Source organism: Danio aesculapii, chromosome 5 (genome assembly GCF_903798145.1).
Source record: "Danio aesculapii chromosome 5, fDanAes4.1, whole genome shotgun sequence".
NCBI classification, from domain to species: Eukaryota; Metazoa; Chordata; class Actinopteri; order Cypriniformes; family Danionidae; genus Danio; species Danio aesculapii.
The window spans coordinates 5,668,403-5,812,581 of record NC_079439.1 but is presented as its reverse complement, the minus strand read 5'-3'; the positions used below and the strand labels follow the sequence as shown (position 1 = coordinate 5,812,581).

At 36.7% G+C, this 144,179-nt stretch overlaps 2 protein-coding genes across 4 annotated transcripts in view; one reads left to right on the top strand and one right to left on the bottom strand.

Moving 5' to 3' along the window:
* Positions 1-27,190, bottom strand: part of mapkap1 (MAPK associated protein 1) — a 106,799-nt gene extending 79,609 nt beyond the window's left edge. Inside the window, exons 1-4 of one of the 2 annotated variants that reach the window (XM_056457277.1) lie at positions 27,027-27,190; positions 18,920-19,361; positions 4,607-4,696; positions 2,815-2,963 (exon numbers count right to left, since the gene is read on the bottom strand). In XM_056457277.1, the coding sequence (XP_056313252.1) occupies positions 2,815-2,963; positions 4,607-4,696; positions 18,920-19,196 (516 nt within the window). In that variant the 5' untranslated portion in view covers positions 19,197-19,361; positions 27,027-27,190. Of the gene's footprint in view, positions 1-2,814; positions 2,964-4,606; positions 4,697-11,120; positions 11,140-18,919; positions 19,362-27,026 lie in introns of those variants that run through there. The other variant, XM_056457276.1, reaches the window with a different exon arrangement.
* Positions 27,191-32,636: 5,446 nt separating this feature from the next.
* Positions 32,637-127,984, top strand: pbx3a (pre-B-cell leukemia homeobox 3a). 2 transcript variants are annotated; one of them, XM_056457275.1, is made up of 11 exons: positions 32,637-33,240; positions 37,914-37,987; positions 97,014-97,255; positions 98,840-99,030; positions 106,146-106,281; positions 111,144-111,173; positions 112,423-112,588; positions 114,623-114,700; positions 117,537-117,646; positions 120,079-120,168; positions 127,227-127,984. In XM_056457275.1, the coding sequence occupies exons 1-11, from the start codon at positions 33,077-33,079 to the stop codon at positions 127,317-127,319; spliced, it is 1,374 nt and encodes a 457-aa protein (XP_056313250.1). In that variant the 5' UTR covers positions 32,637-33,076; the 3' UTR covers positions 127,320-127,984. The 2 variants fall into 2 exon arrangements, with proteins under 2 accessions (XP_056313250.1, XP_056313248.1); XM_056457273.1 differs by lacking the exon at positions 111,144-111,173.
* The last annotated feature ends 16,195 nt before the right edge of the window (positions 127,985-144,179 follow it).

Here is a 144,179-nt window from a genome sequence, read left to right as displayed (position 1 = left end):
TCTGGTTTGTTTTGTATATCGATTGCATGACTGCTCACAAGCTCAAACTAATTTTACATCCTTGTAATTTTCAAAACAAGCAAAAAAATATATATATAAATAAATGAAATACCTATGATTGATTGATTGATTGAGATAGAGTAGTGAAACGATACAGCTAAATTAATTTATTTCACTGAAAAGAACATGCCTTGATTTAATTTACAAGAAAAAGATGCCTTTCTGCTTCTCTTAAACAAACAAAGACTAAACAAATCCAGAAAAACAGACACATAAATCTAAAGAGCCAAAGGGGAACAGGTGAGAACAGCAGCCGTAAGTGATGCACAATGACAAACTACACCTAAAATCTCTGCAACTGTCAAAAAATTAAAACGGCAGTCTTTCTCTTTTCAGCAAAGGTGTTGGAGCCTGGAGCTGATCCTAATGCAAGGAGACAGCAGAGAAACCTGCGTGACACCAGGCCTCTCTGTTCTGGCTTTTACAAAGAGCATGCTTTGAGGCTCATCAAAATACTCATTTTTAAACAAAATAAAAAGTTTACGTTTAAATAAAAACATAATAGTTTTAATAACTCATCTCTAATAACTGATTTATTTTATCTTTGCCATGATGACAGTAGATAATATTTGACTAGATATTCTTCAAGACACTTCTATACAGCTTAAAGTGACATTTAAAGGTTTAACTAGGTTAATTAGGTTAACTAGGCAGGTTAGGGTAATTAGGCAAGTTATTGTATAATGATGGTTTAAAGGGGCTAATAATTTTGACCTTAAATTAATTTTTAAAAATTAAAAAACTGCTTTTATTCTAGACGAAACAAAATAAATAAGACTTTCTGCACAAGAAAAAATATTATCAGACATAATGTGAAAATTTCCTTGCTCTGTTAAACATCATTTGGGAATTATTTCAAAAAAAGAAGAAAAATAAATAAATAAAAGGGGGGGGGGGCGAATAATTCTGACTTCAACTGTATATTTATATAGTTGAAGTCAGAATTATTTGCAGAATTTTATATATATATATATAGTGCATCTCTATAAAATCTAATGAGTAATATATTAATTTCCCTGACATATTTTTGTTGTGGTCTGTGCTATTTGCAGTGCATTTCCATATTTGTACATGTTGTGTGTATTTTTATGCATAGCAATCTATAAATATAATCAAGAAAAAATACAACAAAAATGAACTGTTTTATCATTTCCCGAGTCACAGTATTCAAGTACAGTAACTGAATGATAAAAATAATTCAATTAAATGAATCGTTGTTAAAGTCACATGTGGTACAATTATCCATTCACAGCCATCAAAAACACAACAACATTCCATTTCTTGTGATGTGTCTATTTCCAATGATCACATTGCGATATCTATGCTGAAACACTATATTGTGCAGCCCTTATATATATTGTTGAATATATTGTTCAGCCACAAAAAGCATCGATACTGGAATATATATGGGTTTCAAGGTATCAGGTATCGTATCAAAGTTAGAAATTCCAGCATGGTGACAACAGTAATGTATTTTAGAGGTTGAACGACTTCAGATTTTTAGTCGATATTTATGGTATCCACGTCGACATCGACTAGTCACTGGTGTTGTCATCAACAAAACAGAAGATGTAAATGTTTCACAAAGTTCCACAATTTGCGATTTATTTGAAGGAATCATATACACATGCTATTTGATGGCTCAACACGTTGCAAAAACAATGCAACAGTACCAATTACCAATTTGCACCAGTGTAAAACAAATGCACTGTCAACACTTTCATTTCGTTGATAATGCAACATTAGCACTCGGGCTAGTTTTACTGCTAAAAAAATGTGTATATATACACATTTTTTTAGCAGTAAAACTAGCCCGGGTATATATATATATATATATATACATATATAAACATTTTTTTAGCAGTAAAACTAGCCCGGGTGCTAATGTTGCATTATCAACGAAATGAAAGTGTTGACAGTGCATTTGTTTTACACTGTTTTGTTGATGGCAACACCAGCGACTAGTCGATGTCGACTTGGATACCATAAATGTCGACTAAAAATCTGAAGTCATTCAACCCCTAATATACATCACTGTTGTCACGATGCTGGAATTTCTAACTTTGATATGATACCTTGAAACCCATATATATTCCAGTCTCGATGCTTATCGAAATATCAACATTTGTGGCAACACTAATATATACATATGTCGGTGAAGTTAAAATTATTAGCCCTGCTGTAATTTTTTTCCTTTTCAAATATTTCAAGCAATTTTTCACAGTATTTCCTATAATAGTTCTTCCTCTGGAGAAAGTCTCATTTGTTTTCATTTGGCTAAAATAAAAGCAGTTTTAAAATAAAAATAAAAAAAATAATTAAGGTCAATATTAATGGCCCTCTTAAGCTATTTTTTCCAGTTGTCTACAGAACAAGCAACTGTTATACAATAATCTGCCTAATTACCCTAACTTGCCTAAAAAACCTAGTTAAGCCTTTAAATGTCACTCTGGGCTGGATACTAGTATCTTGAAAAATATCTAGTCAAATATTATTTAATATCATCATGATAAAGATAAAAGAAATCAGTTATTAGAAATGAGTTATTAAAACTATTATGTTTAGAAATGTGTTGGGAAAAATTGGGGAAGAAAACATACAGGAGGGATAATAATTCCGACTTTATTTGTATCCAGTGTTGTGTTCATATTTATGCTAACGTTTATTTATGTAGCACCGTGGTCCTTTGAGACATTTTGTTCCACTTTATGTAGCAGAATGACAATAAAGCTCCACTTGACTTGACTTGCTCACCTTGCCATCAAATTTGGAGTACTCATTGAAGGGGTTGTTGAGCTGTTGAGGACACTGTTCCAGCCGCAGCGAGAGTGTGGATTTACTGCCCGTGCTCCGCGGCCTGTCCTTAAAGTCTTTCTTTTCAAAAAGCGAACTCAAATCGTCTGCTACAAAAAAAAAAGATCAAGAATAAAAACATTCAGAGCATGTGCTGATTCAATAATGCATCACATCATGATAATGAACATACAGCAGGGAAAATAAGTACTGAACACATCATGTTTTTTCCTGGGAGTAATATTCGGGCCGATATTTCCTGCCACTATCCTTGGGCCGGGCAGTGATTAAGCATTTGTGTTTTTATTTTTTAGTTATTACTTAATTAGCTTAATTGGGTGGAAAGCTATGCTATAATTATGGCCCGTTTCCACTGAGTGGTACGGTACGGTTCGGTTTGGTTTGGTACGCTTTTATGGCCGTTTCCACTGTCAAAAAGCGTACCGAACCGAACCGAACCGTACCACTTTTTCGGCACCCTTTCGAAAGGGTACCAAACACGAGAAAGGGTACCAAAAGGCGGAGCCACACGCGCAGCCAGAAGGAAAACAAAAAACCCGCCATGTTTGAAAAACAGCGAGAGATTTTAGCGGAATTATAAATACATATAATAACGAGCCATGGTCGACCTGGGCTCAAACAAACCTTGTCGTCGTCTTGATGAACAGCCACAAAGCCATGAAGAAGAGCAGATTTACCCTGTGCCCCGTAGTTTTTTACAAGCCAGACTGAGGCGCGAGCGGTTTCGCTTTCTTGCTTGCGCTCGCCGCGCGTCTTACATTATATCTGAAATAACAAACTTCTTGAGCTGATGATAATAACCTGCGCTTGATTATTGATGTGCTTTTGAAACCCGATCCTGTCAGACACTGACAAACGCGAGAGTGAAGCGTGAAGAAACGAAGGAGAAGCCGGAAAAAAAGGAGCACATTAAATACGGGCGAAATATCTACTTTATGTAGTTCTTCTGTAGTTGGGAACATATTGGAGACTGTAAGGGGCTGTATGTGTTTATATATGTTCATTTATTTAGTTATTTAATATAATTACAGATGGCTGTTTCGCACTGTCTTTGATCTGCAGTTATAATCAACTCATGTTTATTGAAAAGTTAGTAATAAACATTTCTGCACAAGTATTTCTGTGTATGAAGCATCTGTTTTGTGAGAAGAGCTTCTCATATGATATGTAAGTGACCCGTACAGCTTTACTGTAGACATTTCCTCGAGTGAGAATGACGTCGAATGAAACTTTCTGTCATACACCACGCCCACCAAAAGGGTACCCTTGTTAGTGGAAACGCAAGCCTGATAAAGGTGACCCGTACCAAACCGTAACGTACCGTACCAGTCAGTGGAAACGAGCCATTAGAAATATTATACAAATTTTTAGCAAAGTCGGCCTAAGCAACACGTGTGAGTCTACAAAGTTACACAATTCACAATGCGTGTCATGCGCAACAATGCTCTAGCTCCTGCAACAACATCTTTAATATATACTGATCTTTAATATGCACACACGCACGCACGCACGCACGCACACACGCACACACGCGCACACACGCACGCACGCACGCACGCGCACACACGCACGCACAAAATAATTTTTTTATATAACACATTAAACCAAACTTTGTGCAGCTCAGGTCAATATCATGATAATGATGTACATTGTGGTAAACGCTTCAGAAATTATTGCAACAAAAAATATATACCGCATACAAAAGCCTAGTAAAAATGTTATGCTACTGTACCTGATTGAGACGAGCTTCTCTCTTTCCACTGGATGTTTTTGCATTTGATCTGGTTCTGTCGTTCTTTCCTCAGTCGCTCCAATCTTTGAGCTTTAAATGAAAAACACTTTCATCTCATTAACGGTGTCAGTCGCGTGACCTCATTACACTTCAAAGTAGCCCAATTCATTTCAATAAAAACCAGACCTGTATATTAGAATTCTGTAACAACTTTGACTGACAAACATAAAGGCTTGCTGGAAAAGTATACTGGGTTTTATGGCACCTTTTAAGCTACGATAAAAAGCTGACAGGTTTATACTCGATTGATGATTTAAATATTAAAGCGCTGGTCATCAAATTACAGTCTAACTCGACCCATTTAGCTGCCAAAAAAAGAGTGTCTGGATCAATCTCACAAAACATTATGGCTGGACAATAGCAAGTAAAATTTCCATAATTATGTCAAAATGTTTATTGTTTTTATTATTGTAAATAAGAATAATTCTCAAGTGTCATGAAAACAATGTGACAAGAAACCATCTCTAAATAGGCTTAACCCTAGTGTATTGTTCAAATTGACTACCCTTTCATTATGTTGGTGGCTGTTTTTGCCCCATCGACTTCCATTATTATGATTTATATATGATATTAGAACATGTGTTAGCTTTTGTAGGTGATTGAATAGAATATGTAATGTGTTCTCAATAATATTTGTAAAGGAAACATAGGTCTATGTGCCATTTACATATATTCCAATTAATATGGAAAGCCAAGACAGCATATAATCATGCATTCTTGATTGTTGCTGGTAAAAATTAAAACAGTAAAAATTACAAATTGTACCTCTTACAGGACCATAGACAGGGGGGGTTACTGACAAAGTGTCCCATTACATAAGCTCCTTTGTCCCGTTTTCACTGCTATGCTATCATAAATTGTGAAAATAACCCATCAAAAAGGCTTTAAGACCAAGTCAAAACCTCTGTTGGCTGTCGCATCGGTGCGACTTCAGCTAATCAGTTTTGTTTAATGCAAACTATTATTTTTTATGAGTTCAACATCCAGCTGTGCAAGAAAACACAGTCTGATGTAAATGAAGTCATCTTTCACTACTGTATTGTTTTTAAATAGAGAAAAGTCCATATTAAAATTAATTTGAATACTAAATTGTTGTCATTCATGGAATTTCAAGTGTACTCTTTTTACGAGAGGCTAGTTAAATTGCGAAGCTCTATTATTATTATTATTATTATTATTGTTCAATATTCAATGGGCCAAATTCCAACTGAAAAAAGTTGAATGTGCTGGCCAGGGGTTCGTTTCCCAAAACCATCGTTAGCCAACTAGTGTCACAAGTTCCGTCGTTACAAACATAGTTTGTTGATTTGGCGTTTCCTAAATCCATCGTTCCAATGAACATTCGCAAACTGCATCGCAAACTTGTACGCGGAGCTGTAGTTAGAAACATAGTTAACAATATGTTGACATTTCTACCTAACACTCAGGCTGTCCATAAAAAAGTCCAACAAAGAATGTTTTCTCTGAGGAAACTGAGATCGTTTCAGGTTTGCACCTCTATGATGACACCGTTTTATAAACAATTTATTGAATCTGTTTTATCTTTTTGCAGTGTAGTTTGGTACGGTAATCTGAGTGTGTCAAACAAGAAAAGGTTGAGTGGTCTGGTGAAGGTGGCAGGCAAGATCATTGGTTTTAACCAAACTGGTCCAACAGTAATTTACCATACTAGTGTTTTAAAGAGAGCTCAGGGTATCCTATGCACCCCAGATCACCCATTGTACTCAGCTGTTTCAGCTGTTGCCATCAGGACGTCGTTTTAGAGTTCCTATTTGCAGGACAAATAGAGTCAGAAATTCTTTTATAATGGTGGCCATTAGGTCATTAAATGAGTCCAGGTGGGAGAGAGATGCACCTTCTTTATGATGTATTGGATGTTGTGGGGTAATATTTTATTAATGTGTACAGGGAACTTCGCCTGTGTTACGGCACCTTGCTGTAATTTTAGTTTCCCTAAATGGGATAATAAAGTTGAGTCTGAGCTTACTTGATCATTTTAAGGCAATCGGATTCTTAAAGGGCACCTAGGTTAGCTCTTTCTTCAGATTTAACATAAGTGTTTTGTGTCTCCAGAATGTGTCTGTAAAGTTTCAGCTCAAAACACCCATCAGATTATTTAATATACCTTTTATTAAATTCCTATTAATACATATTTTCACTGGGTGGCTGATTTGGTGTACTGCTCCTTTAAGGCTAGTCCTCCCCACCCACCATTTCTACAGGCCTTTCTGCGTGCCTTAATCTCCTCCCTCGGCTGCGTCAGACAGATTTAAAGGAAGCAGATCTCACGTAGCGTTTGTGAGAAATACTACAGTAAGAACTTTACCAATGAGTATTTGTTGTGCAGTTGCATCGCAGAGTCACACAAAGTTCACGCGCGCAGACACACACCGCAGCAGACACACACACACACACACACACACAGACAGAGCGCCTGTTTAGCTTTGCACTCTTTTTGCACGCAAATGTGACAGGCTACAGGTTAATCTCCACTGCTGTATGGATATCTGTTATATTAATGTACAAAATAAACCTGATTTAACATCCACAAACCGGGATTGAAGCGTCTTCCTTTATAATTGTTCTGACACGCGGCTGTGCTGATGAAGTAAAGCTGAAGTAAATCGCTGTAATTCATTACACACATGCTCTGTTTTAAAACATGTTAAACATGTGAAACTCACTCTTGATCACGTTTGATGATGATTGATGATCCTAGCGAACTGAACACACCTTTTATTCCCGGTTGCTTTGCGCTCGTCCTCTCTTGATGATAGGATTATACACGTGACTACCGGGACATGTTAATACGCGCAGCTGTCAATCAATATTGGTGGGCGGGGGGGACCGCTCTCCTATGTAAAGTCGCGGTCGATCTGAAAACCGCTCCAATTGGTCCACCGTTTTTATGTTGCTAAATTTGAAAAAAAAAAGGACTGGGTGTGTTTATATCACCCCAATATTATGGTCTATACACCATACATGCACATATGTCTGTCCAAACAGCTTGAAAAGTAGATTTTTCCCCATAGGTGCCCTTTAACATTATCCTAGTAATGTAAACACTAGGTAGAACTAATTATTTTGAGTCAACAGTTCTGAAGTTTACTTTATTAAGAAGTTGTAAATGCAAACTGTTTTAAGTCATCCTCACTCAAAATTAATACACTACTTAGAAATGTCAAGGTAATCGGTTTCCTCAATTTTTCTAAGGTCAACTCATTACATTTTACAGTGTGTGTATTATTACGTTTTTGAAAAATGTCAAAGCATTTTCCCAAAAATACATGTCAAAATAAGATTGATCAAGTTGTGTACAAATTAAGACTTAAAAATCCCCCCAGATGGATGAAAACATCCCCTGCAGCACACAAGGGTTAAAAGTATAAGTTTTTGAAGCTCTATTTTTCAAAGCCTATTAATCTGTATTGTTCAGAAATACCAGCTCAAGCAAAGCCATGACACTCATTGTTAGTCAGACAATCATAAAATGCTCACTGTATAATATTAAGATAACATTATTTCTGAATGTCTACATAGAAGACGTGTTCCACTTATTTGATGAAGTGTGATCTACATAATTTTCCATTTCCCCGTCATATAAAAGCGCATACTAAACAACATGCATATATGCAGCTCATAGAGAATACAAGATTATGCGTATTGTTTGGTATGCAGTTTTGTGCATTAAGAGCATTTTAAATTCAAAATAGTCCTACTTGTGCATTTGAACCGCAAGATTCAGGCGGAAAGCGCTCGGCTGGTATTTTAAAAGCACAGATATGCAGCACTTGGACTTGAAGTGTATGCAAATGTAATCCCGCTTTAATTGCAGAAGTTTTTTCGTGAAGAGTTTTTGCTGTGAAACATCTCATACTCGTGTCACAGTGTTTCGCTGATTCTGAGTGAGTCCACATAAAGCGTGTGGTTAAATAAGAAAACATTACACAGGCACAATATTTAAATGTCTTTCTTCTGTAAGGAGGCAAGACTTCTGCTTCTTAACATCCTCAAAATACATCCTTTATAGTTTTAAAAGCTATATATCAGCAACACTTTTAATATTCGGGTCAATTTAGTATGGATGTAGAACTATTAAGTGCCAAAATGCTTTTCCTTATATCTTAGTCAGTTTATTGATGTTATATTAGTACATAGATTTTTTTTAATTGTATTGAATTTTACCCATACGCCATGCACTTTTAGACTGAATGTTGTTAATAAACTATGCATATATCTATTGTCAAAATCATTGCAGTATGAAACATCAACCACTTTTTAATTTTTGTGCAAAATGTATTTAGTTTGAAAAGGTTTCAGCTAAATAAGCAGTTTTCATACATATGGACTGTTTTAAGATATCATGAGGTATATAGTGGAAACAGAAGATATTTCATTCAGAATCAGAGTATATTCTTAGGAAATTTATTCAATGATATAGGCTACCTCATCAATATTAAAGTTTACATGATTAAATAAACAAATAATAAACAAACTGTATATCTATCTGTATATCTATCTGTATATCTATCTGTATATCTATCTATCTATCTATCTATCTATCTATCTATCTATCTATCTATCTATCTATCTATCCACCTATCCATCTACCTACACGTCTATCTATCTATCTATCTATCTATCTATCTATCTATCTATCTATCTATCTATCTATCTATCTGTCTATCTATCTGTCTATCTGTCTGTCTGTCTGTCTGTCTGTCTGTCTGTCTGTCTGTCTGTCTGTCTGTCTGTCTGTCTGTCTGTCTGTCTGTCTGTCTGTCTGTCTGTCTACATACATACAGTGCTCAGCATAACTGAGTACACCCCATTTTGCAAATGAATATTTTTATTTCTCAGTGAATATAGGCAATGTGTTTTGGTGCATTTAAACAAAGCAGATTTATTTAAACGGATATATTTATGAAAATAATATTTTAGTCACCAAACAGATTAAGAAATTAAAAGATAATACAATTAAATTCAAGCAAAATATTGCAAAAAAAATGACAACCTAAAAACTTTTAACTACATTTTTAATTATTTTGCTTCTCTTGATTTTTCCTCTTTGTTAAATTTGTATTTAATATTTTTCTATAACATATAAAATTGGGTGTACTAGTTTTTGGACCGTTATTTTAAGTTTTTATTAGCTCCAGATTTGGCTTCAGTACTGACTAATCGAACGTATCTGCACAAATATAATACTGTATAGCTTCCTATTAAAACATAAATTTAAAAGATAGATTTGTGAGGGGTGAACTTACATATGCTGAGCATGTATATACACACAGACATATGCATATAGCTCAGGGTGTGAATTACACATTGATAATCCATGTGTGTGTGTGGGGGGAGGGGGGGGTAATGTTATTATATGTAATAAATTTTATTCACTGAAGCATGTATGTATTTATACATTTTATTTAAATTTATTAATTAAACATATTGAATTTTGAGTGTTTTGAGGGATATTTATACCTACAGTAATCTCCAATTAGTAATTATACCTACCGCAATCTCTGATTAAGTATTTCAGAAGTTGATGTAAGTCAAAGTTCAAACTATGTGTTTAATTTGACTTTACTTTTAGGCTATATGAAGATATAAACACCCATTTTACTAGAAGTGTCTTGTGAACACTTGCCATGTTTTTCGGTGCTCTAGATTTCAGACTGATTGATGTGATTATGCATTCACAATGGTATGAACTGTTATAGGGGTGGTCAAAAGGATTGCATGCATTTTATTATATAAACTATTCCTATTATTATTTAAGATGCAGATCAGAGAAATCTATTTCTCACTATTAAAGGGCTGATCCCCCACATACATTTTGTTTGATGTCCTTCAGGGGGGGGGGTCAAGTGTAAATTAGGGGGGTCAATCCCCCTCAAACCTCCAGTAATTTGCACCTTGATATAGCTTCTTTTGGAGTGGTTGATGTGTATTTTTATAGTTAAAATAATTTCAAGCTCTTTTTTAATTTCTTTTTTATTGGTAAATTTGACAATCTTTTAGTAAAAAAATATATACGTTTTTTTAATATTCATTAAATTACTGAAAAATGTTACATTAGGAATGCTTTATAAAACAACACTTCATAGGTTCCAGACCACTGATCTATGGACCAGACCCACAGAAATTGAAAACAATATTTTGAGTTAAAATGCAGTAATACAAAATTTCATAGGTGATTAAGATACAGCCATCCAAACTGAATTAAGCTGATGATAACTTGATCTGTGTTTATATATGGGACATTTTCAGATTTCAACAATGTCACTCAAAGTAGTAATTAAATGACTAAAACGTGAATTATTCATATAAATTAAGGAGTATTATTTTAAGATCACCAATTGAACTGCTAAAATTCAAACTGATTGACAGAAAAGATTAATCAGATTGATATTGATATTTTCAGCACTGTTTCCTGTCCTGAACACTTGCTTACCAGCAGGCTCAGGTCTCACGAAACTGTCTTGTCGTCCTAGGGACAAGTTATTTAGATATTTAAAATACAGAAATATTTCAAAGATTCCTCTCCCCAACATAACCAGAGCCGACCCACATCCATTTCATCATGATTAGCAATCCCGAGCTAGAGATTAATTCACATTTCAGCATCTGACAAGAGGTACTGACTGAAACTGAATGACTTAACCAACATCAAACATTGGTATTTTGATCCCTTTTACACTGAAAACTGTTTGGCTAATTAGGAAGTAATAGATAACTGGAGCCTCGCAAAACTTGAAATGAGAATCATTTACTCACCCTTCACTTGTTCAAAACTTATTTGAGTTTCTACTGTTGAACACAAAAGGAGATATTTTGAAGAATGCTGGTAGCTGGCATCCAATGACTTCTAAAGTGTTTTTTTCTTCTATAGAAGTGCTAACTACCAGCATTCTTCAAAATATAGACCACTTCAATATGTGGTCATGTCATTGGCCCATGAACATTTCCTGCTTGTTTTTAAACTATTTCTGTAACAAGAGGCAATTCAATCATAACTTAATGTTAAAACAGCTGTCATAACATTATTTATCAATATGTGGCTCTTTTTTTAATTCTCTGGAGCTATAGAAATTAAAAATGTAAAACAGGAAATACGTAGGGACCATTGTTTTTGTTCACATCCCTCAAAATAGTCTATATTTTGTGTTCAACAGAAGAAAGAAACACAAAGGTTTGGAACCAAAGTGTAATAATAATGAGATACTTTACATTTTGGGGTGAAAAAATAATAATTTTAAGTCTACTTCTGCAATTATAATCGTTTTGCAATTTTCAAAGCAACATACAGCAGACATGACTTACCTGATGGAAAACATTGATCATTTTAAATCAGACACCTTTGTAATTCACACCTCCAGTATATAAAGCATCACGAAAGTCTTTCCTGTACTTAATATTTAATTTACACTTAATATTCACATTAAAATGTCATAATGATGAGGTTTTGAATGTGTCATTTTCAAAAATGTTGACCGTTTTAAAGAAGTTTAATATACAATTAGTTAAAGGTGCTGTATGTAAGTTTCTGACTCTTCCATAGCATAAAAATACCATAATATGTTTGCAGATATTTCAGAAACATGCTAAGTGAACATTCTTGTTTATCTGGAAAACAATGCTGAAGTCAGATATTTTGCTTTGAAAATGTGCGTTACGTGCTGGAACGTCTGTCTTTGGTTTGGTTCTTTTATCCTGCCCACTGCTAGTTTAGCCAATTATATTTCAGCACCCCGGGTTCCCTTCATGGAAAATCACCACATATTTGATTAATTCATTAAGAAAGGCTCTCAAAGCATGCGTCCGCAATCGAAAATGCAACCTCTGGTGGACAGTAGCCGACTCCGAAACGAGATTCAGATTCAGAGTTCCCCAAGAGGTGATTATTAATTAGCAAAAAATATAAATATTATGAATGTAAGCACTAGGTGAGCAGGTTACATTGTATCCCTGTGTCCTAACAACATGCTACATGATGAGATTTGCAGTGGTAAGCTATTTGGCTGTTTGCACAAGACGAAACACGACAGAAATGTCAAATTTACAGCCATTCAGAAGCACATAATAGTGCACTCACTGCACTCCAACGAAATGGTAAGGTTTATGATCTAATTAATACATATTAAATGTCGTTAACATTATTAAATCTACATGCTGAATCACTGATATGTTGGTGTCATCAATCTGGCAACCTGCACTTGCATGTGTTTTGAACCAGGCGCGCAATACCTAGTTCAACCACTGGGTTGAAACTTACATACTGCACCTTTATATTGAACACTGGTGGTAATAATCAAATGTGGTTTCTATAATATTGATAAAATGCATTATTTGTCATAGCTCATGTGTAAGATTTAAATGTACGATTTTTAAATTAAGAATTTCTTACTTTTTTTTTAATCAGTTTTTGAAAGCAGCACAGTACAATTGTTAAACTTTAAATTCAAGCACATTCAAGGACCTATTTTTGTTTATAAGTACTTGAATTTATGTGTCTGAAATGCAGATACTTTCAAGAAGTGTGGGATCCCTGTGTGTAAATACTCATTTGATTTGATTAGAGAATGACTCAAAAATAAACCACTAATAATTTTGTTGCACACCAGAGATTTTCTCTTCAATAACCCAACATACAAACACACAAAAAATGTATTTGTTCTCATCTGAATATCAATACAAATAAATGCACAAAAATAAGAACCAAAAAAAGACAAGACTTACTATACTGAAAAAAAAGATTCATTAGATTTACTCCAATGTACGTGGTTGCAAACTATTTATATGGGTTGAATTTAAACAAACAAATAAAAGTTAGTAATGTGTTTGTTTAATGTAAGCCCATATAAATAGTTTGCAACCACCTACTCTAAACAAAATATAGTAAATCTATTTTTTTTATGTAATAAAAAAATGCAAACACTGAAATAAGCTTACAACTGATTCCAAAGGACTACATTTCACCAGAAACACTTTTAGCACTGAAAACAGGTTTGCGAAAGGCAAGACTTTCTAAGAGTACAAATCAATTTCAGTCAGTTCCCATTCCCAGCTGAGCCAACAAGCACAATCACATTAACCCTTGATCACAGAGCAGGAAAAATCAGATAAATAAAACATCAATTCCCCTGAATCAACACGTCATTTCAATGGCATCTGCTAAGATCAAAATGCCTGTCAAATTTCCTTTTTATTCGTGCAAACCTTTATTGAGCCCCAGATTAATTTTAATGATCGATTGTCAGTGGCTGGTACAGTAAAGACTAATATAAAGCACTGCATTAACACAGACGCTGCAGGGCTGCACGATTAAACATAAAAAGATTGCAATCTCGATTCGACCCTACACTAGGCATGGGACGATAACCGTTTTCAAGGTATACCGTGGTCTGGAAAAGTCAAGGTTTTGAAATCGCCAAAATTTTCTGTAATACCATTCCTGAGGATTTGTGTAAGATGTTTTTTTTATTTACGACAACATCATCTCCAGGGGAAAAGATATCCAAAGATGCCGTTTTAAATTGTAAAGAAATCTGTGTTTTTGAAACTAATGAAGACAGCAGAATTCATTTTCATTATTAAGCTTGACATGTTTACTGCTCCAAAATATTTTAAATCTTTCAAAAAATATATTATATATGGTTTTCAAAGGGGGTAAAAAAAGTTAGCTTTTTACCCAGACATTTAAAATATATATATTTCAGAGCAGTAATCACAATAGCGTGATAATTTGAAACCTTGGTATTTTTATCCAAGGTTATCATACCATCAAAATCTTATACCGGCCCATGCCTACCCTACACACGATCTTAATTCAGCTTTTCTACGATTCAGCCATTTATATTTTCAAGGTCAAGAGAGAAGGCGGCCGCAAATGTCTTCACAGCATCATGGACACCTCCAAATGGCGTTAAAAGTGTCACATACTGTATTTATAAAGTGTAATTCACCAAAAAATATAATTTCTGTCTTCATGTAATGATGTATTTGCGACAGGAAATAACACAAACTGACCGTGAGCTGTTTGTTTATTACTGAGAGGACGCGCGAATAGCCGCCAAGGATGCCAACTTTGGTGAATAAAACCTACATAGGCTGTGAATAACAGGTAATTAACGTTCAGTTTGTTGCACAGAGTGATCGTTTGAGCTGCGTGGGAAGCATGATTTGCATTCTCACAGTGACAGCAGTCATGAGCCGCACTCGGAAGTGAAAGTGAAACTGGTCGCACATCATTTAAATGATCATATAGATTTTTATGATTATGAGTTATGATTAAGATAAGCATTTGATACGTTTTTTTTTTTTTTCAAATAATTGTTTAACAGAGTCAGTATAAATACTCTAGCCTATATAATGTTGAATTTAATGCAAGAGAGAATCTGATAATGACAAATGTTTCATTTTACCAGTAGAAAAAAAATGGTTCAATAATGTTGTCAATGACAAGCATATGTCTCAAACATAATAATTCAACTTTTAATTTCTTTAATTTTAATTAATTTCTTTTAACTTTTAATAATTCAACTTTTCATAATTATGAATAGTTTTGTTCTGATGTCTTCACATTACAATGCATTAATGGCCAGGACATATTTAAATTATAGTCAAGTTAGGGCTGCACGATTAATCCACATAAATACACACATATATACACATACACATACATATACATATATATATATATACACATACAGATATACATATACAGATATACATATACATATACATATATATATATTATTGTGTATATTATTTGTGTGTGTATATGTATGTATATATATATATATATATATATATATATATAAATACATGTGTATATTATTTATATATATATATATATATATATATATATATATATATATATATATATATATATATATACACATATACATAGCTACATATCTACATGTGTGTGTGTGTGTGTGTATATATATACATACATACACACATACATACATGCATACATATACATACATACAAAGAAATAACCGTCATTATCAATCGTGATTAACATTTTGAGCAAAATAATCGTGATTATCATTTTTTTCTGTTATCGTGCAGCCCTAAGTCAAGTCCACCATCGCAAGTTTATACAAAATGTAGCATTTTAACCAACAGTAGACCTACACACAGGCCTAATATTATTACTATTGTTTTACCATATGTTTGAGAAATAACAATAATAATAGTCTCTGGCTATACCACTAACTGTATTCTCTCTCTCTTTAAAAAAAAAAAAAAAACATTTCCAATGCTTTGCTTCTTAGACTTTACACACCTGAAACTTGTCTATAGCACTTGTTCACTGCTGCTCTTATAGTTGTGTAAATTGCTTCCTTGTCCTCATTTGTAAGTCGCTTTGGATAAAAGCGTCTGCTAAATGACTAGATGTAAATGTAATGTAATAGCTGACTCATATTAACCTTTATTTTACAGCTACAGAATGGTGAGAAATTTGTTATCTTGATTTTAAGCAAAAAAAATCGTGATTCTCATTTTAGCCTGAATCGTGCAGTCCAAGGACGTTTGAGGCGAAGACAAAGCAGCAAACAGCCACTCTCTGCCTTTTTTTCCCCAATGTTTCCACCTACTGATAATCCATAAGCATCAGGGATGGGAATAGTAAGGAATTGAACGATTCTGGCTCCAGTTCAGATTCCACTTAAAGATTCTGGCTCCTTAAGAAATGCATTAACAGTTCTTTCAAGTTTCGAGAATAATCACTATAGGAAAACAATTCTTTCAATCAAGTTGCAATCAAGTGCATGTAGGGATCTCAGAGTATTAGTTAAAGGTGCTGTATGTAAGTTTCAAACTCTAGCATAAAAATGCCATAATATTTTTGCATATATTTCAGAAACATGCTAAATGAACATTCTTGTTTATCTGAAAAACAATGCTGAAGTCAGATATTCTGCTTTGAAAATGTGCGTTACGTGCCAGAACATCTGTCTTTGTTTTGGTTCCACATAAAGTGGTTATTAATTAGCAAATAATATAAATATTATGAACGTAAGCATTGGGTGAGCAGGTTACATTGTAACCCTGTGTCCTAACAACATGCTGCATGGAGAGATACGCAGTGATAAGCAATTTGGCTGTTTGCACAAGACGAAACATGACAGAAATGTAAATACAGCCATTCAGAAGCACAGAATAGTGCACTCACTGCACTCCAACAAAATGGTAAGGTTTATAATCTAATTAATACATATTAAACCTCTTTAACATTATTAAATGTAGATGCTAAATCCCTGATATATGTTGGCTTCACAGTTCACAGTTTTATTTCAAACGATTTATTTTATTTTCAAGATCTGAGGTGAACTATCTGCTGCTGCTTTCAGTAGTATCGCAATAACTGTCATGTAAAATGGCATTTAACTCACATTGTTAGCATTTAACACTGAATAAAGCAAATGAGGTGTACCTGAGGTGATCACAGCTTGAAAAGTAGATTTTTCAACATAGGTGACCTTTATTATGGAAAATATTCCATCTATCGCGTGTCAAGGCATGCAATACCTAGTTCAGCCAATGGGTGTCAAACTTTCATACTGCACATTTAACTCTTTATAAGGCACTCACTGATCTGAAAACTAGTGTTTCTGGGGATTAAACAAGAAACTCTTGAGATAAATATAAAAATTAAAAGATTTTAGAAAAAAATAATAATAAAAAATGTATTTAAATTTAATGTGAATCAAGTCACCATGTATAGTTTTTCATCTGTACTGCAAAAAATGCTTTTCTTACTTAGACTTTTTGTCTTGTTTCTAGTCCAAATATATAAAAATCCTTAAATCAAGAAGCATTTTTTCTAGTGTGATGAAGCGCTGCATTTATTCGTAAATAAACAGAATCAGAAAAAAGAATTTGTGCAATCTGATAACTTTCTGAAGAGATTTCCACATCAGTAATCAGAAAAGGATCGGGTTTTCACTTCCCAGCCCTAATAAGCTAGTAAAAAAGGCAAAGTTCGGAATTAATAACATTTTTTATGTTATAGAAATAAATGTTTAATAAAATAGTTAATATTCCCATTTTAATACGTTTTAATAACAACCTGCGCTTGCATGCCTATTGCATAATTTTTATCCATTTAATTATCATTATTTATTTATTCTATCTATAACTTTAGCATTATTATTATTATTATTATTATTTGTTACATATTTGTGTTATTTGTGCTCTGTTTGTGTTTTCTCTCTTTCGCTCTGCTCTCCCATATCTGCTTTCATTATTCACAGGTTCCGTTCATTGGTCTCTTCAGCTGTCAGTCATTTCTCCCATTGAAAAAACCCGTCTAACTGTGTATTTTGTTGTTGCCCGTTTCTGTGTGCACGTTATCCGTCCGTCATTTGTAGATCCCTCCATTTCTCTGTTTAAACGTTGTTTACGAGGCTTGGACGAAGCGGACAGGTAAGAAGGTCACGTGACATACATTTTGCAACACTTAGGACTACTCTTCTGTATAGTACATTAGGTTAGGGGCGAGCGCCACCCCTTGTACTTTATGGATAGATAGATAGAGTAGACAGTCAGGACTCGGAAGACTCTTCGCGTGCTAATTATTTTGTTTCACATAGTTAGTTAGCTAGATGCTTCTGGGAAGTTAGATTTAGTTTGGGTTTTGTTCTTTTCATTCCTTTAGCGCCGCCCATGTCCCTTCTGCCAGCTCTCATGTCTTTGTATTTGTTTCAGTGTTGTAAATAGTGTAAATAGTATATTTTGCCTTACTTTATTTTGGATTTATTCGTTGTTTTTGTTCACTTTGGGAAATATAAATAAAAAAATAAAAAAATTAAAAAAAAAAATCACAATTTTGGTATTATTTTGGTTGTCTTTGGCACTTATTTACTGTTGGTATAAATATATTTTAATTACAAATAAATGTCAAACCCCACCATCCCCTGCGCTAACATCATGGGTTTGTAACATTATTACATTTGTATTCCTAAGAAAGAAATGTTACTCAAATCAAAGTTAAAGTTTAGAATTTAAAGAAAGTCTTTTATTCTCTCTTCAAAACTTACATTTTGAGCAAAAATACCTATGGCCGCCTTTATTTTTTTGTGACAATTTAGCAAACAGAAAAAATGTTTTAAAAAATCTTAAACGCATATTTGTGAAGGCTTTGTATGATTCGTCTTTACCTGTACCAACCACATCATCAGTAAACCAGACGAAAGAGCCCCGAAAGCAGAAAAGTCAGAGAGTGGGACAGCTACTTGCCTGTATTAGAGCGTCGCCGGATGCCGAAGTCCCAGCTCGAGGTGATGTCGACCGACTGAGAGAGATCGCAGGTCTGTCCGTCTACACCTCCACCACTGCCATCTCCATACGAACCTCCGGATGAGCCTCCGCCAGCGGACGCCGCAGACAAATGACACTTCTCCAGATCCACATCGTGGTCGATCAGGACCATCTCACACATCCCGGTGTCGTCGCTGGTCACGTGCGACTGCCGGATGTGGGCCAGGATGATGGCCGGGTTGTCCAGGAAAGCCATTCTGAGCACCAGCCCCTCGTCCCTCTGTTGCGCTCCGGTTCTCTGTCCGGATGTGCAGACCCTCAGTCGGAGTGAGAGGATGAAGATTCCTCAGCAATGCAGCGTCTTCTTTTCCTTCCTTTGGGGGTTATTTTCTCCTCTCCATGGTGGGACATGGATGCCTGCCTGCAAAGTAACAAGATGTATAAACATTAACCCTTGTGTGCTGTTGAGGATGATTTCATCCACTCAGAGCGATTTTGAGTCTTAATTTGGCCACAGCTTTCTCTGTGTTTCAGCAAATGCAATGATTTTTGATGACAACTCTTATTTTTCAAAAATGCTTTGGAATTTGTCAAAAATTATACACCAGGGACAAATTGACCACCCTTTCATTATGTTGGGGGCTGTTTCTGCCCCATTGACATCCATTATAATGACATGTTTTGATTGCAAAGCCATGACATCGCAATGTGCACTTCTGCAATACTCACATCGCAGGATTTACAATGTTAAATCAGTATTAATATTCACCAGATTTGGGAAAGACTCAAGATTTGTGGAGTTTGTGCAATGTTTAACCATGAAGTTACCAAAACATTTATTATTCATGTGTGTTTTTATCATTTAATTCAGCTTAAAACTCTTCAGGAAAAAGAAATTACAGTTTTAACTTTAAGGAAAATTAATTGCATTTATGCATATATACTATATAGTTTTATTTGACATTTCATTATTAATATTGTGCATCTAATAGACTCCCAGAAAATCATATAGCACTATACATTTATTAGCACTATGTTGCTGCTGTATTATATTTCTCAGTGTTTGTGATTGGTTTATTATAGTTTGTGTACATACTCTTCCTTATAAAATCCTCCCAGTGTATCGAAAATTATTAATTCTTTCTGAATAGACATTTTCATTTCATCTGGTGAAATTATACATTCAATATTACAACTTGTATATCGAGGAAAAATAAAATATCGCAATGTCCATTTTTTTCAATTTAGTGTGTCCTGGTCCTCCAGGTTGGGGGTTGACCGTTGGGCTAACGACCCACCTCGTAAAGGTAAGATGTTAGAAAACACCAACATGATGCAGCTAAATATCAACTTCGACATAAACGGCCCTGGGAGTAAGTAAGTATGTATACTGTACTATATGCCATTATCAGAGATGACATATATCATGATATGAGATTTTTGCCCTAATCATAATGGTCAACATTTTGAGATTACAGACAATGGGGCTGTGCAATATATCATACCACAATGTGCGCATCTACAATAGTCACATCATGTTGAATGTGTCACTCTGATTAAGCTGAAAAAGCCAAGCTAAAATCATTTAATCTTTTTTAGGATGAAAAAATAAATACATTTAAAAAATATATTTAAAAAAATAAATAAATAAATCACAAGACATACACAAGTGTATATAATGCTCTTTCAGTCAGGCTCTAATCATGCTCTTACGAGGAGTTTATGACATAAACATACAATAATAATAAAGGTTAACGCAATAGTTTAGCATTTAAACATAACTTTACTAAGACATATTTTGGGGGATAATAACAACTGATATTTAAATGCGTTTATGTAAACAGTCTGATATATTAAGTCTATTTTCAACCATGTTGATTAACATTGAAAATCATTTTACTTTTTACACATTCAGACTTTCACCTTCTTAAAATCATTTCAGAAAAGAGTTATTAGCAAATTCTAAATAGGGAAATCATATTAGCAATTACTATCAAAGTACAACAGTGTTCACAGCCAATTAAATAGTGCTGATGTTGTTTTGAAGCCATACATGCATGCAATTTCAGACTGCATATTCAAATATAGCATGAAAAACAATATAGGGACTAGGGTTGTAGCGATACCGTTAATTAATCTTACGATACTATACCAGCTGAAGTATCACAATACCGAGTAGTATTGCGATTACTGTAATTTATCATTCAAATTATAAAATAAATAGTCAGAAATACTATATTTTATGTTATAATTGGCCTACTTGAATATAATTTATAATTCCCTTAAGGTCAAAAATTATTATTTGCACCCCACTTCACCTAAAATTTATTAATTCTTTCTGTTAATTTTACAGAAAACTGACCAAAAAAAAAAAACCACAGTAACATAAATTGAAAATAAATAAATAAATAAATTGTATACAAATTATACAGAACCAAATTTGTTCCAAAAGAGTTAAATTTTTTCCAACAAAATTAGGCTTTATGAAGTGTTCAAAAAGTGTTTCAATGTTTCCTGTTGCTATTTCGGGTTTTTCATCTATTTTTTTTTTCAGTCTTATCAGGAAACAATCCAAAGTAATTAAAAATTTCACTTTGTGACTCATTCTTTTAAAGAGATTGTCACGGTTGCTATAGCTACTAAATCATATTAACAGGAACAGAAATGAACTTATTCAAATGTGCATTCGAACCAAAGCATTAGAAAACCTGCAATAGGGCTGGGCGATATGGGTAAAAAATAATTTATCTCTGTATCTTTAGGAGGAATGACGATATACGATATATATCCTGTATTTTCCCATAAATGGTTACTTGAGAGTTAAAGCCTTTATCAAAATTTAATTAAACATTTTTTGAGCAAAATATAATTCAAACACAGGGGTTTCCCTCTCTGTTTACAAATAAACAGCTGCACAAAAAATAACAGCTGCATAAAAACTTTGATAAATAAATACATTACAGGGTTTTTCCTGCTTAACACTATACACAGCTCTACTGTGCTGCTGTGCAAATAACAAAGTAAACAGAAGCATAGAAAACAGAGCTACATTGTCAGGGCAAATAATGAACACACTTAAATAGTAACACAACAAACTTATTGAATGTAAATATGAAACACACAGTATTTCATGTCATAGTTACAGTGTTGTTATAAGTAATCCTGTTTACCACAGTTGTGTGATTTATAAACAACATTTAAATCAGCTGAATATGTTTTTAGTTACACATTTATATGTGTGTATTGTGCACAATTATTAAACAGTGCACATATTGAAGATATCCAAAGAGAAGTCTTTCACTCCATGTTAAAAATCCTACACTTTTTCTTTTGTTTTGACTAAACTTGTTTTATTAAATATTAAATAAGGAGATGAAAACATATAGACTTTAGATATGAGAAGTAACGAAATTGTTTCAGAGTGCTGTGATGAAATGCTGGTTAAGCATATAAATGTAAACAGTCATTATAACAGAGCTAAATGTGTTATAATGTAAATGTAAAGAAGAGACCGTCGTGTAATAAATACTGAACTTATAATTAGTGAATATGAGGTGGTTTCACTTTTGAAATGCGCTATAAATTCCTCCTATTTTGCCGTTTTTAATTCTTTTGAACACATTCAGGTGCTGCTTGTCAATTTGACAAGGCTTCCATGTTCGTTCTTGCTGTCAATTGTGGAAAAAATGATTGATAAAAGGTTTCTGATAAACCGATGTGAGGGCTGCAGGCACTGTGTGACAAGCGTGCACGCGAGGGGGAGTCAGACTTGTCCGGGGAGTCAGATTTCGATACAATACCGGCACTGCATGTTCCTCCATGTCGCGTCAGTGATGGGTCGTTCTTGAACGATTCGTTCATTTTGAACAAATCTTTTGTATGACTCATGAAGTGAATCATTCATTTGCGCATGCGTGCATTTGTGTAAGTGGAGCTCGCGTGCTACCTTGGAGTGGTCTGTTTTGCGCAGAATGGGCACGTGTGGCTTCAAACCATATCGCTATGAAAGATATTGGATTATCCCGCATCGCATTGGGGAATCATGTCGATATATCCCCAGAACCCGATATACCGCCAAGCCCTAACTTGCAATAGGCTACCATAAAAGGCACAAATTCTACACAGTTTTGCAACCTTAAAGGGCTCCACAGACTATTCAAATAAAATGGTTTATTGTTGCACAAACGGGTGAGCATTTTAGTGACTTTTGCACAAGCAACATTATGTATTGTAGATAAACCATTAATGACGATACTACCGTTTACAAACAGAGGCACCGCCAGTATTTTGGAGCCATAGTATCGCGATACTATCATAGTACTGGTAACCTGTGCAACCCTAATGGCTCGTTTCCACTGACTGGTACAGTACGGTACGGTTCGGTACGGGTCACCTTTATCAGGCTTGCGTTTCCACTAACAAGGGTACCCTTTTGGTGGGCGTGGTGTATGACAGAAAGTTTCAGTTGACGTCATTCTCGCTGGAGGAAATGTCTACAATAAAGCTATACAGGTCGCTCACATATTATATGAAAAGCACTTCTCACAAAACAGATGCTTTACACACATAAATACTGTTTATTACACACATAAATACTGTTTATGTTTATGTTTATTACTAACTTTTCTATGAACATGAGTTGATTATAACTGCAGATCAAAGACAGTGCGAAACGTCTGTAATTATATTAAATAACTAAATAAATGAACATATAAACACATACAGCCCCTTACAGTCTCTGATATGTTACCACCTACAGAAGAACTACACACAGCAGACATTTCGCCCATATTTAGGTTCAAAAACAACACAAAATATACCCTACAGTCAGTGTAAACCTCTCATCTGTGTCTGTAATCTTCAGCAGCACATGTAGCCTCTGTTAGACAGTAATTCCATCATTCCCAGTTCATAATAGTCCAAAAGGTGAAGATAATAGTTAAACATGGCATTTTGTTCATGTTTGCTGAATAATGTGCTCCTTTTTTCCGGCTTCTGCTTTGCTTTTTCGCACTTCACTCTCGCGTTTGTCAGTGTCTGACAGGATCGGGTTTCAAAAGCTCGTCAATAATCAAGCGCATGTTATTATCATCAGCTCAAGAAGTTTGTTATTTCAGATATAGACGTGAGGTGAGCGCAAGGAAGAAAGCGAAACTGCGCGCGCTTCAGACTGCCTCGTAAAAAACTACGAGGCACAGGGTAGATGCTGCTCTACTCCATGGCTTTGTGGCTGTTCATCAAGACGACCACAAGGTTTGTTTGAGCCCGGATCGTCCATGGCTCGTTATTATATGCATAAATAAATCCACTGTAATCTCTCGCTGTGTATTTTAAACATGGCGGGTTATTTTGTTTTCATTCTGGCTTGTCGCGTGAGCGAATGACGTATCTCTGTAAACCAATAGTGTTCAGCTGCGCATCTAGCTCCGCCTTTTGGTACCCTTTCTTGTGTTTGGTACCCTTTCGAAAGTGGTATGGTACGGTTCGGTACGCCTTTTGACAGTGGAAACGGCCATAAAACGTACCAAACCGAACCATAACACTCAGTGGAAACGGGCCATAATAGGGACCACATCACATTACACTCATAACATCATCATTTGCTCATGTGAACGTCATCATAATATATATATGTATTAGACTTTTTAAATTCTGCTTTACTCTTTTATTCAATGCGAAAGTCCAAACGTACGAATATAAAACCACTGTTACCCCAAAGCTGTCATGATCGCTCCACTCAACAGAAACCCAAACAAAAACCTCCTTAACTAGTTTGGGGTAAAGTGGGTTTTCTATTTAGACATTCAGATTTTCACCTTCTCAATTTAATTTCAGAAAAGTATTATTAGCAAACTCCAAACAGCGAAATCAAATTAACAGCCAATGACTAACATTATCAACGTACAACAGTGTTCACAATCAATTAAATAGTGCTAATGTTGTTTTGAAGTCATACATGCATGCAATTTCAGACTGAATATTCAAAGCAGCGTGGTAAACAATATAGGGACCACGTCAAAAGTTATGCTCATAACAGCACATCATCATAATACACATGTGTTAGCCTTTTTAAATTCTGCTTTGCTACTTTATTGAATGCTGAAGTCTAAATGTGCGAATATAAAGCCACTGTTACTTCAACGCTGTCATGATTGCTCCCAAACGAAAACCTCCTTAACTAGTTTGGGGTAAAGTTGCTATTATATTCACACTTTCACCTTCTTAATATGATAACAGAAAAGTATTATTAGCAAATTACAAATAGCGAAACCATATTAGCAGCTTATGACTACCAAACAGTGTTTACGGTCAATTAAATAGTGCTAATGTTGTTTTAAAGTCATACTTGCATGTGATTTCAGACTGTATATTCAAAGTAGCGTGGTAAACAATATAGGGACCACGTCAAAAGTTATGCTCATAACAGCACATCATCATAATACACATGTGTTAGCCTTTTTAAATTCTGCTTTGCTATTTTATTGAATGCTGAAGTCTAAATGTGCGAATATAAAGCCACTGTTACTTCAACGCTGTCATGATTGCTCGCAAAAGAAAACCTCCTTAACTAGTTTGGGGTAAAGTTGCTATTATATTAACACTTTCAGACTTTCACCTTCTTAATATGATAACAGAAAAGTATTATTAGCAAATTACAAATAGAAAAAATGATATTAGCAGCTTATGACTACCAAACAGTGTTTACAGTCAATTAAATAGTGCTAATGTTGTTTTAAAGTTATACTTGCATGCGATTTCAGACTGTATATTCAAAGTAGCGTGGTAAACAATATAGGGACCACGTCAAAAGTTATGCTCATAACAGCACATCATCATAATATACATGTGTTAGCCTTTTTTAATCATGCTTTACTATTTTATTGAATGCTGAAGTCTAAATGTGCGAATATAAAGCCACTGTTACCTCAACACTGTCATGATTGCTCTTCTCAATAGAAACCCAAACGAAAACCTCCTTAACTAGCTTGGGGTAAAGTTGCTATTATATTCACACTTTCAGACTTTCACCTTCTTAATATAATTACAGAAAAATATTATTAGCAAATTACAAATAGCGAAATCATATTAGCAGCTTATGACTACCAAACAGTGTTCACAGTCAATTAAATAGTGCTAATGTTGTTTTAAAGTTATACTTGCATGCGATTTCAGACTGTATATTCAAAGTAGCGTGGTAAACAATATAGGGACCACTTCACAAGTTATGCTCATAACAGCACATCATCATAATACACGTGTTAGCCTTTTTAAATTCTGCTTAGCTATTTTATTATATGCTGAAGTCTAAATGTGCGAATATAAAGCCACTGTTACCTCAACACTGTCATGATTGCTCCCAAACGAAAACCTCCTTAACTAGTTTGGGATAAAGTTGCTATTATATTAACACTTTCAGACTTTCACCTTCTTAATATTGTAACAGAAAAGTATTATTAGCAAAGTACAATAGCGAAATCATATTAGCAGCCTATGACTATCAAACAGTGTTTACGGTCAATTAAATAGTGCTAATGTTGTTTTAAAGTTATACTTGCATGTGATTTCAGACTGTATATTCAAAGTAGCGTGGTAAACAATATGGGGAGCACGTCATAAGTTATGCTCATAACAGTACATCATCATGATATACATGTGTTAGCCTTTTTAAATCATGCTTTACTACTTTATTAAACGTGAAAGTCCAAATGTGCGAATATAAAACCAACTTCACCTCAGTCTTAACCACACCAAGACAAATACATGGACAACCATGCCATACGATAACACCACATGTTAAAAAAAGATTCAAATAACATAAATGTAAACAAAATCAGAAGTGATGCTAAAATGCTAATTAGCCACAAGATAATTAAATTACTTCTTATAACCGCCATAACTGAGTTGTGTTAAGAAGCTGAATTATCGCAAAAGTGCTCTCGTTACTGTCTCACACGACTAGCGCTATATTTGAGTCATATTTTAGGTAAAACAGACGTAATTCAGAGATAAGTGAACGCGCTAGTCAGCCCATGCTAACGCTAGTGCTAATCTGCTCGAAGAGCCAGAGCTATTAGCGCATATTTACCTTCATTCAAGGCTGTAACAGCGGCTGGAAACATGACAGAGCCGCCACACCGTCTGAGCGAGACGCCGACCGGACTGTTTCATTTCATACTTGTGGAAAAATCCGTCCCAAAACTGAAGAAATGTCTCTGTTTACTGTGTTGTTCCTGTGTTGGTGGTCCTGGAAGCTACTTCCTGCGGGTTTGCCCCTCATACCGGAACTACACCGCTCGAGGGAACGCCCTCCGGAACGGAAGATGGACAGGCCATGCGGCCAATCAAAGACAAGAGATTGTTTATGACACATAATAAAATAGAGTTCATTTATGTTTTATAACTAAATATAGTAACTAAATCGTATTATAGTAAAATTATTAAAGTAAAAGACTAAACACAGTAGTAAACTAAAATAAAAGATCTCACATTTGACTCTTGTGAACACTTTTACTCTAATTATTTACTTTAATAAAAAAAGCAGGCAAGTGATTATAACAAATAATGAAGTAGAGAGACAAACAGAGTTGTTTATTTTTATTTCATTTAATTTCATTTCGTTTAATTTCATTTAATTTAATTTTATTTTATTTTATTTTATTTTATTATTTCCATTCATTTTCTTTTCGCTTAGTCCCTTTATTAATCTGGGGTCGCCACAGTGGAATGAACCGCCAACTTATCCAGCATATGTTTTACACAGCGAATACCCTTCCAGCTGCAACCCATCTTTGGGAAACATCCATACACACTCACCCACCCTCATACACTATGGACAATTTTAGCTTTCCCAATTCACCTGCACCACATGTCTTTAGACTATGGGGGAATCCGGAGCACCCAGAGGAAACGCAGGCAGAACATGCAAACTCCAGACAGAAACGCCAACTGACCCAGCCAAGACTCAAACCAGCAACCTTCTTGCTGTGAGGCAACAGCACTACCTACTGCCCCACTGCGTTGCCCATTTTATTTTTAATTTAATTTAATTTTATTTTATTTTATTTTATTTTATTTTATTTTATTTTATTTTATTTTATTTTATTTTATTTTATTTTTAATTTAATTTAATTTAATTTAATTTAATTTAATTTAATTTAATTTAATTTAATTTAATTTAATTTAATTTTATTTAATTTTATTTTATTTTATTTTTAATTTAATTTAATTTAATTTAATTTAATTTAATTTAATTTAATTTAATTTTTATTTTCATTTTTATTTTATTTTATTTTATTTTATTTTATTTTTAATTTATTTTATTTTATTTTATTTTATTTTATTTTTAATTTAATTTAATTTAATTTAATTTTATTTAATTTTATTTTATTTTATTTTATTTTATTTTATTTTATTTTATTTTATTTATTTTATTTTATTTTTAATTTAATTTAATTTAATTTAATTTTATTTTATTTTATTTTATTTTATTTTATTTTATTTTATTTTATTTTATTTTATTTTATTTTTAATTTAATTTAATTTAATTTAATTTAAATGTTTTTTTATTTAGGTAATTTCTAATATATTTTTAATTATGTACAATTAGTAAAACAGCATTGTTTCTTTATTTTCTTGACAGAATAAAGTAATTTATAACTTAAAAAAATAAACAACATAAAATATTTACAAATGTTCATTTGCTTTGTAGTATAACTAAATAATGTAACCATACATTAATGTAGTAAAATAAAGTAAAAGAGTTCACAAGCTTAGTATTTACTTATCTTATTAAGTAATCTTATTATCTATTTATCTAAGTACAGTACTAAAATAATATTTTAAAAATCTCATACTTTAAAGGACTCATGTGAACACTTTTACTTTAATAAAAAATCAGCCAAGAGATTATGACAAGCAATAAAGTATAGAGAGAGGGACAGAATTGTTTAATTTAATTTAATTTAATTTAATTCATTTTATTTTCGGCTTAGTCCCTTTATTCATCAGGGGCCGCCACAGCGGAATGAACCGCCAACTTATCTGTTTTACACAGCGGATGCCCTTCCGACTGCAACCCAACACTGGGAAACACCCATACACTCTTGCATTCACACACATACACTATGGCCAATTTAGCGTACCTAATTCACCTATAGCGCATGTGTTTGGACTGTGGGGGAAACCGGAGCACCCGGAGGAAACCCACGCCAACATGGGGAGAACATGCAAACTCCACACAGAAATGCCAACTAGCCCAGCCGGGACTTGAACCAGCGACCTTCTTGCTGTGAGGTGATCGTGCTACCCATTGCGCCACCGTGACGCCTTCAGATGTTTATTTATTAATTTATTTATTTATTCATTTATTTATGCATTAATTCGTTTATTCCTTATTTGACAGGGATAATGGACAATCAAAGAACTGCCCCAGAATTAGCTACATTAGTAAATTTTATCTGCAGTCCCTGGGCAGGAAATACAAATACAAATCACACAACAAAAACATAAACACAATAGCATAATAACACAAATTACATCAAGATTTAAATTAAATCACACTTATGGTCAAATACCTGATGTTTTTTAACCAGCAAGATATCACATATCATACACGATCAGTTACTTTTTTTAATACAATGCAGTAAAATCAAGGACATACTGACAAAATTATAATATTCCATGATGATAATATGATAATACAAATTCTAATATGCAGTGGTAATTTTAGAGAGAACCAAAGTGACAGATGCTATAAAAAAGCTAAAGTTTTTAGACTTTCATGAGGCATATACGTACTCACCAGCTACTTTATTAGGTACACCTTACTAGTACTGGGTTGGACCCCATTTTACCTTCAGAACTGCCTTAATCCTTCGTGGCATAGATTCAACAAGCCAATGGAAATATTCCTCAGAGATTTTGCTCCATATTGACATGAGAGCATCACACAGTTGCTGCAGATTTGTCGGCTGCACATCCATGATGCAAATCTCCCGTTCCACCACATCCCAAAGGTGCTCTATTGGATTGAGCTCTGGTGACTGTGGAGGCCATTTGAGTACAGTGAACTCATTGTCATGTTCAAGAAACCAGTCTGAGATGATTCACGCTTTATGACATGATGTGTTATCCTGCTGGAAGTAGCCATCAGAAGATGGAGACACTGTGGTCATGAAGGGATGGACATGGTCAGCAACAATCAGGCTGTGGCATTGACACGATGCTCAATTGGTACTAATGGGCCCAAAGTGTGCCAAGAAAATAACCCCCACACCATTACACCACCAACACCAGCCTGAACCGTTGATACAAGACAGGATGGATCCATGCTTTCATGGTATTGATGCCAAATTCTGACCCTACCATCCGAATGTCGGAGTAGAAATCGAGCCTGTGTGAATTGTAGCCTCAGTTTCCTGTTCTTAGCTGATAGGAGCGGCACCCGGTGTGGTCTTCTGCTGCTGTAGCCCATCCGCCTCTAGGTTGGACGTGTTGTGTGTTCAGAGATGCTCTTTTGCAGACCTCAGTTGTATCGAGTGGTTATTTGAGTTACTGTTGTCTTTCTATCAGTTGGAACCAGTCTGGCTATTCTCCTCTGACCCCAACAAGACATTTGCGCCCACAGAACTGCTGCTCACTGGATATTTTCTCTTTATCAGATTCTCTGTAAACACTAGAGATGGTTGTGCGTGAAAATCCCAGTAGATCAGCAGTTTCTGAAATACTCAGACCAGCCCGTCTGGCACCAACAACCATGCCACGTTCAAAGTCACTTAAATCCCCTTTCTTCCCCATTCTGATGCTCGGTTTGAACTGCAGCAGATCGTCTTGACCATGTCTACATGACTAAATTCATCGAGTTGCTGCCATGTGATTGGCTGATTAGAAATTTGCGTAAACGAGCAGTTGGACAGGTGTACCTAATAAAGTGGCCAGCAGCATAAATTAGTACACCCTTTTAGAAAAATAATATTTCATCTATTTCTCAGTGAATATAGTCAAAGTGTTTTGGTGCATTTAAATAAAACAGATTTAATAAACAGATATATTTATTTAAATAATATTTTAATCACCAAGCATCTTTGGAAATAAAGATAATACATTTAAATTCAAACAAGTTCATTCATTCATTCATTCATTCATTTTCTTTTCAGCTTAGTCCCTTTAATAATCCGGGGTGAACCACCAACTTATCCAGCATATGTTTTACGCAGCGGATGCCCTTCCAGCTGCAACCCATCTCTGGGAAACACCCATACTCACTCATACACTACAGACAATTTAGTCTATCCAAATTCAAACAAGTTTTTGCACAAAAAACAAAAAAAAACACACACAAACTGCAAAATGTCAACCTAATTTGATATGTTTTATGTTCCTCTTGATTTTTCCTCTTTATTAAAATTTAATCTAATATTTCCCCCAACATATTCATTTGGATTTATACATTTTTGGACTGTGACTCTAAGGTTGTTTTTGTTAGATTAGTTCCAGATTTGGCTTCAGTAATGACTAATCTAATGTCAATGCACCAATATATATTTATAAAGCAGCCTTTTGAAAATATTAATTTAAAAGAGAGATGAGGGGTGTACTCGTTCATGCTGAGCACTGGATGTTTAACAGAGAGAAGTTTTTCTCAACACATTTCTAATCATGATATTTATTTTATTTTTTTATTTTTTTATTGTATGCCCACATTCACGTCAAAGCGTATAAATGTGTTACAGAGAGTGTACAGTCTTGAAAATGGAAAGTAACAAAGGAATTAATATTAAAAAAAAAACATAAATAGGTTAAAAAATAAAGTACAATCGCACCATTTTAGAGCAGTCTTTAAGTGTAGGTCATAACAAAAAATGTATATGAATGACAGGGATCCTGTGTTAATTTAAGAGAGCTCTTTTAAGTATTCCCAAAGGGGAGACCAAATTTACCAAAATCTGTCAGATTTTTTATGTTTGTCATAGGTAAGAATCATAATATTTTTAAGAACTCATTTCTAATAACTGATTTCTGTTATCTTTGCCATGATGACAGTAAATAATATTACAGTACACTGAAAAAAATGTTGCATGCAAAACTGTTGCAAACAATTTATTTGTGTTGAATTTAAACAAACAAATTAAATTTAACAATGTTCAACTTAATTTTTTTGGTTTAAATTCAACCAAAATAAAATGTTTGCAACCACTAAACGTAAAAAATTGAGTAAATCCAAGGAATCATCTTTGAATAACTTTTTTCAGTGTATTTTTAAGATACTAATATTCAGCTAAAAGTGACATGCTTAACTAGGTTAATTAGGTTTACGTTATGATAATTAAGCGAGTTATTGTGTAACATTGGTTTGTTCTGTAGACAAAAACAAATATTGATTAAGGGGACTAATAATATTGACCTTAAAATGGTCTAAAATCTGCTTTTATTCTAGCTGAAATGAAACAAACAAGACTTTCTCTAGAAGAAAAAATATTATAGGGAATACTGTGAACGTTTATGTGCTCTGTTAAACATAATTTGGGTAATATCTGACAAAGAAAATCACAGGAAGGCGAATAATTCTGACTTCAAGTATGTAAGATCTGTCCATTAGCAGCGGCGGTGGGCGGAGTCTACACTCTACACACACACTGATGTTCAACACTGTTCATCATCATCCTCATCCTCAGGAGCTGCTGCTGTACAGGACACAGGCAGGAAAATCCACACGGAGATTCTCACAGCATCACATCTGCTGTACATCATCATCCAGAGGAGACAAATCTGCGTTAACAACCTGTCCGTGTTATTATTCAGCAGCTCGACGAGAATCTCAGTCACATTTCCGAAGATGGAAATCAAATAGACGGGGGATTTTACCTGAAGTTTTGCAGAAGCTGACACTGGAGAAAGCTGGAATAATAGCTTGCAATAACAACTATCGGAAATGCTGAACAATAAGTGAACAATCACAGACTGCTTCTGATATTGGAGAGCGCACTTTTGTGTGTGTTTTTATTTGCGCGCGCTCGGGACTGTTACGCGCATCCATCATTTAGATTGCGTTGAAGTATTCAGGAGTCAGGACAGCGTCTGAATCTCTTTCTTTCTCTTTCTTGAGAGTGGATTTAACACATTGAGATAAGCTGTGTGATGGAGGATCAGACGCATCTGATGCAGACCCTGGGCGGCGTGACCCTCGCTGGACACCCGCTGTCTTTACCGTCGCCTCATGACGGAAAACAGCAGGACATCGGAGACATTTTACAGCAGATCATGACCATCACCGACCAGAGCCTGGACGAGGCGCAGGCAAAGTTAGTTTCACTACACACTTATATAAATGTGCATACTATTTTTTATAAGCTATTATTATTATTATTTAACAACAAAAAACCCATCTACATGCAGCTTATACACTTTTTTATGCCTTACTCAAACCCTACCTGTTTAAAATGAGCTGAAACAACACAACCCTTGAGGTTATTTTTAGGACAACTTAATTGTTTTATGTTCAATTCACTTAAATTTGTAAAAAAAAATGAATATAAATATATTAAAATGAACAAACATGGGATGAGTATATGTTATTTTCACTGTACACATATGTCAGTGCATGCTATTATATTATCATATAACAAAACATTTACAAGCAGCTTAGTAGGCTTCTTATTTATTAATGTGATTCATATATATATATATATATATATATATATATATATATATATATATATATATATATATATTTATTTATTTAAGGAGGCTTGACCAAATTGACAAAATGGAACTATAATAAAAAACATATATACAGCAATATATTTCTTTGCATAAAATTACTGGAGCAAAAGCAAAGGCGACATGATCCAACAAACTAACAGTAGACTATTTGTGCAAACACTGCTGTTTGGCTTTTAACCACTTTTTAAGACCACTATCATTTTTTTTAAAATAAATGAACACAAGATCAGTATATGATAGTTTTACTCTACACATCCATGTGCACTTTTTATTAGATTATATAATAAAAAAGTACGTTTGTGTATGCCTTACTGAAACTCTACCCATTTAAAATGAGCTAAAATACAATTCTTGAGTTTTTTTTAGGACAACTTAATAGTTTTATGTTCAGTTCTCTTAAATTTGTAAAAATATACACTTTAAAAATAAACGAACACAGGTTCAGTACACTCTCAGAAATAAAGGTACAAGAGCTGTCACTGGGGTGGTACCTTTTTGAAAGGTACATATTTGTACTTAAAGGGTATATATTGGTACCTCAAAGCTATATATTAGTACCAAAAAATTTCAAGAGGTACACTTTTGTACTTATTAGGTACTAATGTGTACCCTTGAGGTATTAATAGGGACCATTTAAGTTAAAATATGTACCTTTCAAAAAGGTACCACCCCAGTGACAGCCCTTGTACCTTTATTTCTGAGAGTGTATACACTCTCAGAAATAAAGGTATGCGAGCTGTCACTGGGGTGGTACCTTTTCAAAAGGTACACATTTGTACCTGAAGGGTCCATATTGGTACCTCAAAAGTAAATAATAGTACCTAAAAATTTTAAGAGGAACACTTTTGTAATTTTTAGGTACTAATATGTACCCTTGAGGTATTAATATGGGCCTTTTAGGTACAAATTTGTACCTTTTGAAAAGGTACCACCCCAGTGACAGATCGTGAACCTTTATTTCTGAGAGTGTATGAGAGTTTCACTGTACACCTGTCAGTGCATGCTATTTATTATATTATCATTTAACTACTAAATATTCACACGTAGCTTAGTACCCTCTACTTATTTCTCAGTGTGATATAAAACCATTTTACTATATATTTTTAAATGAACACAGGATCAGTATATGATAGTTTTACTCTACACTTCTGTCCGTGTGCACTATTTATTAGATTATCACATAAAAACAAAAAACGCCTTACTCAAACCCTACCCATTTAAAATGAGCTGAAACAATACAATTCTTGAGATTTTTAGGACAACTTCATTGTTCAATTCACTTAAATTTGTAAAATATACATATATCCTTTTAAATAAACAAACATCAGATGAGTATATGTTACTTTCACTGTACACTTATGTTTATTACATTATTATTTAACATCAAAACACATATTTACATACAGTCTAGTATGTGTCTGTGTAAACAAAATGAACACAGGATATAGTTCCACTGTACACTTATGTTTATGTGCATAATATTTATAACATTGTTATTTAACATCAAAACACATATTTACATGCAGTCTAGTATGTGTAAAAAATGAACACAGGAAATAGTTCCACTGTACACTTCTGTCTATGTGCATACTGTTTATTAGCCTATTATAATTTAATAACGCTAAAAATTATTAATTGGATTTAGCTACTAATTTGTTTAAGGTAAGTGAAGAAAACTGTTTATATGAGCTAAATTTAAACTAATTAAATTTAGTAATGTTCGATTAAATTTGTTTTGTTTGAATTCAGCTCACATAAAAATTGTTTGCAACCACCTTTCATGTGCATACTGTTTATTATATGATTATATTTACATGCAGCTTAGTACACTCAAGAATACGTTTGTATGCCTTACTCAAACCCCTGTTTAATATTAGCTGAAACAGCACAAATATTTTGTCATTTGTATATATATATATATATATATATATATATATATATATATATATATATATATATATATATATATATATATATATATATATATACACACATACAGTTGAAGTCAGAATTATTAGCCCCCTTGTTTATTTTTCCCCCCAATTTCTGTATAACAGAAAGCAGATTTTTTTTCAACACATTTCTAAATATAATAGTTTTAATAACTCATTTCTAATAACTGATTTATTTTATCTTTGCCATGATGACAGTAAATAATATTGGACTAGATATTTTTCAAGACACTTCTATACAGCTTAAAGTGACATTTAAAGGCTTCACTAGGTTAATTAGGTTAACTAGGCAGGTTAGGGTAATTAGGCAAGTTATTGTATAACGATGGTTTGTTCTGTATAAAAAAACTAGCCTAAAGGGGCTAATAATTTTGACCTTAAAATTATGTATAAAAAATTAAAAACTGCTTTTATTCTAGCTGTATTTTTTCTCCAGAAGAAAAAATATTATCAGACATACTGTGAAAATTTCCTTGCTCTGTTAAACATAATTTGGGAAATATTTAAAAAAGAAACAAAAGTTTAAAGGGGGGCAAATAATTCTTCAACTGTATATATATATATATATATATATATATATATATATATATATATATATATATATATATATATTTGAATAAACAAATACAGGATGAGTATATGTTACTTTCGCTATACACTTAAGTTTATGTGCACATTTACATGCAGTCTAGTACTTATGTGTCAATGTGAAAAAAAATAACTAAACACAGAATATATGATAGTTCCACTGTACACTTCTGTCTATGTGCATACTATTTATTAGTCTATAATATTATATAACAACACTAAAAAAAAGATTCATTGGATTTAGCTAGTAATTGATAAAGCTAGTAATTTATTAATGTAAAAGTCTTTTTAACGTAAGTGGTTGCAAACTATTTTTATGGGCTGAGTTTAAACAAAGTAAATATTAAATGTTCGACTTAATTTATTTTATTTGCATATGAATTGTTTGCAACCACCTACCTTAAAAAAATGTAAACGAATAAATTACTAGCTGAATAAATTACTTGCTTATTCAAACAAATCATTTTCAGTGGGCTACTTATTTATCAGTGTGATTTAAAAACTTAAAAATTTGCACACTTATTTTTTCAGTGATAGTTCCACTGTACACTTCTGTCTATGTGCATATTCATTCATTCATTCATTCATTCATTCATTCATTCATTCATTCATTCATTCATTCATTCATTCATTCATTCATTCATTTCTTCATTCCTTCATTCATTCATTCATTCATTCATTCAGCTTAGTGTCTGATTTATCAGAGGTCGCTACAGCGGAATAAACCGCCAACAATTCCAGCATATGTTTACACAACAGATGCCCTTCCAGCGCAACCTAGTACTGGGAAACACCCATACACTCTCGCATTCGCGGTGCTCGGTCCCTAATAAGGAGGTTTTAATTGGGGTTTTCTTCAACATAGAGAACGCCTATGACATGTTATGGAAGGAGGGTTTGTTAATAACAATGGAAAAATGGGATTTAAGGGTAGAATGTTTAACTGGGTTATGGTTTTTTTCAAAGATCAGACAAAAGTTGTGGGAGCAACATATTCAAAGGTATATACAATTAAGAGAAACAATGAACCTGCACAAAATTAGATGATATAAATAAATTTTAGGCAGCACTGTGGCGCAGTGAGTAACACAATTGCTGGATCGAGCCCCGGCTGGGTCAGCTGGCATTTCTGTGTGGAGTTTGCATGTTCTTCTCGTGTTGGCGTGGGTTTCCTCGAGGTGCTCCGGTTTCCCCCACAATCCAAACACATGCGCTATAGGTGAATTGGGTAAGCGAAATTGAACATTGTGTATGTGTGTGAGTAAGAGTGTATGGGTGTTTCCCAGTGATGGGTTGCAACTGGAAGGGCATCAGCTGCGTAAAACATATGCTGGATAAGTTGGCGGTTCATTCCGCTGTGGCGACCCTGGATTAATAAATGGACTGAATGAATGAATATTGAAAAATCTGTCAAAAAAAAATCTCTCCATTATACAGCACTTGGGAAAATATTTATAAAGGAATTAAAGTTTCACACAGGGGGTGAATACTTTTGTACATAACTGTATGTCTTTTAAACAATAAAAGATTAGTATAGGCCACAAATGCACATGAAAAATAACCATTTGCTTCCTAAGAAACACTGAACCTGCATGATACTGTAAGAAGCAGTTAAGTAGCTAAATTTAGCAGCACAGTTGAGGAATCAATGTGAAACACTATTTTAACTGCATGTGTGAATGATCAAATATTCCTCTGCTTGTCTTTAATAGAAAGCACGGGCTGAACTGTCACCGGATGAAGCCGGCTCTCTTCAGCGTGCTCTGCGAAATCAAAGAGAAAACAGGTAAGTGCTCCTTTATTTCCCGCACAATGCGCCCCCGTAATACACCTGCACGGATGCTGCTCTTCAATGCAGCTCACAATAGTCTGACTGAAGCTCACGTTTAATACAGACAATAGTGTGTTCTACACTGACAGATGCTTCCTTAGCAAAGTGTGAATGAGCTGCGTCTATGTGCTTCCGGATGACTGATTTAATAAAGGTGTGACTACAATATTCAGGCCATGCATGTTAACGGAGAAAAACTATAAAAGGGGAACTATTATGCAATCATCCATTTCTGTGTGGAGTTTGCATGTTCTCCCCATGTTGGTGTGGGTTTCTTCCGGATGCTCCGGTTTCCCCTACAGTCCAAACACATCTGTAATAGGTTAATTGGGTAAGCAAAATTGGCTGTAGTATATGTGTGTATATGAATGTGAGAATATATGGGTGTTTCCCAGTACTGGGTTGCAGTTGACATTGCGTAAAACATATGCTGGAATAGTTGGCGGTTCATTCTGCTGTGGCGACCCCTGATAAGTAAGGGACCACTAAACATAAAGTGGTGTTAGAATAAACATAGGCTCATTGCGGATATGTACCCCTGTCTACATTTATGGAGAGTGAGAATTATGTAACCAGAGGTACGTTTGAACCTTTAAAACGAACGCTATGTTGCGGTGTGACACTGCAGATGGCTTCTTTTCTTTTTCGCGCTACAAGCTGAACCCTCAGTATGGACAGCTTTTCCACTTTTACCAGTTTGCTCAGTAGCTCGCCATGTGATGTGGTTAAATCACACAATGGCTTTTCTTTTTCTAGATTGCTTTTAAAAACACTATCAGTTGGGTTTAGGGAAGGGGGTGGGTGGGTCAGTCGGTCAATCAGTCCACAGCAAAACCGGCCAAGTGGTTTCCCAAAACCATCATTAACCACGTTACAAGTTCCGTCGTTACAAACATATTTTGTTGATTTGGTGTTTCCCAAATCCGTCATTCCAATGAACGTTCACAAACTGTGTCGCAAACTTGTACGCTTGCAACTACACCTCTTGAGCTGTAGTTAAAAACATAGTTCCTGGTTGTGTTTTATTCCCAGTTATCCCCCTATTCCCTATTCCCTTCGAATGTTTTAATGTTCAAAATGGTTTAAAAAAACATTAAAGTCAGTTTCAGCCTGCTGGGTAGAACATTTCCGCAGTGGTATGAATGTGTCGGATTGTAAAAGTAGACTTTTCAACAACAATATCCTACTTAATAAAAGCAAATATATTATTATTATTATTATTACAACCATTAACAATTTCTATGATTTATAGATTAGAATATGTGTAAGTAGACATGTGCCGGTATCACATTTTCATGCTGCGATTAATTGATTGAGCTTTTATCACGGTATACGGTATTATCACGATATTGTAATTTTACAAGAGAAACAGGTAAAAAAACACAAACTTCAGTTTCGTCAACTTAGTAACTTTAATAACTTTTTAATTAACTAAAAGTACTTCAAACATTTAAATACAAATAAATATAAATAAAACAATACACAATATAAAAGTAAACTTGAGCAATTATATCAAAGTGAATGTGCAAAGGGAAACCGTCTTCGATCAGCAATCCCTCTGCATTTTTTTGGAACCCAAAATATTTCCAAACCTCTGACTTTACCCTTTTTGAAGGGGGATAAATTGTCGGCAGCGTTCCTCTTTCCGCCATGCTTCTTCTTCGTGTGAGGATCAGAGAGCGGTGGCAGCGGCGGCGCGCACTGCGTGCACACAGTGCTTCTACATGCGGGGATTGTTTACATCAGAGTGCGCATCAGTTCTGCGCAGCATATACGCAGTGTTTCTTCAAGCGGTTGATGGAAAATAAGCTGAAGGGGGATAAATTGTCGGCAGCGTTCCTCCTTCCGCCATGCTTCTTCTTCGTGTGAGGATTATAGTGCGGTGGCAGCGGCGGCGCTCACACAGTGCTGCTACATGTGGGGATTGTTTACATCAGAGTGCGCATCAGTTTCGCGCAGCATATACGCAGTGTTTCTTCAAGCGGTTGATGGAAAATAAGCTAAGGCGCGTTCTAAGAATATAAATTCGGATCTATTATTTTTCACGGTATTTTGAAGTGCCCACGATAACAATATTGTGCATATTCATTACCGTGATTTATCGCATTACCGAATACCGGCACAAGCCTATGTTTAAGGTAAGAATATTCTCAATAATATTTGTAAAGGAGTTATATAAACAATATACTTTGAACAAAAAATTATGGGGTTTTTCTCTAAAGAAGTTACTCCACCTCGTTTAGAGCGTCATTATGGGTGTTTTACGTTATAACTAACGTGATGGCTCAGCGACAGAGAAACCACTTTTTTGGGAAACGCTTGTCACTGCATCGTTCTTTTCCCAAACATTGCATTGTTCTATAAAAGTTCAGTCATGATTTATGTCGTTGTTTGGGAAATGCACCTCGGGTCGGCTGAAGTGTATATTGCGCCCTCTGGTGGATTTATGGGAGAAGAAGACGCGCAAGAGAAATCGAGATCATCAAAAAGTGCACACAGTGGCCTATGGTGCATTTGCAAAAAACAAAAACTGTGAGCAGACGTACCTCAGGTTACGTATTTCGCTGTCCCTAGAAATGTATACCTGGGTATGTATATGCAACGTGGTTAAGCAGTAAACAAGTTTTTTTTTTTGCATGGTTATTTTCCATGTATTTTATAACTGTTTGCAGTTGAATTGATTAAATTTAGCCACTCTTTACTTGTGCTTTCTTACAATTAATCTGTACACTACCTGACAAAAGTCTTATCGTCTATCCCAGTTGTAAGAGCAACGAATAATAACTTGATTATTCGAATAAACTAGTTGATTATTTGGAAAAGTGTCAGAAGGTGGATTTTTCTGCTGAATCATCTGTTGAGCTGCATCCTAATCATCACAAATACTGCAGAAGACCTACTGGAACCCACATGGACCCAAGATTCTCATAGAAATCAGTCAAGTTTGGTGAAGGAAAAATCATGGTTTGGAGTTACATTCAGTATAGGGGCGTGTGAGAGATCTGTAGACTGGATGGCAACATCAACAGCCTGAGGTATCAAGACATTTGTGCTGCCCATTACATTACAAACCACAGGAGAGGGCAAATTCTTCAGCAGGATAGCGCTCCTTCTCATACTTCAGCCTCCGCATCAAAGTTCCTGAAAGCAAAGAAGGTCAAGGTGCTCCAGGATGGGCCAGCCCAGTTACCAGACATGAACATTATTGAGCATGTCTGGGGTAAGATGAAGGAGGAGGCATTGAAGTTGAATCCAAAGAGTCTTGATGAACTCTGGGAGTCCTGCAGGAACGCTTTCTTTGTCATTCCAGATGACTTTATTAATCAGTGATTTGAGTCATTGCAGAGATGTCTGGATGCAGTCCTCCAAGCTCATGATGGAGTCAGACACAATATTCATTCTGTTTCCACTGCAGCATGACGACCTATTCTATACTGGACATTATTTCTGTTCAGTGACAAGACTTTTGTCTAAGCAAAGTCAGACCTTACTGTCCTAATGAAATAATTCAAAATCAAGACATGATCATATTTTATTTTGGTAAAATAAGCGTAATCTAGAGGCCTTTGCCTTTCATATGAGCCACTTCTGATACCGAATGATCAACTAGAAGTCGAGTTACTATTTGTTGTTCCTAAAACTTGGATAGGCAGCAAGACTTTTGTCAGGTAGTGCAGTTAGTAAAAATTCAGTAAGTTAAAATGTCGCCAATCAATGTCGAAACCTAAAGTGGCAAAGAGGTCTTAAAATGTATGGAAAGAATCTTTAAAAGGTTCATTTGGTGAATTTCACCCTCTGATTTCTCTATATACACTGATTAAGTTGTGCCTCTCAAAAAACGTAAACATTGTGTTGATTCGACTCATTTTATATAAGTAATTTAAACAAGCAGCAAAAGTCTCAGAGTGTACAGCATAGAGTGACTCCTCTTTCAACTCAACTCACGTCTAATAATTTCACATGCAAACATCATTTTTGCAGCGCACGCATATTTACAAAAATGCATCTCTCAATCTGCAGAAATCAATTGTCAGCTTTCAGTAAAGCAAAGCAATTGCATTTGATTCATTAGGCTGATTTACAGACGTGCTTTATATTAAGTAAGCACTTCTGAAAGCCTGCCTGGGGACGTTTTTTTTTTTTATTGACGCAATCTGACAGAGCTAATGAGCCAAATAAATCAGCCTGAATATTATATCTCTATTTGGGCAATAAAATTTAATTAGGAGAAACTATCAAATATAACAAAAGTTTGAACTAAATGGCAGCATGAACATTGATGTATGCTGTTGTTTTAGAAAGAGAGATTATGACGACTGAAAGAAAGAGGTTTATGAAAGATATAGCAGGAGCTTTTGGGTTTTTTTTTTTGCTGAGACATTTGTTTGGTTCTTAGTTCTGAAATCTATTGATTATATTGCTCTGAAAACATGAAACGTTATTTACACATTGTTAAATTGTTTCAGAAGTGGCACGGTGGCTCAGTGGTTAGCACTGGAGTCCCGGCTGGGTTTGCATGTTTGCATGTTCTCCTGTGTTGGCGTGGGTTTCCTCCAGGTGCTCCGGTTTTCCCTAAAGTCTAAACACATGCGCTATAGGAGAATTGATGAGCTAATTTGGCTGTAGTGAATGAGTGTGTGTGTGTGTGAATGAGTGTGTATGGGTGTTTCCCAGTACTGGGTTGTGGCTGGAAGGGCATCCGCTGTGTAAAACATATGCTTGATAAGCTGGCAGTTTATTCCACTGTGGCGACCTCTGAAATAGAGGCTAAGTCGAAGGGAAAATGAATGAATGTTATTTTCCTTTTTGAAATGAACAGTAAGATACTGTTTTTGTTAGCTAAGAATACGACTGTTACTAAAACGCAACCTACTGTAAATATGAAGGCAGACAGTATGCATGTGCATCAGAATCAGTTTCTCCACATACACTGTAAAATATTTCCCTTTAAAAAAAGAAAAACATTTGTTTATTTGATTTAATTATATTCGCCTTATTATTACAGTAAGATACTGTTTTTGTTAGATACAGCATACAACTGTAACTAAAAAGTGACCTACTGTTTATATGAATGCAGACAATTTGCATGTGCGTCTGAAGCAGTTTCTGCACATTCACTGCACCGTAAAACATTTCCCTTTAAATAAACTGTAATCTAATGGCTGCTGTGGTTGCTGGATTTATACTGTAAAAATTCTGTGACTTATTTATTTAGTTAGTTAGTTAGTTAGTTAGTTAGTTAGTTAGTTAGTTAGTTAGTGCATTAGTTATTTACTTCGAAAGTTATTTAGGTTAGTTATGTGCCTTATAAAATTAACAGTATGATACTGTTTTTGTTAGCTACAGCATACAACTGTAATTACACAGTACACAGTAATTAACTGTAATTTGAATTGTATTGTAATGTAGAACAGTTACACGGTATGTTACTGTATTTTAAAGTTGTAATGTGAAAATTACTGTATATTTTACAGTAAAGATATATAATACTGAAAATACATCAATGGTACTGTAAATGTTAATACGGTATTTTTGCTGTTATTGAGTTACAGTAAATTAGTGGAGAACTGCTGCCAGTAAGTTACTGCAGATTCTACAGGAAATTGTTAACATTGTACAACTATTAATTTATTTAGTTGTTATTTGCCTTTTTAAATGAACAGTAAGATTCTGTTATGATCACCAGCGATCCAGCCTGTGCAGATTGCTGGTAAACACACAGATCACATTGGACCACAAATATGCTGGTAAATGGACTACAAGCACCAGTCATGCACCACACACACAACCGGTTCCTAATCCCTGGGCCGGAGTGGGACTCCTTTTCACCCCTGGAGTTTCAAGCCTTAGATCGACCCACCTTAGTTCATGACTGACTATATTAAAATAACAACATTTCCAATTCAGTTTCTAATGACACTATCACGTACGTCTTTTTCAAGAACACAGCTGCTTTAGAACTTCAAATGTTTTTCATAAATATGAGAACATTAAAGGGTCGCTAAATCTCTAACACTTTTCTTTAAAACATCCCAATGTCCTTTCCCCCCATATCTGAATATATATTCTGTGCAAACTTCTTTATAGATATACAGTCCTTTGTAACGGTGGTCACACAAAAAATACAAATAAAATATGTACACCTATATAAGTAACCCAAACAATATTATATGTCTTAACACTAAAAATGAAAAAAAAAAAATTACTTAGCTGAGGTTCGAATTAGGGTCTGCGGCGTCGTAATGCTACATGCTGACCACTGGACCACAATGGCGCTGTTATAGTGGTGTGTTTGGAATAAAACATAAGTATTGCACTGTTATCTGCAAGACTCTTAACCACAGTATTACTTTCTATTGATGGCTTAATCTTTTTCTCTCCTTTTTACATTTCTGATCAAGTTATATTACACAGTATTTAACTGTTATATGAACTGTATTTTACTGTAGGACAGTTATGCAGTATGTTACTGTATTTTAAAGTTGTAATGTGAAAATTACTGTATTTTTGACAGTAACGATATACAATATTAAAAATACGGTAATTTATTTTATTTTATCGTTATTTGCCTTTTTTGAAAAACTTCTTACTGTAAATGCATTTATTTATACTGTATACATTCATTTATTTATTTATTTTGATGTTATTTGCCTTTTCAACTGTAAGATACTGTTTTTATCATATACAGCATACAACTGTTACTAAAAAGTGAACTAAATATAAATACAGATAGTATGCATGCGTGTCTGAATCAGTTTCTCCACATTCCCTGAACTGTAAAATATTTCCCTTTATAAACAGTAATCCAATGGCAGCTGTGGTTCATATTGTAAAAATACAGGTATTTATTGTATTGTTATTTGCCTTTTTTAATTAACAATAAGATACTGTTTTTGATAGCTACTGCACACCTAAAAAGTGACCTACTGTAAATATGAATGCAGACAATCTTCTTAATGCTTTTGACTTTAATATTCGCCAAGCACAGTAAACATTAGCTCAGAAAATATACATTGTGCTTTCAGCTCTACACCGACACAGAAGTACATAAGCAGGGAAGAAATGACGGGGATTAAAATCAATTATGCTCCTTTCTCGTGTCCATTTTCCAGGCCGCTGATCCATGCCGGCGGTCTCTGACAGTCCTCCACAGCCCAACACAAGCCGCGCGGTGGGCAGACAGAGTGTAATGATCCACCCACCACAGCCCAGTGCATCTTAACCACCGCACAGATAGTTAATTAGACAACTTGCTGCTATACACCAACACACACAGCAGCAAATGCACAGGGGATGTGCACAAACTGATTCAGATGCACATGCATACTGTGTTTTATTTTGAAGAATAGCAAAAAACAACAACACAGGCTCATTGTGAATATGTACCCCCGTCTACATTTCTGGAGAGTGCGAATTATGTAGCCAGAGGAACGCATGCATTTCATATGGCTGCATTTCATCTTTAAAAGGAACGCTACAGGGCGGTATGATGCTGCTTCTTTTCGCACGGCATCAGCTGACCGATTACATCTGTGTGGACGGAGTGTTTTGAAAACACTATCTGTTGGGTTTAGGGAAGGAGGTGGCCGGGCACTGGTCAATTGGTGCTTTTAAAAACACTATCGGTTGGGTTTAGAGAAGGGGATGGGCGCTGGTCAATCTGTGCTTTTGAAAACACTATCGGTTGGGTTTAGAGAAGGGGGTGGGTGCTGGTCAATCGGTGCTTTTGAAAACTATCGGTTAGGTTTAAGGGGGAGGTGGGTGCTGGTCAATCGGTGCTTTTGAAAACACTATTGGTTGGGTTTAAGGGGGAGGTCGGTGTTGGTCAATCTGTGCTTTTGAAAACACCATCGGTTGGGTTTAGAGAAGGGGGTGGCGCTGGTCAATCTGTGCTTTTGAAAACACTATCGGTTGGGTTTAGAGAAGGGGGTGGCGCTGGTCAATCTGTGCTTTTGAAAACATTATCGGGTGGGTTTAGGGAAGGGGGTGGGTGGGTCAATCGGTGCTTTTAAAAAAACACTATAGGTTAGGTTTAGGGAAGGGGGTGGCGCTGGTCAGTCTCTGCTTTTGAAAACACTATTGGTTGGGTTTAGAGAAGGGGGTGGGCGCTGGTCAATCGTTGCTTTTGAAAACATTATCGGGTGGGTTTAGGGAAAGGGTGGGTGGGTCAATCGGTGCTTTTAAAAAAACACTATAGGTTAGGTTTAGGGAAGGGGGTGGCGCTGGTCAGTCTCTGCTTTTGAAAACACTATTGGTTGGGTTTAGAGAAGGGGGTGGGTGCTGGTCAATCATTGCTTTTGAAAACACTATCACTTGGGTTTAGAGAAGGGGGTGGGCGCTGGTCAATCGGTGCTTTGGAAAACACTATTGGTTGGGTTTAGAGAAGGGGGTGGGCGCTGGTCAATCGGTGCTTTGGAAAACACTATTGGTTGGGTTTAGAGAAGGAGGTGGGTGCTGGTCAATCGGTGCTTTTGAAAACACTTTCAGTTAAGTCTAAAGAAGGGGGTGGGCGCTGGTCAATCGGTGCTTTTGAAAACACTTTCAGTTGGGTCTAAAGAAGGGGGTGGGCGCTGGTCAATCGTTGCTTTTGAAAACACTATGAGTTGGGTTTAGAGAAGGGGGTGGGCGCTGGTCAATCGGAGCTTTTGAAAACACTTGGTTGGGTTTAGAGAAGTGAGCAGGCGGGTCAATCTGTGCTTTTGAAAACACTATTGGTTGGGTTTAGAGAAGGGGGTGGGTACTGGTCAATTGGTGCTTTTGAAAACACTATCGGTTGGGTTAAGGGAAGGGGTGGACGTTGGTCAATTGGTGCTTTTGAAAACACTATCGGTTGGGTTAAGGGAAGGGGTGGACGTTGGTCAATTGGTGCTTTTGAAAACACTATCGGTTGGGTTTAGGGAAGGGGTGGACGTTGGTCAATTGGTTCTTTTGAAAACACTATTGGTTGGGTTTAGGAAGAAAGAGGGTGGGTCAGTCAATCAGTCAGCCTGTCAGTCAGTCAGTTGACAGCAGCATCTTGTGGGTTTACGTGAGACCAGCAGGCACGAATGGCACTCAAGAGAGAAATTTGAGATCTAAAAAAGCGTACACACCGGCCTCTGGTAGATTCGCAAAACCAAAAACTGCAAAAAAAAAAATGAACCTCCTGTGACATATTTGGTGCTCTACAAAATGTATACAGAGGTACGCAATCAGAATGAGCCTATAGGTTGAAAATACTACTCAAAGTTCTGAGATCTTTCGCCGTTAGATGCGAATTGGAAGAGTTTATAATAGTTAAAATGATGAACTTGAGGAGAAATGACCTCATATGTCCACTAAAATCACCAAAATCAAAACATTGAGCAGAAACTAATGAAGAAATGGCAATGTCTGACAGATGTGAGTGGTTTTGGTCAGTCAGCACAAGCTCACACTCTCCACAGGTTAACTAAATGGAGCTAAAGCGTCACTGCATTAATTTTTCATTTCCCTGAAGTAAATGTTACACACATTTTAATATTTCACATTTCCCCTGTGACATGCATGCGACACCACTGCCATTTGTGATCTGCAGCCGTCCATAATTTTTTCTCATGGGATAAAATCCTGAGAGGTAAGAGTCGTATATTTTATAGAGAGAAAATTGACTGTTCAAGCCGTCGCATGTCTGTGACTTTCACACAAGGCCGTTTGCTCTTCATATACAGCTGAAGTCAGAATTATTAACTATTATATTATAAATATAAATATATAACTGGGCAGCACGGTGGCTCAGTGGTTACCACCGTCACCTCACAGCAAGAAGGTCACTGGTTCGAGTCCCGAGTGGGCTGGTTGGCATTTCTATGTGGAGTTTGCATGTTCTCCTCGTGTTGGCGTGGGTTTCCTCTTGAATTTTGCTCTTCTTAAGTTTTTCTAAATATTTTTTTAACGTACATTTGGGTGGACTTATTTTGGACTGTTATCATGGGTTATTTTGTTAGATTAGCTCCAGATTTGGCTTCAGTACTGTCCAATTAATGTGTCTGCACAAATATAATACTGTACAGCTTCCTATATAAACTATTCATTTAAATAAGAGATTTGTGAGGGGTGTACGCATATATGGTGGGCACTGCACATATAATTTGACTTACTTTAATATATAGTCATGTTTTAATATAAATATAATCAAAAATCTGCTTTGGAGTTTGGATGTTATGAGGGTTTTACTTTGCAAAGATCTTGAGAGGATCTGTAAACATTTGTAGGCCTTTATAAATTTGCATGCAGAAGAGGCTTTATGCTGTACTGTGCTCATAAAACCTTTGCTCTGGACTGGTTTTTCCCACAGGGTACTTCTCCTTTTTCCCTGCGCTCTTTATCATCGCATGTCTTTTATATCTGTGTGTCCAGCAGCGCTGGTTTATGATGGTCTATAATGTGTCAATAGAGACTCATGGGAATGAGGTGCTGGAGATACAGAAGCTGAACACTGGAGGGACTTTTAAAGGGGACCCATTATGCCCCTTTTTACAAGATGTAAAATAAGTCTATGATGTCCCTAGAGTGTGTGTGAAGCTTCAGCTCAAAATACCTCTGAGACAATGTTTTATAACTCTTTGAATCTGCCCCTTTTAAGCTTTGATCCTACCAAATTGTGCCATTTTGGTGACTGTCGCTTTAAATTAAAACATGATTGTACTCCATTCAAAAGAGGGAGGAGCTACAAATGCCTGTGTGTCCGCATAGTGGATTCAAAACCGACTCTTATGTTCTTTCAGAATGTTATCTGTGTAAAAAACTGAAAATGTGAACAGAAGTGTCTCAGAATGACTCCAGTGTTCACTTGAGCTTCCTAAAACTCCTTATAAACACATTATAATCCACTTAGTCGCTGACATTATCTTCAGCAGGTCAAAACTCTATTGTTGGTGGGCTGCTTCTCACTCAGGGCTGTTTATGCTAATGAGGGAAAGATGGTCACTTGTGGGCGGGGTTTTCCCCCTGTGATGACACGTACAAAGTGAGAATGTCAATCAGTGGGCTCTATTTGAACGATCTAGGCACAAAGTCTAAAGCGCATGGCGGAAAAGCATTTAGGGCATGTCTGAGTTCACTTTTGCTATTTTAAGGACGGAAAAAAAACGGTTTGCGCCCGGCGCAGGGTCTTACAGAGTTGTGCTTATTCTTTTAAGGAGTTCTGGGTGTGTTTTGAGAATAACATGCATTAAACCAATCAGAGTCTCATCTCACAATCCCTTGAAGAGTCAGTTGCGTCACGTCACGTCATGATGCATTTGCTATTTACATGGCAGACTTTGTAAGGGTGGAAAAGCTGAACACTTCACTGGCGAGAAAACAGTTAAACAGACTGCAGAACAAGCATAAAGAACGTGCCTCCTCCATTCAGCCCCTTTACTTTCTCTTTACTTTACTTTTACTCTTTACTTTACTCCTTTACTTTTGTGGAGTAAGGAAATGGAGGAAACTCCACTGAAGACATCCATTAGTCTACATATTTAATGTAGTTTGTTAAACGCAAAGATTTGTTTCAAAACGATTTCTAAATTCAGTTCTAATTTCCAGCAAAGGAATAAATGAACAATAATAATGAAGTGAGTTATATTCAAACACACGTCCTGTTCTTATGCCCCACATGGTGATGCAGACGTCTCCAAAACCACACAGGTGGAGAAATCTAAACTTGTTTTTATTAAAACAAATATAAACATGCAGAGAATAAATAATACTGATAATAATAATAATAATAACATTATAAAGATGCAAATTGTCATGAATAAACTGAAAAAGGCCCCTCGAGGTGAAGAAGGCATGGAGGCAGTGGTTTTTATATTGATGTAGAAAATAATAATTTTGTAAAATTTTAATTCTTTAATTGTTTTCATTTGTAAAGATATTAGTGTGTTGCTGTACATCCTGTGTGTATTAAGCAATGTGTAAGCGTTTGGACCTGCACGCGCTCTGCACTGGACTTTAGAGCAACTTTTAGTTGGTCAATGGCACGGTCTATTACAGTTCTTCAAAATAGCAACGCATCAACAATGCACCTTAACACACCTCCATTTCAGACCAGCACACCCATGAGTCCACAAAGTGACGCAAATGTATTTGCTATTTAAACAATGTGGCGCAAAATGTGAAAATTACTGTTGCGCTGGTCTGAAAATAGCAACAAATCGCGCCAAACATGTCTTGCACCTTATTGCACCAGGTGTATTACAGGGCCCATAGTGTTTCTTTTTATCAACTGTGATTATAAAAAAAAAACTACCCACCTAAAATGCAGTTGTCCATGAACAAATCTTTGGTGTAAAATGCTTCAGAATATAAATAGGAATGAAACCTTACCAAATAACTAAAAGTGCAAAAATAAAACACTTCATTTATTTTCTTTTCGGTTTAGTCCCTTTATTAATCTGGGGTCGCCACAGCGGAATGAACCGCTAACTTATCCAGCACATGTTTTACGCAGTGGATGCCCTTCCAGCCACAACCCATCTCTGGGAAACATCCATACACACTCACTCACACTCATACACGATGGACAATTTAGCTTACCCAATTCACCTGTACCACATGTCTTTGGACTGTGGGGGAAACCGGAGCACAAAGGAAACCCACGCGAACGCAGGGAGAACATGCAAACTCCACACAGAAACGCCAACTGACCCAGCTGAGGCTCGAACCAGCGACTTTCTTGCTGTGAGGCGACAGAACTACCTACTGCGCCACTGCGTCGCCTATAAAACACTTCAATTGTATTTTAAATATTTTTAGTCACGTTTTATTTTAACGTACAATTCAAGATATTAACAACCCTTAACTAAGACATTTAGCTCAATAAACTACTAAGAAGCTGCTTATTAATAGTTGGGTTTAGGTATTAGATTAAGGATGTAGAACAAGAATAATTTTTATAAGTGCTAATAAACAGTTAATATCTTAATAATAGGCAGGTAATAAGCCAGTAGTAAATGGTGTGAATTGTTAACTGAAGTTTTACTGATTTTCCCTTCTCCTATATAGTTAAATAGTTAAATTAATATAGTTATATAGTTACTAAAAGATGCCATGAACACTATAAAAATACTTGACTCCAAACAATCAATCTGTGTTAGGACAGCGTGAAGAAATTAAGTTAGTTAGCTTAACTTAATTCTCTTAATTCTCTTAAATCAAATCTTTGTCATGATGACAGAACATAATATTTGACCAGATATTTTTTAAGTTACTAGTATTCCGCTTAAAGTGACATTTAAAGGCTTAATTAGGTTAATTAGGCAGGTTAGGGTAATTAGGCAAGTCATTGTATAACAGTGGTTTGTTCTGTAGACAATCAAAAACTAATATTGCTTAAAGGGGCTAATAATATTGACCTTAAAATGTTTTTAAAAAATTAAATCTGCTTTTATTCTAGCCGAAATAAAACTAATAAGACTTTCTCCAGAAGAAAAAATATTATCAGATATACTGTGAAAATTTCCTGAATCTGTTCAACATCATTTGGAAAATACTTATAAAAGAAATTCACAGCAGGGCGAATAGTTTTGACTTCAACTGTAAATGCAACAAGTGAGAGTTGAAGCGAGAGTGTGTGTCATTACAGGTCTGTGGTGTCATCAGAGCCGCTTGTGAAGGAGTCTCTAGCTCTCTTCTGTCAGAGAGGAAAAAAAATCAATAGTGCAATCCTCCCCGTTCACGTCCTCGCCGGCAGTAATTGAAATAGAAAATCAAATGAGCGGCGAGCAGATAATTGTTTTATCAATATCCTCCTGGCCGCCCTCCGCGGGTCAGTGGCGCATGATCACCGAGCGCTGGATATGACGAGGACGAAATGTGAAATTGAACAGCTCGCCTCTCGTTTATCAGAGCTGACAACTAGTGAGCGACTGCTGCAGCTGCGGCACTGAACGCAGGGTTGCCAGGTTTGTGCAATTTAATTAATTTCACTTCAATTCATCTTTGTTTATATAGCGCTTTTACAATGTTGCCAGGTTACAATGCTGCTCTTGTACATGGTTGCCAGATTTTTGCAATTCAATTCATCTTATTTTTACAGTGCTTTTACAATGTTGCCAGGTTACAATGTTGTGTTTGTACAGGGTTTCCAAATTTTTGCAATTTAATTCAATTCATCTTTATTTCTAAAGCGCTTTTACAATGTTGCAAGGTTACAATGCTGCTCTTGGACAGGGTTGCCAGATTTTTGTAATTCAATTTAATTCAATTCATCTTTATTTCTATAGCGCTTTTACAATGTTGCCAGGTTACAATGCTGTGCTTGTACAGGGTTGCCAGGTTTTTACAATTCAATTAATCTTTATTTGTTGTGCTTTTACATTGTTGCCAGGTTACAATTCTGTGCTTGTACAGAGTTGCCAGGTTTTTGCAATTTAATTTATCTTTATTTCTATAGTGCTTTTACAGTGTTGCCAGGTTACAATGCTGCACTTGTACAGGGTTGCCAGGTTATTGCAATTCAATTCATCTTTATTTCTATAGTGCTTTTACTATGTTGCCAGGTTACAATGGTGCACTTGTACAGGGTTGCCAGGTTTTTGCAATTCATTTCATCTTTATTTTTACAGTGGTTTTACAATTCTGTGCTTGTACAGGGTTGCCAAGTTTTCACAATTCAATTAAATTCATTTTAATTTCTATAGTGCTGTTACAATGTTGCCATTGTTTACAAAACTAAACTTGTATAGGGTTGCCAGGTTTTCTCAATTGAATTAAATTAATCTTTATATCTATAGTGCTTTTACAATGCTGCAGTTGTACAGGGTTGCCAGATTTTCACAATTCAATTCAAGTCATCTTTATGTCTATAGGGCTTTCAAAATTTTGCCAGGGTACAATGCTGCGCTTGAACAGGGTTGCCAGGTTTTTGCAATTCAATTCATCTTTATTTCTATAGCGCTTTTACAATGTTGCCAGGTTACAATGCTGCGCTTGTACAGGGTTGCCAGGTTTTTGCAATTCAATTCATCTTTATTTCTATAGCACTTTTACAATGTTGCCAGGTTACAATGCTGTGCTTCTACAGCGTTGCCAGGTTTTTACAAATTCAATTCAATTTATCTTTATTTCATATATCGCTTTTACGATGTTGCCAGGTTACAATGCTGCACTTGGAAAGGGTTGCCAGGTTTTCGCAATTTATTCAATTTAGCTCACCTTTATTTCTAAAGCGCTTTTAAAATGTTGCCAGATTACAATGCTGTGCATTTACAGTGTTGCCAGGTTTTTACAATTAAATTCATCTTTATTACTATAGTGCTTTTACAATGTTGCCAGGTTACACAACTGTCCTTGTACAGGGTTGCCAGACTTTCGCAATTCAATATAATTCAGTTCATCTTTATTTCTATAGTGCTTTTACAATGTTGCCAGGTTACAATGTTGTGCTTTTACAGGGTTGCAAGGTTTTTGCAATTCAATTAATCTTTATTTCTATAGCGCTTTTAAAATGTTGCCAGGTTACAATGCTGCGCTTGTACAGGGTGGCCAGGTTTTCGCAATCCAATTTAATTCAGTTCATCTTTATTTCTATAATGTTTTACAATGTTGCCAGGTTACAGTGCTATGCTTGTACAGAGTTGCCAGGTTTTTGCAAATTCAATTAAATTAAATTCATCGTTATTTCTACAGCACTTTTGCAGTGTTGCAGTCAGTCAGTCAGTCAGTCAGTCAGTCAGTCAGTCAGTCTTTATTCATTTCCCGAAGGCAATTTGGTTGCAGCATACAAGCATGTCACACATAATACACAAAAGCACATTGTACAATACAAATTCTACCCTAAATTTAAAAACTGTACAGCTGAGGGCATGAATGAAAATTTAAACTGATTTGTTTTACTAATAGGAGTTCTGTATCGAATACCAGAAGGGAGAAGATAAAACTCGTGATGCATAGGATGGGAATCATCTGACAGAATACTCTGAGCTTTACTGAGTTTGACAAGTTCTTTGGTATAACTGAGCCATGGTCATCTTCATTTTCCTCCTAGGTTCACAATTTTCTCAAACAACTCTTATTTTTCACACTTAGAGAATTGAATCAAGGTTACAATGCTGTGCTTGTACAGGGTTACCAGGTTCAATTCCATTCAGTTCAGTTGAATTAATCTTTATTTCTATAGCACTTTAAAATGTAGATTGTGTTTCACAGCTTTAACATGACGTTTTAGTAAGTTGAAACTGCTTCAGTCTAGTTTTCAGAGTTGAGTGTAATGTAAATGTCTCTTTGGAAAGACAATGAAACCAATAAAACTAACACAATAATATTGTAAAAAATGCTGGGTTCCTCACAATCGATTTGCATTGGGACAACATAAAGAAATTAGTAAACTTAATAGTTTTACAAATTAACTAGATTGAACATAAAACAATGAAGTTGTCCCACAAAAAGCCGAATGAATTGTGTTGTTTCAGCTCATTTTATATAAGTAGTTTAAATAAACAACAGTCATTTTTGAGTAAATCTGACCCTGGACTACAAAACCAGTCATAAACGCCTGTTTCTGGAAATTGGGATTCATGCATTATATGAAGATAAGCTTAGTTATGATTGGACAATATTTGGTTGAGATACAAGTATTTGAACATCTGGAATCTAAGTGTTCATAATAATCAAAATACTGAGGTAAAAAAAGGCCAAAATCTGCTAACTGACAGGTGCATATAAACAATGTTAGTTAGGGCTAACCATATTATCTTGAGAAAGAGCTGTCTGAAGCCAGACCAACAGGATATGAATGCATTCCTCCATTAATATGTCCGATAGTTGTACTCTAATGTTATGGATTGCGTTAATCGATATATGAACTCACTCGCAGACACCTACTTAAAGGGCGATCGTATTGTACTGCATATTAAATATTGGTAAAGTTGGCCAGAGGACATTTGGATCACTCAGCTATAACCTCTATATAAAAATATCCTCTAAGATAATGTGTTGCTACATTATGCCTTCGAATGTTGTTTTCTGAATGTTAAGATTTTTAAATGCATTTTTTGATGCGATCATGCATTGACAATGGTATGAATATTATCGGGGTGGTACAACATACATTTATATTATCTATTACTCTTTATTTATCAGTGTTATTATATCATTTAAAGATCAGTGTTAACTGATCTTGTACACATAGACATGGCGTGCACAACTGAAACATGTACACATAGTCGGGCTGCACAATGTATCGTTTCAGCATTGACATTGCAATGTGTGTGTCCGCAATAGTCACACTGCAGCACATGCAATGTTAAAGGGTCACGAAACACCAAAACACATTTTTTGAGATGTTGACAGTCATATGTGTGTCCCACGTTGCTAAAAACACCATTAGGACGCATTTCACGAGTTCACACTCAGAATAAAGCGTATTTGGCGTGCTGTCCGGGGAGGGGGCTCTGAGCTCGGGGAGACACCCCAACTCGAGTTATTCCCCTTATCAGGAAACAGAGAGGAATTGAGATTCGAGCGAAGCATCTAGCCCGGCCCCAGAACGCCCCCCCTGGGATTGTAATGCTTAAGAGGTGAGGTGTTGGGGTGGTAGAGGGATGCTAAAGTCGTGAGATGCTGCAGGTAAGACAGCTTTGGTATATATAGAGGTTTGGTCAAGAACTGATTGGATAATAGAATAATTGACGTATTTGATACTGAAACTTCTGCGCGTGCTCCTCCCGAAATTTGTTTATAAAACATCACTTATTTAGCTAACAAGTGAAATTTGGTTGTTTTTGGGTTATTTCGAGCAAATTCGTTCTTCCGGTTTGAAAAGAAAATTTGAAGCAGCGTCACAGATTAGATTTAAGTGTGTAGACTGGATGTCTGTACTGGTGGGTACAACGTGACGTCTTTGAGCTTTCAGCATTAATTCATGAGAAAGACTTGAAAGCCCTAATCCATGTCCTAAATGTGACATGATGTCAGGTGCTCCGGGGAGGGAAATCTGAGAGAGAGAAAGATTGTGGATAAAAATAAGAGTTATATACAACCTTCCTTTGGCTTAATCTCTACCATTTTAGATCTTGTCTTGACAAGAGACCAACATAAAGAAGCTTTATTTTGATGATTTGTGTCATTGTTTCAGATTGCACACCTAATATAGTAGGCTACCTAATATGGTAAATACATAGAATTTTGTACGTTTATATATATATTTTATAATCGCAAAATTGTCTGCAAATTTCTGGGAATTACTGACACAAAATCAGTCATTTTTATTGCAAAAAAAAAAAAAAAAACATGAAAAACTAGGTGGTCCGATACCTTAGTCAAAATGATTTAGTTACTAACTTCACAGTATTTATTTACATTTACATTTAGTCATTTAGCAGACGCTTTTATCCAAAGTGACTTACAAATGAGGACAAGGAAGCAATTTACACAACTATAAGAGCAGCAGTGAACAAGTGCTATAGACAAGTTTCAGGTGTGTAAAGTCTAAGAAGCAATTAGTAATGTAAGTGTTTTTTTTGAGAGAGAGAGAGAGTACAGTTAGTGGTATAGCCAGAGAGGCAGTTGCAGATTGGGAAGGAAAGTGGAGACTAAACAGTTGAGTTTTTAGTCGTTTCTTGAAGACAGCAAGTGACTCTGCTGTTCTGATGTAGTTAGGGAGTTCATTCCACCAACTGGGCAGATTGAATGTGAGAGTTCGGGAAAGTGATTTCTTCCCCTTTAGGGATGGAACCACGAGGCGACGTTCATTCACAGAACGCAAGTTTCTGGAGGGCACATAAATCTGCAGAAGTGAGAGCAGATATGAAGGAGCAAAGCCAGAGGCCGCTTTGTAAGCAAACATCCAACCCAGGCTCATTCTGAGAACGTAGTGCCGGGGATGTTTCTGGAGACCGCGAAATACGTAGCCGGGGGTACGTACGGCTGCATTTCGTTTTTTTAAGCGAACGCTGCGGGGCGGTGTGACGCCGTTCCCTTCGGCGCTTGCCGGCCGACCGGCCGGCCAGCCGGCCGCTCGCCTCCGTGTGGAGCCAGTTTGTCCGGTTAGCTCTTCGTGTACTCTTGCGGACTCGAGGCGCAGAGAGGGGCTGACCACGATGACGACGACGACCGGGTTCGAGTCCGGGGAAGAGTCCGGGAAGGTTCCAGAAATCAGGTAAGAAAACAAAAACAAAATCCAAAAAATGAAGCGAACAAGTTCGTCACAGGGTGAGAATGTGGTCAAAATCCGAAAACGTGGTAAAAATAGGACGAGGGCTTTTCTTTTTCTGGACGGCTTTTGTGAACCGTCGTTGGTTGGGTTTAGGGACAGAGGAGGGTGGGTCAGCCGATTGGCTGGTCGCACGGTCAATCATTCCGTCATGAAGACAGGCAGACAGGCGGAAGGTCGTTCGACAGCGGCCTCTAGCAGGTTTATGCGAGAACGGCGCAGGAAAAAGCGCGCACAGCGGCCTCTCGCGGACTCGCGAAAACAAAAACTGCACAAATACGTACCTCCCGGGACGTATTTCGCTGTCTCCAGAAACGTCCCCGGGACTACGTTCTCGGAATGAGCCTGGGTTGCAAACATCAGAGCTTTGAATTTGATGCGAGCAGCAACTGGCAGCCAGTGCAAACGGGTGAGTAGCGGAGTGACATGTGCTCTTTTATAGTATATTACAGTTCTTTTATAGTATATTTTTGCAGTATTTATAGTACTGCATTTCGTTGCATTGTACTTGTACATGTGTAATGACAATAAAGTTGAATCTAATCTAATCTAATCAACAGTACGTAATGACACTACAATATTATGGACTGAAAGATCCGCTGTAAATGCTGCTCACCGAGAGTAAACATGTAAACACCTTAATCAAACAATTACCGTCATGTAGGATTTTTGCCACATTTTGTGACAGGATCGTCTATACATACACGGCTGTTTGATGCAATTCTCTGCATCTACCGAGTCTCTGCATCTACCAAGAAATGTGGAGTTTGTTTTTCCTCAATACGGTGTGCGGTATTAAAAATGTCAGCAGTTCCTCGCATCCAATATCTCGTGTGTTGGGGGGGATGGGGGGCATGCATGAAATGTTCCTGAATGAAAGTGAAAGTGGCAAACTGCAGTTAAAGTCGACAAATTAAGAATGAAACCAAAATTACATGAAACTCTTGAGGAAATGTGAATAGCTTGGCAATGATGTTAAAGAGCCCCTATTTTGCATTTTAAAAGGTCATATTTTAGTTTTGGGGGTCTCCAACAACAGGCTGATATGCGTGCAAGGTCAAAAAACACTTTCATTGTCTTATATTATGCATTCATTTTTACCTAGTTATCCCAGCGACTCCCATATGAATCTTTCAGCGATTCATTTGTTCACAAAGCCCTTCTTAGCGCGAAGCTAATCTGTGCTGATTGGTCCGATGACCCAGTCTATTGCAATTGGTCGACTGTGTTCAGCACGAGACAGAGAGAAATGCCCACCACCGCTACAGTATGAAGTAGCAGAAAGTATGTGTGAGCCCAATGCAGGAATGCAATAAAGCAGTGCAGTTAAGCACCAGCATATTACTCTTCTCCTAAACCTAACCCTAAGTAATAACAACGACACACATTCAGTATTAATCCATACAGTGGCAAAAGCTGAACTATTTTGAAAATTGACCGCGCAGCGCATGTGAGGAACAGCTGATGGTGGCCATAGCAAAGGTAAACGGTAGAGGATCGCCAGTTCAGAAACGCATTTAAATCAGGAAAGGAAGAAGCACGCGTCACGTTTTCAACATGGTTTTGGACACAATATGTGAACAGCCCCATACAGATTTAACCTGAGAGATACAGTACAAGCACTGATCTATAATAGATTCATGATTACAAGCCGCGCAGGCCGATTACAACTTATAACACACAATTAAACACATATTTTGCAAACTACACAAAACGAGGCAACAATTTTAATGACACTTACATGTTATGATCCGGAGGAAGAAGAAACTGGTCCATATAAACTGTAACAGTTACTGATAAAGTCCCTGTCAAATTCTGACCGAGTCCTGTAGTCTCTGCTGCTCCTTGGGGGGGGGGGGTTGATGACCCTTTAAAGTTGGGATTAGGGCAACACGGTGACTCAGTAGTTCACACAGCAAGAAGGTTGCTAGTTTGAGTCATGGCTGGGCCAGTTGGCATTTCTATGTGGAGTTTGCATGTTCTCCCTGTTGATGCGGGTTTCCTCCGGGTGCTCCGGTTTCCCCCACAGTCTAAAGACATGTGCTATAGGTGAATTGGATGAACTAAATTGGCCGTAGTGTATGTGTGCATGTGTGAATGAGTGTTACCATTACTGGGCTGCGGCTGGAAGGGCATTCACTGCGCAAAACATATGCAGGAATAGTTGGTGGTTCATTTCACTGTGGAGACCTCTGAACTAGAAACCAAGCCGAAGGTAAAAAAATAAATCGACACTCACACAAAGTGTTCGAAATAGTTTGGAAAGTGCATAACAAGTGCTTCAATCTGACTTTGGAAAAAGTGCAATAACCCAGCACCACACATCTCGTTTTGATATCTTCATGTGGGCATCAAGCATTAATCGAGCCCTTAATAATGCGCACCCTGTTGAAATGAAGTGATATGAGTCCCATGGATGATGTCCGGTAATGAAGGTCTGCATTGAATCAGTGTTTGCTGAAGAAGTTTGCTGATGTTTGCTCCACTGCTTTAATTGCGCTCTTGACCCTCCAGAGCGGCAGTTATAGATCACATAATGAATTAGTCCTCTTCACACACAGCATATTTCTCTATGATAGATAACGCTCTGGAGGATTTATGATAACTGACGGAGAGAGACACCACAGCAGGATTTATGCACGTACACTGCATGGGAAAATAAATGTCAAGCAAAAGTCAGATTGAAAGCTTTGTTAAGGCGACTGCTCTGCGTAGGGCTGAGGGATATGGCGAAATGCAATCTCGATAATTATTTTCCATATTAGACGATAACGATGTATATTTCGATAGAAGTTGTTAATGCTTCCACATTTAAAAGAGTACCCCAACAATGACTGAAGCCACAAAAATTAGAGGGTCCATTAAGTGATGTTTTGTAAACAAATTTCGGGAGGAGCACGCGCAGACGTTTCAGTATCATATACGTCATTGACAATTATTCTATTATCCAATCAGTTCTTGACCAAACCCCTATATATACCAAAGCTGTCTTACCTGCAGCATCTCACGACTTTAGCATCCCTCCACCACCCCGACACCTCACCTCTTAAGCATTACAATCCCGGGGGGAGCGTTCTGGGGCCGGGCTAGATACTTCGCTCGAATCCCAACTCCTCTCTATTTCCTGATAAGGGGAATAACTCGAGTTGGGGTGTCTCCCTGAGCTCAGAGCCCTCTCCCCGGACAGCACGCCAAATACGCTTTATTCTGAAACGATTGCAAGTGTGAGCTTGTGAAATGGTATAATATAAATTCGGCTGATAAATTATCTGTGACCGAAATTTTTTAAAATTTTATTTTTGCCCGTCTTTAAGTGGATAGGTCAGTATTTCAGACAGGAAGTGAAGTGAGAGAGATGGTAGGGATGGGAAATGTCCTCGAGCCGGGATTCGAACTCGGGACGCCCTGAAGTACAACTGCACCATATGTCAGCGCGCTAACCACAAGGCTATTGCTCCAACCTGTGGCCAAAGTTTTGATACATCTATAATATCAACACACTTCTAGATTCCCATTGTTGCACATTTCTTCTGTGTGATTGGCTCTTAGATTAATATAGAGTAAAAAAGTCCAGAGCTTATCATTGTTATCAACATAAATTTCATCCCTGTTCGATATAATATAGTTTATCCAGCCCTAGCATTGCGTAAATGAAGACTTGCTGGAGGGTTTAAACTGTTATAGTTATGTTTATATAAATTCACTCAGAAATTGCTAGCAAATATCACCAATAATTACAAAGAAATTGAATTAAACGTTACATTTTGTTAGTCAAAACACTGAAATTGTATGTTTTTGTAAAAATGACTCTAGTAATCTTTTATTTACTGCTTTGAATCATATTTTTATCTTGTACTAATGTTTTTAATTGCTTATTTGGAGTTGGAAAATTTTATGTTATCAATTTCTTTTATTAATTTTTCCTTCAGCTTAGTCCCTTTATTTATCAGAGGTCGCCACTGTGGAATGAACTGCCAACTATTCCAGCATTTGTATTATGCAGCGGATGCTCTTCCAGCTGCAACCCATCACTGGGAAACAGCCATACACCCATTCACACAAACACTCTATGGTCAATTTAGCTTATTCAATTCACCTATAGGGCATGTGTTTGGACTGTGGGGGAAACCGGAGCACCCGGAGAAAACCCACACCCACACGAACACGGGGAGAACATGCAAACTCCACACTGAAACGCTAACTGACCCAGCCGAGGCTCAAAGCAGCGACCTTCTTGCTGTGAGGCAAACGTGCTACCCACTGATTTTAACGTACTGTAACTAAATCATTTAGACTAAGGTATGTCTTTAAAAACTGAAAGAGTACTGTTGATGATACCAACTAACTTTGCCTCTGAATAAACATAAACAAAGAACACTGATGACACACTTATAAGTTTTATAAGCATAATAATGCTTGTAATTGCTAATATAATATAATGTTTTTGCAAATTGGTTGAAATCAGGTGTATGCTTAAATATATGTATGATTTTTGGTTGGACGCTGGACATTAACGTCGACCTAACGTTGGGTTTTGACGTTAACCCGATTTTCAATTCCAAACAAAATTCAATGTTCTATGATTTTGGAACATCCATCTGACTCTCATGTTGACGTCCTGTGCCTGCTGGGATGTTTACTGTTCTAACATATTTTAAATGTTTCTTAAAATAAAAAGTATAATGTTCAAAGGGGGAAAAATTGTCACACTTTATTTTGATGGTCCGTTTGTTGATTTAAGTAACAGTGCATCTACATGCCAACTAATTCTCATTAGATTATAAGAAGCCTGTTAAAGCTCGTACACAGCGGTACTGTTTTCGTTTGCGTTTATCGTCAGCGTTTTTCGAGATGTTTTTCTGGATTCAAACCCAAGTGATTTTCACTGGTGTCGAGCAATAATAGTATGCAAAATCACTCCTTGATGTTAGATAGCGCTACACAACTTTAGCTTCTGACACCCGCTTGCAACACAGAAGAGGAGAACAGAAAGTTGACACGCTTGTTGTTATGGATGGCTCAAGTAGCAGCTTCAGCTCTAGCCATGAAGACATGATTATCGTTCATCAGTGCCATAAGCAGCTCCACGTTTATATCGCCTCTGGGCATCTTCTTCAATATGCGCTCGCATTGACAGTTTAGCGCTTGAGCGCCTTCAAGTGCTGTTTATGGTAACACATGAACAAAAGTGCCAACCTGATTGGTGGAAAAAAACGAGCAAGAGGCATTTCTTTAAAAAATTACGTTTTTACGTCTGGCGTTTTGCGCGTTGGTGTGCACGATCACATTGGCGCCCTTTATTTAGTCACGAGATATTAAACATCGACGGAAAATGCAAGCAAAAAGCGTCCCAGTGTGCACAGGCCTTTAGGCTGGGGTTAGGGTTGGGGTTAGGTTCAGTGTAAGTCGACATGTACTTGCAAAGTTTCTTATAGTCAGGTAAATGTCTGTTGAAGGAGCATATCAACAGATATGACAGATACGACGAGACAGATATGACGAGATGATCCCAAGGTTTCCATATCCTGGACCAGGCCGTATCCTGAGCAGCTACTGTGGTGGTCATGGAGAAGTGGAGAACATGAGACTGATTCCTGTGACGCTCCAGAGACAGACGAGTCTTCGCTGAGGCCAGCTTCCAGCCTCCGCCGCTGAGACTGCAGCTCTGCACAAGACGTTTGGCCAGCGGAGAAATTAAAATGGTCGTGCCCAACTGAGTCTGGTTTCTCTCAAGGTTTTTTTTCTTCACTTTCGCCAACTAGTGAAGTTTTTTTTCCCTCTCTGCTGTCGCCACTGGCTTGCATGGTTCGGGATCTGTAGAGCTGCGCATCGTTGGATTTGCTCTTCAGTATTTGGACTCTCAGTAGTGATTATTAATCCACACTGAACTGAGCTAAACTGAACTGAATTTAAACACTACAAACTGAACTACACTGTTCCTATTTACTGTGACCTTTGATGTGAAGCTGCTTTGACACAATCTACATTGTAAAAGCGCTATACAAATAAAGGTGAATTGAATTGAATTGAATATTGAGCAGACAGTCTACTAATACTCAAATGGACCATCAAAATAAAGTGTTACCGAAAAAGTTTTTGTTTATAACCCAGACATTTAAAAAGAATACATTTTAGAGTAGTAATCACAATACCGTAAAACCGTGACATTTTTATCCAAGGTTATAATATCGTCAGAATCTTATACCGGCCCATGCCTTGTACTGACATTTCAGTAACGCATATGAGATTATCAAAACTATACACAGCGCCCTCTAGTGAATTTGGGAAAACAAATACTGCAAGAAAATGTCATACAGGGTGCATATTTCTCGATTCTCGGAAATGTAGCCCTGGGCACATACAGCAAGAGTCAGTCCTGAATTATTAGCCCTCCTTTATATTCCCCAATTTCTGTTTAACTGAGAAGATTTTTTCAACACATTTCTGAACATAATAGTTTTAATAACTCATTTCTAATAACTGATTTATTTTCTCTTTGCCATGATGACAGTAAATAATATTTGACTAGATACACTTCAAGATACTAGAATTTAGCTTAAAGTGACATTTAAAGGCTTAACTAGGTTAATTAGGCAAGTTAGGGTAATTAGGCAAGTCATTGTATAACAGTGGTTTGTTCTGTAGACCAGTGTTTCCCAACCTTTTTCCTGGAGGCACACCAACAGTACATATTTTGGATGTCTCCCTTACCTGACTAATTAACTTCAGGTGTTGGAGTCTCTTCTTATGTTCTAATTAGGTGATTCAGGTGTGTTTGATTGGGGAGACATTGAAAATGTGTACTGTTGGTGTGCCTTCAGAAACAGGGTTGGGAAACACTGCTGTAGACAATCCAAAACGAATATAACTTAAAGCAGTGTTTCCCAACCCTGTTCCTGAAGGCACACCAACAGTACACATTTTCAACCTCTCCCTAATCAAACACACCTGAATCAACTTATCATAACATCAGAAGAGACTCCAACACCTGAAGTTAATGGGTCAGAAAAGGGAGACATCCAAAATATGTACTGTTGGTGTGCCTCCAGGAACAGGGTTGGGAAACACTGGCTTGAAGAGGCTAATAATTTTGACCTTGAAATGTTTTTTTTTTAAAACATGCTTTTATTCTAGCTGAAGACTTACTCCGGAAGAAAAAATATTACAGTAAATACTGTGAAAAATTCCTTCCTCTGTTAAACATCATTTGGGAAATATTTGAAAAAGAAAAAATCCACAGGAGGGTGAATAATTCTGACTTCAGCTGAGCCTGGATAGCAAATAATTGAGGAGATTTGAGCCCTCACAAGCGTACCTTAACCTGCACACACACACATTCGAGATGAGGGCAGAGGAGTCAGGTGTGTTTGGAGCTCACTCAGACCCATTATAAGGTGTTTTTCGAGCTCTTGTGTGCCAGAAAGCGATGTGTACGTCTGATCAAAGCCGTTCGCTCCGCTGGAGACGAGGAACGCAATACTTCACCTCGCCTCGGCTGCTTTTCTTGGCATCACCTAAAAGCAGCCTTTGTTCCCTTGTTCTGGATGAAAGCATGAATCTCTGACAGCTTCCATACAGGTGAGACAACAAGCTCAGATAGGCAAGACTGTTCGCTTCGGGGAGGAGTGTGTGTGTGTTTGTGTTTATGTTTGCCGCTGAAGATGAACACGCAGAGGGAGGTTTTACAGCTCAGTTTGGCAGACCAAAGATGGATGAGGTTTTCTATAAGGCAGGAAAGCATTCATATGATCACTGACGAGACACTGAAATATCATCAGACATCAGAAAGTCACAAAAATAATGCTTTTTATTTATAAAGTCAACATGCATTCATCTCTTTAATGTATTATATAAATATAATAAGTTCTAAAAGATTATTCAAGTAGATATTTTAGCAATAAAACACTATTATTGCACTATTATTTCCAAAAAATATATATATTAATTAATTTTACTTTGGCTTAGTCTTTATTTCAGAGGTCGCCACAGCAGAATGAGCCGCCAACTTATCCCGGATATGTTTTACACACCGGATGCCCTTCCAGCTGCAACCCAGTGCTGGGAAACACCCACATCCTCTCAATAACACACACACACACATACACTACAGCCAAATTAGTTAATCAATTCCCCTATAGCACATGTGTTTGGACTGTGGGGGAAACCGGAGCACCCGGAGGAAACCCACGCCAGCACGGGGAGAACATGCAAACTCCACACAGAAATGCCAACTGACCCAAGACTCGAACTCTTTCATTGTAAATAAACAGTTAAACGGTCAGTAATATGTTTTAATAATCTTATTTACAAATGAAAAAATAAATAGTATTTAAATAATTAAATTTGCAAACAGTTTAGCTTATTAAATCAAGATCTGTTATAAAGAAATAGAATCAAGTTATCAACTCTCTCAAGATTCCTTCACTGTATAACTTACAGATTTTATTTAAAGAGAAATGAATGAATCTTATTTATTTCAATTTTTTCGTTTGATTACATTAAATAACAGAGGTGACACTTTATAAATGCACACATCTAATGGTATAATGAAAGCTTTTGATTGCTTTCCTAACTTTATATGCTCATTTAGGACAAAATTTGTTGTGTTTGAAAAAAAAAAAACACCAAGATTGACATTGTAGCATTGGGTTTTAAACCCACAGCAGTTCGAACTGTAGTTCTGCCGAATGGGCAGTATTAATAGCTATAAATGTGGGAGAGCGTTGATATTATGTGATTGTATTGTATTGCAATATGGAACAGTTAAGTGTTGATGTTAAATCAAAAGTAGTTCACAAATACTTGATAATGAGATGATTTAATGACAATAATTCTCTATGGTTACAACTGAATTAGTTACAAAACAACTGTATAAAATGATCAAATATGAAATGATAAAACATATGATATAAATTGTACCCAGCTTAAATGTAAAATTAAAGTTACCAGAGGTAGAATGAGAGACACAGGGGGAGGGAGAGAGAGACAAAGAGAGCAGGCCCAGAAGTTAGCCTGATTGCAGTAGAGTCAGAGAAGATTCAGAGGAGCAGAGGAGGAAAGCAGACCAGGAAAAGACAGGCCAGGAAAAGAGGCAGAGCAGCGTTTTACCACCTATTTTGTATCTTTCTTGACCATGTGACTAAAGCCCAAATGCTGAGACATTCAAACTGACCAATCAACATGTGACCACATCGTAAAACCCCCAAAGTCCACATACCAGGCCCTGATCTTATCAGTATCTGCCTTTGGAGTCAGTATGGACCTTCTTGAGTCAAAAATACATGTTTTGTCATGTAAACAAACGCATATGATAATTTAGCCTCTTACAACATCTTTTATTATTATTATTAAATATTATTATTAATTATGTGTATGTCACGCACCCAAAACTAGACTTTCGCTCCGCTTCAAATTGCGTGTGCAGAATCTGTTTGGGAAACAGTGTCGTTTATCATTATGGAGCGTCTCAGCTGACAGTCACGCGCTGCTATTCACCTTATTCTCCGCGTACGAGTGGGCACAGCCATTAGAACAATTTTGGCTTGAGACTTCCGGTTTCATTCACTTCCATTCATTTTTAAACGTTAAAAACAGCTCGTTTTGCTGTAATTTTCTTATTACATTATTCTACTTTGTCTGTATTGTCATGCAAACACTTGTTTGACCGTTTGTCGTTTATTATTCCTAGTCATTTCTCCAATAGGCAGCTGAATCGGAAGTTCTAAAACAATCGCTAAAACGCGTGCACTTCTGCATTGAAGAATAAGGTCAATATGACTGTTTTGAGCATTGCATAGGAGAGGTGACAGCACCTGTAATGAAAAGGAAGAGAATCGTGCCGTTTTTATATTTATTTCAAAGTGTTTTCATGCCTAAATAAAACTAAAGCACAGAACAGACTCACTATTACGAGGAAGGGGCGTCCCCTGGTGGTTTGGCGGTATGGATGGCGTATATTATGGCCACCCTTCATAGAAGGATTGAAAATACGGGGAAATATGGGAAAATACCTTTACGGGGTGATAGCTGGAAAGAACTGTAAAATACAGGAGAATCTCGGGAAAAACGGGAGGGTTGACCGGTATGTGCTAACCACTGACACACCGTGCTGCCCATATTAATAATAAAGGTTTACAATTACAAAATAAGCCATTCTAAACATTACTAAACGTCTATATAAACTTTATTTTTAAAGTGGTAGCCTAAATTAAAGAAAAGTTGTACTGGTGGTTAATTTAATATCACTTCTTTTTTTGTCATTATTTGTGGAATTAACTAGTAAAAATCGTTAATAAATGATAATAGTAATAAATTGTTTTAATAAATGACTTTTTAAGTTATGTAACTTAAAGAAAAGATGGATTATGTCTTCTGATACTTCTTATCAAAGAGTCTCAGTGGAAATATTTGAATAAAAACTATGATATTTTATTTATAAAGTCAACATAAATTCAACTCTTTATTGCGCTGTCAAAAATAGTGTGTGTACTGTATATGTATATACAGTTGAAGTCAGAATGATTAGCCCCCTTGAATTATTAGCCCCCCTGAATTATTAGCCCCCCTGTTTATTTTCCCCCCAATTTCTGTTTAACGGAGAGCAGATTTCTTCAACACATTTCTAAACATAATAGTTTTAATAACTCACTTCTAATCACTGATTTATTTTATCTTTGCCATGATGACAGTAAATAATATTTGACTAGATATTTTTCAAGACACTTCTATACAGCTTAAAGTGACATTTAAAGGCTTAACTAGGTTAATTAGGTTAACTAGGCAGGTTAGGGTAATTAGGCAAGTTATTGTATAACGATGGTTTGTTCTGTAGACAGTCGAAAAAATATATATAGCTTAAAGGGGCTAATAATTTTGACCCTTAAAATGAATTAAAAAAAATTTAAACTGCTTTTATTCTAGCCGAAATAAAACAAATAAGACTTTCTCCAGAAGAAAAAATATTATCAGACATACTGTGAAAATTTCCTTGCTCTGTTAAATAGAGGTGTCAACCTATAGTGGTCTTACGGTTCGGTTCGATTACGATTATCATCCCATCGATTTGGTTCAATTCGATATCTCGGTGCATCACGGTGCATTGTCGATGCTTTCCATACACAGGGTTATATTTTGGGGGGTGGCTATAACAAGCTGTCTGTATAAACACACACACACACACACACATGGACACACAGCACCACACTGTCTCTCATTCACACACATACACAAACATAGACAACACGAAACAAACACACACACGCAGGCACACGCGCACTCACTCACACACACGCCACGCGCGCTTGCTTGCTCGCTCGCTCGGGAGCGATATTGTGAGACCGCCCACTCCTGTTAAAATTGCACCTGAGTTACCGACCGCTGCTGCGCTTTTATTCGGAAATTTATTCCCGGGAATGCATACAGCCGAGAGGAAAAGAGAGGTGAGGAAAAGTCACACCAGCAGGTGAAATGGGCCACAGTGAGAGAGAGAGAAATGGAGTACTTTCATTTCCTCAATCGCAGAGAAATAGGGGCTTCTGCTGTAAGTGCCAATGAAAGACTTTCCAGAAAACACACACACAGTGAAATGTTTAAGTAGTTGGCGCCTGTAGTGTTGTGAATACCCGTGCTCGCCTCCCTCGCGACAGAGCGCATATGAGATAAATGACGTCAGTACATAATAACCGGTTATGATTATTACTGAACCGATACCGAATTGTCCGCGTCTGCATCGCGGTGCACCGTAGAAACAATTAATTTTGACACCCCTACTGTTAAACATAATTTGGTAAAAAATTCAAAGGGTGGCGAATAATTCTGACTTCAACTGTATGTCGCAGGCCAAGTGCTTAGTGTCCCACCAGTGACAATATATAGCCACATTGCACTGCTAGGAGTGTGATATTGTGTTTATACAACAGTTCGACTGAATAATCGTGTGCATAAAAAGAAAATCAAACACGGAGAGTCTAAAAAATCCTTTTGTATGAGGAACTACTTTCTTCCAGCGTTCATTCATATGCAGCTGACATCAGAACCGCAGAAGCTGTTACTAATTCACGTCACTTTATTGCTATAATTCTTCTTATTATAAGAAAAGGCTTAAAATGACATGACAGTGCATAAATCCTCCTCAAATATGTGACGTTGTGTTAATAATTTCAGTGTTGAGCTCTGCTGAAGCTCAGTAAAGCGTTCATTCAGAGGGTCCTTGAGAGAACATTGAACAAAAGAATAAATAAATAAGCCTCCTGCGCCGGACTCACTGGAGTCTTGGGAAATCATATCGATCGATAGTTCCTGTTCCAGAAAGATTGCTGCACACACGCTAAAGGGCGATGGACGCTCACTGTGGCCTTCATTTACAGTTTCCATCGATAAATCTACATGACTAAGCATGAGGTGAATTACAGTTCACATGGATTGGCCTTTTGCTCAGGAATGACCACTTGAGTTAATCTGGTTACGATTGAAGAAATGTTTAGAGATTTGGACTGTGCATTGGAAGCAGACCCTTATAAAAAGGTCTGCATTAAAAAAATAAATAAATGGAGGCATTTAAAATAGTGATGGCTGCTTCACCAAATCTTTATGAATCCATTGTTTCAAATCAGTCATTTCAGAGCACATATCAAATTAGCAAGATCTTGTGATTTCAGTAAATGGGGCTTTGCTACAACATTAATGTTTCAAAACACTTTATTGTTTCTCCACTAGGGGGCTTCGTTATGTCATTAATATATTAAAATGCTTTGAAAATGTATTGTTTCTCCACTAGGGGGCTTCGGTACATCATTAATGTATTGAAACATTTAGAAAAAGTATTGTTTCTCCACTAGGGGGCTTCGTTACATTTTTAACATATTAAAATGTGAAACATTGAAACATTTAGAAAATGTACTGTTTCTTCACTAGAGCGTTCGTTACATTATTACTGTATCAAAACGTTTTGATAATGTATTATTCCTTCACTAGGGGGCTTCGTTACATCATTAATGTTTCGAAACGTTTTGAAAATGAACTGTTTCTCCACTAGGGGACTTCGTTACATTTTTAACATATTAAAATGTGTTGAAAATGTACTGTTTCTTCACTAGAGCGTTCGTTACATTATTGCTGTATCAAAACGTTTTGATAATGTATTATTCCTTCACTAGGGGGCTTCGTTACATCATTAATGTTTCGAAACGTCTTGAAAATGAACTGTTTCTCCACTAGGGGGCTTCGTTACAACATTATTGTTTCGAAACGTTTTAAAAACATATTGTTTTTCCACTAGGGGGCCTTGTTACAATATTACTGTTTCGAAACGTTTTAAAAATGTATTGTTTCTCCACTAGGGGACTTCGTTTCAAAATTACTGCTTCGAAACATTTTAAAAAATGGATTGTTTCTCCACTAAGGGGCTACGTTACATCATTACTGTTTCGAAACGTTTTGAAAATGGATTGTTTCTCCACTAGGGGGCTTCGTTAAATCATTAATGTTTTGAAACGCTTTGAAAATGAATTGTTTTTCCACTAGAGCATTCGTTACATTATTACTGTTTTGATAGTTTGAAAATGTATTGTTTCTCCACTAGGGGGCTTCGTTACATTTTTAACATGTTAAAATGTGTTGAAAATGTACTGTTTCTTCACTAGAGCGTTCGTTACATTATTACTGTATCAAAACGTTTTGATAATGTATTATTCCTTCACTAGGGGGCTTCGTTACATCATTAATGTTTCGAAACGTTTTGAAAATGAACTGTTTCTCCACTAGGAGGCTTCGTTACAACATTATTGTTTCGAAACGTTTTGAAAACATATTGTTTCTCCACTAGGGGGCTTCGTTACACCATTACTAATTCGAAACATTTTAAAAACATATTGTTTCTCCACTAGTGGGCCTTGTTACAACATTACTGTTTCGAAACGTTTTGAAAATGGATTGTTTCTCCACTAGGGGGCTTCGTTACAAAATTACTGTTTCGAAACATTTTGAAATTGGATTGTTTCTCCACTAGGGGGCTTCATTACATCATTACTGTTTCGAAACGTTTTGAAAATGGATTGTTTCTCCTCTAGGGGACTTCGTTACATCATTAATGTTTTGAAACGCTTTGAAAATGAATTGTTTTTCCACTAGAGCATTCGTTACATTATTACTGTTTTGATAGTTTGAAAATGTATTGTTTCTCCACTAGGGGGCCTTGTTACAACATTACTGTTTCGAAACATTTTGAAAATGTATTGTTTCTCCACTAGGGGGCTTCGTTACATTATTACTGTTTCGAAACGTTTTGAAAATGTATTGTTTCTCCACTAGGGGGTTTCGTTACATCATTAATGTTTTGAAACTATTTGAAAATGAATTGTTTCTCTGCTAGGGGCTTTGTTACATCAATAATGTTTTGAAACGTTTTGAAAATGAATGGTTGATCCACTAAGGGGCTTCGTTACGTTGTTACTCTTTAAAAAAAAGTGTATTGTTTCTCCACAAGGAGGCTTTGTTACATCATGACTGTTTAGAAATTATTGTAAAAGTATTGTTTCTCCAACAAGAGGCTTTTTTACTTCATGTATGTTTTGATACGTTTTGGAAATGTAATAGTATATAAACATATAAATATGATGTATTGCTCTAAATTTCCCATTTAACTGTGTTTAGAGACAGATGTCACAAATATTGCTGAAAAGTTTGAGAAAAGACACCATCAAATATGTAAATTTTAAACATTTTAGACCCGCCCCCACCCCCAAACTTCATACTTTCAATTTTAATTATAAGTAAAAGTCAATTCTAGTGCATGTTTTGTTATGGGAGTTGTTGCATTTACATGGATTTGACAAGCAGGTGTCCCTATCATGTTTTAAGTGTTTCGAAACAGCGAATCACTTTGCAGAGCAGTTGGTTCAATTGTTTGTTTCTCCACTCACTAAGATAAAAAGTTGTGCAGATAATGTCTTGTTGGCTTCGTACCTTAATATATAGGTTGCAAAAGAAGGTTGTGGAGAATCCTAAGTTGAAGTCGTTAAAGCGTTCACTTTATGAGAGTGAATGTGAATTGGCCACAGAAACCTGAAAGGAAAAACAGGAAGTGGGATTTGCAGTTTAAACACAGATGCATTCTGGGAAATGAAGTGTTGTTGCACTCTGATATACCAAGTATATATCTTTTGTCACATTTATTGGCTCCTTTTTTGTTGGTTTGTTTCACCTTTTTATTATTTTTACAGAAAAATGTTTTGAAGGAGTTTTTGGTGAATAAAGTTCCCCTTTTTTTCTGATCAGTTGTCACTTTTTGGAAAAAACAAATCAGAGGTGTCCAAACTCAGTCCTGGAGGGCCGGTGTCCTGCAGATTTTAGCTCCAACTTGCCTCAGCACACCTGCAAGGATGTTTCTAGAAAGCCTTGTAAGAACTTGATTAGCTAGTCCAGGTGTGTCTGATTGGGGTTGGAACTAAACTTTGCAGGACACCGGCCCTCCTGGACCGAGTTTGGACACCCCTGCTCTAGATGATAAACTTCTAATTTTACATTTTGAAGACTTGTTATATCTTTACAGAATAAAATTAATATTAAAAAGATAAAAAGATGTCGCCTCACAGCAAGGTCACTGGTTTGAGCCTCAGCTGGGTCAGTTGGCATTTCTGTGTGGAGTTTGCATGTTCTCCCCGTGTTCGCGTGGGTTTCCTCCGGGTCCAAAGACATGTGCTATAGGTGAATTGGGTAAGCTAAATAGTCCGTAGTGTATGTGTGTGAATGAGTGTGAATGGATGTTTGCCAGTGATGGGTTGCGGCTGGAAGGGCATCCGCTGCGTAAAAACGTGCTGGATAAGTTGGCGGTTCATTCCGCTGTGGCGACCCCAGATTAATAAAGGGACTAAGGCGAAAAGAAAATGAATGAATTAAAAAGATAATAAAAATAATATGAATTACTTAAAATAATATTCATATTACAAAAGCCATATCTTCTAAATAGGGGCGGCTCTTTGGCTCAGTGGTTAGCACTGTCGCCTCACAGCAAGATGGTTGCTGGTTCAAGTCCCGGCTGTGCCATTTCTGTGTGGAGTTTGCATGTTCTCCATGTGTTGGTGTGGGTGCTCCAGTTTCCCCCACAGTTCAAACACATGCGCTCTAGGTGAATTGGGTAAACAAAATTGGCCGTAATGTATTGTAGTGTGTGTGAATTTGAGAGTGTATGGGCGTTTCTCAGTACTGGGTTGCAGCTAGACGGGTTGGTAAATATGCCAGAATAGTTGGCAGTTCATTCTGTTGTGGCGATCTCAGATAAATAAGGGACTAAGCTGAAGGAAAATGAATGAATGAATATCTTCTACATCCTTTAAATCAACCAAACAATTTTCAAGTGGTTTCATTTTTTTCAAAGGTAGATGAAGTAAACGTTAACACAGATGTATAAAAACTGTAATAAATGCATTGTTCATTGTTTTAAATACATTAGCTAGCAATGGAAAATGTCTAAACCAAGACCAGCCTAAAATAACATTCAGCAAAATAGTGTTTACCTGACATTATCAAAGTGAGGTTTATTCATAAACTAATTTCGAGAGGATCACGTGCTTATGATTTATCACAGCTGGTCTTGTATTAAGCTAATCAGTATCATCCAATCATATGAGCCATAAGCAACTATAAATAACCACAGTTTTCAGTCCACTTTATCTTCGTTTGGAAGAAACCCCCCTTCCTCCCCATTCTCCTCCTTCACTATAGAGCGGGCGGCACGGAGGCCCAGTGGTTAGCACTGTTAGCCCCACAGCAAGAACACTGCCAGCCCTGGTCCTGCCCGGTCGGTAGGTGTTTCTGTGAGGATTTTGTATATTCTCCCCGTGTCCGCGTGGGTTTTCCCCGGGTTCTCCGGTTTCCTCCCACCATCCAAATATATACATCATGCATAACAATCAAGCATTTGTCTAGCCCCCTTTTTTCCTCACATGTTCCCTTAGCTACTGCAGACGGGGAGTTCTGAGATCCACCAAGCTCAGGCTCCCCTCTCGCTCTGCAAACGGGAGGAAGCCCCGGGCTCGAGGATCCCTTGAGCTCGGGGCTCTCTCCCGGGACAGCATGCCAAACAAGCTTTTGATGAATCATCGGCTAAGTGTGAACTCTTGAAACATTATTATAAAATTTTAAATACTGAAGTAATTTTTTTTGTCAATTTCATAAACTCTTAGTGGGCAGCCTAAAGACGCTTCTCATATGGAGAATGAAGTCACATGCATTGCTCGGGTGTGAGTTTTTCACAGACTACAACAGAGTGTCAAAATCTTGATGCTTCTGTGGGTCTCGTCTATCAAATCTGAGCTTTTTTTTGTATTTTCTATTGGATTCACGTCAGGTGATTGGCTGGGCCATTCTAAAGCTTGATTTTCTTTCTCTGAAAGCATTTGAGAGTTTGCTTGGCTGTGTTTTGGATCATTGTCTTGCTGAAATGTCCACCCTGGTTTCATCATCATCCTCCTGCTAATGTAGATGTTGGACTGAAGCAGCTGTTATGATTTACGCTGAGGAAGGGCAGAGGCTTGCTGAAGAGCTACTGAGAGATTTCAGCTGCTGTCTGGACTTTCCATGTCTTTCTACACCCTTCCTTCATGTGTTCAATACTTTTTTCCTGGTTCATTTCATTTTATTACACAACTGAATTTCTAAACTAATTAATTTTGTATTCTTTGTACACAGTATAAGGAGTTCTTTGGTTGTTACCAACATCCAGGGAAAATTTGAAGTCAACAGCACCTTTAGAAATATGTTTTCTGAGACAAATGGTGACGTGTTCAATACTTCTTCCCCACACTATATGTGTATAAACTGAACAATACTTTTATTATTGAGTGTGTTTGCTTAATAATCAAGTTGAGTAATCTTAGCAAACATGAGTGAAGAGTTCCCATGAGTTTGTAGAACAGGAAGAGAGTTTTATCACACAATATGTCTGGATATTGCATGATTTGTGAGCTGAAGTGTGTGTCTGGATCGTTCTGTTTCGGTGAAGTGTGTTTTCTGTGACACAAAATCGTTGCTGTTTCTCTCCTCATCGGCTTGTGTTTTGACAACATGTAATATCTCTGCAAAAGCCTTTTGGGAAGATTTCTGATTTTCTGTGTTGTTCGCCTGCAGTGATAACAAGCGGTCACACTGTTTAGCCATGAAATGACTGCTCAAAGACGAAATGACTTTCGAGGCGAAAACGACTTTGGAATTGATCTGTCGGTATCGACAACATGCCCTGCCAGCTGAGAGCTGCTCATTATTCATGTTGTTTTGCACAGCGAGGTCCAAACATCTCCAGACTGCCCTCACAGTATCAGACTTTATCCTTTCATTTCCAACAAGTGCTGTTGTTATACAGTTGAAGTCAGACTTATTATGCCTTATTAGCCCCAAATACTTCCCAAGTGATGTTTAACAGAGCTAGGAACTTTTTCTAATATATTTTCTTCTGGAGAAAGTCTTATTTGATTTATTTTGGCTAGAATAAAAGCAGTTTTTATTTTGCAAAACCCATTTTGACGTCAATATTATTAGCCCCATTAAGCAATATATTATTTTCAATTATCTACAGAACAAACCACTGTTATACAATCACTTGCCTAATTAACTTAACTCGCCTATGTAACCTAGTTAAAGGGGTGGTCCAGAATGTATTTTTACACACTTTTACACACTTCTCGTGTTACACACGTCTACAGACAGTTCACACACACACAAATTGGCGATCTCTCTTAAAGGAGCCGCACCGCATTTTCGCTCGTTACAGACACTTGTCAGATTTTAATTTAGAGCGCGGGCATGAGGTTGACTGACTGGCACACTTTTGTTCTCCCCAATTAAAATTGCGCAACCAAAATATGCGGAACGCCCACAATAAAAAAAAACAAACAAACAGGAAAGTGCGAACAAGTGGGATGATGGCATCTGCCGCTTCAGAAGCATTAATAGACGAATTAATATCAAAGAAAAACAGCACGTCAGTAATATGGGAATATTTTGGTATCAAAGTCACAGTCACCAAACAAAAACAGGTTATTTGTAAGTGCTGTCGCAGAATTGTTGCCACAGCATGAGGAAATACAACAACCAGCACCTAAAAATGCACCACAGGCAGCTATATGGAGAGCGTCTTGCTAAAAAGTCAACTGAAAGTATTGCCAGTGACACTCAATCTAGTAGCAAGCAACAGCAAAGTACAATTTCAGAGTAGTTTGCAGCTGTTACATTACATGAAAAACATCACGCAGGCACCAGGAGATAACTAACACCATAACTATAAAATGTTGATAGTACATCCATCTGTAAATATCACCATAGTTTTTCTATAACTGCACTTTATAACTTATACCTGTATCCTGCACTTGCTGCTATTGCACTGCTGGTTAGACCTAAACTGCATTTCGTTGCATTGTACTTGTACATGTGTAATGACAATAAAGTTGAATCTAATCTAATCCAATCTAAACTCACTACCTCGCTAAAGACACAGTCCCTTTTCTAAATGCAGTGGCCAAAGAAGGATTTAAAAACTTCATCCAAATGCTGGATAGGAGATATACACTTCCGTCTCACACATATTTTTGCCATTTTGCAGTACCACTTTTTAGTTTGTATAATAAGCTATACTCCCTGATTTGAGTAGAACTTATTCACAGAAAGGTAATGTAATTTTATTTGTGTTTACTGTTTGCTCTAGAGAAAAATTTGGGTTTAATTTCTGAATATTTAAAAACAAATTTGAATAAATGTTGGAGTTAATATCTTTTTTTTAACTAACACACTGCATTTTAGCAGTAAGAAGCTACGATACAGATTATTGAGCTGAAGCCTGACTACAAAATTAAAATCAAAATCACAAATAGAAATCGCAATATCTGTCAAAAGAAAAAAATCACAATTAGATATTTTCCCTAAATCGCACAGCCCTATCAAATATTATGTGCTGTCATCATGGCAAAGAGAAAATAAATCAGCGAGTTTATAATGCCAAAACAGCTCTCAAGAAAGACCTTTAAATTAAAAGTCTTCATGCATAAGGAAACACACAACAAATGAGGGCATAAGGGATTCATGAACAAACCAGATCTAAAAAGTGACGAGTTTACAATGGCATAATAGTGCACTGGAAGCACCTGGGTGACCTTATTTCAAATTAAAAGTCTTCAACACCAAAGGAAACACACTACAAATGAGGGCATAAGGGATTCATGAACAAACCAGATCTAATAAGTGACGAGTTTACAATGACATAATAGTGCACTGGAAGCACCTGGGTGACCTTTTTTCAAATTAAAAGTCTTCAATACCAAAGGAAACACACTTACAAATGTGAAAGCAGCTTAAATGGACTATATTAGTGCACTACAGTAGGAAATAGTGAATGTGGGAATATGGAGTGATTTAGCAACAAATTTTGAACAAACCTGAAAATATAAGAGTTTATAATGCCAAAACAGCTCTCAAGAAAGACCTTTAAATTAAAAGTCTTCATGCATAAGGAAACACACAACAAATGAGGGCATAAGGGATTCATGAACAAACCAGATCTAAAAAGTGACGAGCTTACAATGGCATAATAGTTCACTGGAAGCACCTGGGTGACCTTATTTCAAATTAAAAGTCTTCAACACCAAAGGATACACACTACAAATGTGAAAGCAGCTTAAATGGACTATATTAGTGCACTAGAGTAGGGAATAGTGAATATGGGAATATGGAGTGATTTAGCAATAAATTTTGAACAAACCTAAAAATCTAAAAGAGTTCATAATGACATAACAGTTCACCTGGGCGGGCTTATTTAATATGAAGTCTCCATGATGTCTAAGCTCCAGTGAAACCCAGAATAAATGTGACAGTTGTAAACACTGTAAACACACTCATGTCTATCCAGCCTTTCATTAAAGTATATGAACCTCCAGTCCTGCTGTTAAAGCGCGTGTCTCTCTCCAGGATGCTGTTGTTGTTGTGTCAGCGTCTCTGATCTGCCTGTTAATCAGCCGTGACGTGCTGACAGGAGGACTGACTGCGCTACAGTCTCTCCATGCACCTCAATTAACACATAAACCATAATTACCCTCATTATCAGGGCTAAGAAAGTACGACTGTGTGTGTGTGTGTCAGAGATTTAACAGTATGAAGATTTCATCATTAATAGTGACCAAAATTGTATCTGAACATTCCAACCCAGGCTCATTCTGAGAACGTAGTCCCGGGGACGTTTCTGGAGACCGTGAAATATGTCCCGGGAGGTACGTATTTTTGCAGTTTTTGTTTTCGCGAATCCGCGAGAGGCCGCTGTGCGCGCTTTTTCCCGTGCCGTTCTCGCGTAAACCCGCTAGAGGCCGCTGTCGAACGACCTTCCGCCTGTCTGCCTGGATGACAGAATGATTGACCGTGCGACCGGCCAATCGGCTGACCCACCCTCCTCCGTCCCTAAACCCAACCAACGACGATTCACAAAAGCCGTCCAGAAAAAGAAAAGCCCTCGTCTGATTTTTACCACGTTTTCGGATTTTGACCACATTCCCACCCTGTGACGAACTTGTTCACTTCATTTTTTGGATTTTGTTTTTGTTTTCTTACCTGATTTCTGGAACCGCTCTGCCCCAGACTCGAACCCGGTCGTCGTCGTGGTCAGCCCCTCTCTGCGCCTCGAGTCCGCCAGAGTACACGAAGAGCTAACCGGACAAACTGGTTGCAGCGGGAAAGCCCTCCACACGGAGGCGAGCGGCCGGCTGGCTGGCCGGCAAGCGCCGAAAGGAACGGCGTCACACCGCCCCGCAGCGTTCGCTTTAAAAAATGAAATGCAGCCGTACGTACCCCCGGCTACGTATTTCGAGGTCTCCAGAAACGTCCACGGGACTACGTTCTCAGAATGAGCCTGGGTTGGAACATTCAGATTTATGCAATTTTGTGACAAACAATGGTTCTTCGGATTTGGATTTGTTTATTTACATTTGTATTACTTCATATTAATTTGTTGTGTGTCTTTATTGGTACATTTGATTTTCTTATTCAATGAATTGTTGGTTAAATGGTTGTGATGAAATAATCTAATTTACAAAGCAGACAGTGAACTACTTCAAATAGAATTACGGTTGCTGGTGTGTCCTGGGTTAGTTTTAAGCTGTGGCTAAATATTAATAATTTTTAAGGTATTTTGGGTTGTGTCTAGGGTGTTGCTACACTGAAAAATTATTACAGCAAAATAATTGTTGTAAACCATTTATATGGGTCGAATGTAAACTATAACAGACAACTGAGGTTTGGATAGGGATGGCTGACGTGAAACTGACATTTCGACACTGTGTCGAGATCCCGAAGCGCAAGTGTTTCGAAGTATGATCCGAAACACCCAGGTCACGTGACTAAAGTGTTTCGAAACACCTGGCATCTCAAATTGATATTAAAGCATTTCAAAATAACTGTATCAGTCTGGATTCGAACCAACAATCTCCGCATGGAAGTCAGGAACCGTAACCACTCCACTATTTCACTTGAGGATTCGATTTTACTAAGTGGGGTTTAATACCTCAATATGCTCAACTGTTCTTTGCTGAAACTGTTCCAGTGCAATACATAAAAAATGACCACTAGGCGTCACTGTAGAGTGGGGTTTCGAAACGTTTCAAAGCTTCGACACATTTGCTTCAACTGTTTCAGTGTTTCACGAAGCCTCGCTTTGCCCACCACTAGGTTTGGATCCACGTGCAGGTTTATTCAAAGTCAGGCAAGCAAAGGTCAACACAGGTGCAAACAGATGTATAAAGGCAAATCCAGAATCGTAGTCACTATAACAGGCAAGAGGTCGGAATGGCAGGCAGCAGACAGGGAGAACTAGGTAAACAAGGCTAAGGTCAAAGACACAGAGAAACAAGAACAAGAAAACGCGTTGAATTGTCACTTACAGGTAAACAAGACTCCGCAAGGAAGTATGTGTGTGTGTGTGTGTGTGTGCTGTTAAAGTAGTGTGTGTAATCAGTCCAGAAGCTGCATCAGCTGTGGGAGTCTAATCAGTGGAGACTTGGAGCAGGTGGGTGTGTGTGTGTGGCATGACTGAATATGTAGTCCATTTACAAGCAGATTTGTAGTCCATAAGGATTGTAAGTGAGCTCCAGGGATCTATGAAGTTACGATCGCTGGTGATCGTGACATAAACAAACAAATTAGATTTAGTAATGGTCAACTTAATTTGTTTGTTTAATTTCAGCCCAAATAAATTGTTTACAACTACTTAACTTTAAAAAATGAGTAAATACAAGGAATCATCTTTTTTTCAGTGTATGTGGTTTGTTTTACTACAGTATTTATTATGTGGTTGCCTTAAAGTTCTGGGTTGTTTCTAGGGTGTTGTTGTAAAAAAAATAAATGATTGAAGATAGACAACTGCCAAAAATCTGTGTAGGTACAGGACATTTCACACGTGCTCACATACTGTTTACAAAACTGTTAAACTCATGTTCAAAACATACATAATGCAAACCTGAATAAGACAGCACAATTCAACAGCGATGATTTATTGAAACATATTTCACATCTAAAAATGCAGATAAACCAGCCAGATTAGCATTACTGTTGTATCTGTGTCAGTGGATGGTGTGGAGACAAATTCTTGTATTTTGGAATTACTAAAAATAAATAAACGACATAAAATATTGAGGAATTCTGCATCATGTCTGATTGATTCCAGAGACATTTCAGTAACATGGTAACACTTTACAATAAGGTTAATTAGTTAATGCATTTACTAACATGAACTAATCATGAACAACACTTGTACAGCATTTATTATTCATAATAATTGAACATTTACTAATGCATTATTAACATCCAAGTCCATGCTTGTTAACATTAGTTAATGTGCCGTGAGTTAACATGAACTAACAATGAACAACCATATTTTCATTCACTAACGTTACTAACATGAACAAATACTGTAGTAAATGTATATGACTACAAGCAAAATGCAAAGCATTCAGATTTCTTTAATCACTAGCTGTTCATCTGAGCAAAAGTAGTAGTGATGTTTGAAATGTTAAGCATATTCAGAAAACGCTTTAAGTTTACGCTTTATTTTGCATAATAGCAATGTTGGTTGTAAATTCGTTAACACTTTTGGTGACACTAAATAAATTAACAAACATTAACTAAGCATGACCAATCTTGTAAAGCATTTATTAATCATACAGTTGAAGTCAGAATTATTAGCCCCCCTTTGAATTATTTTTTTTCTTTTTTAAATATTTCCCAAATGAAGTTTAACAGAGAAAGGAAATTTTCACAGTATGTCTGATAATATTTTTTCTTCCGGAGAAAGTCTTATTGGCTTTATTTCGGCTAGAATAAAAGCAGTTTTTAATTTTTTATGAACAATTTTAAGGTCAATAATCTTAGCTCCTTTAAGCTGTATATTTTTTTCGACTGTCTACAGAACAAACCATCATTATACAATAACTTGCCTAATTACCCTAACCTGCCTAGTTAACCTAATTAACCTAGTTAAGACTTTAAATGTCATTTTAAGCAGTATTGAAGTGTCCTGAAAAACCTCTAGTCAAATATTATTTACTGTAATCATGGCAAAGATAAAATAAATCAGCTATTAGAGATGATTTATTAAAACTATTATGTTTAGAAATGTGTTGAAAAAATCTGCTCTCCGTTAAACAGAAATTGGGGAGAAAAATAAACAGGGGGGCTAATAATTCTGATTCAACTGTAGTTCAACATTAACTAATTATTAAAATCCAGAGTTGTGCTTGTTAACATTAGTTTATGCACTGTGAGTTAACATGAACTAACGTTATATTTCTTAAATAAGATTAACAAAGATGAGTAAATATTACATGTATTACTGATAGTTTGTTCATGTTATTAAATACATTAACTAATGCACCATTATTGTAAAGTGTTACTGTACATTCTTGCACACGATCAAAAATAAATGCATAGAACTAACAGATTCATCTGTGGGAGCTGATATAAAGGCAGCAGTAGCATTACATGCAAGCTTTTTTCACAGTTGTCTGTGACTGACAGATGCTTTCCCCTTCAGTGGGTGAAGATGTTCATTGTGATGTAAATGCAGACGTTTGGTGGAGTCTCTGGATCCAGCAGCAGCAGCAGCAGCCATTTTCCCCTTGATTTGTGATGAGCTTATGTGAGAATAATTAATGCCAATTATCTCTTAATTACAGTGATTAGAGCTGCAGCTGTAGGATCCTCATCCTTTAGTGAAGAGACACGCTGATGCGCTTTAAACAGCTACAGGCGCCCACAGCTCGTGCGTGTGTGCGTGTGCACGTATTTAAAAGAGGGAGTAAGTGTGTGTGTGTGTGTGTGTGTGTGTGTGTGTGTGTGTGTGTGTGTGTTTGTATGTGTGTGCATGTGTGAGAAAGCGAGAGAAGTGTGTCTGTGTTTCTGCACATGTGTATGTGCTTGTGTGTGTAATTAACTACATGTGAACGTATGTGAGAGAGTGAGTGAGTGCGTGTGTGTGTGTGTGCGTGTGTGTGTGTGTGTGTGTGTGTGTGCGTGTGTGTGTGTGAATGAGTGTGTATGGATGTTTGCCAGTACTGGGTTGTAGTTGGAAGGTCATCTGCTGTCAAAAACATATGCTGGATAAGTTGGCGGTTCATTCCGCTGTGGCGACCCCTGATGAATAAAGGGACTAAGCTAAAGGAGAATGAATTAATAATAGTTTCCAAACAGGTATGGATTTTTTTTTAACTGTGCAACTTATTACAACATTAAGGGCCCTATCATACACCCGGCGCTTTAAGACGCAAGACATGTTTGGCGCGATTTGTTGCTATTTTCAGACCAGCGCAACTATAATTTTCACGTTTTGCGCCACGTTATTTAAATAGCAAATCCATTTGCGCCATTTTGTGGACTCATGGGTGTGCTGGTGTATAAAGGAGGTGTGTTAAGGCGCATTGTTGGCGCGTTACTATTTTGAGGAACTGAAATACACCGCGCCACTGACCAACTAAAAGCTGCTCTAAAGTCCACCGCAGAGTGTGTTAGTTATGTGCCCATGCAGGTCCAAAGGCTTACACTTTGCTAACAACACACAGGATGTACAGCAACACAATATATATAAATATGTAGGTTAATGGATGTCTTCAGTGGAGTGAGTTTCCACCATTTCCTCCACGAAAGTAAAGCAGTAAAGAGTAAAAGTAAAGTAAAGAGAAAGTAAAGAAACAGAATGGAGGAGGCTCGTTCTTTATCCTCGCACTGCAGATGATCTGTTTAACTGTTTTCTTGCTAGTGAAGAGTTCAGTTTTTCCACCCTTACAAAGTCCACCATGTAAATAGCAAATGCATCATGACGTGACGCAACTGACTCTTAAAGGGAATGGGAGATGAGACTCTGATTGGTTTATTCTCAAGACACCTGATGAAGACCATGTAGGTCAAATGTTGTTATATTAAAGGACTTTTTGAGGGCTAAAGTGGCAGTGTGCCGATTTTATGGTGGCAAATCAATGCCAATATTAATCGAGCGCAGCTGTGATGTTTGCACACGAGGAGAAGTGAACCGTGAGCAGATTACAGATCTACACGCGAGAAAACTACAGCTCGCGAGCGCACAGGGGATCTTCACTGTGCGCATCTGTGCGCATGATGTACGCTCTCGCGAGCGAGGTCATGCCTACAGCGCGCGCGATCAGTTCTCTCCGCTCGCTCGCTGGTTCTTCTCTCTGCTCGCGCGAAACATTTTGGAATTTTGTCAGTCCTGGGGCGGGACTTGGTTCACTTGTTATCTCTGGCGCTATTGGCTACTCTACCTTTCCGGAAGTTAACCGGGATTGGACGCCGATTAAACGACGAACCATAATTCACGTGATCTTATCATCACCTTAACAAACATGGCTTCAACGGACCAGCACGTAAGTAATCATTTCATTTATTATGAAAATTATTGCCTTTGTTAGAAAAGGTAGTTATTAGAAACTTTATAAACAGGCGCCCTGTTTACTGACACATTGTCTTGTTAAATCAACTAATCTACTTAATCTTTAATTTATATTTACACAAAGCAAATTAAAATTTTTATTATGCTTACTTTGTAGTCAAAGTATCAATACTTCATCAATATATGCAATTGCACCATTGAAGGTAGTAAAACTACATTATTCACAAACTAGTGTATACTTTATATTTGGTATTCTGCTCAAATAAAGTATAGAGCATTGCACACTGTATTTTTTCTTTCACATTTAAGTTTTCATTATATAAATTTTGTTTAGAGGGAGCACTGGAAAAAATGCTTTTCTTGTTAAGATTTTGTCTTGTTTCTAGTATAAATATCTAAAATCTCTCATATCAAGAAGAATTTTCTTGACGAGCAAAACATATTGTCTTGTTTTGAGAAATAATATGTTAATATGAGTTTTTCCTTAAAACAAGCTAAATAATCTGCCAATGGGGTAAGCAAATTAATCTTGTTTTTTCTTTTGACGTAAGATTATTTTGCTTACCCCATTGGCAAAAACTCAATTAATATTAACATATTATTTCTCAAAACAAGACAATATGCTGTGCTTGTGTAGAAAATTCTTCTTGATTTAGGAATTTTTAGATATTTGGACTAGAAACAAGACAAAAAAAATCTAAGTAAGAAAAGCATTTTTTGCAGTGCTCCCTCTAAACAAAATTTATATAATGAAAACTTAAATGTGAAAGAAAAAATACAGTGTGCAATGCTATATACTTTATTTGAGCAGAATACCAAATATAAAGTATACACTAGTTTGTGAATAATGTAGTTTTACTACCTTCAATGGTGCAATTGCATATATTGATGAAGTATTGATACTTTGACTACAAAGTAAGCATAATAAAAATTTTAATTTGCTTTGTGTAAATATAAATTAAAGATTAAGTAGATTAGTTGATTTAACAAGACAATGTGTCAGTAAACAGGGCGCCTGTTTATAAAGTTTCTAATAACTACCTTTTCTAACAAAGGCAATAATTTTCATAATAAATGAAATGATTACTTACGTGCTGGTCCGTTGAAGCCATGTTTGTTAAGGTGATGATAAGATCACGTGAATTATGGTTCGTCGTTTAATCGGCGTCCAATCCCGGTTAACTTCCGGAAAGGTAGAGTAGCCAATAGCGCTAGAGATAACAGGTAAACCAAGTCCCGCCCCAGGACTGACAAAATTCCAAAATGTTTCGCGCAAGCAGAGAGAAGAACCAGCGAGCGAGCGGAGAGAACTGATCGCGCGCGCGCTGTAGGCATGACCTCGCTAGCGAGAGCGTACATCGCGCGCACAGATGATGAGGTGCGCGCGCGGGACTTGTTTTCTTCGCGCTGGATCAGTTGAGCGCGCGCGTGAAGATCCCCTGTGCGCTCGCGAGCTGTAGTTTTCTCGCGTGTAGATCTGTAATCAGCTCACGGTTCACTTCTCCTCGCGCGCAAACATCACCGCTGCGCTCGAATAATATTGGCATTGATTTGCTGCCATACGATTTTCTTTTGATCTTTTGCTACTTTATTTTTGATCGAGCACCTGCCTTTGAGATTTTTAGATGTCCGCACATTTCTGTTTTGTTATTTTCAAAACACACCCATAACTCAATAAGAGAACAAGCTCAACCCTGTTAGACCATGCGCCACGGCACAGAGCATATTTTTCTGTCCTTAAAATAGCAAAAGTGGACTTGGACACGCCCTTACTGCTTTTGGGCCATGTGATTTAGACTTTGAGCCTAGATCATTAAAATAGAGCCCTTAGTGTTTCATAATATCCACATGTTTGTCCTGTAAAAATATAGAATTATTAAAACATCCAAAGCAAAAAATCATTAAATAAATAAGTCTAATCTCTAAACTAATCTGTATTGTCTGCCCCCCAAAAATCTAGACATCCTTAAAACATCCAAAGCTAATTTCTAAGACAAGAATAATTTCCAGAAAGTAAATATTTTTGATGCAATTATTAAAATATTGAATATAATATATAATAAATTCTATAATATATATTATAGAGAAAATATAGACATTTTGACGTATTTCACTTGCATAGTAATTCTAATTTACCTAGTTAAGCCTTTAAATGTCACTTAAAGCTGAACACTAGTATCTTAAAAAATATCTAGTCAAATATTATGTACCGCCATCATTGCAAAGATAAAATAAATCAGTTATTATAGATGAGTTATTAAAACTATTATATTTAGAAATGTGTTGAATCTTCTTTTCGGTTAACAGCAGTCGAGGAATATTTAGCCTAATACTTTTGCCTTCAACTGTATGTATGTGTGTGTGTGTGTGTGTGTGTAAATAAATAAAGTTTAGTTCCTGACACATAACTATAAATATTACTTATGTTTTCAAACAAATCTATTAATAATTTTCCTTTTTTTTAAAAAAAGTCATCCTTGTGAACACAACAGTGTTTGCTGGCAGATTTCCTCAAGTGTTTGACTTGTTAAGCAGCTTTACTCTGAGTGTATTTTAGATTTAAATTCACCCAAATGAGCCAGAATGACTGAAAGACCAATTAAAACACAAACCCTAATTAGCAAATTATGAAGATTAAACCCCCACGAACATGTTTTAGGAACAAAGTGTGAATAAATTAACACAAGACATCTATACGGCTTCCTAGAAAACCACATTAAATGCCTGAAACTGCCCAGCGGGCGACTATTTTCTGACTTAAGAAGGTTTAACGTGAATAAAAAAAAGCTTGTTTTATTCCTGCCGCCGTTGATATTAGCCAAACGTATTTTGGATGGCGGTGCTAATTAAGACTGGATTTTCTCTGTCGTGTTTTTATTTCTCAAATACATATCTGAGCGATTGGTTTTTGCAGTACAGTAACTGGGCTCTCGGAGCTGTCACCGCTCGGCTTTGAGCGTTTCGCTGAGGAGATTAAATTAGACTTGTAAATGCGGGGTTGTGAAGATTTGAGAGCTCTGGATTATATTTATTTTAGAAGCGAGACCCGATCGGGAAGAAGAGACCAGAGTTGATTTATTTTCAGAGCCTGTTAAAGGAGTAATTCACTTTCAAATATGAAAAGTGTTTTATTTACTACTTTTTTTGTCGTGGCAAACGCTGTGTGACTTTGTCCAATGACTTGCCTAGTTAACCTAATTAATGTAGCCTTTAAATGTCACTGTCACGATCACCAGCGACCATAACTCCCAGATCGCTGGATCTCATTCACAATAACCTATGGACTACAAATCCGCCATTCATGGACTACATATTCATACATGCACTCCGTTCACACACACACACACACACACGCTTCCTCATTTCCACTGATTAGACTCCCACAGCTGTTGCAGCTTCTAGACTGATTACAGACACTATTTATACAGCACACACTCTCACTTCCATTGCCGAGTCTTGTTATCTGTAAAGTGACATTACAACGCGATTTCCTTAGTCTTGTTCCTCCGTGTTTTTGATCTTTGCCTGGTTTCCCTTTCTCCTTGTCTGCCGCCTGTCTACCGACCTCTCGCCTGTGTTTGACTACGATTCTGGACTGCCCTTATACATCTGTTTGCACCTGTGTTGACCATTGCTTCCCTGACTTTGAATAAACCTGCACGTGGATCCTAAACCTCAGTTGTCTCTGTCACTCCCCGTGTTACAGTCACTTTGAGCCGAATACCATTGCAGAATAAATAGTAAAATATTATGGACCGTCATCATGGCAAAGACAAACAAACTGAGTGAAAAAAAAAAAAGCTCTTTCCTTTAAACAGCCCTTGGGAAAAATTAGAAAATGATTAACAATTTAAATAAAAATGTAATATATATGAGGTTGTGCCTGGATTTCTTTCCTTATTATTGACAAAATAAAGTAAAAAACATCTATGACATAAACATAACATAAAACTATTATCTTTAAAAAGATGTGTAGAAAAAACTCTTCTTTAAACAGCACTTAGATTTATTTTAGAGCGAAACTTGATTGTGAAGAAGAGACCAGAGTTGATTTATTTTCAGAGTCTGTTAAAGGAATAATTCACTCCCATAAATGAAAGGTGTATTATTGACTCACCCCTTTTTGTCGTAAAAAGCAGACTTCAGTGAAAGCAGATGTTTAGCAGAATGTCCTGGTTGTTTTCCTTTGAAAGTGAATGAGGACAGTTCAGATGTTAGTATGCAGAAATAACAAAAAACCAAACATACCAAAAAAGAAAGCAGCAAGTGAATGTAAGAATGGAAATGCCAGTAAAAACTACTGCAAGTAAATTCATTTTAATTAATACAATAGTCCCCTTTGGCTTAGTCCCTTTATTCATCACGAGTAGCCACAGCGGAATGAACCGCCAACTTTTTCAGCATATGTTTTACGCAGCGTATGCCCTTCTAGCTGCAACCCATCACTGGGAAACACCGATACACACTCATTCACACACATACACTACTGTCAATTTAGTTTACCCAATTCACCTATAGCGCATGTGTTTGGACTGTGTTTGGACCCAGAGGAAACCCACGCAAACACAGGGAGAGCATGCAAACTCCACACAGAAATGCCAACAGACCCAGCCGAGACTCTAACCAGCAACCTTCTTGCTGTGAGGCGACAGCACTACCTACCGCGTCACCATTATTAGAAATTGAATTTTCAAAAAAATCATCTCTCAATTAAACAGCAAGTAGTATTAGAAAATTTATTATAATGTCATTAAAATGTTATATATATATATATATATATATATATATATATATATATATATATATATATATATATATATATATATATATATATATATATATATACAGTGTTTCCTCTAGGATTTTTTCCAGTTGTGGCGGCAGGCCTTTCTTACATAGATCTACCAACTACCTGTGGCGTTAATTCAATAACAAATGTCGTGAGCGCAGCATTAGAAGTCGAGATCGCATTTATGTAATAGCCTATAAGCATGCGGATCTCTTTGCTTGCGCGCAGATTTTTTTCTGCTCGTGTACAAAACTTCTTGCCTCCCCCTCAAATATAAGCCGTTTAAGAGCGCGCAGATCTTCTTGTGCGCTCTCAAATAAACGCTGCTGAGGTGCGATTTAGTGCGTTTATGTATCGAGTATGTCTCCAGCCTTTATTAGATTTGCTTGGAATATTTATGAATGCCTCCGGTATTAATGCGTCCTGAAATAAAGTAAAACAGCTATACGTCGTGTTTGCTGGCCTCACGCATCACGCACCTGGCACAGTCAGTCAGTCAGTCAGCACGTAACCGTAAAGGGTTAAACAAATGACGCACAGCACTACTATGGTTACAGAAAAGTTTGCGCTGTTATAATTCACCTACTATTTAATACGTTTTGGTGCGATTATCACCTGCTATTAAAAAATAGAATGTTTTGAATGAGAAGCTGTAATGTAGCCGTGGCGGGATGAATCTTGGCGTGGCGCCCCGCCATGGAAGAATGAATGTAGCGGAAAACATGTATATATAAAATTAAGAAAAATCATCATTTAGAAATGTGTCAATACACCTTTGTAAATAAAATACCATCACTAACACAGTGATTGATTGTAATGGATGGACGCATACAGTCGAAGTTAAAATTATTATCCCTCCTGTGAATTTTTGTTTCCCAAATGATGTTGAACAGATTCAGGAAATTTTCACAGTATTTCCTATAATATTTTTTCTTCTGGAGAAAGTCTTATTTGTTTTATTTCGGCTAGAATAAAAGCAGATTTTTTATAACCATATTAAGGTCATTATTATTAGCCCCTTTAAGCAAATTTTTTTCGATAGTCTACAGAACAAACCATCGTTATACAATGACTTGCCTAATTACCCTAACCTGCCTAGTTAACCTAATTAACCTAGTTAAACCTTTAAATGTGACTTTAAGCTGTATTGAAGTGTCTTGAAGAATATCTAGTCAAATATTATTTACTGTCATCATGACAAAGATAAAATAAATCAGTTATTAGAAATGAGTTATTAAAACTATTATGTTTAGAAATGTGTTGAAAAAAATCTGCTCTCCGTTAAACAGAAATTGGAGAAAAACATACAGAAGGGCTAATAATTCTGTACATGCAATAATTCAGACATCCCAACAGTCACGAGTTTATCTTTTCATATATTCACAGCTCTCGTTCAGTCACCGTTAACTAATCAGACTGTGTTTAACCTGAGAGACGCGGTTCACGCGCTGCTGTGCTGAATAATCATTTCTCTACCTGAGCTCTGAATAGGGAATATGGCCACCTTTCCTATTCTCTAGCCATTAAAAATGAAAGAAAAGGAATGAGATGAGATGAAATGGAAAGGAGATGAAGAGCAGAGCACATGTTCATATTCTGCAGAGGAAACGTGTGTGTGTGTGTGTGGGTGTGTGTGTGTTTGATTCATGTGTTCTCAGATTCAGCCTTTATATCTCATGTGTGTTTGCCTTTGTCTGCTGTGCTTTAAATGTCATCATGCATTGACATCATGGATACTGTGTATGTGTGTGTCTCTGGAGGGCAGCATGACTGTGTGTGTGTGTGTATGAGACAGTGTATGAGTGTGTGTGAGTGTATGAGTGTCGTGGTTTGTTTACAGTCTTGTCCTCAGGTTTCCTAAAGTGCATTTATGTAATTTATGTGAAGTGTATAACATGTGTGAAATGTCATTTGTGTATCTTGTGTAATACAGTTGAAGTCAGAATTGTAAGCCCTCCTGAATTATTAGCCCCCCTGTTTATTTTTTCCCAATTTCTGTTTAACGGAAAGATTTTTACAACACATTTTTAAACATAATAGTTTTAATAACTAATTTCTAATAACTGATTTATTCTATCTTTGCCATTGTAATGTGATGGGACGCTAACAAACAGAGGTGCGGATCCAAATGCAATGTTTATTAACAGAATGGTCAGGCAAGAAACCGACAACACAGGAACAAACAGATGTCTACGGGCAAACCAGAGTCATGGTCAATACACAGGCGAATGGTCAAAAGGCAGGCAGCAGACAACGTAAAACAAACAAAGCAAGGGTCAAAACACAGAAGCCAAGGCAAGGAAAACACATCGTAATGTTCACAATACAGCTAAACAAGACTCAGCACTGATGTGTGTGTGTGCTGTTTTTAAAGTCCATGTAATCAGTCCTTGACGATCCTCTGGCTGTGTGTGTGTGTGTGTGTATGTAATCAGCGGAATCCGGAACAGGTGCGTGTGAGCGGTGCATGACAGAACTTGTGGTCCATATACTGGCGGATTTGTAGTTCTATATCGATCTGCATGTTTGCCAACGATCTGCCAGGATTAGATCACTGGTGATAGTGACAGCCGTGATGACAGCACATAATATTTGACTAGATATTTTTCAAGATACTAGTATTCAGCCTAAAGTGATATTTAAAGGCTTAACTAGGTTAATTAGGCATGTTAGGGTAATTAGGCAAGTCATTGTATAACAGTGGTTTGTTCTGTAGACAAACCAAAACAAATATAGCTTAAGAGGGCTAATAATATTGAGCCTAAAATGGTCTTAAAAAATTCTAAATAATAATAACCTCATGTGGAACTCTGAATCTGCGTCTCATTTCAGACTCTGCTACTGTCCACCGGAGGTCCTATTTTGGTCACAGACACATGCTTTGAGAGCCTTCCTGACTGAATGAAATACGTTGTTTTCCACCAAGGCAACCCGGGGTGCTGAAATATATTTGGCTAAACTGACAGTGGGTGGGTTAAAAGACCAAAACAAAGACAGACGTTCTGGCACGTAACACACATTTTCAAAGCAGAACATTTCACTTCAGCATTGTTTTTCAGATAAACAAGAATGCTCACATAGCATGTTTCTGAAATATATGCAAAAATATTCTGCTATTTTTATGCTTTAGGAGAGTCAAAAACTTACATACAGCACCTTTAAATAAAATAGGCATGCAAGAGAAACTGAGAAACGTTGGACTAAAGTGATGTGATGTGTTATTGTGCATTGAAAGTGAAGAGAGCTGCCACTGTCAGTCATTCTCCAGCACTGACGCTCCTCTGATAAACAGAGTAATGGCAGAGGACGGATCCTCTTGTCTGTCTGCTCACTTATTCACTGCGGAGAGATAAGAACAAATAACTGTCTGAAGCCTTCTCTCTGGTGGTCTCTGATCTCTGCATGCCTGAATGTGTTTTAAAGTCTGTATAAACCGGAAGCTGCAACACTTTTTTATTATTATTAATTTTAATAAGTGTTGTGACGCAGTTCTTAGAGAAACTGAATATTAAATGAGAAAACAGTGGACGTGGCTTGTTTTTTTTATACTGCAAGCTGATTGGATGTTGTAAAGTAGGCGTTTCATTTAGAAAGATGGGGAGAAGGGGTTGGGGAGAGTTATTACAGCCTAACAGACTCCTCCTGCTCACCATTTCTGTTAGTTGTCCAAATTGACAGCTGGAGGGGCGTGGTTAAGTATGTTAGCCACGCCCAATACCTGAGACAGACCTAATCTGAGAATTTAACTGAATACAAACAGGAAGTGCATTTACAGATTTCAATTTCAGATTACAAGGGCAAACATTTAGTTTTTTCTTAATGACATGCACAGTTGAATTGTTCAGCACAAAACTAGCAGCGTGAGCTAACAAAATCATATGGCCAGGACACGCTAAGCTAACAGTCAAGAAGGAATACAAAGGCTGTAATTTCGATATTTCTCACAAACAATATGGATTATTAGATTGTCAGACATATTTGCATGAGCAAAACTCTATGTCAGGGGTGTCCAAACTCGGTCCTGGAGGGCCGGTGTCCTGCAGATTTTAGCTCCAACTTGCCTCAACACACCTGCACGGATGTTTCTAGAAAGCCTAGTAAGTGCTTGATTAGCTAGCCCAGGTGTGTCTGATTGGGGTTGGAACTAAACTTTGCAGGACACCGGCCCTCCAGGACCGAGCATGGACATGCCTGCTCTATGTGATGAGTGACAATTACTGTGGTAATGGTACTAAACGAGAAAACATTGCATTGACATCATGAACTGACATCATGTACCATTACATGATGTACTGTGTACCATTAGTACCATGACCACAGTAATTGTGACTCATCACATAAGGTTTTCCTCATGTTTACACTTTGTCTGTGCGGATTTCATCTTCCAGGTTTTCCTATGTGGAATGAAAAAAACAAATACTAAATAATGTTGCAGATAAAAATTACATTTCATTATCATTTATTTACTCTCATGCATTGCTCATTTAATTTTTGTCAACCAAGTTTGGTCGCACTTTATTATGAGGTACCATTCTCACTATTAAACTATTTACTATGACTTTTGTCTCAATAAAGTCCTAATTTGCTGCTTATTACTAGTTATTACATTAGTAGTAGGATAAGGCATATACAGTGGATGTCAGAATTATTAGTCACCCTGTTTATTTATTTATTTTTGCCAATTTCTGTTGAACAGAGAGATTTTTTCACATTTCTAATCATAATAGTTTTAATAACTCATCTCTAATAACTGATTTCTTTTATCTTTGCCATGATGACAGTAAATAATATTTGACTAGATAGTTTTCAGGATACTAGTATTCAGCTTGAAGTGACATTTAAAGGCTTAACTAGGTTCATTAAGTTAAAGTTAGGGTAATTAGGCAAGTCATTTTATAACAGTGGTTTGTTCTGTAGACTATCCAAAACAAATATATCTTAAAGGGGCTAATAATTTTGACCTTAAAATGTTTTTAAAAAAAATTAAAACTGCTTTTATTCTAGCCAAAATAAAACAAATAAGACTTTCTCCAGAAGAAAAAATATTATCAGACATACTGTGAAAATTATCTTGCTCTGTCAAACATCATTTGGGAAATATATATATAAAAAAATAATAACATCAAAGTGGGGCTAATAATTCTGACATTAACTGTAGTTTATGCAGAATATGTGCACTATAATTTCTAATAAACAGCCGATATCCTAATAATAGTAATACTATTACTATATCCTATATCCTAAAAAGTAATACGACACTACACTGTAATTATTTTAAAATATTTTGTGATTTATATGCGTTTTCCATTCATTTACGATTGTGAATTGCATTATGGAAGTTTGATATTTTCTCTGTTCTCTTTTTGATGTTAAACATTCAACTCTACAGTTTAACAGTATGACTTTTATTGACATTTTAGTAGGCAAGTACTTGAGGTTTTCAACCATATTGAAATAATGAAATGTCCAGCCCAGATTCGTGATCTAAACCTTGCGTCTGCATAACACACTTCTCTAACAAAATTTGGTTACACTTTATTTTAATGTACCATTCTTGCTATTAACAAACCATTAACTATGACCTTTGTCTCAATAAACCCTAATTTGCTGTCTATTAATAGTTATTATAGTAGTAGTTGGGTTTAGGTATTGTGTAGGATTAGGAATGTAGAATAAAATCATGCAGAATATTGTGCTTTATAAGTACTAATAAACAGCCAATATCTTAATAGTAGGCACTAGTTAATAGTGAGAATTCTACCTTGCATCTGCATAAAGGTTATTATAGTTAACGAAAACGAAGGAAAAAACGAAAACTAAAATGTAAAACAATTGTCGTTAACTAAAATAAAAACAAAAACAAGGTTTTTTCAAAAAAACTAGAACTACCTGAAACTGTATTGTGTACATACAAAACTAACTGAAACTAACTAGAATTATAGCAAAATCCTCTTTCGTTTTCGTATTTGTAAATGTATTTAATACATAATCTTACTGTAAGCCTTTTAGAAGTAAATCTATTTACTCCGCACTGCAGGTGTTTGACCCGTACATCACCTCAGAGTCTGTAGTCCTGCTGCCATTGACCAGAACGAGCCGGTTCTCCTCCAGTCATCCTCGCTGTTGCTCCCGCGACAAAAACAACGAGTGGACATCACAGCAGCACGGTGACAGCACTAAATACAGAAACTTAAAACTATTACTTTAACACGTTTGTGCCCAATAATGGGTTTTATCTCTGTATCGCGATCGCGAATGAATCTTTTTAACCGGATCTTCTAAGTGAACCGGTTAAACTAGTTCACCTAATCGAACTGAATCATTTGAAACGATTCGCGTCTCCAGTAAGCACTCGTCCACTAACTACTTACTTTTTTAACAAGCCCAATACCCCCTCTAACTCTAAAAAAATCTAATATATTATTCAGTTATTAGAACAGTGACGTTACACTAAGATCAAATTTGAGAAGCGGTTAACCGATAAAACTGCGCATGCGTGATTCAGTGAACCGAGCACAAACAGTACATGACAGCCTGCTGTGACTGAACTGAACTTCAACAACTGCAGCGCGGGTAAACCGAGGGCTTAAGTGAGAGGATCTGCTGAAACGTAAGTTTATTTCATAGAAGAAAATCGTAACGGAGTTTAAATAGGTGGATCATGCTTCACTTGGGTTTCAAAACTTTACCTTAAGACATTTTTCAGATCATGGTGATGTTTTAATTGACTGAAATTACTGATAATGTTGAGTCCTAACATCCGCGATAAATATCTGAACTTCCCATCACTACTGTGTATCTAACATCAGAATCAGCCTTGCACACATATTGTACTTAAGGCTGCTGTCTTGTGGGCTGTTGTATTTGAATTTGAGGGTGGGTAGATGGTAGTGGTAGATGATAGTGTTCATGTGTCCTCTGAATACAGGTTTCAAAAAATGTATGGCTGAGTATTTATTATACAATATTTATTCTATTGATTTTGAATCTTTCACCTAACAAATATGCTTATTTAGAAAAAAAAACTAAAACTAATACTGAAACTAATAAAAACTAACCTAAAACTAAGTCATTTCAAAATATAGAACCTAATAAAAACTAGTAAATCTTCCTCTAAAACTAATTAAAACTAACTAAATTTGAAAACAAAAAGTCAAAACGAAATACAAACTAAAACAAATGAAAAATCCCAAACTATTATAACCTTGGTCTGCATAACACACTTCTCTAACAAAATTTGGTAACATTTCATTTTAAGGTACCATTCTCACTATTAACAAACTATTTACTATGACTTTTGTCTCAACAAACTCTAATTTGCTGCTTATATATAGTTATTATATATATATATATATATATATATATATATATATATATATATATATATATATATATATATATATATATAGTTACTTATATATAGTTATTACTGTAGTTTTTGGGTTTAAGTATTGTGTAGAACTAGGGATGTAGAATAAGATCATGCAGAATAGGTGCATTATTAGTACTTATAAACAGCGGATATTGTTATAATAGGCAGGTAATAACACACTAGTTAGTAGTGAGAATTCATGAACCCATAACTAATTCTGAACACAGCAAAATGAAAAAGGCAAGTCTTTGAGGCTTTCAACCGCATTGAAATAATGAAATGTCCAGCCCAGAGTCCTGACCTAAACCTTGCATCTGCATAACACACTTCGCTAAAATTGGTTACATTTCATTTTAAGGTACCATTCTTGCTATTAACAAACTATTAACTATATACATTTTGTCTCCCTACACTCCTAATTTGTTGCTTATTCATAGTTATTACAGTAGTAGTTGGGTTAGGGTATTGGGTAGGATTAGTGATGTAGAATAAAATCATGCAGAATATGTGCATTACAAGTACTTATAAACAGCCAATATCTTAATAATAGGCAGGTAATAAGACACTAGTTAATAGTGAGAATTCATCAACCCATAACAAATCCTGAACACAGCAAAATAAATAAAGCAGTTTCTTCAGGATTTCAACCGTATTGAAATAATGAAATGTCCAGCCCAGAGTCCTGACCTAAACCTTGCGTCTGTTTAACACACTTCTCACCTTCTGTGTTTTCTGTAGGTCTGAGCATGCGCAGCAGTCAGGATGAGGAACCTACAGATCCGCAGCTCATGCGTCTGGATAACATGCTGCTGGCGGAGGGCGTGTCCGGACCTGAGAAAGGGGGTGGGGCTGCGGCGGTTGCTGCAGCAACAGCAGCAGTGGGAGTCGGAGCTGACAACTCCATCGAGCACTCGGATTACAGAGCCAAGCTCAGCCAGATCAGACAGATCTACCACACAGAGCTGGAGAAATACGAGCAGGTCTGCAGAAGAGAAAAATCAAAGAAATCAAGCAGTGGAAAAGTAGCTCGTTACTGTAAAAATGACACTACACAGTTTAACTAAGGAAAAATTCTGTTAGTCCCCTATTTTTCCAACTAATATTTGTTTTATTTTAATTTACTTTATTTCATTAAGTGTTTTTAAAAAATGTTTTGTCATTTAGCGCATTAAAACTAAAAACGTGTCATTTTGTGTATAAATTAACAGAGAGCTGTGTGTATTAATTTATAGATAACACAGTATTATTATAAAAAAATTATATTTTAATTTTATTAAATTTTATTTATTTTATAAACTTTTTTCTTTCCTTTCTTATTTTATTTTATTTGATAAGCTTTTTTCTTTCATTTCATATCTTATTTTATTTATTTATTTTTAATTAAATTTTTTTTCTTTAATTTCTTGTTTTATTGTATAATTTTTACATTTTCATTTTATTTTATAAAGTTTTTCTTTAATTTCATATCTTATTTTATCACATTTTAATAAAATGTTACAGTTTTTTCTTTAATTTCTTGTTTTATTGTATAATTTTTACATTTTTATTTAATAAATTTTTTCCTTTAATTTCTTTTTATTTTATTCATTTTAATTTTATTTTATAAACTTTTTTCTTTCATTTCATATCTTATTTTATTTATTTTTAATCCTTAATTTAATTTTCTATTTTTTTTCTTTAATTTCTTGTTTTATTGTATAATTTTTACATTTTTATTTAAGAAATTTTTTCCTTTAATTTCTTTTTATTTTATTCATTTTAATTTTATTTTATAAACTTTTTTCTTTCATTTCTTATTTTATTTTATTTTATAAGCTTTTTTCTTTCATTTCATATCTTATTTTATTTATTTTTAATCCTTAATTTAATTTTCTATTTTTTTTCTTTAATTTCTTGTTTTATTGTATAATTTTTACATTTTATTTTATGAAGTTTTTCTTTCATTTCTTGTCTTATTTTATTACATTTTAATAAAATTTTACAGTTTTTCTTTAATTTCTTGTTTTATTGTATAATTTTTACATTTTCATTTTATTTTATAAAGTTTTTCTTTAATTTCTTATCTTATTTTATTACATCTTAATAAAATTTTACAGTTTTTTCTTTAATTTCCTGTTTTATTTAATAATTTTTCCATTTTTATTTTATAAAGTTTTTCCTTTAATTTCTTCTTATTTTATTCATTTTAATTTAATTTTGTAAAGTTTTTTTTCATTTCTTATTTTTATTTTATAAATTTTTGTTTTTATTTCATTTTATCTATTTTATAATGTTTTTTCTTTATTTTGTTATTTTATTCATTTTAATTTAATTTTGTAAAGTTTTTTTTCATTTCTTATTTTTATTTTACAAATTTTTGTTTTTATTTTATTTGATCTATTTTATAATGTTTTTTCTTTATTTTCTTATGTTATTCATTTTTAATTATATATAATCTGTACAAACTTTTTCTCTTTCATTTGTTATTTTATTAAATTTTTTGCTTTGTTTTGTTTTATTTAACTTAATGCTTCTCACCCTGTAAGTCTCCTTTATCAGTTATGATTAACTTGACTTCTTCACAGGCGTGTAACGAGTTCACTACCCATGTGATGAACCTGTTGAGGGAACAGTCTCGCACTCGACCCATTTCCCCCAAAGAGATCGAACGCATGGTGAACATCATCCACCGCAAGTTCAGCTCCATCCAAATGCAGCTCAAGCAGAGCACATGTGAAGCTGTAATGATCCTGCGCTCACGATTTCTCGACGCCAGGTCAGAAACACACCAATTTCACATCCAAAACACACTTGCAAAACATGTTGTGCAGCATATGCATTTCACTGACATGGTCCTAATTCACAGTCACAGTCTAAATGTGGTGTTTTGGTGACTGTCGCTTTAAATTCAAATGAGATTGTGCTCTTTTTCGAAAGAGGGCGGAGCTACAAATGCCTACGTGTCAGCATAGTGGCAGATTCACGAACAGGACTAACTTTATCTCTTAAACTCCACATTTATAATGCCTCTTAGTGGCTGACGGATGCCTGCTTCTCACTCAGGGCTGTCTATGTTAATGAAGGAGAGATAGTCACTAGTGGGCAGAGCTTTCCCACTCTGATGACAAGGGAGAATGTCAATCAAAGTGTTTCTGCAGATTGTTTTTATCAAGTGTGATTATAAAAACACAATTAATTAATGCTTCCCATTAGAAGCTGGATATATTCACACACTGCTGCCACACAACTGTGTTTAAACCCCTTATTAAAGTGAATTATGCATAATAAAAATACAAAGCACCAGTGAATAATTTTTTATTGGTCGCGTGTGTGTGTGTTTTTACACATGTAGGTGTTGTTTGCGCATGCAGGTTTGTTTCTCCTTGTATTGGATTTGCTGACAGCGAGGCGTGTGTGAACGAGTGGGAGATGTGCTAATATTTTAAGGTCTTGTGAATCACGCTGTTTTCTTAAACTGGCAGAAGGAGGAGACGTAGAAAATCGCTGGGCAAAGGAAATGTGCCAATTAGTGCCGGTCGGTTTGCAAGGGCACGAGTTACTTTGAAGCAAATTATGCATAAATCTGCTCAACAGAAGATTATTCAAATGATGGAATGCAAATGAGGCAGACAGTGATTGGTGGGTTCAGTGATGATGTAATGTAAAATGTAATAGGGGTGTGAACCTACACTGGTCTCACCCTTCGGTTACGATTATCATGCCATCGATTCGGTTCAATTCGATATCTCGGTGCATTGACGATGCTTTCCATACATTATTAGATTTTTTCTTCACAACACAAGAATTTTTTAAAATTAAAATCTAGAAATATATTATTATTTATATATTATTTGTTATACAATATTGTCATTTAAGACAAGCAGTAAGATATATGAACTGTACCTTTAATTTGACCTGCTCAAAGAAAGCACGCTGTTTTAGACAAAACTTCAACACATGCACAGAAGACAGCTTGAGCATTTATAGCAAATAAACTAATGTAAATATTATCCTGCTTGCTTTTTGAGCACTGTCAAGCAAGTACACTCCTATGATTGGTCATTGTCTTCACCTGCTCAACAGAAAGGGCTGCGATTGGCTTTAGAAATGAAAGCGCTGTTCATCGATGAGTGACGCAGGAAGAACAGCCGCGGTTACAGTCTATATGTGCATAATACGCGGTTATCACAGGTAATCCGTAATAGACACAGTGAAGAAATCTCGCACCACAGGCACGCTTGTGTCCACAAGTATGGCTTTAACAGCTGAGAGGAGAGGAAGGGTTACCTCATGAACACCCCAGCGGGTCAAATGTCTAAAGTGAGAGAGAGAGGCAGAGTTGAAGTTTTACAGCTTTTCTCCCTAGTAGTGAAATAGCGGCCTGTGCTGTACCTTCTTCAGTGTCAGTGAAAGACTGTCCAGTAAACTCACAAGCACTGAATTGTGCACATCCCTGCTGAAAAATCCAGCTTAAACCAGCCTAGGCTGGTTGGCTGGTTTCAGCTGGTTGACCAGCGTGGTTTTATAGGGGTTTTGGCCATTTCCAGGCTGGTTTCCAGCTATTTCCAGCCTGGTCTTAGCTGGTCAGGCTGGAAAATGACCAGCTAAATCCAGCTAAAACCAGCTTGACCAGCCTGGTTTAAGCTGGACATTGCTGGTTTAGGCTGGGCTCCCAGCCTGACTAGGCTGGTCAAGCTGGTTTTAGCTGGTCGTCTCCCAGCCTAAAACCCCTCTAAAACCAGCCTGGTCGACCAGCTAAAACCAGCCAACCAGCCTAGGCTGGTTTAAGCTGGATTTTTCAGCAGGGACTTATCTGCTTTTTAAGTAGTAGGAGCATTTTATTTACTTGCCTCTTTCACCATAGTATTTTACGCCGACATATTGCGTATGAGATAAATGATGTCAGTACGTAACAACCGGTTATGATCTATTACTGAACCGATATCGAATTGTCCCCGTCTGCAACGCAGTGCACTGAAGAAACAGTTAGTTTTGACACCCCTAAAATGTAATGTGTATTTCTATAATGCATTTATTGTGTATGGCCATACACCCAAAGCGCTTTACAATCATGAGAGGGGGGTCTCTCCACACCACTACCAGTGTGCAGCATCCACTTGGATGGTTCGATAGCAGCCACAGGACAACAGCGCCAGTGCGCTCACCACACACTAGCTATTGGTGTAGTGAAGAGACAATGATAGAGCCAATTTGGTGGATGGAGATGATAAAGAGATCACGACTGGTAACGTCTCATCCGAAAGACAGGTGTTGATCTGATGTCATAGCATTGGGTTTAACCTTACCTATCATTTAGTCTTCTAGATCAGTGGCTCTCAAACTGGGGGTCGCAGAATAATTTCAAGGGGTCGCGAGAGTGATTTAAAAATAGTGTAATTTTCTGTGATTATAATATATATTTTTCAGTATTATAAGTGAAAGCTAATATTTTCAGATTTTATAAAGATATCACTGATGAATTCATCAAGTATTTAGGACACGTTCAGGCAGAATGCATCTTTGCACTTAAAACGCAGCGCTCAGGAACAGTTTAAAACTGTTGTCATGTCAACTTGCTTCAGTAAACAAAGCCGGCAACGCTTGTCCCGCCTTCGCGCTCTTCTTATTGGCCCACTGCACTGGACTGAATCATTCAGTTAACGCCTTCTGCCTTCAGATGACAGGAGATACAACCGCGAAAATGTAAAGCGGTGAAGACGAGAGAATGAAAACAACACTGACAGATTTAGTTTTAGAAACCAGCTAAAGCTACAGATAATGGCACATCTGATTACTGATCATGTGGGGAATGTTAATCCACCATCTACACTTTTCCAAGAGTGGATAAAAGACTTCCACTGGCTTCAAGTCTGCTGTGAAAATAACTAAAGCATTCACTGTAAAGTCTGTGGGACAGAATTTTCAGGTAACTGTTTGCCACATCTACACATTTTAAGCATGAGAGGTTCTGTTTAATCCTTCATTTAATCACCAGATGCTGTCAGTCGTGCAAGTGCCAGATATATGTAAAATATAACACGTACACTATCGCAAAAGGGCTGGCACTGACCAAGATTAAACTAATATTGCAGCTCCTGAAAAGACTGGTATTGCTATTAAAATGATGTATACAAATAATAAGGTATATGTCAAAAGCATCTGTGCAATATCAGACACCATCTGTGAGAACACAGTACAGTTAACGTATTGTTAACAGATTCATTAATGAACTCATGTCAAGCAGTGCGTGCAGGGCTGGTGAGTGGTCTGTGTATCTTTTGGTCACTCAATTATGTTATAAAAATGTGTTTTCTTGTGATAACGGGATTTCATTAAGACATGTTTTCCTCACGCATGCATATATACATATATTTTTTTTGCTTGTTAGTTTTGATTAGTGTTGATTTCAAATGCAATAAATCTGTTTATAAAACTTTTAGTAACGGTGCAATAATTGGTGGGTGCGCCTAAATTAAAATATTTAGGAGCACCAGTGCTACCAAGCAAAAATGTTAATTTCGAGCCCTGTAATGTATAGTAAATATAGTTAAAATATTGTGAACAGCTGAAAATATGTTATTTTTATTGTTTGGATATGCTTTGGTAGTGGGGGGGTCGCGAGTTCTTGACGAAAGTACATTGCGGGTCGCTGGCTTAAAAGTTTGAGAACCACTGTTCTAGATGATAAATAGAATAAAACAAAATCTCTGTTTAATGTAAACACATGCTTGATGTATGCTTTTGTAGGCATCTGATTGACAGTTTAGACTTTTTTTAAACAGAAAAGGACACTTTAGTACACTAAAAAATGCTGGGTTTTTGTAACCCAATTTGGGTCAATATGGACAAACCTAGCCATTGGGCTAAAACGTGTCATTTAAATTTAATTGAACAAAAAAAAACAACCACTGGGTTCAACCCAGGCACATTCTGAAAACATGGCCTTATATACATTTCTAGAGGGCGTGTGTGTGAATAAGTGTGTATGGTTGTTTCCCAGTGATGGGTTGCGGCTGGAAGGGCATCCGCTGCATAAAACAAATGCTGGATAAGTTGGCGGTTCATTCCGCTGTGGCGACACCGGATTAATGAAGGGACTAAGCCGAAAAGAAAATGAATGAATGAATGAATGAATGTCCGCCAGAGGCCAATATGTTTGCTTTTTCAGATCTCAAATTTCTCTCCCGAGTGTCATTTGCACCTGCTCTTCTCGTAGGAATCCACCAGAGGCCGCTGTCGACTGACTGACTGACTGACTGACTGACTGACTGACTGATCGACTGACCCACCCACCTCCTTCCCTAAACCCAACCAATAGTGTTTAAGAAAAGCCCTTGCCTGATTTTTACCACGTTTTCAGATTTTACCCCATTCTCACCCTGTTATTTACTTGTTTATTTTATTTTTGGGATTTTGTTTTTGTCTTATTTGCGTTTTGGAACCATTCTTTGCTGGACTCAAACCCCATCATCGTGGTCAACTCCTCTCTGTGTCTCAAGTATGCCAATGTACATGGTGAGCTACTGGACAAACTGGTAACAGCGGGAAAGCGTCCACATGGTGGTATGCGGTCAGCTGGTAAGCACAAAAGGAAAGGTGTCATACCACCCCGTGGCTTTCGTTTTAAAGATGAAATGCAGCCATGTGTACCTCTGGCTACATAATCCGTGAACTCCAGAAATGAATATAGGGATATGAATCAGAATGAGCCTATGTTAATTGCGTTTGTCTGTATTTGACCCAACATTGGTGTATAATTGTACAAAAGTCTGCAGATTGTGGTTCATATGTGTTTATGTTGTGAAATAAATGTAGACGTTTTGCATAAACTTTAATATTGTTGGTAATTTTTCAAGATGAACATAAAGTTTGCTTGATTATCCATGCATCTTTTTATTTTGTTCTGTAAAAATTGGATTTGATTACTCTAAAGCATATCACAACATTGTATTTAAACATTTATACTACCAATCCGCTAAATACTTGACTCTAATTGGCTGATGAACAATCTAAGGCGTGCAGTTATTTTTACAGTAAATAAATCCACAGCTGAAAAGGAGATACAGCCAGATCCAGTAATGGCAATATTTGGTGTGACACTTGAAAACCTGGCACTACCAGCAGGTCAATTAAATGCACTAGCGTTCTCTTCTTTGTTGGCCCGAAGGCTTATACTTTTGCAGTGGAAGTCAACTAAACCACCAACACATACTAAATGGGTAGAAAATGTCATGGCATATCTAAAGCTAGAAAAAATCAAATATAGCACCCAAGGCTCATACCCTTCCTGTCATATTTTGAAAACAGATTTATTCCAAATACTTGAATTGTAAGCTCCCCCCAAGCCCCCCCCCCCCCCAACTTACCCCTTAATGTATTTATACTATATTTTTTAATTACTTTTTTTTCTTTTGATTAGTATTATTTCACCTGGTATTTGCTTTCCTTTTTTTTCTCATGTATTTTGTTCTTGCATATTTTTGAGTTGCTCTGTTAAAAAGTTTTACTGAAAAATTCAATAAAAAGACTTGTCTACTACTACTACAATAAATCCACACTTAAGGCAATATAGGCTCATTCTGAAAACATAGCTCTATATAAATTTCTGGAGATCGCGAATTATGTAGCCTGAAGTACATATGGCTGCATTTTGTTTTTAAAACTAACTCTACGGGGCGGTATGATGGGTCAATCGGTGCTTTTGAAAACACTATCGGTTGGGTTTAGGGAAGGACGAGCGGCCTCTAATGGATTTACGTGAGAACAGCAGGCATGAATGGCACTTGCAAGAGAAATTTGAGATCTGAAAAAGCGTCCACAGCGGCCTCTGGTGGATTTACGCGAGAACAGCAGGCATGAATGGCACTTGCAAGAGAAATTTGAGATCTGAAAAAGCGTCCACAGCGGCCTCTGGTGGGTTCGCAAAAACATAAACTGTAAAAAAAAAAAAAAAAATGTAGCTCCTGGGACGTATTTGCCGCTCTCCAGAAATGTATATTGAGGTACGTTTTCAGAACTAGCCTGGGTTGAAGAAACGAGTCGTACACAGCAGCAGTTCGAGGACAAAAACCTGGCAAATGTCTGAAATACAACCTGACAACTAATCTGAACGATGTGTTTAGGTACGGTAATCATAGTGGAACGATTGAACTGTTGAGTTATTAGGAAATAATGCACACCTGACCTGTCTATAGGTCAATAAGAGGCACAAAAAGAGGCATTTCATTAACATCCACGTTACTTATCCATGTTATTTATACTACAGGGCTGCTGAATGCTTGATTCTGATTGGTCAATGAATATTCTGAAGTCAAGAGTGTTCAAACTCTGACTTGGAGGGCCGGTGTCCTAAACTAGCTCAAGCTCTTACTAGATATACTAGAAACTTTCTGCCAGGTGTGTTGAAGCAAGTTTGTAGCTACACTCAGCAGGACACCGGCCCTCCAGGACCGAGTTTGGACACCCCTGATCTAAGGCATGCAGTTATTGTAAGATAAATGCACAGCTAAAGTAGTTCAAGTAGGTTTGGAGCACATTACAGTTTTATATCACTACACTGAATGATTTGAGTTATTTCACAGCTACAACAGTCAAAAAAAGTCACAACAAAATAAAACACTTTAGATGAGATGTGTAAGAATACTGCACAGAAGCAGTTTGAGGACGAAAACCTGACAAAGGTCTGAAATACAACATCCGAACAGCAGTTTTAGCTTTGGGAACTGTATTATAAGCGGAGTAATTGACTCTTGTCCATTGTATTATTACAAAATATTGCACACCCAAAAGTGGCATCAATTATTCTTTAAGTAAAGTATACATCCACACCAAACCAAACAAATATGTGTACCGTTATGGATCTGGCAACACTAATGATTCCTGTTTCCCCAGGAGGAAAAGACGCAACTTCAGCAAGCAGGCGACGGAGATCCTGAACGAGTATTTCTACTCTCACCTCAGTAACCCTTATCCCAGTGAAGAGGCCAAAGAGGAGCTGGCCAAGAAATGTGCCATCACGGTTTCACAGGTGAGTCTGTCCTATCTGAAACAATAGAGCGCACACTATAGCCTTCAAAAGGAGATTTAAAGGGATAGTTCACCCCAAAATGAAAAAGCACTCACTATTTACTCTCCCTCAAGTGGTTCCAAACCTTTATGAGTGTCTTTATTCTGTTGAACACAAAAGGAGATACTTTGAAGAAAGCAGAAAACCTGTAACTTCTATAGTAGGAAAAACAAATACTATGGAAGTCAATGGTTTCGGATTTCCTCAAAATATCTTTTTTGATTTCGTTACGTTCAGTTTGGAACAATTAAAGGGTGAGTAAATCATGACAGAATTTTCAGTTTTGGGTGAACTATTCCTTTTAAGGCACAGTATGTACGTTTTTTACCACTAGAGGGTGTGTATTCACAACAAACAAAGGTGTAGTTTGATGACGGCGTTGGGAATCATGGGAGTTGTGGCCTTCATTACATCCTACGGGACTCATGATGTTGATGGATGAGAGAGTTTAGAACACTTATTATCATGGTAGTATGAAGCAGAACAAGGCTGAAAGCAGAAGTGAAACGTATGAAAGCAGCAGAGCTTTTATTATGCCATCATCCACCACTTCCTGTTCTTCAGCTCATGATCACATGCAGAAAAAGCAGTGCTTTTTATAAGACTAAAACATTTTAGGCTTTTGTTATAATGCTGCGCTGTGCAGTCAAATAAAACACACAACATATTAAAGCATCACTGCTGTTAATCAAACCAGAAATCGAGGGTGTGTGGTATCATACAGCACACACAGCACACGATCTGTCTCACTAGTTAAAATAGCTTATTTCTCTGGATTTAAAAGTTCTTCAGAACATTTGGGATAATGCCAAAGTACATATGTCAACGTAATATACAACACAGTTCTAATGTTTTTGTGATATTTTAATGACAAGATCTTACATATTGTGCCTTTAACATAACCAACAAATTTGTTCAACCCAGGCTTATTGGAAATATGTGCCCAGAGCTACATTTTTGAGAACTGAGAAATACATACACTGGTCTATGTCTGCTTGCAGTTTTATTTTTCAGAACTTCACTAGAGGGCGCTGTATACATTTCTGCAATTATTAACTTCCTTCTTATGCACGTGCATGAAAGAAACCGGTGGTCTTGTTGTCGTGCATAATATATCAACTCAATTCAATTCACCTTTATTTGTATAGCGCTTATACAATGTAGATTGTGTCAAAGCAGCTTCACATAAAAGGTCACAGTAAATAGGAACAGTGTAGTTCAGTTTGTAGTGTTTAAGTTCAGTTCAGTTTAGCTCAGTTCAGTGTGGTTTAATAATCACTACTGAGAGTCCAAATATTGAAGAGCAAATCCAACGATGCGCAGCTCTACAGATCCCGAACCATGCAAGCCAGTGGCGACAGCGGAGAGGGAAAAAAAACTTCACTAATTGACGAAAGTGAAGAAAAAAACCTTGAGAGAAACCAGGCTCAGTTGGGCACGATCATTTTAATTTCTCCGCTGGCCAAATGTCTTGTGCAGAGCTGCAATCTCAGTGGCGGAGGCTGGAAGCTGGCCTCAGCGAAGACTCGTCTGTCTCTGGAGCGTCACAGGAATCAGTCTCATGTTCTCCACTCTTCCATGACTACCACAGTAGCTGCTCAGGATTCGGCCTGGTCCAGGATATGGAAACCTTGGGATCATCTCGTCGTTGGTCTTGGATCGAATCAGTGACTCTGCATAGTCTGAGGGCCTCGGGAAGAGTATCCCCAGGTGGAAATGGAGAATAAAGAAAATAATTATCGTAGCTGATGTTCACAGTGTATATCAACAAGATGCAGATCCTGTGTGGAAGCCCCCTAAGTGGTGCACGAAGTGTATGCTTTACTGAACAGATAGGTCTTTAATCTAGTTTTGAATTGGGAGAGTGTGTCTGAACCTCGGACGTTATCAGGAAGGCTATTCCAGAGTTTAGGAGCTATAAATGAGAAGGCTCGACCTCCTTTACTCGACTTTGCTATTCTAGGTACTACCAGAAGCCCTGAGTTTTGAGACCTTAAAGAGCGAGTTGTTATCAGCTTGATATCGACTGACCTACACAGCCCCTTCCCTTAACCTAACCCCAAGTGTTTTCAATAGCAAACTAGAAGAGAAAAGCCATTGCTTCAATGATTTTACACTGCTTTTTTGGGTTTCATTTTTTTCTGGTTCCAGGAACCATTATTCGTTGGACTCAAACCCCAGTCTGCTTCATCTCCCATGTCTAGCACCGTTCACCATGAATTCTTCTGCATATGTACCAAAATACCCAGAAGGAGAATCTGGCCCAATCCTAATACTATTTTTGTACCCCTACCCATTCCCATTGACCCTTGAAACAGAGTGTTAAGGGGAAGAGCTTCAAAATGTACACCTAAGAAATGGGACAGCACTACAGCACCAGCACACGTCATCATATGTCATCACATGATCTCTTACATCATATGAGATGAGACGATGGCGACTGCTGTAGTTATTCCAGTTGTGTTATTTGTTGGTATTTATCTTCAGGAAATCACTGAAGGCATTTATCATAATGATAAAATGTGGCAATAGGATCGTAACTGTACTGTGCATTTACACAGTGGCTATATTCAGCGATGTAAACACACCAAAAACAACATTAACATTATAAAAAGCTCATTCCCAGCCACTAGACTTTTCTGACAGGGTATTCGAGTGACAGAATGTTGTGGGACTGAGTTAATATTATGGATTATTGATCGCAAAATTTAGCAGATTTATTTTAGCAGGTTTTTTTTTAAAGCATAACAGTTAAAACATGAACGCGGTTATGAATATATTAAAACATGTGCTTGTTTGTTCTAAAAATTCATAATAATGACAAAAATACAAATTTATGCATCTCCTGACTTCCGTGCCGTTGTAGCTGGTGTATTCTGGGAAATTTTCGCACCCCTTGGTTTCGAGTGTGATCCTGAAAGATCTCCGTTTTAAGGGCTATCTAGCCATTCCACTTAGCCCTACGCCTTCAGCTAAAGAGAAGTGGGACTCCTCTACCCCTTCACGTGAATGCGCAAAACAAGGGGTAGGGGTAAGGGGAAGGGCTAAGGGGTAGAATTGGCATTGGGCATAAGTCTGACCATCTGTTAGTGACCTCAAGCAGAAGTGGATTCTGTATAAGGACAATGATCTAAAGCACACCAGCAAGTCCACTTCTTTATAGCCAAAGAAAAACAAAATGAAGACTTTGCAGTGGCCTAGTCAAAGTCCTGACCTAAATTCATGTAGCATGCCCTTAAAAAGGTGATGCTTAAAGAAAGCCTTCCAATGTGGCTTAAAACAACAATTCTACAAAACAGCTGAAAAGCCGTCCATCCACAGGTAAGCAGTCAGTAATATTGCCCCATAGTATTTGTTTTACGCACAAAATGCAACCCTTATGTACCTGCGGACACATATTTCTCGGTTCTCAAAAATGTTCCCCTGAGCACATTTTCCCAACGAGCCTGTGTTGAGTTTGTTCGAGGTGCTCTGTGACACTGTGAAGGTGCAGAGAATTTGGCTCAAATACAAATGACGAAACACAGCAGTGCAGCCCTGCAATATCTCAAAATGATATAAAGCACAACAGTGAGCAGTTTTTGGATCCTGGAGGTATTTCGACCATTTTCTTTATTGTTATTTCACAGAGGTTTAAAGTAAAGTTTAATTTGAGTTAATTAAGAGAAATTAAAGTGCTGGCTTGCAACATTTGTTTAGCAAAAACAGTTCATTTACAGCCCAAGCTGCCAAAATAATAATAATAATTATATAAATATATATACACATGCAAAACGTTCCTATATATTTTGAATTAACCCAGCAGGCGCACAACATCATAAGATGTTAATATTAGGTTAGATTTAGATCATGACGTCAGGTGACCAAAATTCAATGTCTAGTCAGGGTCTAAGGACAACATTATTTTGACGTCTAATAACCACGGCAAATTACGTTGTTATTTGGTTGATTTTAGGTTGTGTTGGAAAGTGACCAAAATCCAACCTCTGATAGATGTCGTAGTGGTAAAGTCCACACAACGTCCAGGTGTAAAATGAATAGACGTTGATATTTGGTTGATTTTAGGTTGGACATTGGACACTGACGTCTGCTTGAGGTCAACTTGATTTTCATTTCTAAACAAAATCCAACGTCATGTTTACGTCCTGTGCCTGCCGGGAAGGTATTACATTCATTCATTCATTTTCCTTTAGCTTAGTCCCTTTATTTATCAGGGGTAGCCACAGCAGAATGAACTGCCAACTATTCCAGCATATGTTTTACGCAGCGGATGCCCTTCCAGCAGCAACCCATTACTGGGAAACACCCATACACGCTTGCGTTCACACACACACACTCATACACTAAGGTCAATTTAGTTTACCCAATTCACCTATAGTGCATGTGTTTGGGGGACACCGGAGCACCCGGAGGAAACCCACGCCAACACAGGGAGAACACGCGAACTTCACACAGAAATGCCAACTGATCCAGCCGGGACTCGAACCAGCTGCTCAGGTATTACAGATCATAGCAAACAAACATTTTATTGTTTAGATTTTAGCATTTTTATTATTTAGAAATTCACTAGTAGCAGCGAAATCATTTCAAAATGAATCCCACATCAACCCTAAGCTCGCATAAGATCATGAAAAAGTAGCACTTTTCAACAAAAACCCCTCCAAAATGGTATTTTTACCTCCAGAATTGGACTGTTGTGCTGCACAGATCTGGGCACAGATGAAACTGAACGTGAGCCGCTTTTATGGTTTATGTCTGTGTAACGGTTGGGTGTGTACAAGAGGTGGTCTCTGTAAAAAAGCCCCTTGTTTTTGTGCCCTCAGGGGAAGGGAAGCACCATCACTGTGTCACAGGTATGTTCATTAAAACATCGTCTGTCAGTCCGTCCGCTGTGTTGTCTGTCACTGTGTCTCTGTGTGCTCAAAACAGAAACAAAACAGCCCCAAATTACATTATTAGCATCTAAAATGAATAATATTGGTGGTGTTTTCTCAAATTTTGCAGCAATATTTACAGTATTAACTACTATCCTGCTGCCTGCTTGATATATGCGACCAATACACACTTATTCACACTCATACACCACGGCCAATTTAGTTTATTCAAACCTATAGCGCATGTGTTTGGACTGTGGGGGGAACCGGAGCACCCGGAGGAAACCCACACCAACACGGGGAGAGCATGCAAACTCCACACAGAATAACAAACAGTGGCCGAATAACAAACAGAACATAATACTGTCATTTATTCAATGCAAAACTTAAAATAAGACATCCAGCCAATGCAAACATTATGAGGACGATAATATGTATATTTTGCTCATGTCTTCTGGGTGTTTTTTTATTGGATCCAGAGATTATGATATGAGCGAGGCGTTTTTTTTATAGCGCTTCTTGAACCATCCGGTACCCCATTGGCAGTTTAAGGATTGTTTGGAGATATTTTATGAAGGAACCATAGCTCGGGGTGGATGTAATTTGAATATGTCTGAGTTTCTGACACCGTTAATATGCTTTTGCTAAAGGTTGGTCCATTTACAATGTCCTACAGTAGTATGAGAATACCAGTCGCTGTAAAACATGTGTAAAAATGCATGCATGGTTGTTTTGTTTAAACTCATATTTTATTGAAGTTTGGAGTAAAAACATGTTTTTTTATTGACTATAAACCTAACATTAGTGAAACCATGTGTCAGGGTAACTTGTTTTCATTACTGAGGGAAAATATGATTCATTTGAATTCAAAATATTGTCACAAATGCAAATACTGTTTTTGTATCATCAACTCATTATAATAGAATGATGAAGGACCGTGTGACACTGAAAATTCAGTTTTAAATCATTGAAATAAATCAGATTTTAACACGTAATCAAAAACAACATACCTCTTTCAAGTTGTAATAATATGTCATGATATTACTGAATTTACTGCATTTTTCATGAAAAAACCATCCTCGGTGAGCCTTATTAAGCATTAAAACATGGAATTTCACATTAATCACTTATATTATTTTTATTTATTGATTATTTTTTTAATTTGGGGAGAAATAATTTTTTTTCTAATATTGATCTGCATTTGTTTCTCTTTCTGCCTCTCTCTCAGGTGTCTAACTGGTTTGGTAATAAGCGCATTCGCTATAAGAAGAACATCGGAAAGTTCCAGGAGGAGGCGAATCTGTACGCAGCAAAGACGGCAGTGACAGCGGCTCAGGCTGTAGCGGCTGCAGTACAAAACAGCCAGAACAACTCACCCGCAACACCCAGCTCCGGTATACACACACAACATTAAACGGAAATGACATACATCCAAATGAAAGGGTTTCTGAAAAAACTGTTTTCCTATTGAAACGGTTCCCACCTTAAAGGACTGATTGCCTCACCTTTAAAGACTGATTACTGATAGCCCCGCCCTAAAGGACTGATAGCCCCGCCCTAAAGGACTGATAGCTCCGCACAAAAGGACTGATACCCTCACACTAAAGGACTGAAACTCCACCCAAAAGGACTGATAACCTCCTCTTAAAGCACTGAAAGCTCCACCCAAAAGGACTGATAACCTCCTCCTAAAGGACTGAAACTCCACCCAAAAGGACTGATAACGTCTTCCTAAAGGACTGAAAGCTCCACCCTAAAGGACTGATAACCTCTTCCTAAAGGATTGAAAGCTCCACCCTAAAGGACTGATAACCTCCTTCTAAAGGACTGAAACTCCACCCAAAAGGACTGATAACCTCCTCCTAAAGCACTGAAAGCTCCACCCTAAAGGACTGATAACCTCCTTCTAAAGGACTGAAACTCCACCCAAAAGGACTGATAACCTCCTCCTAAAGCACTGAAAGCTCCACCCAAAAGGACTGATAACCTCCTCCTAAAACACTGAAAGCTCCACTTAAAAGGACTGATAACCTCTTCCTAAAGGACTGAAACTCCACCCAAAAGGACTGATAACCTCCTCCTAAAGGACTGAAACTCCACCCAAAAGGACTGATAACGTCTTCCTAAAGGACTGAAAGCTCCACCCAAAAGGACTGATAACCACCTCCTAAAGCACTGAAAGCTCCACTTAAAAGGACTGATAACCTCCTCCTAAAGGACTGAAACTCCACCCAAAAGGACTGATAACGTCTTCCTAAAGGACTGAAAGCTCCACCCTAAAGGACTGATAACGTCTTCCTGAAGGACTGAAAGCTCCACCCTAAAGGACTGATAACCTCTTCCTAAAGGACTGAAAGCTCCACCCTAAAGGACTGATAGCCTCTTCCTAAAGGATTGAAAGCTCCACCCTAAAGGACTGATAGCCTCTTCCTAAAGGATTGAAAGCTTCACCCTAAAGGACTGATAGCCCCACCCTAAAAGACTGATAGTCCCACCCTAAAGGATTGAAAACTCCACTCTAAAGGACTGAAAGCTCCACCCTAAAGGACTGATAGTCCCACCCTAAAGGATTGATAGCCCCACCCTATAGGACGGATAGTCTCACCCTAAAGGACTGATAGCCCCACCCTAAAGGACTGATACCCTTGCCCTAAAGGACTGATACCCTTGCCCTAAAGGACTGATAGCCCAACCCTAAAGGACTGATAGCTCCACCCTAAAAGACTGAAAGGTCCACCCTAAAGGACTAATAGCCCCGCCTTACAAGACTAATGACTGATAGTCCCACCCTAAAGGACTGAAAGCTCCACTCTAAATGACTAAAAGCCCCGCCTTAAAAGACTGATGACTGATAGTCCCACCCTAAAAGACAGAAAGCTCCACCCTAAAGGACTGATAGCCCCACCTTAAATGAGTGATAGCCCCGCCCTTAAGGACTGATAGCCCCGCCCTAAATGACTAATTGTCCTGCCCTAAATGACTGATAGCCCCGCCCTAAATGACTGATAGTCCCACCCTAAATGACTGATAGTCCCACCCTAAATGACTGATAGTCACCGTAAATCACTGTTAGTCTCGCTCTAAATCACTTATAGCCCCCCAAATGACCGATTGCCCCCATATTCACTGAGAGCTTCACTCTAACTGACTGATAGCTCCGCCCTAAAGGCATTACATGTGACCAGAAGTTAAGTCATTTTGAGAGGGGAGGGAAGGCTATGGTGTTTGATTAAAATTGAGGGCAAATATATTTTAACTAAATAATGAGGTGCAAAGACACAGCACATTGTTTATAACAATCACTACTATATATTTAAAAATAAGAAAAGTAAATGCTGATTTCATGCTGACACATATTTCTAAAACTAATTTAAAAATACAAACTAAACTGAGTATTAAAAGCGTTCTGTCTATCATCTTCTCTACAGGTTTTCAGATGAAAGATGAAGAGTTTCAACTGGACGCAGCAGAAGATAAAAACAACCTGTTAAACAACATGTTCACTGGTACGGCAGACTCTTCCTGTGATCATTCATTATCATTAGATTATCATTCCTCCGTCTGTCTTCCTGTCCTTCCTGTTTGTGAGTGTGTGTTTATTAGTGAATATGCATATATAGCATCGCACTGATGACCCTTTTGTAAGTGAGCATCTCTTGTCAATAACACAGAACATAAGCTTTGTGATAAGCAAAAATGAGCAAAATATTTATGAATTGTAAAGCATGCATATAGATAGCTAAATGTCAGCTATAAACAAACTATAATACCACTGTATGACTTTTGGCTTCATTAACAGAATATGTCATTTGATTATCAACACAATGAGGCTGTGAAAGCAGCTAGTCACAGTTTTTTACAGACGCTAGGACACATTTCTCAATACTTAGGTCACTTCTGCAAAACTCTTCACACATTTCTCCTACCCGACTTTCAGCCTGGCAAAGCAGTTCACATTCAAAAGACACTACAACTACCAAAACACTTGATTCAGGTCTCAAATAAACTCACTCTAACAGAACACTAGCAAAGGTTGACAGCCGACATACACACTTTGTCACCCACAAAACATTGAGCTAAAAACACTAACAACATGCAGCATCACACAGTGTTTTCTTGTGTAAAACAAGGACACATCTCTGTTTATAACTGCAATATATGTTACTGGAATCAATCAGACATGATGCAGAATTCCTCAATATTTTATTTCGATTATTTATTTTTAGTAATTCCAAAATACAAGAATTTGTCTCCACACCATCCACTGACACAGATACAACAGTAATGCTAATCTGGCTGGTTTACCTGCATTTTTAGATGTGAAATATGTTCCAATAAAACATCGCTGTTGAATTGTGCTGTCTTATTCAGGTTTTCATTATGTTCTTGTTTTGAACATGAGTTTAACAGTTTTGAACACAGTATGTGAGCACGTGTGAAATGTCCTGTACCTACACAGATTTTTGGCAGCTGTTGTGTCTGAGTGAGAAAAGAATTGATGAAATTTGAGAGATTATTGAAGACATTGAATGCATTTAGGGGCAACGCAGTGGCGCAGTAGGTAGTGCTGTTGCCTCACAGCAAGAAGATCGCTGGTTCGAGCCTCGGCTGGGTCAGTTGGCATTTCTGTGTGGAGTTTGCATGTTCTCCCTGCGTTCACGTGGGTTTCCTCCGGGTGCTCCGGTTTCCCCCACAGTCCTAAAACATGTGGTACAGGTTAATTGGGTAGGCTAAATTGTCCGTTGTGTATGTGTGTGAATAAGTGCGTATGTGTTTCCCAGTGATGGGTTGCAGCTGGAAAGGCATCCACTGCATAAAACAAATGTTGGATGATTTGGCGGTTCATTCCGCTGTGGCGACCCCAGATTAATAAAGGGACTAAGCCGAAAAGAAAATGAATGAATGAATGCATTTAGTGCCAAAACAATGAGAATTGATCCTCAGTTTAGCCCACACAGACTTCTGTTGTGCTCACTGTGTCAGGAGTTCTGCAAAAGTGAACTAAGTATTGAGAAATGTGCCCTAGCATCTGTAAAAAACTGTAATACATAAGTTTTCCTGTTTTAATAATGTCCCAATGACCTATGTAGTCCCAAATAAGTTTTGAATTGTCTATATAGCTGTGATGTTTATGTATTTCTGTGATGATGACAATAGACTCGCATGCTGGAGGAAACATGGCTCTTTATTATTCACTTGCACACACTAACTTCCTTACATGCGCCACCTGCTTGTGACGTCAACTCACGTGACTTTACAGGTCACATCCAAATGCATATGTTACAATAGCTACAGGGTATTAAAGGGGTCATGAACTGAGAAACTAAAATGCTCTTGATCTTTTGACATATTAGAGCTCCTAATATTCTAAAAACATCCTGTAAGTTTCAGAGCTCAAACCTTTTTTGTTACTCTAAAATCAGCTTATGTTAAAGTCAGTCTAAAAAATGACACGTTTCGGAATGTTCGACTCTATGATGTAATAAAGTTGATAAGCCCCGCCTACTTATAGATCACTGCCTATTTACACCTGTTAATATGCAAAACTGTTAGCCAATCAGAGCAGTGTGCATTGGGGTACTATTATTTATTTAGTTTTTATATGTTGATATGTGTGTATTTAAGCTTCCTCCATGCACCTTGAATTGACCCAAGTGAACAAATAAAGTGAATTAAATTAAACATTTTAAAATTTAATAATTTTTTAATTAAATTAAATTGAATTCAATTAAATTAAAGGCGGCTCAGTGGTTAGCACTGTCGCCTCACAGCAAGAAAGTCCCAGCTGGGTCAGTTGGCATTTCTGTGTGGAGTTTGCATGTTCTCCCCGTGTTGGCGTGGGTTTCCTCCTGGTGCTCCGGTTTCCCCCACAGTCCAAACACATGTGCTATAGGTGAATTGGATGAACTAAATTGGCCGTAGTGTATGTGTGTGTGTGTGTGAGAATGTGAGCATGTATGGGTGTTTCCCAGTACTGGGTTGCAGGTGAAAGGGCATCCGCTGTGTAAAACATGTGCTGTAATAGTTGGTGGTTCATTCCGCTGTGGCGACCCCTGATGAATAAAGGGACTAAGCTGAAGGACAATGCAAAACTGATCAGAGGAGTGGGCGTTTACAATTGGCCACGCCCACTCAGATAGAGTCTTTAAATGCGTGGGTCAAAAACAGCACAGAAACTGCGTCTAAATTATGATATTTTAGATATAAAATCTTTATATTAATATAGGAGGATCACAGAGAAATGTACAAAATAGGATTTAGGAATTTATTGTATTTTACATCATAGAATAAAATGATAAAAAAGACAAACTTACTGTCAAGCATCTCTCTGTTTGTCTTCAGGTACTTCAGGTTCATATGGTTTACCAGGTTCAGGAGACTTGTTTATGAGTATGTCCAGTCTGAACGGGTCATACCAGCCCAATCAGGTCACTGGCGCTGGACAGACACAGGTAGCACACACACGTGCACGCACACACGCATGTTTTTATTTAACTAGAACTAGACCAGCATTCTACACCACTCTTCTGCCTGCCTGAACACTGATGAAATGTTTCCACCATCTAAGATCTGGCTTTTTATCCTATCCCTATTACAGTTGAAGTCAAAATTATTAACCCTTCTGAACTATTAGCCCCCCTGTATATATTTCCCCCCCAAAAAAGAATATTTCTCGACACATTTCTAAACATAATAGTTTTAATAACTCATTTCTAATAACTGATTTATTTTATCTTTGCCATGATGACAGTAAATAATATTTGACTAGATATTTTTCAGGATACTTCTATACAGCTTAAAGTGACATTTAAAGGCTTAACTAGGTTAATTAGGGTAAAGTTAGGGTAATTAGACAAGTCAGTGAGTACGTTTACATGGACACCAATAAGTGAGGTTTAATTTGAAACTAATTTCGAGAGGAGCACGTGCTCATGATTGACCCAGCTGGCCCACATTAGCTAATAAAGGTGAATTGAATTGAATTGAATCATGATCCTCCAATCAAAGGATCCCAAGTCACTATATATATCCTCATTTCCTTTCTACACTGAAAAAAATTATTCAAAGATGATTCCTTGGATTTACTAAATTTTTTTACGTTTAGTGGTTGTAAACAATTTATTTGTGTTGAATTTAAACAAACTAATTAAGTTGAACATTGCTCAATTTAATTTGTTTGTTTAAATTCAACACAAATAAATTGTTTGCAACAGTTTTGCATGCAACACTTTTTTCAGTGTACAACTATCTTCATCTGGAGAAAACCCCCCTCCTCCCCTTCTTCCACCTTTATCCAGAATGGGTGGCACGGTGGCCCTGTGACTAGCACTGTGGCCTCACAGCAAGAATACCAATGGAGTTGGGTCCTCGCAGGGCCATCTGGTATTTCTGTGCGGAGTTTGCATCTTCTCCCTGCACTGAAAAAAGTGTTGCATGCAAAACTGTTGCAAACAATTTATTTGTGTTGAAATTAAACAAACAAATTAAATTGAGCAATGTTCAACTTAATTTGTTTGCTTAAATTCAGCCCTAATAAATTGTTTACAACCACTCAACGTAAAAAAAAATTTAGTGAATCCAAGGAATCATCTTTGAATAATTTTTTTCAGTGTGTGGGTTTCCTCCGAGTTCCCCGGTTTCCTCCCACCGTCCAAATATGCTCTATATTAAAGATAAAATAAGCCTAAATCTTTTTTTTTATGTCTTACTCTCAGGAAGTTCACCTTGGCCTCAGCAGCAGGGGAGTTTGAGAATGACCTGAGCTCAATTTCCCCTCGCCCTATGAAAGGCTCGAGGATCTCTTGAGCTCAGGGCTCTCTCCTGGGACAGCACGCCAAACAAGCAATGTATAAATCATGAGCTAACTGTGAACTCTTGAATTTGATATTAATACGATTAAGACAATACTCTGATTACGAGTCGACCATGTAAACAGCGGTTCTTAATTAATTTAATCCTATTAAGGTCATAATCGAACTAAACAGAAATGGATTTAAGACATGTGGAGGATGCCAATTTTAGGCGCATTACTGAAGTGCAGTACAGGCATGGAAACACCGCAATCAAACTATTACCATCATGTAGGATTTTCGCTGCGTTTTGCGACAGGATAGTCCACACACACGCGCGGCTGTTTGACACTATTCTTTGCACCTACCGAGTCAGTGAAAACCGCAGACACATACACCGTGAAACGCTGAGGTTTTTTCCCCATACGGCATGCGGTATTAAATTCCATTAAATCAACACTCTTCCAGCACTTCCTCACATCCAATATCTCGTTTGTCACGGGGGCATGCATGAAACGTTCCCGAATGAAAGTGAACGTGCCAAACTGCAGTTAAAGTCGACAAATTAAAAATGAAACAGCTGCAATTCACCCAAAACGTGGATAGCGTGGTGACGCAATGACATTAATCAAATTATTTGCTATACCAAGTAAAACAGGATCATGAAAAGAACATTCAAAAAGCAACTCATGTATACACAACATATTATTGTCTTAATTAGATTAAGGTAAATAATTCGATTACTGATATCCATGTAAACCTAGTCAGTGTATAACAGTGGTTTGTTCTGTAGATGACTGAAAAACTATTATTGCTTAAAGGGGCTAATAATATCGATCTTAAAATGGTTTAAATAAAATTTATTTTATTCTAGCTGAAATAAAACAAATAAGACTTTCTTCAGAAGAAAGAATATAATAGGAAATACTGTGAAAAATTCCCTGCTCTGTTAAAACTCATTTGGGAAATATTTAAAAAAGAAACATCACAGGAGGCTCGAATAATTGTGACTTTTGCTACTTTAATACAATCTACATTGATGAATAATGGTAATGGTATACACAATACTGATGACATTCATTTCTTTCAAACAGGGCGACTCCATACGTCACGCCATTGGCCAGTCGTTGGGTTACAGTGATGGTCTGCGAGGAAACCCACTTTACAGCCCTCATGGCCTGAATGTAAGTTACAGAGAGAAACAAAACCATGGGGCGTTTCCATTATATGTGCAAAACTGTTGATTTAAATAAAACCTATTATGACTTGATGCCATTTCCATTAACTAAGTGCTTTGTGATAAACGTGTCCTCTTGTTTTAAAGAGATTATGTTAAAATTAGGTTATTAATTAGTTACTCAACCTCATGTTGTTATAACCCCCTAAAACCTGTGTTCATTATCAAAAAGTTATTTTATTTATTTATCTTATAAAGTTTTAGTCTATTTATTTATTTATTCAAGAGGTGTGCATTTATTATTATTATAAATATTATTATGCGATATTATGTTACATACAGTTAAAGTCAGAATTATTAACCCCCTTGGATTTTTTTGTTCTTTTTTAAATATTTCCTAAATGATGTTTAATAGAGGCAACGCAGTGGCGCAGTAGGTAGTGCTGTCGCCTCACAGCAAGAAAGTCGCTGGTTTGAGCCTCGGCTGTGTAAGTTGTCGTTTCTGTGTGGAGCTTGCATGTTCTCCCTGCGTGTGGGTTTCCTCCGGGTGCTCCGGTTTCCCCCACAGTCCCAAGACAAGCGGTGCAGGTGAATTGGGTAGGCTAAATTGTCCGTAGTGTATGAATGTGAATGAGTGTGTATGGGTGTTTCCCAGAGATGGGTTGTAGCTGGAAGGGCATCCGCTGCATAAAACATGTGCTGGATAAGTTGGCGGTTCATTCCGCTGTGGCAACCCCGTATTAATAAAGAGACTAAGCCGAAAAGAAAATGAATGAATGAATGTTTAACAGAGCAAGGAAATTTTTACAGTATGTCTGATAATATTTTTTATAAAAGCTAACATTTTACATTTTACTAAAAAATAAAGTTTTAAGGTCAAAATTATAAAAAAAAATTTCCGATAGTCTACAGAACAAACCATCGTTATACAATAACTTGCCTAATTACCCTAACCTGCCTAGTTAACCTTGAAAAATATCTAGTCTAATAATATTTACTGTCATCATGACAAAGATAAAATAAATCAGTTATTAGAAATGAGTTATTAAAACTATTATGTTCAGAAATGTGTTGAGAAAATCTCCTCTCTGTTAAACAGAAATTGGGAAAAAAAATAAACAGGGGGGCTAATAATTCTGACTTCAACTGTATATATATATATATATATATATATATATATATATATATATATATATATATATATATTGTGTAACAAGCACCAGCGATCCAGCGGCACCGGATCTACATGAACTACATGCACATCACACCACACACTACAACTTCCAAAATGCCTTGCACTGATCTCCCCGGTCTCAGCTGAAGCGCACGAGGACACACACTTACACAGACACTGCTGTGGTCAATATTCTAATTATTAGGAGGACTATATATTCTAGTTTGTGTTTCACTCTGGTCGTGGATTGTTAATTTGTTTCATTAAATCTCTGTTATATGCTGCATTTGGATCCGCACTTCATTTCTTTCTTCACCCTATACACGCCAAACATAATGTGTATTTAAACTACCTTCATGCACCCTGAATTGCCTCAAATTGCCACAGAAAATTTTTAGGAAAATAGGGAAAAAATACAGTGAATTAAATTAAATTAAATTTTTAAATGTCATTTTTATTTTATTTTATTTTATTAAAAAAATCGATAAAAAAATAAATGTATTTATTATTAATTATTAATATTATTTTATTATTTTATTTTTTAATATTCATTTATTTATTATTATTATTACTTTTATATGTATATCTGTGCTTCATTTTAATTTAATTTATATTAATTTAATTTTTAAAAAATAGCAAATTTGTGAAAATGTTATTAAAATAAAATGAATTAAATTATATATATATTTTTGGGGTGGGAGGCTGAGAGGATATGATTGGTGTTTAGTGATTTAGTGTTGAGACAACCTGTAATTTCTGAATGGCCTTATTGAATATAATCAAAAATAATAGTAGCTAAATGAGTATAGTTACACTGTAACATGGACACCCTAAATCAAACTGTAACCAAACATTCCTGCAATATACGGCCCTTTTTACTAAACTGACATGTTTCAATTAGGCATATTTCGAATTCGCCATTTAAATTTGCAAAATTTGAAGCATAATTAAAACACGACGAGTGTATTATTTAAAAACAAAACCCATTCTGAACATGCATTCAAACACAGATGACAAAATATATGTTCACTCATCTAAACAGACTCAAATTGATTGATTCGTTGTCCTTCAACTTAGTCCTTTTATTCATCTGGGGTCGCCACAGCGGAATGAACCGCCAACTTATCCAGCATATGTTTGACACAGCGGATGCCCTTCCAGCTGCAACCCAGTACTGGGAAACATTCATACACACTCATACACTGCAACCAATTTAGTTTCAGACTCAAATTATTATTTACAATTAATATTATTTTTATTTGTTGATATCTGCGTATTTAAGCTACTTCATGCACCTTAAATTTACCCGAGGGGAAAATTAAACTGAAATAAATTAGGGTGGCACGGTGGCTCAGTGGATAGGACTGTCGCCTCACAGCAAGAAGGTCGCTGGTTCGAGTCCCGGCTGAGTCAGTTGGCATTTCTGTATGTTCTCCCCGTGTTGGCGTGGGTTTCCTCCGTGTGCTCCGGTTTCCCCCACAGTCCAAACACATGCGCTATAGGTGAATTGGATGAAATAAATTGGTCGTAGTGTATGAGTGTGTGTGTGAATGAGTGTGTATGGATGTTTCTCGGTACTGGAAGGGCATCCACTGTGTAAAACATATGCTGGAATAGTTGGCGGTTCATTCTGCTGTGGTGACCCCTGATGAATGAAGGGACTAAACCGAAGAAAAATGAATGAATGGATAATCAAATACTTATTTTGAGGGAGTGAGGGTATGTTGAGACAACCTGTAATTTCCTATTCTGCATCGTATGTATTAAGTATTGCCTTAAGTATCACAGATGACAAAATATATGGACACTTTCCATCTAAACAGACTCAAAAACTCAAAAGCTGTAGTGTAAAGTGCATTAGAGTCTGAATACTGAAAGCGGTGGTGAAGGACTAATCTCCTCACAGCAGGTCTTCTGGACTCATTCAGACACATGCTGTATGATCAAACCATGAGCCCACAAAGACGACAGGCCAGATTAATTCTGGCTGAGGTGATGCTGCCTCTGTGAAAAGCCAAAGATAAACGTATGGATTCATATTAATATTCACACACGAAGCTGTTTGCCAGGAAGGAAAGCAAATGAACTCCATTTCCATTTTAGCAAAATGCATCTAATAACAAACATACAGTTGAGATTATTCGCCCTCCTGTGAATTTCTTTTCTAATATTTCCCAGATGATGTTAAACAGAGCAAGGAATTCTTCACAGTATTTCCTATAATATTTTTTCTTCTGGAGAAAGTCTTATTTGTTTTATTTCGGCTAGAATAAAAGCAGTTTTAAATTTTTGATGAACCATTTTAAGGTCAAAATTATTAAGCAATATTTTTATCCCATTGTGTACAGAACAAACCACTGTTATACACTCACCGGCCACTTTATTAGATACACCTTACTAGTACCGGGTTGGACCCCCTTTTGCCTTCAGAACTGCCTTAATCCTTCGTGGCAGAGATTCAACAAGATACTGGAAATATTCCTCAGAGATTTTGCTCCATATTGACATGAGAGCATCACGCAGTTGCTGCAGATTTGTCGGCTGCACATCCATGATGTGAATCTCCCGTTCCACCACATCCCAAAGGTGCTCTATTGGATTGAGTTCTGGTGACTGTGGAGGCCATTTGAGTACTGTGAACTCATTGTCATGTTCAAGAATCCAGTCTGAGATGATTTACGCTTTATGATATGGTGTGTTATCCTGCTGGAAGTAGCCATCAGACAATTGGTACACTGTGGTCATAAAGGGATGGACATGGTCAGCAACAATAATCAGGTAGGCTGTGGTGTTGACACGATGCTCAATTGGTACTAATGGGCCCAAAAAGTGTGCCAAGAAAATATCCCCCACACCATTACACCACCACCATCAGCCTGAACCGTTGATTAAAAGCAGGATGGATCCATGCTTTCATGTTGCTGATGCCAAATTCTGACCCTACCATCCGAATGTGCAGCAGAAATGGAGACTCATCAGACCAGGCAACGTTTCTCCAATCTTCTATGGTAAAATTTTGGTGAGCCTGTGTGAATTGTAGCCTCAGTTTCCTGTTCTTGGCTGACAGGAGTGGCACCCGGTGTGGTCTTCTGCTGCTGTAGCCCATCCGCCTCAAGGTTGGACGTGTTGTGTGTTCAGAGATGCTCTTCTGCAGACCTCAGTTGTAACGAGTGCTTATTTGAGTTACTGTTGCCTTTCTATTAGCTGGAACCAGTCTGGCCATTCTCCTCTGAACTCTGGCAACAACAAGGCATTTGCGCCCACAGAACTGCAGCTCACTGCATATTTTCTCTTTTTCAGACCATTCTCTGTAAACACTAGAGATGGTTGTGTGTGAAAATCCCAGTAGATCAGCAGTGTCTGATATACTCAGACCAGCCCGTCTGGCACCAACAACCATGCCACATGTCAAAGTCACTTAAATCCCCTTTCTTCCCCATTCTGGTGCTCGGTTTGAACTGCAGCAGATCGTCTTGACCATGTCTAAATGCCTAAATGCATTGAGTTGCTGCCATGTGATTGGCTGATTAGAAATCTGCATTAACGAGCAGCTGGACAGGTGCACCTAATAAAGTGGCCGGTGAGTGTATAACAATTTGCCTAATTACCCTAACTTAACCCTAATTAAGCCTTTAAGTGTCACTTTAAGCTGTATAGAAGAAGTCTTCAAAAACATCTAGTAACATATTCTGTACTTTCATCATGGCAAAGATAAAATAAATCAGAAATGAGTTACATCATCAGAAATGAGTTATTAAAGCTATTATGTTCAGAAATGTGTTGAAATAAAATCTTCTCTTCATCAAACAGACATTGAGGAAAAAATATACAGGGGGGCTGATAATTCAGGAGGGCTAATAATTCTGATTTCGACTGTAAATCTGAACCGTGCATTGTGTAAGGGTGGATTTGCAGTCCATTTTCTTATCGCTGTAATAAAATATGAAACTGGAATTGCTTGCAGCTTTTTTTTTTTACAGATGTGAAAAGCGTCTTTCCTAGATGAGGTTTGATAAGGCAGGCTTCATAATGGAGTCGATCTGGAGTCGCGGCGTTAAAGCTTCATTTATCTACTGAGGCAGACAGAAAAGCGGCCTGACTATAATACCGACACCAGGAGAAAATAATAACCACACAGAACTTCAGATGTCATGGACACTTAATGATATTTGTTATTGACGTTTACACAACCTTCTCTTCAGGGGTGTGACCAAAATTACAAGTCATTTCATTTGATGCTAATTATATACTTCATGATATAGTTATTTAAATTGGTAGTTGAAGTGCTATATAATAAATTAAATGAAAAAAACTATCCCTTTAAAGGTGACCTACTGTATTATGCCCCTTTTTACAAGATGTAAAATAAGTCTCTGATGTCTCTAGAGTGTGTGAGTGAAGTTTCATCTCAAAATATCACACAAATAATGTTTTCTAACTCTTTGAAACTGCCCCTTTTAAGCTTAGATCATAATTGTGCTGTTTGGGTGACTGTCACTTTAAATTCAAATGAGATTGGGCTCTTTTCAAAAGAGGGCGGAGCTACAAATGCCTGTGTGTCAGCAAAGTGGCAAATTCATAAACAAGACTAACTCCCTATGCTAATGAGGGAGAGATGGTCACTAGTGGGCGGGGCTTTCCCCGTCTGATGACATGTACAAATGGAGAATGTCAATGAAAGTGTTTCTGGATACTGTTTTTATGAAGTCTGATTATAAAACAAATATATCATATGAGAAGCACTTCTCACAAAACAGATGCTTTACACATATAAATACTTGTGTAGAAATGTTTATTACTAACTTTTCCATGAACATAATTTGATTATAACTGCAGATCAATGACAGTGCGAAACAGCCTACTGTAACGTCTGTAATTATATCGAATAAATAAATAAATGCAACTTAAATGAACACGTACAGACCATTACAGTCTCAGATATGTTACCAACTACAGAAAAACTACACACAGTATACATTTAGTCCTTATTTGGGTTCAAAAAGCAACATGTAACCCACGGACAGTGCAAACCTCTCATCTGCATCTTTAATCTTCACCAGCACATGTGATTTCTGTTAGAGAGTAATTCCGTCATCCTGATTTCATAATAGTCCAAAAGGCAATGATAAACATGGCAGTTTGTTCGTGATTCAGGTTGCTGAAACAATTTGGTCATGAGTTTTGTCGGGCTTCTCCTTTGTTTGTTCGCGCTTCACTCTCGCGTTTGTCCATTTCTTTTCTGAAAGGATCAGATGTCGAAGACACTTCAATAATCACACACATGTTGTTATCATCAGCTCATGAAGTTCGTTATATCAAATATAGACGTGATCGCGAGCTCCCTGGAGAAAGCAAAAACCGCTCGCCACTCGCACCTTTAGACGGCCTCATAAAACAACAACAGGACATGGCAGATTTTGCTTTGTGGCTGTACGTCAAGACAACGACAAGGTTTGATTGAGCTTGGGTCATCCATGGCTCGTTATTATATGCATATAGTATTACGATGTAATGTCTCGGCTGTGTATTTAAAAAACATGGCGGTTCCTTTGTTTTCATTCTGGCTAGCTCCACGAGCTCATGATGTATCTCTGTAACCAATCAGCGTTCAGCTGCGCGTGTAGCCCCACCTTTTGGTACCCTTTCTCATGTTTGGTACCCTTTCAAAAGGGCGCCAAAAAAGTGGTACGGTACGGTACGGTACGCCTTTTGACAGTGGAAATGGCCATAAAAAGCATACCGAACCAAACCGTACCATACCAATCAGTGGAAATGGGCCATAACTACAGCAAGTTTGTGGATATGTTTTATCTAATCTCACTCTTTACAATCAGTAGCAGCTAATGTCTCCATCCCATCCTTAACTTGATGTTTTCTGTGTGTATTTGTAGGGTAATGGTGTTTGGCATGATGCCGTCACTCCTTCATCAGTCACGTCTCCTATAGAGGGAACAAACAGCATTCACTCAGATACCTCTAACTGACCAGTTCCCCTAACCGGACAAGCCACAAAATCTCCAGCGATAACTAATGAAGCAGACCTAAAACTGCACTTTGACCAAAAGAGAACCACACTGCAAAAATGAACCCAGGATTAATGGCTCCAGTTTTCTTTCCAGAACTGGTGATACCTCACCAAACATCACCAACATCGTTGTGCAAACGAGGGACACTTTTCTCAAAATCTTTGTGAACATTTTAGAAAATATATATTATGGTTTGAATTGACTTGTAAAACTGTTTTCTTGCACACTGTTAAAAAAAGATTAGTTGACTTTACTTAAAGTGAGTAAACCTGTTGCTGTTAAAGCGATTAGTTGACTTTACTTAAAGTGAGTAAACCTGTTGCTGTTAAAGCGATTAGTTGACTTTACTTAAAGTGAGTAAACCTGTTGCTGTTAAAGCGATTAGTTGACTTTACTTAAAGTGAGTAAACCTGTTGCTGTTAAAGCGATTAGTTGACTTTACTTAAAGTGAGTAAACCTGTTGCTGTTAAAGCGATTAGTTGACTTTACTTAAAGTGAGTAAACCTGTTGCTGTTAAAGCGATTAGTTGACTTTACTTAAAGTGAGTAAACCTGTTGCTGTTAAAGCGATTAGTTGACTTTACTTAAAGTGAGTAAACCTGTTGCTGTTAAAGCGATTAGTTGACTTTAGTAAACCTGTTGCTGTTACAGCGACTAGTTGACTTAACAATGTGAGTAAACCTGTTGCTGTTAAAGCGGTTTGCTGACTTTACTTAAAAAAGTGAGCAAACCAGTTGCCTTTAAAGCAATTTGTTGACTTTACTTCATAAAAGCAACAGGTTTACTCACTTTTTAGTGATTAAAATGACTTGTGAGTTGACATGTGAGTAAACACTTTTAAAGCAATTTGTTGACTTTACTTAAAGTGAATTAACTCTTTTAAAGTGAGTAGTTGACTTTACTAAAAGCAAGTAAACACTTTTAAAGCAAATAGTTCACTACTTAAAGCGAGCAAACTCTTAAAAAAGAAATTAGCTATCTTTACTTAAAGTGAATTAAACTCTTTTAAAAGTGATTAGTTGACTTTATTTAAATTAAATAAACTCTTTTAAAGTGGTTAGTTTACTTAAAGTAAAGAAACTCATTTAAAGTGATTAGTTGACTTAAAGCCAGCAAACTTTTAAAGCAATTAGTTGACTACTTTAAGCAAAGTCAACTAATCACTTTAAAAGAGTTTATTTACTTGAAGTAAATAAACTCTTTTAAAGCGATTAGTTGACTTTACTTTAAGTAAATAAACTCTTTTAAAGCGATTAGTTGACTTTACTTGAAGTAAATAAACTCTTTTAAAGCGATTAGTTGACTTTACTTGAAGTAAATAAACTCTTTTAAAGCGATTAGTTGACTTTACTTGAAGTAAATAAACTCTTTTAAAGCGATTAGTTGACTTTACTTGAAGTAAATAAACTCTTTTAAAGCGATTAGTTGACTTTACTTGAAGTAAATAAACTCTTTTAAAGCGATTAGTTGACTTTAAGTAAATAAACTCTTTTAAAGCGATTAGTTGACTTTACTTGAAGTAAATAAACTCTTTTAAAGCGATTAGTTGACTTTACTTGAAGTAAATAAACTCTTTTAAAGCGATTAGTTGACTTTAAGTAAATAAACTCTTTTAAAGCGATTAGTTGAATTTACTTTAAGTAAATAAACTCTTTTAAAGCGATTAGTTGACTTTACTTGAAGTAAATAAACTCTTTTAAAGCGATTAGTTGACTTTACTTGAAGTAAAGAAACTCTTTTTAAGCTTTTAGTTGACTTTACTTAAAGTAAATAAATTCTCATAAAGTGGTTTGTTGACTTTACTTAAAGTAAATAAACTCTACTCCATTGATGAGTTAAAGCAAGCAAACACTTTTAAAGTGATTAATTGGCTTTACTTAAAGTAAATAAACAGTTTTAAAGTGATTAGTTGACTTTACTTAAATTAAATAAACTGTTTTAAAGTGATTAGTTGACTTTAAAAGAGTTCATTCACTTTAAGTAAAGCGATTAGTTTACTTAAAGCGAGGAAACTCTTTTAAAGTGGTAAGTTGGCTACTTAAAACTAATAAACTTTTTGAATGCAATTAGTTGACAACTTAAAGTAAGAAAACTAATTTAAGGTGGTAAGTTGACTTTACTTGAAGAGAGTAAACTTTTTAAAATGATTATTGATTATTAGTTTTACTTTAAAAAGAAGTAAACAGAATAAATAAGTCAACTGAACAATAACAAGTCACAATGGATTTACCGACTTTTTAAAGTAAAGTCAATTTGTTTCTTATTTTATATTTAGGCAACAGGTTTACTCCATTTTTAAGTACAATAACTATAACACCTTTTTACAGTGCACAGTACATGTTGTTCGTATGTCCACTTTTTTTCTCATAGATCACCAAAATAATTTTTTAAATATTTTTTAGTATTTTTAATGATTTACCATGATCATTGATGTTATTGATTATAAATGTCATTGATGATTTAGATTTACCCAGACTTTAACAAATTACATATGAAATAATATTGCAGTCATGCATATTCCAAATCATGTATTTATCATATTTATTATTTATAGTTGGCTCCAGAAGTAAAATACTATTAATAATAAATGAATTGATTTCATGTGTATAATTTCAGGTACAGTAAAAAACAATGTTTTACTTAGAAATTGATAGTAAATTTGATTTAACATTACATAGAAATGGCAACTAGTGCATTTGAATTAAACATGACATTGTAAATTTGAAACTGTGATAGTACTTTCTTGTAAAATATTTGTTATATATAGCTTACGGTGAGTCCATGATTTAATTTAAGTCCAGATTGGTTTATAATTCTTTGCTAAACAATGTTTTATCATGTCTATGGAGAAAATGCATGTGAATTTTACTTCTGAAGCCAATTGTTCAGCTCTAATATCAGTTACAGTGACAATTATTAACATCTGCAATATTTTATATGATCTTCTTTGCATTGCAATCCAAATATATGTATGATTTATCAAGCAAATAATCAAAGTATCAGCACATATACTGTATCTGTACATTAAACTAAGAGCATTTTTGATTGTTATTCTTTGAACTCCTCACTTATATTCTGTATGACAGTCTATTCAGATCAGTTTTCATTTTAATATACTTTCATTCATACTGTCATATTTTAAAAATGATAAATGCTTTAATGTATTAACAGAATTCACACTGCGAGCAACTCTCTATGAAGAATAATTCATGTAAAATGACTAGTTTTTGATAAAGGAAATACTTGTTGTTTCTGGCCAAAAATGGTGTTTCAATAAACATTTCGAATTGAGATTCTTTCTGCCTGTTTAAAAACTTCTCACACAAACTTCACTGGTTTTCTGTACACATTACAAATGGTTTGTGTTTGTTAGATGGTCATATGCATTTTAATTTTAATGACGCTGTTCACTAACGGATAAAAATATGCAACCCAGGCTCATTCAGAATACGTTGCCCTATATACATTTGTGGAGCAATCAATCAATCAACCAACCAACCCAACAACCAACCAACCCAACAACCAGCCAACCCAACAATCAACCAACCAACCGACCAACCCACTAATAAATCATCCAATCAACTCAACAATATATACTGTGTATATATATATGTATGTATATATATATATATATATATATATATATATATATATATATATATATATATATATATATATATATATATATATATATATATAAAACATTTTTAGGGACGTAAACAATAACAAGGTCCTAATGTATTTCCTGTTTGATGTTTTTAATTTCCATGGGTTCTGTGAATCCTAAAAGCTCCACATATTAACAAATAATGTTATGATAGCAGTTTTAACGTTAAGATAGGATTGAATTGTCTTTTGTTACAGTTATGAAATAGTTTGGCACAAGCAGGAAATGTTTATGGGCCAATGACATGACCTCATTGAAATGGTCTATATATATATATATATATGTATATATATATATATATATATATATATATATATATATATATATATATATATATATATATATATATATATATATATATATATATAGTAATTAGTATATAGTAATTAGATATACTATATATAGTATATATATAGAGTATAAGTAATTCCAGTGTTATGGATGTGACATTTGCAGTAAAAACTCAAAACATGAACTCACATAGAAAGTAGATGTTAACATTATATTGAAACTTTTGTTTATATTTTCCAGAACATCTGACCACAGAGTTACGGGACCAGAAAAATATCAATCTGTTAACATGTTTTGTACTTTAAATGAGGGAAATAAACATGCGCTATGGATGTGACAAAAAAAGTCTGAGGATTTACAGTATACAACATCCTTTGTAGAAATTTTGTGAATTAAACTGCACAACCCAAAAGAAACAATGATCATCAAAAGGATAAGAGTCGGCTCACTATAAAACAAAAATGATTTTATTTTATTTTATATTTTCACATTTATGAGGAAAAAGTGTCATTATGGATGTGACGTCTCTCCGTTATGGATGTGACAGACGTGAAATTGCCACTTGTGTGACTTTGGTAAATCAAATATAATAGTTTGAAAATAGTACTGTAAAATACCTGGTTACCTAAAAAACCTTGGTGACAACTTTTGAAAAAAAAAATTCATGGCAAGGTTGACATTTGCACAGAATTGCTCATATATATATATATATATATATATATATATATATATATATAGATAGATAGATAGATAGATAGATAGATAGATAGATAGATAGACAGACAGACAGACAGACAGACAGACAGACAGACAGACAGACAGACAGACAGACAGACAGACAGACAGACAGACAGACAGACAGACAGACAGACAGACAGATAGATAGGTTATCACTTATTTAAAAAATACAACAATGAGGAAAGACAGACAAATGTATACACAGACAGACAAAAAGATATACAAACAAAAACATATACAGATAGACAGACAAATAGATATACAGACACACAAAGAAATATACAGACAGACAGACAGACAGACAAATAGATAGAGGGACAGATATACGGACAGACAGAACAACAGACAGACAGACAGACATAGATAGATAGATAGATAGATAGATAGATAGATAGATAGATAGATAGATAGATAGATAGATAGATAGATAGATAGATAGATAGATAGATAGATAGATAGATAGATTCAGATCTTTATTTAAAAAATACAACAATGAGGAAAGATTTGTCAGATTAATTTGTTTATTGGCAGAATAAAGCTACTACAAGAAACAAGAATTATCCATTTAATTGCGATGCTTGCAAAACCCCTAAAAGGCATAGTTCGCCCATAAATGAAACTGTATTTACCATTTGCTTGCACTCAAGTGGTTAAAACGTTCATTCAACAGTTTCTTTCGATACAAAAAAAGCAAACATTTAGAACAATGTTACAAACTGGTAACCACTGACTTCCATAGCATGAAAAACAAATACAATGGAAGTCAAAGGTTTCCAACATTTGTCAAAGTATCTTGTTTTGTGTTTGAAAGTGAAAAAATAAAACTAAAAAGGCTTTCTGACAAGTAAAGTGTAAGTAAATGATGAGAGAGTCTTCATTTAAGTGAACTATCCCTTTAAAACAACATCAAATAAGAAGAACTTAATTAAAGAAAGCCTAAAACATGTGCTGAGTTTGATTAGTTAGCATCTACAAACACACACACACACACGCACACACACACACACACACAATATACAGAAGGCATCGTCAGCTTTGGCAAACGGAGCTTCATTAATAATTCCACCTGAGTGGCAATAAATCTGCGGTGGTTCTCGATGAAGCGGCAACACACGCTCATAAATCAGCCAGATTACAGGACGATATTTCACGATCTCACGTCTATTTCTGTCAGTCGAACTAATAGCCTGCGCCGATCCCTCACAGTGATAGCTCATGAATCCCAGATTTGTTTTCAAAATGTCAACGGTGCAATATGCAATCTCACTGACAGCGGCAAAATGCCCTTTAATTATTTATTTAGCCCCGTGCTGTCAGTGAAAGGGCTGAGGCTGAAGACGAGAGGTCAGAAAACGCGGCCGCTGCATTAATGACGGCTTTCCATGAAAAACAGCCGAGCGTTTCGCGGCTTATCAAGATCAAAACATCCGCCAGAGTCTCAGATTGCGTATTGATGAAATGTCTGCAGCGTATGACTCTTTGTGTGGCTTAATTGCAATTCACCAGCCTATTTAGAGGGAGAGATTTGTTTGTCTGTGTCGGCGTCAATTGAGCTCAAGTTGTTGCCCTCGTGAAATTATGTGCGGCAGTTTTGACAAGCCGCAAAATAACCTTTCGAGACTGCATTTGATCTACATTTACTACACAGCTGAGCAGTAAAGCAAGTCAACGATAACACAACTGACTCTATTTCAGCAGCACACATCTCCTACAAAAATAAATAAATAAATGACTGCCTTTATATTATTTAGGCTTAAGTAAATTGTCGTAACTTAAGCTTAAGGTGACTGATTAAAATCAGTCAAATATGTATAATGTTCTGGCAGAAAATTAGCTGTATATTTTATGTATATATGAAATTTATTTGTTGAAATTTACCGTCAGACAGCCAGCCAACCAACAACCCAACTGACAATCAATCAATTAACCCATCCAACAACCAACTAACCAATCAATCAAGCCAACAACCAATCAATCAATCAATCAAATTAATCAAATCAATCAATCATCCAACCAACACAACAATCAACTAACCCAGCAACCAACCAATCAACCCAACATCAAATCAATCATCCAACCAACCCAACAATCAACCAACCCAACAACCAACCAATCAACCCATCAATCAATCAACCAAACAATCAACCAACCTGCCAACTCAATCAACCAACTGACCAACCCACCAATAATTCTTCCAATCAACCGAACAAACAATCAATCACACAATCAATCGAACAACCAACCAACAACCCAACCAATCAATCAACCAACCATCCATCCAACCAACCACACCAACAACCAATCAATCAATCAACCAAAAAAAACAATCAACCAACCAGCCAAGCCAATCAACCAACTGACCAACCCACTAATAAATCTAACCAACCAACATCCCAACCAATCAATCAATCAATCAATCAATCAATCAATCAATCAATCAATCAATCAATCAATCAATCAATCAATCAATCAATCAATCAACCAACCAACCAATCAACCAATCAATCAATCAATCAATCAGTTAATCCAACTAATTAATCAATGAGTAAATAAATCAATCCAACCAATCCAACAATCAATCAATCATTTTATCAATCAATCAATCAATCAAACAACCAACTCATAAATTATCTAACCAGCAATTAACCAACAATCGCAACAATCAATTAATCAAACAAAACATCAATCAATCAAACAACCAACCAACCAACCAACCAACCAACCAACCAACCTACCAACCAACCAACAACTCAATCAATCACTCAATCAATCAATCCAACCAACCAACCAACCAACCCATCAATCAATCAAACAACCAACCAATAAATTATCCAACCAATTCAGCAATTAACCAATGATCGCAACAATCAATTAACCAAACAATACATCAATCAATCAATCAAACAACCAACCAACAAACCATTCAATCAATCAATCAATCAATCAATCAATCATCCAGCCAACCAACACGACAATCAACCAACCCAACAACCCAACAACCAAATAACCAACCCATCTTCCAATCATTCATCCAACCCAACAACCAAACAATCAACCCATCATCCAATCATTCATCCAACCAACCAACCCAACAATCAACCAACCCAACAACCAACCAATCAACCCATCAACCAACCAACCAATAAATTATCCATCCAACTCAGCAATCAACCAACGATCGATCAATCAAACAACCAACCAACCAACAACTCTACCAACCAACCAATCAATCAATCATTCAACCAACCCAACAATCAACCAACTCAACAACCAGCCAATCAACCCAACAACCAATCAATCATCCAACCAACCCAACAACCAACCAATCAACCCTTCAATCAATCTACCAAACGATCAACCAACCTGCCAACTCTATAAACCAACTGACCAACCTAACAATAAATCTTCCAATCAACCCCACAATCAACCAACCAAACCAACCACACAATCAATCAATCAATCAATCAATCAATCAATCAATCAATCAATCAATCAATCAATCAATCAATCAATCAATCAATCAATCAATCAATTAATGAAACATCCAATTAATCAATAAACCAACCAACCCAACAGTCAACCAACCAACTAATAAATCATCCAATCAACCCAGCAATTAAGCAACCAACCCAACAACCAACGCACGCACGCACACACACACACACACACACACACACACACACACACACACACACACACACAATAAATGATTACCTTTAATCCTGCTGTGGTCAATTAATCTGACTCTACTCTGATTGGTCAGTTAATCATTCTTTGATTGGTTAGTTATTCTGTCTCTGTTCTCATTGGCCAGTAAATCTTACTCTGCTCTAAGTCAACTCTTCTCCGATTGGTCGATTAATCCTACTCTGCTCTGATTGGTCGGTCAATTCTTCTCAGATTGGTCGATTAATCCTACTCTGCTCTGATTGGTCAGTCAATCTGTCTCTGATTGGTCGATTGATCCTACTCTGCTCTGATAGGTCAGTCAATCCTTCTGTGATTGGTCAATTAACCCTACTCTGCTCTGATTAGCCAGTTTATCTTACTCTGCATTGACTGGTCAGTTAATCCTTCTCTGACTGGTCAATTAATCCTACTCTGCTCTGATTGGTTAGTCAAGGTTCACTGATTGGTCAAATAGTTCTACTTTGCTCTGATTGGCCTGCAAATCTTACTCTGCTCTGATTTGCCAGTTAATCCTTTTCCGATTGGTCAATTGCTCTGATTGGTTAATAAATCTTACTCTGCTCTGATTGGTCAGTCAATCCTTCTGTGATTAGTCAATTAATCCTACTTTGCTCTGATTGGCCAGCCAATGCTTCTCTGATTGGTCAGTCAATTCTTCTCCGATTGGTCGAGTAATCCCACTCTGATCTGATTAGTTAGTCAATCCTTATCCAATTGGTCGATTAATCCTACTCTGCTCTCACTGGTAAGTCAATCCTTCTACAATTGGTCAATTAATTCTTCTTTGCTCTCATTCGGCAGTATATCTTACTCTGCATTGACTGGTTAGTTAATCCTTTCCCAATTGGCCGATTAATCCTACTCTGCTCTGATTGATCAATTAATCCTACTTTGCTCTGATTGGCCAGTAAATATTACTCTGCTATGATTGGTCAGTCAATCCTTATACAATTGGTCAATTAATTCTTCCCTCTTCTCTGGTTGGCCAGTATATCTTACTCTGCATTGACTGGTTAGTTAATCCTTCCCCAGTTGGTCGATTAATCCTACTCTGCTCTGATTGATCAGTTAATCCTTCTCTGATTGGTCAACTAATCCTACTTTGCTCTTATTGGCCAGTAAATATTACTCTGCTATGATTGGTCAGTCAATCCTTATACAATTGGTCAATTAATTCTTCCCTCTTCTCTGGTTGGCCAGTATATCTTACTCTGCATTGACTGGTTAGTTAATCCTTCCCCAGTTGGTCGATTAATCCTACTTTGCTCTGATTGGTTAGTCAATCCTTCTCCGACTGGTCGATTAATCCTCCTCTGATTGATCAGTTAATGCTTCTCCGATTGGTTGATTAATCCTACTCTGCTCTGATTGGTTAGTCAATCCTTCTCTGATTGGTCGATTAATCCTACTCTGCTCTGATTGGTTAGTCAATCCTTCTCCGATTGGTCGATTAATCCTACTCTGCTCTGATTGGTTAGTTAATCCTTCTCCGATTGGTCAGTTAATCCTACTCTGCTCTGATTGGTTAGTCAATCCTTCTCTGATTGGTCGATTAATCCTACTCTGCTCTGATTGGTTAGTTAATCCTTCTCCAATTGGTCAGTTAATCCTACTCTGCTCTGATTGACCAGCACATCTTACTTTTCTATGCTATTCTAGTTCTATTCGGTTAGTAAATATTACTTTGCTCTCATTGGTCAATTAATCCTTCTCTCATTGGTCCGTAAATCCCTGATTGGTCAGTTTATCCTGATTGGTCAATTTATTCTACTCCGCTCGGAGTTAGTCCCAGAATTTACATTTGATTTGAAGATTTTTATCATTAATTCTGTTATTTTTCTGCTTATTCCTTTTAAACAATCATCGATATACAAATATGATTTTATTATAACTATTTCTGAAGCAGAGCATCCCTGCTCTGATTGGTCATTACTCTGCTCCAATTGGTCAGTTAAACATTCTCTGATTGGTGATCCTGTTATTTTTCAGCTTAATCCTCTTTGATATACAAATATGGCTTGATTTTTATATTTCTGATGTGTATGTGCTTCATTTTATCCTAAAACATGACTGATCCCTCAATAAAAAAGAAAACATGCATTATTACATTTCCAAGCAACTGGACTTTTTGTGTCAAAGCACGATAAGAAGGGAGAGCGGAAAATAAAGTCTGAATTGTAAAGGGAAAGTATGAGCTGAAGCTGATCCGCAGCCAGCAGGCATCATAAAGGCTATGCAAATCACAGCGGCCGTCTGCCTCGTTAATATTAAACATGGGTTATTAGACGGAGCAAAAGCCTGACCCCCGGAGCGGCTCAGCACACCTCCTGAATAATTAATGGCGTCTGATTATGTTAATCAGGAGCGTTTCAGGAGAGCTGGGGATTTGCTCGGGGTGTCGGATGACTCGTGCCGTGGGCTTTTCTTTTTATCTGCTGTCAACTCAATCTGTGTTACGCCACTACATGCATGCTTTTTTCTTTCTTTTTTGCAGAAGTTGATCCTGCAAGAAAAGGTCCTACACTGTTAGAAATGTCTGTGTGTTCAATGGTTAAAAATGCTGCAGTAAAAAGCCATAATATGGTTAACAGTTATATATATATGCTTATTATATGTACAGTGAATTCATTCATTCATTTCCTTCGGCTTAGTCCCTTTATTCATCAGGGGTCGCCACAGCAGAATGAACCACCAACTTATCCAGCATATGTTTTACACAGCGGACACCCTTCCAGCTGCAACCCAGTACCGGTAAACATCCATACACACTCATTCACACAGCACACACACTCATACACTACGGACAATTTAGTTTATCGATTCATCTATAGCGCATGCGTTAGGCCATCTAGTGAAGTGCTATGTAAACCTCATTCCAGCCATGGTCTTTAGTCTCATTGTAGGGCTGGGCGATATGGGCAAAAAATCATATCTCAGTATTTTTCAGAGGAATGTGTCACGGTTCGATGAGGGGAAAAAGGGGCGAGGACCCAAGTGCAGGGTAAAGTAATATTTATTATAATAATACAAAAATAAAAAGGCAAAAACAGCAAAACAAACTACCCCAAGGGGGAAAACATAACTATAATGCAAAAAGACAAACAAACTTGGTTGGGCTGACAAGACAAGGCTAGAGTAGGAACACAGGGGGAGTATAGACGAACTGGCACAGGACAGCAGACATGAGGAGAATATAAGCAGGAGTACATCAACACACAAACAGATGAACATAATTTACTAATAATGGGTTAACAAGGAGGGTGGGACTAGACAATAGACGGGAGAGCACCTGACACAAAGAGACAACACAAGCCATGTGCTCACATAAAACAAGACTAGAACACGCAGCTAATGAGAGAACTCATTAACCGCGTGCGTATGACAAGACAACAACACTGAAGCACACAACAAAAGACGCAAGACACGAGCACACGATAAGTGAAAACACCTTACCGTGCGCTCACACAAATGCAACGCGCATGTTTCATCTCAGCGCCAACCAAAACCGAAACCAACTAGACAGAGATGCTGAGAATGAAACAGCGCGATGCTGACGAAACAACACAAACATGAGTACAAGAGCGCGCGTCCCAAGGACGCGCAGACCCCGCGCGCCCGCATCAAGCGGGAGAGCGCACGGTCCGCGCGCACCTATGACAACGCGCACCCAGACAATGACAAAACAAGTGCTCGACCCAAGAAAACTCGAGCCAAGCACTACAGGACAAGACAAAACAGAGCTAGTGTCCGGACTCTGCCACCAAAACAAGAATTTACAAGACCAGAGTGGCAGAACCCTGACAGAATGACGGTATACAATATATATATATATACACACATATATCAGAGCAGATCATTCACATTTTCACATGAAATGCAAGGTTTTGTCATGGTGTATCTTGTAGCTCTATATTTATATATTATTTTAAATGTCTCTGTGTGATTGGTAAACTAGTCTTAATTTCACTGTAAAATTTCACTTGTATATCGTCACCTTAGAATTATAAGGTTCTATCTGACATTTTTGTCAAAATTGAGTTATTCACATATTCTTATTAAATAACAGCTTATTTACAATATGTGATGTTTTTTTTTATAAGTTGTTTACATTTTAACACTTTTAATTCAAGAGTTCCCACTTAGATATGCTTGGCATTTAAAGCAGGTTTGGCATGCTGTCCCGGGAGAGAACCCTGAGCTCGGAGATATTTGAGCCCAGGGCTCCCGCCCAGTTAATAAGCATATCAGGAGATCCGAGATCAGGTAGGTCTCAAGAGCTCCCCCTTTAGAAAAGGGGAGAAAAAGGAGGAGATGGGGTGGAAGGGGGGATTCTTCCAAACGAAGATAGAGCAGTAGGAAAAAAATGATCCATTTATAGTAAACTAGGATCACTCTGATTAGATTATTACTGATTACAGATGAGAGGCCAGACATGCTCAATCATATCACATGCTCCTCTCAAAATTAGTTTATGAAACTTCACTTAAAAAACAAAAATGGTTTCTCTACAAAATTGAACTCTAGCTTGGCTCTATAAGGTTCTTTCTGTTAGCCAATCAGCATTTTTTAATGCACGCACAAGGACCAATCAGGATCAGCTTTGTTTGTAATTTCACCGAATTGCTCCATTGACAGCGGGAAACACCAGAAAGACAAAAGTCACACAAAATCAGAGTCGACTAAATAATGCACCACACTAAATTGAGAAGAAACCTGAAACTGAAAAGATGTGCGTAAATGTGATGATTTAGAAGCATTTTTTGACATTGGGATGAAATGTTATATTTTACACTGTTGAAAAAGAAATGTAATAAATATCAAATGTGAAATATTTGTATTTGTTTCTATATAGTCAGTGAAACATTTTTCAGTGTTTATTAAACTCATTTGCTCATTGTCTGTTTTCCTTTAAAGTCTTTAAATTTGATATTAAGCTTTGACGGACAAATACTCAATTGAATTGATAGGGCAAATAATAGAATACATATCATTCAATAATTCATATAAATCATAACATTTAATAAATATTAACATATTAATTTTATAATCACAGTCTTGTATGATTAATTTGAACAAGAAAAAATATTCATCCTAAAACATTAAATAAATGTTATAGAAAGCAAAACTGTAACTTTCTCAAGCATCAACATATTGTTATAACACCAAATTAAATATTTTTTGATTGTATTTCTTGAAAAGTAATGCTTCAGTGAATGATCTGCCAGATTGAACCTTATTTATACTCACTTATATATACCCCCCCCCCCCACATCTGTTTGTTCTGAGTTGAGTATATAAGGGAATGGTGTGCAATGAGTCAATAGGATCTTGTAAGCAAGATGCCCCATTGCAGAGCTTCTGAGCTTTTGCATCAAGACTTATATGCTGATCTTTGAGTAATTGATGTAGTACATATTTGAATTGGCTTTTTATTCTTTGATTCTGTGACTGGCATGGTATACTTTCAACACAGGCTCATTGTGAAAACGTAGCCCTGCGGACGTTTCCGGAGACAGCGAATTACGTAGGCGGAGGTACGTATGGCTGCATTTCATTTTTTTTAAACGAACGCTACGGGGCGGAGTGATGCCATTTCTTTTCGCGCTTACCAGCTGACCGCTTACCTCCGTATGGACGGCATTCCGGCTGCTACCAGTTTGCCCCGTTAGCGCACCACGTACGCCGCCAGATTTGACATGCAGAGAGGAGTTGACTACGAAGATGGAGGTTCGAGTCCAGTGAAGAGTGGTTCCAGAAAGCAGGTAAGACAAAAACGGAATCCAAAATATAAAACAAACAAGTGAATAGCAGGGTGAAGATGTGGTAAAATCTGAGAACGTGGTAAATAAATAAAAAAAATCAGACGAGGGCTTTTATTTTTTTGGATTGCTTTTGAAACATGTTGGTTGGGTTTAGGGAGGTGGGTGGGTAGGTCAATCGATAAAATTGGTTGGGTTTAGGGAAGGGGGAGGGAGGGTCAGCCGATCATTCACTCAATCAGTCAGAAAGTCTGTCAAAAAGTGAGTCGACAGCGGCCTCTGGTGGGTTTACGTGAGAACAGCAGGCACGAATGGCACTCGCGAGGGAAATTTGAAATCTCAATAAGCGTACACAGCGACCTGCAGAAAAATGTGCCACCGGGACGTATTTCGTGGTCTCCAGAAACGTCCGTGGAGGTACGTTTTCAGAATGAGCCTGGGTTGTATACTTTCATCTGCAAAATAAAGTGTGAAGTTTTGATTCCTTCTGAATTCTCCTGAACTCTTTTATATGCAGTAGATAAAGTGGAGTCTGCGCTACCATTATGTTCGTGACATGATTATATCGATTTTAAAGACACATTTGACTGTGATCTTTTAATGATCTAATCACTGATATTAGCAAGTTGTATTGAAATGGCTTACTCAACTACTCTTTTACAATGAGTGAGCAGTTGGCAACCATACTATTTGAGTATTGGTTAACCCTACATCCTCTGACTAACTTCAGAGTGTTTAGATAATGTTCGTGAGAAGACACACAAACCCGAGAAGTGAAACTCTGAGCGGCGTTAGGTCCCTAATGAACGTATAACTGAAGAGTATGGGATTAGATATAGATCAAAACTCTGAATTAAGTCATAAATGATAGTTGTGATCCGTTCTTACAATTAGAAATACAGTCTAAATTTGACGGTCACTTAAAATTGGAGTCAGATTAAATTCGGAGCTGAAAACCCAATATAGATAAATTCTAATAAATAACACAATTGTTTTCAGAAGCACTAGAAAAGGCTTGTGCATTTAACCTTCAACCATGCTGTTAGTTTCGTCATTGGGCTAATAGATGGTCTCTTCTACACAATTTGATTTGCGATTTAATATTGAGAATCAAGCTTGAGAATCTCAGTATAATGTGCAGCACATCCTTTAAATGAAAGGAATATACAACATACTTTAACTGTATATTAAAATCTATATTTATGAACTGTCTATATAAACATGCATTTACATAACAGCTCCTGTAATTGCAATGGTATAGGATTCCCAGTGAATTTTCAAAATCGCAATATTCAATCACACTTTTAAAGGGGAAATGAAGCACTCAGTCAATTTTACATTATTTTGTTGGCGCCAATTTGGTAGTGGTTAAGTGAGCCGATGTATAGCACCATGGTGCTCACGGCGACCTGAGTTCAATTCCTGACTCTAGGTCCTTTGCAGACCCTTCCCCTCTCTCTGCTCCAAATACTTTCCTGTCTGCAACCTCTACTGTTCTTTCCAAATAAAGGTGAAAAAACCCTAAAAAATTATTATTATAAAAAAAATTTATAAAATAAAAATAAAAAGTTGACATTATTTTGTACATTGGACTCCACTTTAATGAAAATATATTAAACAAACTCGACTCGAGACTGTAAAGCCTAATTTAACCCAATGTGTGAAGTTGTGGACGAGGAGCTGCTGCAAATATAAGCGTCAGATGTGTGTCTAATATAAAATAAATACAGTTGAAGTCAGAATTATTAGCCCCCCTGAATTATTAGCCCCCTTGTTTATTTTTTTCCCTCAATTTCTGTTTAACGGAAAGCAGATCTTTTTCTGCACATTTCTAAACATAATAGTTTTAATAACTCATTTCTAATAACTGATTTATTTTATCTTTGCCATGATGACAGTAAATAATATTTGACTAGATATTTTTCAAGCACTTCTATACAGCTTGAAGTGAAATTTAAAGGCTTAACAGGCGAACAAAGCCTAAAGGGGCTAATAATATTGACCTTAAAATGGTTCATAAAAAATTTCAAACTGCTTTTATTCTAGCCAAAATAAAACAAATAAGACTTTCTCCAGAAGAAAAAATATTATCAGACATACTGTGAAAATTTCCTTGCTCTGTTAAACATCATTTGGAAAATATTTAACAAAGAAAAAAAATTCAAAGGGGGGCTAATAATTCTGACTTAAACTGTGTGTTTATTCTACTTTTATTTTTTCCCCATTTAATTACCAATCATTTGATGTGCTTTGATCCACTCTCTGTATTATGACTGCCTGTCTGGGTTTCAATCATGGTAGTAAACAATGGAACACAAAGACTGGACAGCCTAATTTAACCCAATGCATGAAGCTGTGGACGTGCATCGCAGAGCTTGTGCAAATATAACAAATACAAGCATTAAAGTCTCTTAAATTGTGTATTTTTCCTATTTTAATACCTTTCGTTTGATGCACTTTGGTCCACGCTGCTCCAGTGCCGCCTGACGAGGGGATTTACAGTCAGACTAATGCAACGATTAAAGTCATACATCAAGTCTGTGTGGATTACGTCAAGACGATCAACTCGATCTCTCAACATGAATGAAGGACGTAAAAACCTGCCATGTGAAAAAACGCGCTGATTTTAGTTTGGTTTGAACACAAGCAGAGGTAATCAGCTGAAGTAGTGAAA

What these genes read in the sequence shown, in the direction of transcription:
- pbx3a (XM_056457275.1), top strand. Translation starts at nt 33,077, where the DNA reads ATGGAGGATCAGACGCATCTGATGCAGACCCTGGGCGGCGTGACCCTC. An exon ending in CTGGACGAGGCGCAGGCAAA is followed by an intron (nt 33,241 to 37,913) that starts GTTAGTTTCACT and finishes TGTCTTTAATAG; the next exon opens with AAAGCACGGGCTGAACTGTC. An exon ending in GTTAAACAACATGTTCACTG is followed by an intron (nt 114,701 to 117,536) that starts GTACGGCAGACT and finishes GTTTGTCTTCAG; the next exon opens with GTACTTCAGGTTCATATGGT.